At 41.7% G+C, this 144,179-nt stretch overlaps 8 protein-coding genes and 1 pseudogene across 8 annotated transcripts; 5 read left to right on the top strand and 4 right to left on the bottom strand.

The window, feature by feature from the left end:
• Positions 1 to 21,170: 21,170 nt before the first annotated feature.
• LOC136747215 (olfactory receptor 10G4-like) lies at positions 21,171 to 22,115 on the bottom strand. Its single transcript, XM_066700165.1, has one exon. It carries the CDS (start codon positions 22,113 to 22,115, stop codon positions 21,171 to 21,173), a length of 945 nt encoding a protein of 314 aa, XP_066556262.1.
• Positions 22,116 to 81,790: 59,675 nt separating this feature from the next.
• LOC136747214 (olfactory receptor 5G26-like) lies at positions 81,791 to 82,714 on the bottom strand. The gene has a single exon (XM_066700164.1). It carries the CDS (start codon positions 82,712 to 82,714, stop codon positions 81,791 to 81,793), a length of 924 nt encoding a protein of 307 aa, XP_066556261.1.
• A 13,887-nt stretch (positions 82,715 to 96,601) lies between these two features.
• On the bottom strand, positions 96,602 to 97,546 carry LOC136747213 (olfactory receptor 10G4-like). Its single transcript, XM_066700163.1, has one exon. It carries the CDS (start codon positions 97,544 to 97,546, stop codon positions 96,602 to 96,604), a length of 945 nt encoding a protein of 314 aa, XP_066556260.1.
• Positions 97,547 to 106,212: 8,666 nt separating this feature from the next.
• LOC136747212 (olfactory receptor 4D11-like) lies at positions 106,213 to 107,411 on the bottom strand (annotated as a pseudogene).
• Positions 107,412 to 111,731: 4,320 nt separating this feature from the next.
• Positions 111,732 to 119,191, top strand: LOC136747211 (olfactory receptor 1M1-like). Its single transcript, XM_066700162.1, has 2 exons — positions 111,732 to 111,753; positions 118,206 to 119,191. The coding sequence occupies exons 1-2, from the start codon at positions 111,732 to 111,734 to the stop codon at positions 119,189 to 119,191; spliced, it is 1,008 nt and encodes a 335-aa protein (XP_066556259.1).
• Positions 119,192 to 125,179: 5,988 nt separating this feature from the next.
• Positions 125,180 to 126,184, top strand: LOC136747210 (olfactory receptor 1E16-like). Its single transcript, XM_066700161.1, has one exon. It carries the CDS (start codon positions 125,180 to 125,182, stop codon positions 126,182 to 126,184), a length of 1,005 nt encoding a protein of 334 aa, XP_066556258.1.
• A 6,853-nt stretch (positions 126,185 to 133,037) lies between these two features.
• On the top strand, positions 133,038 to 134,015 carry LOC136747350 (olfactory receptor 1E16-like). Its single transcript, XM_066700286.1, has one exon. It carries the CDS (start codon positions 133,038 to 133,040, stop codon positions 134,013 to 134,015), a length of 978 nt encoding a protein of 325 aa, XP_066556383.1.
• Positions 134,016 to 138,720: 4,705 nt separating this feature from the next.
• LOC136747349 (olfactory receptor 1E16-like) lies at positions 138,721 to 139,698 on the top strand. Its single transcript, XM_066700284.1, has one exon. The coding sequence runs from the start codon at positions 138,721 to 138,723 to the stop codon at positions 139,696 to 139,698; it is 978 nt and encodes a 325-aa protein (XP_066556381.1).
• Positions 139,699 to 142,516: 2,818 nt separating this feature from the next.
• LOC136747348 (olfactory receptor 1E16-like) lies at positions 142,517 to 143,494 on the top strand. Its single transcript, XM_066700283.1, has one exon. It carries the CDS (start codon positions 142,517 to 142,519, stop codon positions 143,492 to 143,494), a length of 978 nt encoding a protein of 325 aa, XP_066556380.1.
• The last annotated feature ends 685 nt before the right edge of the window (positions 143,495 to 144,179 follow it).

The following is a 144,179-nucleotide window of genomic DNA, read 5'->3' as shown; positions in this document are numbered from 1 at the left end:
CGGGGTCCATTCCTTGCAGGAAGCTCTGGTTTCACAAGCAATGAACTAACCTGTATCTGTAGAACAATTTGCTTAAGCTCTTCGGTCTCACTCTTGACTTCCGGAGGTGTCGACAGACATTTAGTAATGGGTTTTGCCCTCTCCTTTGCAGAAACCATAGGTTGTTCTTGATTTTGCTTCAGTAAGGTAGTCATGTTGGTCTGTATCTCCTTCATCTGTGCGTGCAGTTGCTTCATCTCAGGGTGACTTGAATGGCTGTTTGTGGAGGTAAACGAAAGGTTACTGTGAGCATTAAGGGTTTCTCTAGTAATTTCTTGTTCTTCCTCCTCATGAATTTCCTTCAGGAGGGTCAGAAAGGAGGAGTGTGTTGTTCTTACATTCCCACAGTCTCAGATGCAGAAGCATGAGTTCTGACAGAGCTGCACCCCAAATGATCTGGTCCAGGTGAGCATGGTTGATCTGTGTAGGTGCCAGACCTCCCTTCATTAATACTAACTTCAGCATGGGCTACAGTCGTCTTAGGAAATCAGACAGTTTCTCAGTAGACTGTTGTTGAGTGGCCCTAAACTTGAAAAACAGGTCTTCACCTGAATAAGGACATCCAGATGTGGTTTCAAGGGCTTGGACATAGTCCACGGGGCTGGCTGTTTGGTTAGCATCCTGCACTGCTTGGAGGATGTCCAAAGCAGGGCCCTTTACACTCTGCAATCTGCTTCCACTTCTCAGGGTCAGTGCATATTCTTGAATCATCATCAATGTTTGATCCCTTAAGCCTTCAAAGTCTAATAATTATTTGTATTATCTGTCTTTGCTCCTTTCTGCAACAGCTGTGTCAAAGCCTGGAGTAGGACATCAGTAGTATTGGCCGGATGGGCAGAGCTGAACTCCACGGCTAACTGTTTATTCGGAGACTGGGCGTCTGCCTGAGTCACACTGAAACTTTCAATCTTATGCGGGGCAGTAACTTGGGTACCTGCAACAATTATGCTCCATGGGGCAGCGCCATCCCCTGGTAGCACTTCAGGGGGTACCCATCGTACCTCAATGGTTGCACGGCATTCACATAACACAACAATAGTATCAAGTGCTGTATTAAACATTTGCCCATGCACTTTCACAAGACCAAATGCACAAACGGTGTCCAGCACCTCCTCAATCAGACTAATCTCAGTGCCCTCTGGCACTCCAATAACCAAGGCCTTGTTCACATTTATGCCTTCACCACGGCATCATTCAAAGAACACGCCTCGGTTAGGTAGAATATAAGCAGTTCCCACCAAATCAAATACTCTCACAGTAATGTAAATTACCAAACTTAACCAATCAGATACGGTAATATAAACTACAAATTATAAAGTCTACACTGCTGAATATATTCAATATTACTTTAAACTCACACTCAGCTGTACCGTATATATCATATTTAAATTCAAATGACTCCACCCCACATGTAAAACATATACAGACAGACAAACAAACAAAGTTGCAGGCCTGAATCATGCAGTATGGCCAAAAAACAATAATATTAAACTGGCCCCTTCGCAAGCTTTAAGGTGAAATCTTTAATGCTTGCTGAAATTAACTAAAAACAAAACAGTTAGTGAAACTCACAAATTAAGAAGGACTTAAGTTCTCCAGGCTCTCATGACAAGCATACTTTGCCGAGTCTGTGCAGACTTTTCGCATACTCTGTGATGAAACTGTCCAAGTTCGGTGTCTCCATGAACTCAGCCAGAACAGACGTCATCAGGTGACGCATCCACAGGCTACAAAGTCTGCACAGCAATGCAGCTTCTCAAGAGGTACTGCGCAGATGCAGCCGCGGCTTCAAAACAATAAACGAGCGCTGTGTGACAAAGACGTGTATCAGCCAGAGACAGACCTCACTGCATGTGCCAGCGCTACCTAGTCAGAGGGTGTGAATTGCCCTTGAGTCATGTCATAAAGAATCTTATGAATTTCATGCTTGATATGGCAAAGCACAAAATAAATATAATATTTTAAAGCTTGTCAGTTCAACAATACAATAATATGCATGTTTTAGTGGTGTACATATACATCTTAACACAATTTTCACATATTATGTGCATTTGTAAGTTGCACACCTGGGAAGGAAATCCATAATAATACATACAGAATGTTTTACATGTGTATTTCTTTCTAATCACATATGTAATGTAGATTCGAAAAAAGTGTAAATATAATATTTTACAAAAACAAAAGTTGTAATTAGTTTGATCAGTATGTTAGTGTCCCAATAAAGAGCAGAAATAAAACATTCTACAAATGTAAATGTATTAAAGGGTCATAAAGGTACGTAATCTGATATGAACTGATTAAATGGACCATTTTCTGATTACACTGTAAAGTATGAAGCTTTGAAGGCTTGAGGGATCAAACACTGCTAGGGGCCTCGGCAGCACAACTCCAGACAGTAACCTCAGGGGCCCCGTAGGGCTGCACCTGAGCCACCCAGGAACGAGCACCACAGTCACGCTCTTATCAGCATATACAAGGCAGGGCTACAGAGGTTAACTCTTATGTCCTCTGCTCACAATAGCAAGGCCGGCTGCTCTACTAGTGCAGCTAGGAGCGAGGCCGAATCTACTTGCACAATATCTGGATCAGGCAATCAAGCAACTTGTGCAGCCTCTGTGCATATCATAGCAGTGGACCCCTGATCCAATAGCAGCGGGGCCGCAGATCCAATGAAAAACAACAGAATACATAGCTGGCTAGTCAACAGAGTAGCCAAGCTGAACAACAATATACAACATCACAGGAGCATCCAGCTCAAGTGAATAGTACAGAGTGGAGGAGCTATATTGTGTTGACAATTAGATCTCATACAATCGAACTATATACACCACGGGGTGCGGGAGCCTGCTTTTGCACCACACATGGAACATCAGAGTGGTGGCCGCTTGCTCCACTAGCACAGCTAGAAGCAAGGCCACACCAGCTTGACCATGTTGTGACAAATAAACTATATTCACCACGGGGAGCAGGAGCTGGCTCATGCGCCACACGTGGAACACAGGAGCAGTTGACACAATAGCTCAGCTAGCGCAGGGCAACTACAGCTCTTACCGTGTGAATAAATGAACTATGTACACAGCGGGGCACAGGAGAAACTCAAGCGTCCTCCACTGGATACAGCGGCAGTGAGCTCCATGCTGCACAGGTCAGACGGAGCCACAGTCCTGCTGTTTAACACATATCATATATATATACAGAGCGGGGTACAGGGCAGATGCATACACCACCGCAACACAATGCATAATGAACAAACTATATACAGGGCGGCCTCGTAAGGCAACGCATGACAGACCCTGGGAACACATCGACAGGCTGTCAGTAAATCCAGTAGCAGGTCACGTGGGTGTTCAACTGGAAGGCATAGTCTGGTGGAAGGGAAGACACAGTTCACTAGCTCCCTCAGGATGCACTTAACAGGGGCAGACTGGGAGAGGAAAAGGCAGGAGCCAGAGCCCGTAGGCTACTGGGGCTCAACTGCAGCCAATACCGGGTTCCCAATGGAAGGGACCAGTCCCGTCACGTCCAACCTGTAGAACTGGGCAAATGTAAGCGGCATTTTGCTACAGGGCTACATGTATAAAATAAAAATACATCATATATTGATTGAGTTGTGCAGGGTGTAATCTTGGGATGGAATGTCGTGGGTGGTAGCAATACCTGAACCGAAATGACCGACCCCCGAATATTATTGTGAGAAAGGGGATCCTCAAACTACCCAATAACCCTTCCCCTAAGGTTCCAGCTCAACTACACCCAGCACACAGATGCCACAGATGTAAAATGAATAATGTATTACTCCACAAAAGTAAATAATAGTTTACAGAGGCAGGGCAAGAAGTCTTCCTCTAGCAAGCTTCACAGTACAGGGAAAACATAAACTAATCTAATCTAAAAAGCATTTAATGAAGCAGTGCTATAATATAATCCAAAAACGATATAAAAGCAATACAAAATATTTCCCCACTTTTTGTGTTTATTTATACAAATAAATTAAGAATATTTCACAGTTCTGTCCCTGGCTTGCCCTCTCCTCCAATGAGCATGCTGTCTTGTTTGCATATCACAGGACAGACTCCTGTACAGCGATTAAACGCTCATCTGTTTTGTTTCAGGAGCAAGGAATCTGTGCCTATCACTTGTTCTTCTGAGAGCACTCCTTGGCAGAGTTATGCACCACCTGTATGAATTTCTACTCTCTTGCTTTGAGTACCCCATTAAGAATTCTATTCAATTCATGGGGGTTACAATAAGAAAAGCAGGAACAAAGCAGAACAGATATAAACCAATTAGTAAATAATAATAAAAATAAATAGTGATAATAAATAGCCTTTGTCACATGCTTGACACTCCCCCCTGCCAGATCGGTTGTCAACCCCTTCCTCTACCACTAATTTCTCCCCTGGGTCTGGAGGTTGAACAGGCTCAGGTTCAGGCATTGAGTCCATCTGGCCAACTAGGCACAACTAGAAGGGCCACCACCCAAACCCTTCCCTAGTGTTTGTGGCCTCTGGAAAAAACTGCTAGTGGCCTTATTATTTATATATTTCAATAATTACTATTTCAAACATTGGAAAAACTAAAATGGTGTTCATGGCACAACTTTTGCAGCTCCAAATCCCTGATTACATTAGTGTTAATAAAGTTCTCATGGACACTTTATCAAGTAAGATGTCAAGTAATAGCTGAGTAAAATCTCAGATATCTTTAACTTGTCACTCATGATTTCTGTGTTTTGTTTCATCAAACAAATGGTTTGGTTCCCCTGATCCCGACTGATCTTACAGCAGTGTGATTGTGATATTATCTTAAATTTAAAAAAAAAACTGTTGTCAGTGTTTAACACATGTATACAAGAAAGAACTCTAAAGTGCATTCTGATTACACTGAAGAAGAAACAATATATTGTGTTTTAATATAGAGTGAGGCCTGCAGATAAATTGAATGCTGTAAAACCCCTTTCCCTTCACAGCAGGTTGCAGGATGCTGTCCTAGTGAAGCAGCCCAGGACATTTTTTCACAACATGTTTCAGCTTCTAAACACACAGTCTGGAGTAGTGTAGCAGGCAATAAACACTAGGGTTGGCAATGCTCCGGCTTTGCTGGCTCTGGCTTTGTTACTTTGCTATAGATTTTCCATAATAATAAAATATAGAGAAATATTTTTTAAAGCATTTAGAAGAATTTCATCAGATAAAGAAATTGGGTTAAAAATTAATTATTATATTACTTTAAAGTGTAAAGTGAAAATAGACTTTCCTTCTTTTTCAAGTGGTTTACAAGAGATGTGCACTGAGATTATAGAATCACTTATTGAATGGAGAAAGTGAGACTTAAAATGAATTTAAAATAGTGTATTATATACTAATAGCTGGTGTGGGAACCAATTTTAATTCATAACCCCCAACAAACAGCAATACCTATGAAGTTCCATATTTTGTAACTGTAAAAAAACTTAATATATGAGAGAGTTAAATGGAGGGGGGAAAGAGTGGAGCAGTTCTATGATCTCAACTCCGGGCTCCAGCACTGCCAGTTCCAGCTCTGCTCCAGGACTGGGAGCGGAGACCATTATTGATTTGGGAAAATGTTGCAAAACTCACACATAGCTTATCCCACTATGAGGATGCAAAATATATTTATATTAGGATATTATGGCACTGTTCAGCACATTCTCCCTAAGGACACATGACAAAATGTTTACCTCGCTAATTGTCACTACAGAAAAACACATTGCAGCATGTTTGTGCTGCAACTGGTGTTTAGTGGAAATCTGCCTGTTCTGATTCTTAAAACAATGAAATAGATAATATTATAGAAGGTGAATGAAAGCCTGATGAGAACTTCACTTCTTACATCTGTCACTTTGTAAATCACATCTGATAGATGTAATTGTAAAAATTGTAATATGCATCCCAAAATTAAATATTAATTAAATTCATGAATGCTAAGTAATCAATGAACTACACTAAATCATGACACAATCCTTTGAAAGTAATTTATGTTGTGACCTCAATAAGGTTTTATGAATTAAATGCTTTGTATTTCCAATTATAAATAAATATTGATGTAAAACATACACTCACCTAAAGGATTATTAGGAACACCTGTTCAATTTCTCATTAATGCAATTATCTAACCAACCAATCACATGGCAGTTGCTTCAATGCGTTTAGGGGTGTGGTCCTGGTCAAGACAATCTCCTGAACTCCAAACTGAATGTCTGAATGGGAAAGAAAGGTGATTTAAGCAATTTTGAGCGTGGCATGGTTGTTGGTGCCAGACGGGCCGGTCTGAGTATTTCACAATCTGCTCAGTTACTGGGATTTTCACCCACAACCATTTCTAGGGTTTACAAAGAATGGTGTGAAAAGGGAAAAACATCCAGTATGCGGCAGTCCTGTGGGCGAAAATGCCTTGTTGATGCTAGAGGTCAGAGGAGAATGGGCCGACTGATTCAAGCTGATAGAAGAGCAACTTTGACTGAAATAACCACTCGTTACAACCGAGCTATGCAGCAAAGCATTTGTGAAGCCACAACACGTACAACCTTGAGGCGGATGGGCTACAACAGCAGAAGACCCCACCGGGTACCACTCATCTCCACTACAAATAGGAAAAAGAGGCTACAATTTGCACAAGCTCACCAAAATTAGACAGTTGAAGACTGGAAAAATGTTGCCTGGTCTGATGAGTCTCAATTTCTGTTGAGACATTCAGATGGAGTCAGAATTTGGCGTAAACAGAATGAGAACATGGATCCATCATGCCTTGTTACCACTGTGCAGGCTGGTGGTGGTGGTGTAATGGTGTGGGGGATGTTTTCTTGGTACACTTTAGGCCCCTTAGTGCCAATTGGGCATCGTTTAAATGCCACGGCCTACCTGAGCATTGTTTCTGACCATGTCCATCCCTTTATGACCACCATGTACCCATCCTCTGATGGCTACTTCCAGCAGGATAATGCACCATGTCACAAAGGTCGAATCATTTCAAATTGGTTTCTTGAACATGACAATGAGTTCACTGTACTAAACTGGCCCCCACAGTCACCAGATCTCAACCCAATAGAGCATCTTTGGGATGTGGTGGAACGGGAGCTTCGTGCCCTGGATGTGCATCCCACAAATCTCCATCAACTGCAAGATGCTATCCTATCAATATGGGCCAACATTTCTAAAGAATGCTTTCAGCACCAATCAATGCCACGTAGAATTAAGGCAGTTCTGAAGGCGAAAGGGGGTCAAACACAGTATTAGTATGGTGTTCCTAATAATACTTTAGGTGAGTGTATATGAAATGCATTGATTAACTGTCTTAATTTAAAAGGGATGTCTAAAATAAAAACCTGTTCACACTGAATGGCAGGCGCCATGCTATTCTTGGGGAGCAACAGCCTTGAATATTCTGAAAAGCTGACGTCTTATTTCCTTTGTTCTGAAGCAGTACACAAAAGGATTCACCAAGCAGGGGCCCAGAGAAGAGAAAATAATTAATACATTACATTCTGTGACGCTCAACACCAAACCTATGCGGGTTACAATAATAATGACAAATGGAAGAACAAAAACAGAAGCAACTACTATTAAGTGGTTTGAACAAGTGCTGTACATTTTTTTCCTGTCTTCTGAAGGGGCAATTTTAAGCACAGTGAAGATTATCTTAAGGTAGGATATACAAATCAAAGCAAAGGAACCAAATAAAATGAAGAAGACAAGAACAGTTGATATAACAAAATATTAATCAGGATTGACACAAGCCGCCCTAACCATAGCACCATAATCACAGAAAGCATATTTAAGAGTCGATCGGCAGTAAGGAAGTCTGACAGCTATTCCTGTAAGAACTGCAATAATGGAAAAACCCAGCACCCACGATGCTACTGTTAACAGCACTATACGAGTCTTAGTGAGCATACTGTGATATCTCAAAGGATTGGAGATTGCAACCAACCGATCATAGGCCATCAAGCTAATGATAAACTTCTCCATTGCAAAAACTAAGTGGTTCACAGTCATCTGAGTAATACAGGACCTGTAAGAGATTGCAGTGATGTCAGCTAATAGCACCCGGATCATTGTTGGGCTGACCCTGGAGCTGTTGATGATGTCTACAACAGAGAGAGTGCAAATGAAGAAGTACATTGGGGTGTGCAGACGCTTGTCCCTTGCGATGATGTAGATGTTTGCACTGCTGCCCAATAAAATCAGTAAATAAATTATCAAAATGATGCATCCGACTGCCTTTGGATGCTGAGTCCCATTGAAACCAGTGATGTAAAATTCTGTTATGGCTTCAGCTGTAAGGTTTGTAAATGGCATGATCCACAATTACTGTAGTCTCAGGTTCTGTAAGAAAAAGAGCAGTGTAAACATGATAGAGATGGAAAAGAAATGAAGACAGTATTTCATCACGTTCCAACCCTTCAATGTACCTCAGTGGACTCTTTATATTATTCTATGAAAGAGTGTAAAGAAAATGTTTTTGCTTTAGAAAAATATAGGCTTCACTGTGGGAAAATATTTTTAAAAATCATGAATGTTCTTTAGTTTCTGAATGTTTTTTCTTTTTTAAACCCTAAAACCCTTAAGTAAATTAATAGAGATTTTGTATGAGACCCATTTGTACCACATGTGACTGAAATAGTGTTGCTCAGTTGTCTTACTTAAGATTAATGTAGCTACTTACATGTCTTTCTTGTGTTCTGGCTTCGTGGATATGAGAACTGAGAAGTATTTATTGTGAGATTGGTCACCAATGTAGCATTCTGTATACACAAGAGCTCTCATGATAAGATAATTAACCAATATACATTTGCAGTACCTCTAATACATGTAGCAATATCATAATTATAACTCTGAGTGATGTCAAAATCAGGGCTCCAGATAATCAGAGGTCAAAAGTACTCAGTTATAATTATGATATTGTTTTGAGCAGCCTTCAGCTGTCGTGATTACTTGTATGAAATGTAATTATTGGGGTTATTGTTTCAAATAAATGTATCAAGTAAAAACATTAATTATAATAAATAATACAAAATGTGTGTGTGTGTGTATTTATATATATATATATATATATATATATATATATAGCCTGGATAAGGGCGTCTGCTAATAAATAATAATAATAATAATAATAATAATAATAATAATAATAATAATAATAATAATAATAACAATAATAATACTATATATACACATATGTGTGTTCTATGAGTCTACAATAAGTGAATGCACTCATGGTTACAAATGCTCAAATGGAGAATATATAATGATGTGGACGACGAATTGTCATTAACCCACAGGAAGTGATTTGACGATATCTCTAAATGATTTGCAGATATCTTGAAATGATTTTAAGTCAAATATATGTTAATGAAAATTTGGTAGATTTGGTTTGTCAAATTAACATTTAGAGATATCTGCAAATCATTTAAAGATATCTTTAAATGATTTAGAGCAGGGGTGCACAATTAGAATTCAAAGAGGTCCAGTGACTAACATTTTCTCCCCCCAAAGGTCCAAACCATTAAAATCTCTAACGTGCACTATGATTTGGGGGCATATGTAGTTCTTGTATATGTATAGCTAATAAACAAAGTACTACATTTCAATAACATTTCAACAATATTTATTGCACATTTTCAATGCAGACACATTAAACATGAGGTAAAATAAATATGCAGCGTAATCATAAACGTAGGCCTATCACAAATTTTCTCATTTCAAGCAAAACTATTTTTTTTCCACAACAAAATAACAAAAGTGCCTGTTTCTGAAAAAAGTGCTTTGATTTTTTAACAAATTTGAACACTTCACATCTCTCTTCGTTAGTGAGAGAAATGGGCTTTTGCTTGCCCTGCCAGTAACTTGAACCTTGGCTGGAATGGAGTCAGTGCCATTCTCATGCACATGTAGGTGCTCATTGGTGAGTCTAGAACCTTACTTATTTTTAATGATGTTCATAGTGGAGAAAGAAGACTCACAACTGTATGTGGAGCCAAACATGGTCAAGATGTGTAGTGCTACTTTGGTTAGACCAGGGAAAACAGTGTCAGACACAGCCTGCAGCCAGAAAGTGTCATGATCAGTTAGTTGAAAGTGCTCTCTTAGTGCAACATTTGCTTGCAGATCGATCAGTTCCATCTGTAGAGATCCAGCATGTGCCCACTTGAAGGTCTGTGTCACCTCCTTTGAAAATCCTCTGACATCTGTGATGAGGAATGGATTTACAATGAGAAGAAGGAGCTACTGTCCAAGGTTGAAGCTGTCAAAGCGATTTCTGAAGTTTCCAATCAGCTTATTTATGAAGTCAACATGAGGAGAAACATCTCTCTCACCCTGAATCTGTTCCTGCACTTTTGGGAAGTGTGCACAATCTCCTTGAAGATCTTCCTTGAACACTTCCAGTTTCCTCTGGAAGGAGCGGACAGCTGTCATCAAATCACAAACTGAATTGTTCTTGCCCTGTAGTTTCACATTGAGCTCATTAAGGTGTGATGTGATGTCTACCAAAAAAGCAACAATATCCATTTTGCTCTCGTCTTGCAAAAAAAGTGAAAACTGTGTTGCCTTCTGACTCTTGAGCTGTACTAGGAAAGCTGTTATTTCCTTTCGAATAGACCAAAAGTGTTCCAACACTCTGCCTTTACTGAGCCATCTTACACTGTTGTGCAGCAGTAGGTCATTTGCATTTGCCTCATCTTCTTTCAGGAATTCTCTCAGCAGTCGATGTTGATGAGATGAGGATGCCCTGAGGAAGTTGATGAGTTTCATGATTGTATTCATCACTTCAGCATACTCTTCTGACAGATTGGCACACAGGACAGACTGATGAATGATGCAGTGATAAGCTGTGAGATCAGGGTTATCCTCTTTCAAATGTACCACAGCTCCTCTCTCTCTTCCTATCATGGCAGGGGCCCCATCTGAGGTGATAGAGACCACTTGTTTTAGATCTATCCCCCTCTTTCTCAGCATCTCCTTTATGGCCATGTATATGTCCTTTCCTCTTGTATGTGTCTCGAGTGGTGTTACACCTAACAGGTCTTCACAGAATTCCTTCTTCTCTGTGTGGTAAAATCTAACATAGACCAGATGCTGGGCATTATCACTCACATCAGTAGATTCATCAACAGCTAATGCTATGCATGGTGCACTCTGAATAGCTTCATCAAGCTGTGTTAATATATCCTTTGTTAGTATTTCACTCTTTCTTGCTGTTGTTGTACGTGACATTGGAATTTGCTTAATCTTTTCACACAGCTCGTCTTTTTGTTTACCGTCAAGTAAAGTTTCAGCAACAGCATTCATGCACTCCATTACCACTCCCCCGTCCGTAAATGGTGTTGACCCAAAATCCAAGCTATTTTTAGTGAACATTCATTTGCACGTTGCATGGGAGAGGACTCTGGTGGACCGATCATACTGGGCTTTGAGTTCGTTTACTTTGCGTGCCCTCACCTCAGACTGCTGTGGATATGATTGCTCAAAAGATCTGTGCTTTGTCTCGTAGTGGCGCTTCACGTTGGCACTTTTTATTAGAGCCACGGTCTCTGAACAAATCAGGCAGAGTGGTCTGACACTCGCTACGGGAAGAATGAAGGCATATTTGTCTGTCCACTCCTCTTTGAAAGCTCGATTTTCTGCATCGACTTGCCTGATTTTTGCAAACGCCATTCTAAAGCTTCTCTTCACGCTCCCGCGTATGCTCCTCACGCCGTCTCTCTCTCTCTCTCTCTCTAACATGCATTTAAACATTCGCTTTGTTGGCTGAGTTTCATGAAGTGATTAAATTAACGTACGTGATTGGACAACACACAGTATTACGGTGCGCTGTCTGGGACCCTCCCAGCTATGCTGAGCAAGCGCAGTATGTGTACTTTGAAAAAAAAAAGCATCGCTTCATCAGTATTTAACAATTATTTATGAGAAATGTGGCGAGGTCCAGATAGAACCTTCACTCGGTCCGAACCCGGACCGCGGTCCGCCCATTGTGCACCTCTGATTTAGAGATATCTGCAAATCATTTAGATATATCTTTAAAAAGCACCTTATTAAGATATCTCTAAATGATTTGCAGATATCTATACATTATTTAAAGATATCTTGAAATGATTTAGAGATATCTGTAAATATTTGAAAGTATCCTGAAATGCATTTAGAGATATCTCTAAATGCTAATTTGGCTTGCCATACCCCGCTAAGTACGCCACTGTTGGACAAGATGTTGTGATGTAAACGCCTATTGCAATTTTTATTATCATCACTTGAAACTGAACAGTGATGTGTACATCAATACAAAGTACATCATTTTAATATCACTCAATGCCATCTACTGTAAAAAGCAATAAGTACAAATTTATGCTCGGTGTTTCAAGATGCAGTACTGACAGCAGACCCTGCAGTTCAGCACACCTGCACACTCGCCACATCTCTCCAAAGACTGTGTATACTGTGGCCACACTGACAAAATATATAATGAAAAAACCAGTGTTCAATGTTTAAACATGCATGTTAAATATATTATCGTGTTACACAGATATATTTACACTTGTACCATTGTCTAAATTGCATTTCCATACATACATACTCTTTACAGTACACCTTGTAATATATCCGACTGTGTGTGTGTGATCTGACCGCCACCAAGCCTGCTACATGTACTGTGTGTGTGTGCGTGTGCATGTGTGTGTGTGTGTCAATGTAACATGTATAGTTATCACTTCCACTTTGTATAATGTGCCTGAGATAATGGCAAATCTTTGACCACCCGCTAGAAGATTATCTGTTCAGATAGTTATTATTTTTCTAAGATTACATTTGTTTCCAATCCTAAATGTATCGGCTACATTGTGCAAAATTTGCCTTTAACAGATTATTTATTTATGTTTTGATTTATTTAATCCACCCAATTTGCAGTGCACAAACCTCATGCACTATACGTGTTGGCTTGCAAGTTATGCAACCATATATGTCTATAACAATATTCCAGAAATATTGTCATGTATTTTGTATGTTTGTGCTACCCGTACTTGTATGACGTCATTGACAGTGGATTTCAGTAAAAGGAAGGGTTCCTGCTGATGAAGTTGTCTCGTGTCCATGTTGTCTTCACTTACAAACTATATATAAAAACATAACAAATATCATCCAGACGTCTCCATGCTTTACCTATTAGTGTAAATATTAATAATTGCAATTGTACTGTATGTTTACGCTACAGCTGCTGTCACAGCAGTGTTACTTGATGCAGTGTTCGTCTCTTAAAAGTTGCGTTCAGTCCATATAGAGAGAGATGCATGAAATATATATGTCCGAACTTCGATTACAAAGTGAATACAGTAGAATACACATTGAATCTGCGGTGAGTGCGTTACTGCACATGGTTCTACATGGATTTCTAGGCTGTATCTGTATGTGAGTGACAGCGAATGCTCAACTCGTGAACTGCTGTAATGCTGATATATTTTAACAACAATATGTTTGCTAACCTAATATAAATGGATACTGGCCGGCATTACCTTTGTCCTTCTGTTGGATATACCCGTGTGTTTCTCACTGGAGAGTGCGTTTTCTCATTTTAAAATTGAAAGTCACACAGCCCACCTTTTCTATTACGTGTAAAACTTTAAAACTTTTACGAAGAAATACGTAAAAAACATAACCCAAACGAATACTGACACATTACTGAACAAAACATAATATAAAATGACATTCAATAACAACATATTTTCTCTCTGTGCACAAACAATAGGCAACATTTCGTTTGTGTGGATGTTGTTACCCGCACTGTACGCCTGTATTGCAGTTACTGTAGCAATGAGCAGTTATTTCCACTGAACACACAGAGCTGCGGAGGCTGTGAATGAACCCACAGAGCAGCGCCTGCGCAAACTTGTGCTGGATGGGGTTTCTTTACACTGTGCCTCAACCGCAAGAGGCTTTAGACAACTCCGAAGTGTCTAAAACTAGAGCAGCTGCGAGAGCATTTTCAGGTTGTTTTCTCGAAGATATTTTCTTGATTTAATGCAGCGAAAATGGGACCACTCCCTCTCTATTGTTTGTCGGGATTAAATACCACTTTAACCAGCCTCTAATAGCAAACTACACAACTGTACATCATTGGATTTACATTAAAAATTTGAAGAAAGTAGCATCTAACTAAATATGTGACTGAGTACAGTGGTGTAGTGTTGTAGTAGAGGCTGTGTGAAAGCTGTGTTTTATTCTCTCGCGTTGTGCAAGGACGGAGCTGCGAGAAGGTCATTTTGCAGCGCAAATTGGGTCAGATTTAATACCACGATAGTTTAGCATCGCGATTTCCATTCGCGGACATGCGCTAATACTTCTGCAAACGACTCGCAGCGCCAACACTTTTGATTTAATCCTTCCCTTAGTGCTATCAAAAATTGCTATCTTGAGGCAAAAAAAAAAAAAGTATGACAGTCAATCAAATAATTTATTTGAGTGAAAAACATTTTGGCAAAATATATATACTTTTTAGAAGGTCATGAAAAAAGGTAATACAATAATAATGGCAGTAATAAACATGAACTATACAATTTGCACTTAGCAACATTTTATTTCCTACATATTTAAAATACAATAGATTTTTCATATGTATATCAACTTAAGTACAAGTGTTTCTGGTATACAGAATCATGATTCAGAGTAAGCTTTAATAATCCTCATCACTGTCTATTTCATCCTCCTCCTCATCCCCGCCATCACTGTCCTCAGTATCTAGAAGGGAAGCCTGATTGTTACATTCTTGGAGTTTTCACATAACTGTACACTTCAGCCCATTTACCACACAAACGCAATTTGGTGCAGTGCATTTCCACTTACAGTTGCAACACAACAACTTCATAATGGTTTCTAGTGCTGGCTTAACATTCATCCAGTCAATGACTAGCCCTCCTGTTATCCTCAAATTTACTAACATCTTTTATCCTTGGGGTCAATTTGACCCCAGCAATTTAAACCTCCAGAATATGTTTTTTACCCCAGTTTATGTGTCAGGTACTTTATGTTTCTTTGTTGACTACCTAAATAGACCTTTAAATAAAACATAACCCCCCACCCACCCCCCCTTATACATCCAGAATACCTATTGCGCGACTATGGAAAAATATGCAAATCTCACCGATTGACCTAAAATTGGAAAGAAAGATCTTTTTGGTGTTTTAATGGCTTTATATTATTTCTAAGTACAGATTTCTGTAACATTTGGAAAGAAGAACAATTTCTGTTATCACGGATAGTAACATATATTATGTTTGGGGTCAATTTGATGTATAGCTAGTCTGTACATCACATGCTGCCCATATTTTGATACCGTATTTAGCCGGTTTGGTTGGTATGTATTGTCTGAAGGGACCTCACTAACGAAATGCAACCAGACATTCATCCACAGTGACATGGGGGCCTGGATTGTAAAGAAAGGGTAATCGCTGGACCCACTTGTCCCATACATCCCATAAGGCTTTGAGTTTGTCACGCTCTCATCGGCCCTGCCTTGTTTCTCTGTCATGAAAGCGTATGACAGGGAGAAAACATGAAATGCCTTGGCACATGGTGGCTGGAAATACTGCCCTTCCAGTGTCAGCACTCCAAAGGCTTGCTGTTGCTTCTCCGTTTGACTTACACTCCTGCCAAAATGAGCAACCCAATGTAGGCTTGCAAGTGGGTCACATCCAAGTCTTCTCAACTGTCCCCATACATGCACCTCCCCTCTAAGTTTGTCATCTCAAAGAATATCCTTTTCGATTGATGGTGTTACAAAGAACTCAAATGCTGATTTTATGTCTTGGACATGGCTGACAGCGTATTTGGTGGGGCCTGGAACCATTTTGATGACATTAGCAGCACTAAGTCTACCCTGTCATTTAAGTGGGGAGAGGTACCATAATAACTTTCCATTTTTGGAAGGTAATGTGTCTGCTGGTGGTTGAGAGGCAACAGGAGGGTCAACACTAAGAGTCTCATTCTCATCTGAGGAGGATGCCTCGTATTCAGGGTCCTCCTCAACATTATCCTCTGTCTCAAACACATTCTCCTCTATGTCACTTTCACTGTCAAAGAGCTGTGACAAAACCTCATTGACAGAAAACTGTTGCTTAGAGGTCATTTTCAATTGAGAGAGAGCATAAAGAGAGAGCCCACAGAGCACCGAGAGAAATGGTTTAGAAGGCTGCTGTGCAAACTTTTATATGTTTGCTCCTCCCCTATGTTGGGTGAACTATCAATGTCCTCGTGAGAATTATGTTTTCCCCTCCCCCATGTCGTGTGAACTATCAGTGGTTCTCACAATACTACAGGTATGGTTATGTTAGGTTAGGGCCCTAAAGCAGAGGGAAGTTTTTTGAAGATTATAAAATTGCATGTTATAGTGACCTCAATATCATCCAAAACAACCAAAACAAATGTGTGTAAAATGTTGATATTTTATACAGCTAAAATAGCCTGGGGTCAAATTGACCCCAGAGAACACTGATGCTACAAAATGTGTACAGGACATTGAAAACAAATCATCATGTTATTTTTTTTACACAGTTGTCCCCATTAAGTTAGGAATAGTCATTAAATAATGATGTCAATCAAGTATTTAGAGACGTTAAACATTGAATTGGGTCAAATTGACCCAAAGATAATAGGAGGGCTAGATGAGATCAACTACTGCTCAAACTCCTTCTTCATCTTTCTTAATTTTAGATCACTGAAGCTCTGAAGCTCTGAGTTATTTCCTTGGACCATGTGTTGAACCCTTCTTGGAAATAACTGGAAAAGTCGTTGAGATAACACAAATAGAACTTTAATCAAGCTAGCTTGGAAGTGTCACATCAGGCCCGTTCCCTCAGTGAGACTTAACTTTTACAAACACAAGTGTAGCTTTTTATGTAAAAATGACGTAGAATGTTGTGACCGTTCATCCAATCAAAAAGCTTCAAAAGATGTAAGCTCCGCAAAGCCTGTAGGCTGCCCTTCCCAAGGGAGGAGGTCATCATGAAAGCAGATATCTTGTTCTGTTACAGCATACAAACTGTAGATCTTGTGGTTTTCTTAACAATGAGGTAACATCTTTAGCTTTGAGAGGAGAAACAGGAAATCCACAAACAGACAAACCCATAGGGCAATACATTGGTGGGCCGTTTCTCTTAGCATAGAAAAACATAAGCGGTGAGAGGAATTAAGAAAGGGTGTACACTTAACTGCTTCGTTGGCCTTTTACTAATAAATCAATTTTGCCAAGTCTGCACGCGTCATTATTTCTAATTTCAACATTAATATAACACATTACACTGATCAGCCATAACATTATGACGACTGACAGGTGAAGTGAATAACACTGATAATCTCGTTATCATGGCACCTGTCAGTGGGTGAAATATATTAGGCAGCAAGTGAACATTTTGTCCTCAAAGTTGATGTGTTAGAAGCTGGAAAAATTGCAAGTGAAAGGATCTGAGTGACTTTGACAAGGCCCAAATTGTGATGGCTAGACAACTGGGTCAGAGCATCTCCAAAACTGCAGCTCTTGTGGGGTGTTCCCGGTCTGCAGTGGTCAGTACCTATCAAAAGTGGTCCAAGGAAGGAAAAGTGGTGAACTGGTGACAGGATCATGGGTGGCCAAGGCTCATTGATGTGGGAAGCGAAGGCTGGCCCGTGTGGTCCGATCCAACAGACGAGCTACTATATCTCAAATTGCGGAAAAAGTTAATGCTGGTTCTGATAGAAAGGTGTCAGAATACACAGTCTATCGCAGTTTGTTGCGTATGAGGCTGCGTAGCTGCAGACCAGTCAGGGTGCCCATGCTGACCCCTGTCCATTGCCGAAAGCACCTACAATGGGCACGTGAGCATCAGAACTGGACCACGGAGCAATGGAGGAAGGTGGTCTAGTCTAATGAATCACAAGTTCAAGGTGTTGATTTGGCCTCCAAATTCCCCAGATCTCAATCCAATCGAGCATCTGTGGGATGTGCTGGACAAACAAGTCTGATCCATGGAGGCCCCACCTCACAACTTACAGGACTTAAAGGATCTGCTGCTAACGTGTTGGTGCCAGATACCACAGCACACCTTCAGAGGTCTAGTGGAGTCCATGCCTCGACGGGTCAGGGCTGTTTTGGCGGCAACAGGGACCTACACAATATTAGGCAGGTGGTCATAATGTTATGGCTGATTGGTGTATATAATTATAACAAAACACTTTTTTCTACTTTATAATACAGGATCTTCACCATGTGTCTTAGCTGACCCAAGAATTAGAGTATTTGTTATGTAATAAAAACTCTACTCAAGGCTACATCCATATAAATGTAATAATTTTAGTTATGCATATTGTATAAATGGCACTATAATGAATCACTTAATGTATGCTGATGACTTTTACCTTCTAGGACCATTTCCAAGTCAAAAACTAATTTATGCATAATTAGTTAAAATCAAGCTACAATGGTTTTAAACCAAATCATGTGAAGACTGTATAGGAAGTTGAAGAAAGTGTTTTGTGATAATTATATAATGTTTTATATTAATACTAGTGTAGAACCGTCTCAGAAATAAGTGGAGAAGTCGCGGAGATAAAGCAAATAGAACTTTAATCGAGCCGCTCGGAAGCCCCACGTCAGGAATAATTCTTTCAGTGAGACTTAATGTTTACAAACATGAGTACAGCTTTATAGGAAAAATGACGTAACATCTTATGGCCGTTCATCCAATCAGAAGATACAGGTCCGGGTCCGTTTTACGATCTGTCCTCCCGTGAAGAAGTGATGGATCCAAAGCAGATGTCCGTCTTTGATGTGCACTAGGAAGATGCGATCCCACGGTCGTCATTTACCTAGTGTCAATGGCTCATTAACAGAAACAATTTCTGCCTATCTGGAGAAACGATTAAGTCATAAACAAATTCTCAGCAGATGTCGGTAGGCTATTTAAGCACTGTGTAATCTTTCATTAATGACAGGAGTTTCTAACAAATCGACCTTGTTGACCCTTTACTTGTCCTGCTAAATCTAATCTGCTCAGTCTGTATACAAAACTACTTCTAATGCTAGTATTAATATAAAACATTATATAATTATCACAAAACACTTTCTTCAACTTCCTATACAGAGTCTTCAATAAGGTTACTTTTAGTTTGTTTCAATAATTTCCTGATGATTTTACTTGTGAAACAGGAATCCACTGGGTGGTGGGGGAAGGGTACAAAAACTGTGTCTTCCACAACAAAGCTACCAATCAATCCAATGCTATCATATTTTTTTTAACTCTCCTATGCTATGGCATTCCAAAAAACACCATAATCATTATTCACCTGAAATTATACCAAGAAGCTACATTTTGGAGTATGGCTCAAGGTCTATTTGGGGGATATGCGACCCGTCATGGTGCCATTCTCTCCCCGGCTGAACTCAAGAAATTACTCAGTCTCCCAGACACAGATGCACCATGTTTTTGCAAGATTTTCTTTGTTCAGAATTTTTTTTTTAATTTTCTGTAAGATCTCAACAATCTTGAGATTGTTATCCAGTTCTAATTTGGGAAGATAAAGATTTTGATCGGGATAGACATATTGAAAGAGATATGTTTTAAACACAGTGATTTATTCTCAAGTGAAGATTACAATGACGCCAGTTATACATTTTATGTTTTGTTTTTTTGACCAAATGGCTCTTTCACTCTTCTTTTTCATCCTGCATGGCATTCATTGATCTCAGATAATATATTTTTTCAGCTTGTAAAGACACGGACTGCAGTAGTGTAGCAGGCAATACACACCAGGCTAAAATTACAACTGACAGCATTATTGATTTGGGGAAATGTTGCAAAGTTCACACTATGAGGAAGCAAAATATATTTCTACTGGCACTGTTCAGCACATTTTCCCTAAGGAAACATGACAAAATGTTTAATTCACAAATTATGGCTACAGAAAGGCACATTGTAGTGTGCTTGTGCTGTGACAGGTGTTCAGAAGAAGTGTGTCTATTCAAAGTCATAAAACTACTGAATATATCAGTGGGGTGAATGACAGCTTAATGAGAACTTCACTTCTTACATCTGTCACTTTGTCACTGCTGATAGAGAGCCATAGGACTTGTTCTTGTAAGGTATACAGTATCCTATTTATTGTAATATTGTTTCCCAAATTAAAATCACTACTGCAATAATGTTCAGCTTAAGAAACAATTTGTGCATATTACATTTTCAAAGAACTACAGTAAATTATGACAGAGTGCTTTGAAAGGATTTTATGTTGTGACCTTAATAAGGTTTATGAATGAAACCAAGTTTGCCTATTTTGATAATCATGTTATCATAGACATAGTTTTATGGGTGGACGGCAGGGACATGTCCCTCAATGTTGAGAGAATATTAACTTGTCCCCCCAATAATGTATGCCCAGCTCCATAGGTGTAGTGGATGCGTCGCCCCAAATACTGACAGAGTCCCCCACAATTCTGAAACAAAAAATACACCCCTGCCTGTTTCTAATTAGAAAAAAAGTATTTCTGCTGATGTGATCCAGCAGTGAGGGTTGGAGCCCAGCAGCGGTTGAGCACAGAGGCTCATGGGAGTGACCCTTGCAACTCCAGACGAGGGCAGTGCTCAGCGCCACATGTAAATATTTGTCTGAGGGACTTTTATATGTCATCCGGTGTGTGCCCCTTCTACTATGTGTCCCTGTGTCTGTCCACCCTGGCCTGGTGGTAAGTGACTATCACAGTCCTCCTTCCCTTTTTAATGTGTCTGCGTATTAGTTACAGTCTTTAGCTCTAGTTAGAGCTGTGATGTAAATAAAGAGCAGGTCCTGTTTGAAATACAGTATCTGTCTCTGTGCTGCTGTGAACCCTCTATGAAGTAATAAACTGTTACAGTATTATTTAAGTGGTGTTTTTCAGTTTGACAGCATTTCCCCCACATGAAAAGTAATTAAATTGGTAGATAAGCTAGAAAAGCTGTTTTTTAATACATAGCATTGTATATATTTTTAAAACTGGAGTTCCATAATTGTTTTTACAGGAATATTTCTATTGTTATCAAAATGATTTATGAAGAAAAACAGATAAACTTTCTAAAAAGTGCCACTACTCAATCCAAAGAGCACTGAATGACAGGCACCATGCTATTCTTGGGGTGCCACAGCCTTGATTATTCTGAAAAGTTTTCTTCTTATTTCCTTTGTTCTGAAGCAGTACACGAAAGGATTCACCAAGCAGGGGCCCAGAGAAGAGAAAATAATTAATACATTACGTTCTGTGACGCTCAACACAAAACCTATACGAGTTAGAATAATACTGACAAATGGAGGAACAAAAACAGAAGCAACTACTATTAAGTGATTTAAACAAGTGCTGTATGTTTTTTTCCTTTCTTCTGAGGGGGCAATTTTAAGAACAGTGAAGATTATCATAAGGTAGGATATAAAAATAAAACCAAATGGACCAAACAAAATAAAGAAGGAGATCACAGTTGATGCAACAAAATATTCATCAGGATTAACACAAGCTACCCTAACCAAAGAACCATAGTCACAAAACACAAATGAAAGAGATGTTCTGCAGTAAGGAAGTCTGTCAGCTATTCCTGTAAAGACTGCAATAAGGGCACAACCCAATATCAACAATGTTACTGTTATTAGCACTATACGAGTCTTTGTGAGGATACTGTGATATCTCAAAGGATTGGATATTGCAACCAACCGGTCATAGGCCATCAAGCTAATTGTAAACTTTCCCATTACACTAGATAAGTGGTACACAGTCATCTGAGTGATACAGGACCTGTAAGAGATTGCAGTGATGTCAGCTAATAGCACCAGGATCATTGTTGGGCTGGAGCTGGTGCTGTGGATGATGTCTACAACAGAGAGACTGCAAATGAAGAAGTACATTGGGGTGTGCAGACGCTTGTCCCTTGCGATGATGTAGATGTTTGCGCTGCTGCCCAATAAAATCAGTAAAAAAATTATCAAAATGATGCATCCGACTGCCTTTGGATTCTGAGTCCCTTTGAAACCATTGATGTAAAATTCTGTTATGGCTTCAGCTGTAAGGTTTGTAAATGGCATGATCCACAATTACTGTAGTCTCAGATTCTGTAAGAAAAAGAGCAGTGTAAACATGATAGAGATGGAAAAGAAAAGATAGTATTTCTGTCACGTTCCAACACTTCAATGTACCTCAGTGGACTGTTTATATTATTCTATGTAACTGTGTAAAGAAAATGTTTTCGCTTTAGAAAAATACAGTTTTACAGTTTAAATACAATAACATGCTCATGCAAACATAAATTCAGGTTACACTGAATGCATAGTATATAAATATCAATATACAGGTTTCACTGTGGCAAAATATTTTTAAAAATCATGAATATTCTTTAGTTTCTGAATGTTTTTCTTCATAATGTAACATTTGTTAAAACCCTTCCTTTCATATTCTACCAAGTAAATTATTAGCTTGAGATTTTGTTTGAAAATCATTTGTACCTCATGTGACTGAAATAATGGTGCTCAGTTGTCTTGCTTAAGATTAATGTAGCTACTTACATGTCTTTCTTGTATTCTGGCTTCGTGAATATGAGAACTGAGAAGTATTTATTGTGAGATTGGTCACCAATGCAGCATTCTGTATACACAAGAGCTCTCATTATAAGATAATGAACCAATATTAATTTGCAGTACATATAATACATGTAGGAATATCATAATTATAACTGAGTACTTTTGACCTCTGAGACATTGTTTTTAGAATGTGAGCATGACATCAAAATCTATAGAGACTCACCATCCAAATACTGTGAAAGAGTGACAGTGATGTCAAAATGAAGTTGCAATCCCACTACACTATAAGGATGTTTTAAGCAAGTGTGTGTTGCAGTGACAGCTGGTGACTTAAAAAAGTGGGGAGGACAGGAGGAAAACCAACCCACTGCGTCATGATATTTTACACTAGTTGGCTACTTATCTCTACTTTCTTATGTTCAAGTGATGTTATGTTCTTATGCTCAAATGTAGCAATAATCCAACTAGCAACCGAATGCAAACGTACTATACAACTAAGGTAAGGCAATGCACCCGATGTTTATCCCCATCTTCTATAAGGAACAACTATCATATTATCATACATCATATTACAACACAAAGGATGAATATAAAAAGGGGGCCAGGTGAACGAGCGGGAAAGACACATCTAATCACTGCGGACTCTGTATGGGAATGAACCTGGTGTGTGCGTAATGTGTCACTAGAAGCCTGTCAGTACAATTAGGGGTAACGCAGCACCCAGTACATTAGTGTGGGAATTTTACACCCTCTGATTTAAAAAGGTAAAACAAAAACCATGAAAAGCTGGAATTATTAGAAACAAAGCGAAAGTGAAGTGTGTTATGAGTTCTTCTGCATGTGGGAGGGTTCCAATCACTTTACATGTTGGGAGATTATCTTCATAGCTGGCCTGTTGTTGCATCCATTCTTCCAAGAGCAAGACCTTGTCAGTATTCTCAGACAAGAGAAACTCATCTCAACCCCAGCAGATGTAACTCCGATTGTGGCAATGAGAGACATAAGTCTGTACAATTCAGGCATTGCATCTTTCATTGACTGTAATGAATCACAATGCTTAATGCTGCCACCTTGGATCTCCTTGTCACTGTAAAACACCTGCAACTCTGACTTTAGTTTTGCCAGGTCAAAGAAATGGCCATACTTATCTGTCAGACTTCTGAATGCAGCAAAGGGAAAGTCTATTCTGAACGACTGGAATTTGTCAAAATCTAGAAGTTCCTTGAATTTCAAACATTCAAGATTTTGATACCGCTGACCAATCTGACTCTTAAAACTTGCATGGATGAAGTAATACAGTTGCCTATAAATTTGTCTGGGATTCTCATTACCTTGTCTACGTTTTCTTCAAATCCTCTGTAACATCTGCTGCTCCATTGAAAATCCTCTCAAATGTCTCATAGTGTCCATGAGCCTCTCAATACTCCTTTTATAAAATGAAACATCCATTGCTTTTGCTTTTGCTGCAACATGTCAAACTTAACATCTGTCTGGGAGAAAATCTGTTCACATGTAAAAAGCAAAAACATAAATTCAAAGTCTTCTAACTTAGTCTTCAGCCCATCTGCTGTTCTTATACATTCATCATCCATTGAGGGGTGATCAGTGATGCGAGTGAATGTGTCTATCAGGCTTTCTCTGTTAAGAGCCACTGTGTTGACAATATGAGAGATGAAGTTTCAACGTGTGGGTGCACTTCTTGGCACTTTGAAACACCCAGATTCTTCCAGCATCATTACTCTTTTGGTTGATTTGCAAAATTAAGAGCTGAACCCACCAAGAGTGCAAAGAAAATCTTGGCCTTGAAGAAGAAATTCACAGGAGTTTACAGCATTTTCACACCTGCCTAAATCTTATGCACTGTACTGTATATGTTCATGAGTGTAATATTTTATTTCTGGACTCTTTAGAAAAGTTATATACAATGCAAATAGATAAAACAGGTTCTATGTCAAAAAGTGTAAAATTGCTTTTCCTAGAAAAAACCTAAAAGATTGTGTGCTAAAACATAACTTATGTAGCATTATGTTGGGTGTATTTTGATAAGAGCATTTTAGCTCTGAGCTGAAGCACTGATCTAAAGAAGACCTCTCCCCCCAAAGTTATCAGATTTCCTTAAAGTGTGGGACTGGTTTACATCAAAGTGACAGTCTTGGGAAGATGGCACCGAGAACAGGCCAAATAGTTTGGAATCCTGCTGTGAGATGTCTGGGGAAGGGGGCCTGTAAGTAATAAAAACTCTTTGAAATGGACGAGAGCCGAAATCCAGACACAGTGCTACGAACCCGGGCCAACCGGCATTTCCAAAAGATGGCATGGATTGACATCAGTCATAAATCAAGCCCCCCTCCAATAGGACACTGGGGGTTGAAACCGAAATCCAATCTCACAAACTCAAGAACCAATCACCTATTGATCTGACAGGCATATAAAGAACAGCGCACGGTCTCTCTCTCTCTCTCTCTCTCTCTCTCACCTGAACCAGAAACTCGCTGCCACAGCTCAACCTGTAGCTCTGTTGCCTGAACCGGAACCAGAAACCAACCAAGTATTTGCCGGCAACAGAAGAAGAGTTAAACCGGGAGAAGGAGATTGAGCTGTATGAAGAATTCTTTCAAAGGACTTTATTAAATAAAGAACTTTACAGACTGCGCTGCCCGCCTGTGCCTACCTGATCAGTGGAGTTTTACAGCTGGACAATTGACAATTGACAGCTGGAAAGTCGACTGAATATGAAAGTGTCAGTCATTTAAATAGCTATTTGAGTCTTAAGAAACTTGACCCTTGGAACCAAACAGGGCCCTGCTTTCCTCAAAGACTTTGTCTTCAAATAAGTATGGTGAGAGACCCTGCTTGCCAAGAAGATTTTGTGCACAACCTTGGAGCCTTCAAACCAGTGGAAAATCTGTTTGGAAAAGACTCTGTTTCGCGAAACCCCCAACTTCCAGGTGCATCGACTGAGTGGAAATTCTTGGACAAAGCCGAACCGGACTGCCTTTGTTCCAAACCACACGGACCTCGTGCCGTGTGCTGTTATCTGAGCCCGAAGACAGAGAGGCCTCTCTGCGACGAAGTTCAGATAAGTTTAACAGTTTGGAGTTCATCATTCATGACATTTGAGAAATCAATTAGAAATGTTAATCTGTGATTCATAACTCTAGAATGTGTAATATCATTTAGTTTTCTTAAATATAAATGTGTGTTGCATTAAACTGTTTTGTTGATAATTTTAGAAATAAAATCTGTCAACGCCGAGAAATATCTTCTCATTCCTGTTTAACTGTTTAGTCTGAAATTGACACAAGCTAATAGACACCAGATTATAGGTGGCCCTGCCTATCCTTAATCATTGAATAATAATCAGTTAAGGGAAATTGTGGTAACAAGTAATAATAGGATCTTCCTCGGCACCTAAACATAAATGAGACTGATATATATATAACGAGAAGTTACCTGACATAAAAACTAACCTGTGTAGTTATTTAATGTCTGACTAACAATACTAATGAGAGACTGACCTTCATCTTACTAACCGGTATTGTAGTCAATGTGTTTATAACCTTTTTTGTTTAACGATTTGTGTGTTATCATATGCGATCCCATGGTCTTTGATTTGGTCACGGAAGTGATTTGTCTTTGATTTGTTGATCTAGAGTTAAATTTTAATTAGTTTTTCCCTTTTGTATAATTAGTGTAGTGCTACATTTAGTCTTTGTTTTTGAATACATTTGACAATTTATATCTTTGGAATTGGTGTCTGCATCCAATTATTACAGAAATTGAGTTCTACAAGATTCCAGGATTCGTGATAAGGTGATACTATAAACTCACTTCTTTAATTGAAATGTATAAGTGTACCTTACGCTACACTTATAACAATCAATAACCTAAAAACAATAATTATTTACAAGTTTATTTTTTGTTTAGTTAATGTACAGTGCTGTGCAAAAAGGTGTGAAAAAATGCATTCACAAAATTGTGCCTGTTGCACAAAACAAAATGAAATCAGTTTGGTCTGAAATTTAAGTCATTTGTTAAGCCTACCCTACACCAGATTTAAATGGGGAAAATATATGTCTTTCTATAGAAACTGACATGAAAACAACATGGCAGCACATATGCCAGGAAATTTTGAATTATTAAATAAAGGGTATTTCATTGAGAGAGGATATTTAAGGACAGGCAGAAGCCTTCTCATACAAATAATTCAAAATAACAGGAAAATGCAAAAGCTCTACACAATGTTTCAATACTTCATTACATACAAAGTAATGGAAGTTCGACAAATAGTAGTTCCAACTAATTTGACACTGAAATGTTTAATTTAATTAATAAAAACTTACTTTTAGAAAAAATATTACAGTACAAATTGAAATCTATTATGTAGTATCTATTATAAATAATGACAAATGTATTAACAACCAACAACTCTTCATAACTTCAATAATACTTTTCTCCTTCCCCTTTAACTCAAATTACCATTTTTAACTTTTACATTTTGATTTCTTGATCAAGTTTTTCCCTTTACAACAACAGATTTCCCTTCTGGAGTTCCAGCACTTCAACATAAAGGTCCTCTCTTTGAACCTCATTTTTCTTGTTAGTTTGAATGGGGCCGACATCTTCAGAATCTGCAATTAAATAAGTAAATGTCCTGTTGTTATGTAGTTGGTAAGACAGCTGTAAAATAAGCAATATAGATTAATAATTGTTTATAATAATAACTATACAAATAGGCCTATGTTAAAATTAGTATCAGTATTAAACACCACTCAAAAACAATATGCATATTATGTGATGTAGTTATATATTTAATATAAAAAGTGTTTGAACTATTATGTCACATGAGGTTTGCAGAAATGGTCACAATAACTAGAGGGTTAATAAAAGCAAAACCAGGAAGTGTTCGCCCCCCTCAACATGCTTCTTAAATGTAGATGTCAGTGAGTAGTGTGTATATACCGGAGCTTTCTTTTTAAAGTGCTTTTCTAAAGAGGTAAAAACAACTCACTGATCACACTATCACTTTTATAGAAACCCTGCTGCAGCTGCACAGAATCGTCAAGATGGTACTTTTTTTTTTCATTCTTCACAAAAATAATAAGATTATGATAATAATAATAATAATAATAATATAATAAATCATAATGCTTAGCAACAACAGGTAAGGCAGGTCTAACGCAGGTCCTGCAGGGTTTTGTTCGTGCAACGGCCTTATTGCGAGGTCTGAGGGAAATAAGTATTTGATCCCCTGCTGATTTTGTATGTTTGCCCACTGACAAAGAAATGATCAGTCTATAATTTTAATGGTAGGTGTATTTTAACAGTGAGAGACAGAATAACAACAAAAAAATCCAGAAAAATGCATTTCAAAAAAGTTATACATTGATTTGCATGTTAATGAGGGAAATAAGTATTTGACCCCTATCAATCAGCAAGATTTCTGGCTCCCAGGTGTCTTTTATACAGATAACGAGCTGAGATTAGGGGCACTCTCTTAAAGGGAGTGCTCCTAATCTCAGCTCGTTACCTGTATAAAAGACACCTGTCCACAGAAGCAATCAATCAATCAGATTCCAAACTCTCCACCATGGCCAAGACCAAAGAGCTGTCCAAGGATGTCAGGGACAAGATTGTAGACCTACACAAGGCTGGAATGGGCTACAAGACCATCACCAAGCAGCTTGGTGTGAAGGTGACAACAGTTGGTGCAATTATTCGCAAATGGAAGAAACACAAAATAACTGTCAGTCTCCCTCGGTCTGGGGCTCCATGCAAGATCTCACCTCGTGGAGTTTCAATGATCATGAGAACGATGAGGAATCAGCCCAGAACGACACGGGAGGATCTTGTTAATGATCTCAAGGCAGCTGGGACCATAGTCACCAAGAAAATAATTGGTAACACACTACGCCGTGAAGGACTGAAATCCTGCAGCGCCCGCAAGGTCCCCCTGCTCAAGAAAGCACATGTACAGGCCCATCTGAAGTTTGCCAATGAACATCTGAATGATTCAGAGTAGAACTGGATGAAAGTTTTGTGGTCAGATGAGACCAAAATCGAGCTCTTTGGCATCAACTCAGCTCGCCGTGTTTGGAGGAGGAGGAATGCTGCCGATGACCCTAAGAATACCATCCCCAATGTCAAACATGGAGGTGGAAACATGCTTTGGGGGTGTTTTTCTGCTAAGGGGACAGGACAACTCCACCGCATCAAAGGGACGATGGACGGGGCATTGTACCATCAAATCTTGGGTGAGAACCTCCTTCCCTCATGTGCCACAGCTGTGTTGTCCGTCGCTAACAGGCTGAGGACTCATGGCTGTGGGCAATGAGCACTGTGCCCTGTTTATTTAATCCCTCTCCCTCCCCGACGGAGGCAGCTAACCAGAGAGAAGGAGAACTGTTTGTAGAACCTCTGACTGTCCGGAGCACCCTGTTTTGTGGACGTTTGTGTCTTCATTTTGCTTTTATTTTTGCTGTTTATCCGTGTCCCCTGAACAGACCTGACCTTTAATAAAGCCCGGACACTAACGGAATTCGAGACTCTCTCTCCCCTTTGTGTCCGGCTTTTACATTTGGTGGCCGATGTGGGGAAGCTGCGCGGCATCATCATCCTGAACTCCCAACCTGGTGTGTGGAAGGACGGCTATGGAGGCAGCTTCCGTGGAACAATTGCTGGCCGCAGTAGTACAGTTGCAGGCTCAGCAACAGCACACCCTGGAGACGCTGGTCCAGCAACTTCGGGTGCGAGCTCCTTCACCTGTCTCTGCCAGCAACTCCGGTTTGGGCTGACCTGAGGATTCCGAAGATGGTGCCGGAGGATGACCCGGAGGCTTTTCTTACCATCTTCGAGCACACCGCCCGGTGTTGCGGCTGGCCGGAGTCGGAGTGGGCGGTACGCCTGGGAGGTACGCCGAGCGCTCCATCCCAAGGACGCCCTAGACTACAAAAAACTGAGGGACAGTGTCCTGGACTGGGTTGGTCTGACGTCGGATGGCCAGCGCCGAAAGCTCAGAAGCCTCCGGTTTGAACCCGGCTGCGACCCCCTTTGACCCGACTGTCCTGGATACCAGCATGTCGCCAAACACCACAGCTCCTAAACCTGTTTCTCCCCGACCCGCTTCCCCTTCCCACCTTGCCCGTCCCAAAAACAAATCTGTCTCCTTAGCTCCTTCTTTTTCTCTCTCTCCCGGCAGTGTGCGGTCCCCTGGAAAAACCACGGTGACGTGCCGGCGTTGCAGGCAGCCGGACACCGCTCAGCCGAGTGCTCGCTAGTCAAAACTGATTGCTCCACGGTTTGTGCTGCTCGCCCCTCCGCTCACCCCAGTTCAGCAAAAGACTTCACAGTACCGGTAAGAATTGGGGGACATGAAGTCAAGGCCCTCCTGGACTCCGACTGTAGCAAGACGCTGGTCCAGGATGGCTTGGCTCCCCGGGGCACCGGCAGGCGAGGCACTAAAGTAGCTATAAGGTGTATTCACGGGGACATACACTGATACCCCACGGCCCAGGTGAATATGATGATTGGTGGGGAAACCTATAAGATGAACGTGGGGCTCGCCCCTCGTTTGCCATTCCCGGTGGTCCTAGGGCGGGATTGGTCTGAATTTCTATCTAATATTAAGGATCTTAGGCTCTCATCTGATTTGGCTGGGGCATGCGTGGGACGTGACTCTGGGGGCCGATCACCCTTAGTGGCTGCCAGCGATGAGCGGGGTGGGGACAGCCTTCCCTCCGACCCCAGTCACGCAGCAGCTGACAGTACTCAGTCGGACCCGGGGGAGGGAACGATTTCTGGGACTCGCCAGCTCTTTCTTTCCTCCACCAGGAGGGCCGACACCTCTGCTGCAGCCCCAGATCCCGTCTTCTCCCGGGTTTCCGATTTCGCTCTGGACCAGTCCCGAGATGATGACCTGGGTCGATTATATGACCAGGTCGCAGTTTTGGACGGTGGCATAGTGAACGCACAGAGGGCGCACTCGTATCCCCAGTTCCACATTGACAAAGATTTATTATATAGATTAACCAAAAACCGAGGGGGGGACACGGTCACAAAACAATTGCTGGTACCACTTTTGCACAGGTGCTTTGTGTTTTTCTCTGCACACAAAGTACCTATGGCGGCTCACCTGGGTCGTGACAAGACCTTAAACCGGATAACAGACCAGTTCTTCTGGCCAGGCATCAAAAGGAGGTAGAAAGGTGGTGTGCTGGCTGTCCGGAGTACCAGAAGACCAATGCCAGTGCAGTACCGCGGGCTCCTCTGGTGCCGCTGCCTCTCAAGGAGATACCATTTGAGTGCATTGGGATGGATCTGATCGGTCCGTTGGAGAAAAGCTCCGCGGGGTATCGATTTGTGCAGGTCATAGTGGATTATGCCACTCGGTACCCAGAGGCAATTCCTCTACGTACAATGTCAGCGACTAGGATCACTGAGGAGCTGTTTAAGGTCTTCACTCGGGTGGGGATCCCAAAGGAAATCTTGACAGATCAGGGCACTCCATTCATGTCACGCGTGATGCGAGACCCCTCTTGACTGCTGGGGATAAAGTCCATCAGGACCTCAATCTATCATCCCCAGACAGACGGCCTAGTGGAGCGCTTTAATAAAACCCTAAAGAACATGATCTGTAAGTTTGTGAGCACAGATGCTCAGGACTGGGACAAGTTATTGCCGCCCCTGCTGTTCGCTGTACGTGAGGTGCCCCAGGCGTCCACCGGCTTCTCTCCCTTCAAGTTGCTGTATGGGAGGCGGCCGAGTTGCATCCTCGACTTAATAAAGGAGGACTGGGAGGCAACCGCCCCCTCCCGGACCTCTATGGTACAGCACGTCCTGGACCTGAGAGATCGGCTATCGGCACTGGGGAAACTTGCACAGTCGCATCTCTTACAGGCCCAGAAGCGACAACAGCGCTTGTACAACAGGCTCTTTATTGCGGCTCTTTATTGCACCATATTCACACAGCACCGGACACCTGCGTCTGTGTCAAACCCTATCGCACCCCCTATTACAAAAAGCAGGCTGTCAACGAAGAGGTGCAGAAGATGTTGGAGCTGGGAGTCATTGAAAAGTCATAATCGGAGTGGTGTAGCCCTGTAGTCTTGGTGCCAAAGTCTGACGGCAGCACTATATTCTGCGTTGATTATAGGGAGCTCAATGCAGTGTCTAGGTTTGATGCCTATCCGATGCCCCGTGTGGACGAGTTGCTGGATCGGCTGGGCGCTGCTCACTTTTTCACGACAGTGGACTTAACCAAGGGATACTAGCAGATCCCCCTCAGTCCAGCGTCCCAAGAGAAAACCGCTTCCTCCACTCTTCAACGGCTGATGGACTGTGTACTCCGGCCCCACCAACGATACACCTCCGCTTACCTGGACGATGTGGTGATTTTCAGTAAAGACTGGAATAGCCACCTCATCCAGGTCGCAGCTGTGCTCCGGTCCCTTCAGCAGGCGGGACTCACGGCAAACCCGGGCAAGTGCGCAGTTGGGAGGAGGGAGACTAAGTATCTGGGGTACCTCTTAGGAGGGGGGCAGGTATGGCCACTCGTTGACAAGGTGACCGCTATCGCCTCCTGTCCAAAAAGGAAGTTCGGCAGTTTTTGGGGTTTGCCGGGTATTATCGCCGGTTTCTGCCGGACTTTGCCACCCTGGCTTATCCCCTGACCAAACTGACGCGAAAAGGTGATCCAGATACTGTCCAGTGGACGGAGCAGTGCCAGGTGGATTTCCAGGCGATTAAGGACTGCCTCTGCCAACACCCTGTCTTAAAATGCCCTGACTTCTCTCTCCCTATCATTCCACAGACCGACGCCTCGGAAGTTGGAGTGGGCGCAGTCCTGTCCCAGAGTGTTGGAGGTCAGGAACACCCAATCCTCTATCTAAGCAAAAAATGATCGCCCCAGGAGCGTAAATATAGCACAATTGAAAAGGAGTGTCTCGCTATAAAGTGGGCTGTGGAGACACTCCGCTACTACCTCCTGGGGCGCCCTTTCACCCTGGAGACGGACCACACCCCCCTGCAGTGGCTGCACCGCATGAAGGACTCCAATCACCGCATCACCCGCTGGTACCTCGCCCTGCAGGACTTCAACTTCTGAGTCCGTCACTGCCCTGGCATCCAGCACCTCAACGCTGACTTCCTCTCCCGGCCCTTTCACTCCCCTTCCCCTGTCCCTTCCTCTTCTCACTCCCTTCTCTCTGCCGACCCGCCTGTCGGGCGATCCTTTTCTAGGGGGGGGGTGTGTGTGACAGCCCGCTGTCTGTCACAGCACAGCTGCTGCTGACGTCTGCTGATGAGGTGCTCATGTGCCGTAGCTGTGTTGTCCGCTCCCTCGCTAACAGGCTGCGGACTCACAGCTGCGGGCAACGAGTACAGAGGCGATTGTGACGTCAGCGGCAGCTGTGCCCTGTTTATTTAATCCCTCTCCCTCCCCGACGGAGGCAGCTAACCAGAGAGAAGGAGAACTGTTTGTAGAACCCCTGCCTGCCCCTGAGCACCCTGTTTTGTGGACGTTTGTGTCTTCATTTTACTTTTGTTTTCCCTGTTTGTCTGTGTCCCCTGAACGGACCTGACCTTTAATAAAGCCCGGACACTAACGGAATTCGAGACTTTCTCTCTCCCCTTTATGTCCGGCTTTTACAGCGTTTTTCTGGATTTTTTTGTTGTTATACTGTTATCTCTCACTGTTAAAATACACCTACCATTAAAATTATAGACTGATCATTTCTTTGTCAGTGGGCGAACGTACAAAATCAGCAGGGGATCAAATACTTTTTTCCCTCACTGTAAGTCCAATTTCACAGGACTTAGACTTAAGCTGAGACTTAAGTATTACCTTTTTAGTGCAACTGACCCTGGGGCTCTGTGGGGGCCATACTATCACTTCCAGGACTCCTTGTTTTCTTTACACTGAAGATAGTTCTTAATGACTTTCACTGTATGTTTGGGGTCGTTGTCATGCTGCAGAATAAATTTGGGGCCAATCAGATGTCTCCCTGATGGTATTGCATGGTGGATAAGTATCTGCCTGTACTTCTCAGAATTGAGGAGACTATTCATTCTGACCAAATCCCCAACTCCATTTGCAGAAATGGAGCCCCAAACTTTCAGGGAATGTCCACCATGCTTCACTGTTGCCTGCACACACTCATTCGTGTATCGCTCTCCAGCCCTTTGGTAAATAAACTGCATTCTGCTACAGCCAAATATTTCAAATTTTGACTCATCTGTGCAGAGCACCTGCTGCCATTTTTCTGCACCCCAGTTCCTGTGTTTTCTTGCATAGTTGAGTCGCTTGGCCTTGTTGCCTTGTCAGAGGTAAGGCATTTTGCCCGCAAGTCTTCCATGAAGGCCACTTCGGACCAGACTTCTCTGGACAGTAGATGGGTGTACCAGGGTCCCACTGTTTTCTGCCAATTCTGAGCTGATGGTCATCTTCCGATTGTGAAGGGAAGTAAGGATGATGCGTCTCATCTGCTGCAGTAAGTTTCCTTGTCTGACCACTGCATCTATGGTCCTCAACGTTGCCCGTTTCTGTGCTTCTTCAAAAGAGCTTGGACAGCACATCTGGAAAGACATTTCTGCCTGGGAGAGACCTTACTGATGCAGTAAAACTACCTTGTGTCTTGTTGCTGTGCTCAGTCTTGCCATGGTGTATGACTTTTGACAGTAAACTGTCTTCAGCAACCTCACCTTGTTAGCTGAGTTTGGCTGTTCCTCACCCAGTTTTATTCCTCCTACACAGCTGTTTCTGTTTCAGTTAATGATTGTGTTTCAACCTACATATTGAACTGATGATCATTAGCACCTGTTTGGTATAATTGTTTAATCATATACCTGACTATATGCCTACAAAATCCCTGACTTTGTGCAAGAGTACCTAGAAGAATTGATGCTGTTTTGGAGGCAAAGGGTGGTCACATCAAATATGGATTTGATGTAGATTTTTCTTCTGTTCACTCACTTTGCATTTTGTTAATTGATAAATATAATCTATTCTTACTTTACAGAATTTTTTCACACCTGCCTAGAACTTTTGCACAGTACTGTATATAAAAAAAGTATTATCTTTGCAGAAACAAGACAATATGATATGAAAATACAGTTTAGCATTAAAAACAGTACAAATATAAAACTAACACTAGCCCTATAACAAGGTAATATAGTAAAAATATAAAACCATGAAGAAACGGTAACAACAACTAAACACTAGGGATGTCCCATTTCTGTGAATTTCACTAGAGCTCTGCTGTGACCCACACCTGTCACTGCAGTCACCGTGCTATAGCTCCCATCTCCGCTCAATCATTTTCTTCATCTGAAGACAGGTTTGACTCCCAACTAAGTAAAACATCATCCATATGATCAAATTGTAGCATTGCTGGAGCATAAAGGTTAAACACGCACACCAGGAATTGTAGTTCAGTGTTGGAAAAAGGACGAGCAAGGCAAATATTTAGATATTTAAAAAATCTGGCTGGATGGACATAGGACCGAAAAAGATGATAGTCTACTAAAAAAATTTAATAACTTACTTCCAGATGCCTCAGTTCTGTCCCTCACAAATCTGCATTCCTGCTGCATTATTCTAATTAAAACAACCCTTTAATAATTAAGGGCTAAAACAACATAAAACTGTAGTAAAACCTATGCTAAAATGTACTCTCTCCCACTATACTAAAACCCCAAATTAGCTGCCAGAGAATTCCCACTAACCAATCCCAAAATCTCGAAACATAAACTAATTTAGTCCCGAAAGCCAAAGTGCTCATCTGTCAAAGTGCAGCTGTGCCTCGCCATTCTTTTCCGCTGTCCTTGTAGGTTTCCTTTCCCAATTAATCATCTTTCCTTTCAGGAGACCGGAATGCTTTCGCCACCAGGGCTCACCATTCCGGAACTCAGTGCCAGGAAACACACTGCAAAGCAAAAGATCTCCAGTATGTGTATGGAAATGCGATGGCACTATGTATTATGGCTTTAATTATTCCTTTTCTTTTTCAGGAAGCTATAGAACTCGCAGTTGGGGAGAAGACTCGAGGGAATGCAACAACAGACTTCAGGTACCGGCCACTCAATAAAGACAATATACACCCTGTTTCTTTCAATTTACTCATGTCGATTCATCACCAGTCAGTGAAATACAAAAATATCCTTAATAAGCCAGTATACTTAACTCCCCATAGCCATCTGTCTACGTCCCCATATTTGAGCTGTCATGGGGACCTGGCGAAGTGCAGTCTTGCCCGTTCTCCGCTTCTGGGGCTTCTGTATCACTGCTGCTGCCAGAAAGTTAATGTACTCTCTCACCCAAGTCCTGGAGGCTTTTGCTGTCTCTCTCCCAGCCTGACCTCCCCCTTCTGCACCTGCTTGCTTCTGGTTAGTCTGGGCTGTGGAACTTGAGTTCAAGTCTCATCTGGATCTGCTTTCCTGTATCTCTGCCCCCCTTTGTTTTTCATAACTAATAATAGCAAAGATAATAGATTGTTTGACTTCAGTATGACATCAATATGTGTATAAATACAAACAATAAAGTAGGCTACACAACAACAAATTCAGTAATTCCATATAATTAATTGGTTGATTCACTCATTTTATTTTTTAGTATCAGCTTTCATCGTACACACCCTCCTGCTAAACAAGTCATAAAAAAGGAAAAAGTAGCATAGTGGTTCTTGTTTATTAAATGAAAATACATCATATATTGATGTACAGAGTGTAATCTTGGGATTTTACAGATTTACATTTCCAATCAGTGAGCAACATTATTTCCTTGAGCCTGCTCTGTGATCTATTTAACTATTTAAAATAGTGGTGGAAGCCTCAAATGAAGGGATGGCAATGTTGGGATTACAAAGTTTCATACAAATAATACAATTAATATCTACTACATATTGCGTTTTTTCCCTTGGGGGGATATATGAACTATCATGGTGCCATTCTCTCTCTGGGATCCCGTCTTTTCGTCACACACTTTTCATCACAAACATTTCTTCACCAGCTTCAGTTCCTCACCAGTATTTCAAATATTTATAAGAACGGATATGGTGGTTCTGAGTTCCTGCTGATAACTATATACACAACACAGTACCTGCAGCCTGCAGATGTAAAGGTTTTTTCTCTGAGGGCCCCTCTCCTCCGGATTGGGTAACGGTCTCCCAAAGGTACCCGTGAAGGCATTGTTTGCCTTGATGCTGGTGTTGTGAACCTGTTTCCCCCTTATTTGTGTTGCTCCTTGGTGCTCTGCCTGAGATACCTCAGACTCCTTGCGGTGTATACATAGAGGGTCAACATTTTCCATAATTATGTTTCATCCCTGTGAGGTTTGCTCTGGGTCAAGAACACTGGACTCACATCTGACTGGTACGCTGTGTCTTCCTACAGCACACCTGCTATGGCTTTCAGCAATTCATCCAAATGTACTAGTCGGATTTCATCACCCATTCTCATCATAAATGAATGTGGCACTTGTTTCCTACTAACCACTCCATTACCCCTCTCAGACTGTTCACGCACACATTGTCATTCTCCCCTATGTGTCTTTCAGTCATGGTACTCTTTTTGTTTCTCATGTTTCACCTCCATGTCACGTTCCAAATTTGGTTTCAGCATGGTCAGTCTCGTGAAGATTTCTTGCCTGACGGACAGTTCTGCTGGTGATTTTCCAGTGAGAGAGAGGGGTACTTCTATATATAATCAGGAAATGACATCCCATGCCATAAGGCATTGCATCCCATGCTAAGCAAAGTGGTTTTCTTGTGTCATAGTGAACTAAAAATTGGCTTTTAAGTAGCATCTGTTTACACTTGCTAAAAGATTAATCACAGATAGTGGTCCAGTTCCAAGGTGTGTTGCACTGTAGCAGCACTGTGGAAAGCTGAGCCAAGAATCAACCATAATAATTCAATAGGCCCAGAAATTACTGCAGTTCCGTCACATTTTGCAGTTTAGGTGCTTCCATAATAGCTGCCACCTTCTCTTCAATTCGGTGAAGGCCTTCTGCATCAATGTCGTGACCCAGATACTCCACCCTGGGTTGCATGAATTGGCACTTGATGGGCTTCACCTGGATTCCATAGCGTTCCAACCAGCACTTCATTCAGTTAATTGTATTATTCATTATTTTTCTTGTTTATGTATAAATGCACACATTTGATAAACAAGTGAAGAATCACAGGTGATATATCTTGTCTGCCTGTCCTCTGATCGACACAGCAATTTTTGTTATTAAGTGTAAGTAGGGCTGGCAACAGGCTTGCTGGTGTAAATGTTTAGACTGCCGTTGGCACTTCAATTCAACATCTATACAGGACTGGAGGTGCCCTCACCTTTCAGCCAGCTACCCATGGGCACTAAAGACACTGCCAGGTTACTAAATGCAACACAAACAGCCCTGTTGAAAAGCATGTTTTCTGCATTGATGTACGCAGCTGTAATAGACAGTTGGAACCATTTCAAAGCACTATTATGTTGTATCAAGTAAAAAGTAAAATATGTATTTTAAATTTCGAATATGTATTTAAAATTCTCTCTCTCGACTAGTTATTATTATTATTAATATTATTTATTTATTAGCAGACGCCCTTATCCAGTGCGTTTTACAAAGTTAAAATAAATGCAACTACGGTTGGCAAGAGGTGTAGCTCCACACTGCTGCTCCAGCTCTGGAGTCACAAAAATATGGTGCAAACTAGGATGGGATCATTATAGTATTTTTAAGTCATGTTAGTTTGCTATGTCATGGATGACTGTGACCACTACACCACCCCAAGTTTGCTGAAAGTGAAAATGTGAGCTTCACCATCACCCAGGGACAGCTCGAGATGGTGCTATGGGGGTGCTTTGTCACTGAATGTAGGTGCTTGGCGATCTGCATAAAATATGTGTATACATGTGGTCGAGCCCCGTTATAACAAGTTGAAGGGTCAATTTATTATACTTGCACTACAACAACCACGGGTATGATAATAACATAAAGTTGACATTGCAAGTCTTACAGAACAATGTTTCTAAGCAGACATGCCTCTGCTGTGCATTGCAGATCACGAACATAGTGAATATGAATACCATGAAATAAATGTATAGTTCTAGCCACAAAATACAAACACATCATCACCATGATTGCATCACTGCATTGAGTTTAGTTAATCTAATGTAGCACTGGGCTACTGGGGAGAGAATATGTGAGTGCGTAGTAGTTTATTTAAAACTTTTAAACATTTATATAACCCATTGTGGAAGGAAAGTTAGATATTCTTTTCTCACACCTGTTTTTCTCTCTTGTATACTTAAGAAAGATAAGGTCAAGCTAGAAGGTCAGGCCAGAAGGTAGTTTGATTTCTTTTTGTTATTTACGGTGAGAACCTTGGAGACAATGTAAAAATGTATGACTTTAAGTGCCTGTTCCCTAAAACCATGTGTTGACCTATGAACTCTGTTCTATAACGATATATGTTCTGCTTAGTTAGCCTATAAGATAACATAGTAATGACTTTCTAATTATAACCAGATCTTTGATTTTGTGTATAAAAGCCTTTTAAAATGAAAGCATAACAACATTGGATTCTTCCTCACGTCACGTGTAATAAAGGCATTGCAACGAACGTTCCAACCTGATTGAAGACTAATTGTTCTTCGATACCGTCCACGTCGTTATTTTTGTTCTTGCAAGAACGAGTGTCTGACCTTTTGGTCACTGTCATATTTACTCGCACATGAGACTTTCCACTATTTCAGTCACTGGGGCCTTCTAAAATACCATTAAAATGGCAAAACAAAAACTATTTTTGGAGTTTATAACAACAACAACAACAACAACACAAATATCTAAATCACCAACTCCAGAGACAAAAACCACACCTGACTCTTCTGTAGTAAATGTCAGTAACACCAGCAAGAGTGTGGATACTTTATTATCAACATTTTTGTGGGAACCCATCCCGGCACATAGATTTGAATGTTAATTGATTTTGTATTAACTGCTTATAGAACGGTATCGGTTGTGTACAGAATGAGCCAAAGTGGACAACTGCATGTATTGCTGATACAGCATAAAGTCATAATGTACTTAATTCACTGCTGTATTATTGCATTGTGATTTCAGATAAAGCTTTTTGCAGACAGCCTTTAACTGCTAATTGCTATACATCTGTCATGGTTTTGAAATAGGGTTTTCTTGTATAATAGATACAATTCTGATCCTTACTTTGAAAATGTCTACGAAAAAAATCAAAGGGTCAGAAGTCTGCTGCTTGCAAACACAGGCTATTTAAAATGTATCTGTTAAAATCACCTTTAATAATGCTGGGTGATAAGAAGCAAGCAAAAACCTGTACAAAAATAATATCCATATAAAACTATACAACAATGCATCTAAATAAAACTATTCTAAAATATCCTAAAATTAAAGCCCTAAATAAATCCAAACAATGAGAAGCACAGAGAAAGGATTTCACAGTCCAGAGTCCACACAGTCCAGGCATCACAGGCTGGCAACACAGGTTCCTCTATGCTATGCTCCTTCTCTACAGCTGGACTCCACTCCACAGAACAGACAATGACCGAACCAGGAGAGAGATGAAGAAGGGAGCTCAGGAAAGGAACATGCACGGCAGCAGACAAGTTGGCTTCACACACACCAGCGCTGGTTGTATTGTGGCGTATGTCTCTTTCTCAAGCCTTCAATGTACATTTCTCTCCCCAGGCTGCCTGGGTCCAGAATCCAGGACATTACCTTCCATAGGGACCCCGTCTAGCCAGCACTGTTAGATACATGAATGTGATATAATCTATTAAAACTTGTACAGCTGTGTAATGGGTTTCTCTTATCTCTTCAGGTGCTTTTCCCCTTGTTAGCTGAGAGTGTCAGCGAGAGCAGAGTGCACTGAAGCTGCAGTTTCGAGGACCACCACGTCAATAGCTAACGGACCCTAAATATCAGGAGTTACTGTTATACAGGTAGCTGGATATCCTCACAGCCCGGCTCAGTCCAGTCCTGGTTCACCTTTGCACCCTCCTGTGCTCTTTGTTGCTTCTTGTGGCACCCGCACTCTCTCGCTCTCCCTCTGCTCAGTCTGCTGTGTTCTGCCCCATTCAGCACTCAGCCAAGTTCATAGTCAGAAGCGCAATCAGTCTCGAGTGGGAACAGGTGTATTGGCACTTGTAGTGGAGTTGGAAGGCAGGATGCCGCCAAAGTCAAGTGCTCCTTGTGAGGTGCAAAGAAACTCATGCAAATAATCGTAAAAAGACACACGTGAATATTCAAACAATCAGTGAATCAAATAAGGAAATAAGAAAAAAATATATATATAATAAGTGAAAAATCAACACAAGTAAATGGGTGCAAAGTAAAGTAAATACAATAAAACTGTTACGGCACCTTTCATGACTTATACATTTTCCATGATAATAAAATATTTGAGATTCAGAAATCTGTTTTTTAAAGCTTCAGTGTTTGATTTACTCTTTTTTATAATTATGTGTCAATAACTTTTGAACAAAACTGAAATATTTAAAACATACATATCTGTTTAACTATTCAAACATGAAAAAGTAGAATATAGTACAATGAAGATGTCTGTGGCAATCCAGGTAGCTCCAGCATATGACCATAACTCTCTGAGAACCAACTTCTGGCCAATCAAAAGTAAGGACATTTAACATAACAAATTGATGGACAGAATTTAGGCCGTTAAAGAATTTGGAAACTTAAAAGTGTCAAGTGAAAATAGACATTTCTCCTATTGCAAGTGGTTTATGAGAGATGTGCACTTAGATTATAGAATCACTTCTTGAACTGAGTAAATAATAATCACAATTATTTTAAAATAATGTATTATGTACTAATAGCTGGTGTGAGAACTGATTTTAATTCATAACAACCAACACACAACAATACCTGGGTCATTCTTCCAATAGGATGCCTTTTGGATCTTGTGGAAAAAAAAAAAAAAAAAAAAAAACAACAGTGTGAAATAAACCTTTTGTATCAGAAACAGAATATTTTATGTTAAATAAAAAACACTTTTCCCAAGCTTAACAGCAGAAAACCTGTACATTAAAAGCCATTAATTCCTGTTAAAACTTATTTTACATCAAAATGTAACAGAGTTGACCGATAGCAGGGTTGACTTACATAACAAAGTGTGCTTCTAATAAAGGCTTTTTTGGAGTTTATTAAACAATATTTTTGGATATGTATGTTTTCTGCATAACTTTGCATAACATAGTTGACATTTGTAAAGTACCTTATAAACCCAGATAAATTACTTAAAAATATATATATATGAAAAACTGCTTAGATACCTACCTGAAGTTGCTTCTGATGTCTGATGCTGCAGATCATGTGACGTTTGCACAAATTCATTATTCTACAGAGAGGTTAACAGTGGAATCAGGGACAGTACTAAATAGTTCAATTTATATTAATAAATATAAATTTATTCTACAGATGTATAGTTGAAAAGCAATACACCAAGTTGTTTTTTGTAATAATGGTGAGGTTTAAAAAATACATTAGGATTTAGTGAGTTATATTATTAAAGGACTTAGTAAAAAGAAGAATAGGGACATTGCAGAATACTGATTATTCCTTTAATTTGTTTCAGATTTTTTACTTGAAATGCTATTTATTTTGTTTTTACAAGTTATTGCGAATAGGAATGACTTAAAACTTAATGATAAATTAATTAGTTTGAAAATAATCTGTTATTTTATCCAAAGTATGGGTCAGGGACACAAAAGGCAGACTATTGGAACAATGACCCACCTATGAAGTTACATATTTTGTTAATTCAAAATATATTGACTTAATATCTGGAAGAGTTTAATGGAGGGGGAGAGAGTTGGGCAGCTCCGTGACCTCAGCTCCGACTCCAGCACTGCCAGCTCCAACTCTGCTCTGGGACCGGAGCCGGTGCTTAGCCAACACTAATTCACACCAGGCTAACATTACATCTGAGACCAGTACTGATTAGGGAAAATGTTGCAAAGCTCACACATAGCTAATCTCCCTATGAGGATGCAAAATATAGTTCTATTAGGATATTATGGCACTGTTCTGCACATTCTCCCTAAGGACACATGACAAAATGTTTACCTTGCGAATTACCACTACAGATAGACACATTGCAGCAGGTATTCTCTGCAATTGGTTTCTAGTTGAAAATCTGCGTGTTCTTAGTTTTAAACTGAAATGTATCCATGGAGTGAATGAAAGCTTTATGAGAACTATAGTAAATAATGACACAATCCTTCGATATGATTTTATGAAGTGACCTGAATAAAGTTTTATGAACAAAACAAAGTTTTCCTATTTTGACATTGGCTATGCATTTCTAATTAGATAAGAGTATTAACATGCAACATATATGAAAATTATGAATTGTGTTTGATCAGTTTGACTCTTAAAAGCATTTCCCCCATATGAGAAGTAATTTAAAATTTTTGAAAATTTCGATTTTGAATGACCGACAGCTATTCTTGTGGAGAAACAGCCTTGAATATTCTGAAAAGCTGACGTCTTATTTCCTTTGTTCTGAAGCAGTACACAAAAGGATTCACCAAACAGGGGCCCAGAGAAGATACAATAATTAATACATTACGTTCTGTGACGCTCAACACCAAACCTATGCGGGTTACAATAATAATGACAAATGGAAGAGCAAAAACAGAAGCAACTACTATTAAGTGGTTTGAACAAGTGCTGTACATCTTTTTCCTGTCTTCTGAGGGGTCAATTTTAAGCACGGTGAAAATGATCTTAAGGTAGGATATACAAATCAAAGCAAAGGAACCAAATAAAATGAAGAAGACTAGAACAGTTGAAACAACAAAATATTCATCAGGATTGACACAAGCCGCCCTAACCATAGCACCATAATCACAGAAAGCATATTTAAGAGTCGTTCGGCAGTAAGGAAGTCTGTCAGCTATTCCTGTAAGAACTGCAGTAAAGGCAAAACCCAGTGTCCACGATGCTACTGTTAACAGCACTATACAAGTCTTTGTGAGGATACTGTGATATCTCAAAGGATAGGAGATTGCAACCAACCGATCATAGGCCATCAGGCTAAGAGTAAACTTCTCCATTGCAAAAGCTAAGTTGTAAAGAGTCATCTGAGTAATACAGGACCTGTAAGAGATTGCAGTGATGTCAGCTAATAGCACCAGGATCATTGTTGGGCTGACACTGGAGCTGTTGATGATGTCTACAACAGAGAGACTGCAAATGAAGAAGTTCATTGGGGTGTGCAGACGCTTGTCCCTTGCGATGATGTAGATGTTTGCGCTGCTGCCCAATAAAATCAGTAAATAAATGATCAAAATGATGCATCCGACTGCCTTTGGATTCTGAGTCCCATTGAAACCAGTTATGTAGAATTCTGTTATGGCTTCAGCTGTAAGGTTTGTAAATGGCATGATCCACAATTACTGTAGTCTCAGATTCTGTAAGAAAAAGAGCAGTGTAAACATGATAGAGATGGAAAAGAAAAGACAGTATTTCTGTCATGCTCCAACCCTTCAATGTACCTCAGTGGACTGTTTAAATTATTCTATGAAACAGTTTAAAAATATATATTTTAGCATCTTATAGGAAAAATAGTTTATCTAAATATAATAACGCTCATGCAAACATAAATTAAGGTTACATAGAATGCATAGTATATTAATATAAATATATAGGCTTCACTGTGCCAAAATATTTTTAAAAAACATTCATGTTCATTAGTTTGTGAATGTTTTCTTTATAAAGTAACATTTGTTATAACCCTACCTTTTTCATTCCGCTTATGAAATGATTAGAGATTTAGAATTAAAACCATTTGTACCACATGCGACAGAAATAATGGTGCTCAGTCGTCTTGCTTAAGATTAATGTAGCTACTTACGTGTTTTTATCGTATTCTGGCTTCGTGGATATGAGAGCTGAGAAGTATTTATTGTGCAATTGTTCAGAAATGTAACATGTTGCATACACAAGAGCTCTCATTATACGATAATGAACCACTATTCATTTGCAGTACATGTAATACATGTAGGAATATCATAATCATAACTGTAATTCTGACCTCTGAGAATTTGGTTTTAGAATGTGAGCATGACATCAAAATCTATAGAGGCTTGTCATCCAAATATTGTGAAAGAGTGAAAGTGAAGTCAATATTAAGTTGTAATTATAAACCTCTTCCTCCCTTGAAACCTCTGAAAGGGTCATGTGCTGGGAATTCCTCTCTTCTGTTAGCATATCCATCCACCCACTTATCATTTCCCTTATACCATCTCCCTCAAGTCCTCCTTATGAACAGGAGTCCTTGATATCCATTCCACACAAACATCTGCATGTGCTTAATACAGTATTGCAAACTAAATGTTACTGCATGGAATTGTGAACCTTCACACTCAAAAACAAAGACAAAGGCTAAATTAATGTCTGCGAATACTTGTTGATTGAAGCATCACCCAGGCTGCTGACACTCCCAGGCCCCCCCTTCTATTGAGCGCACTCTCAGCCCTCAGAGGCCAGCAGTGGATGTCATCACTCCAGAGGCACCCTGTCTGCGCTCTGCCCCACAATTTATGGTCTTGGGACTATAGTGTCTCTGCATTCGCTGTGCAGTTGTTAGTTTGTATCCAGCTGCTGTGTGTGGCTTGACCACAGTTGGCTTCAAAAAACCCAGTTGCCTGAGCCACACAGCCCCAAACACGTGACAATCCCAACAACACTCTAAGGATGCTCTTAAGCAAGTGTGGGTAGTTAAATTTACTTTAGCAGTTCACCACTTTTAACATGGTTTACTATGATTTTGCAGTGGCTTCTTATGGGTTTAATCTGCCTTCAATGTACAGTGCTAAACTGCACCACTATATAGTAAGTAAGCATGCTTTAGGAATGGTTAATATTGCATTTCATGGTCATTGTTTGTTTGTATCCAGCTGCCTATGTGTGGTGTGTGTGGCATATCATGGCATTCCCCTGTAGAACTACAGCAACATCACAGTAAACCCATGATAAAGGTACAAGAATCTGAAAGAAAGGGTCAGTCAGCAGCAGAGGTGGGTGTAAGTCACACATATGCAAGACACAAGTAAGTCTAAAGTCTTAACTTCCAAGTCTCAAGTCAAGTCTCAAATAACAGTGTACAGAATGAAGCAAGACAAGTCAAGTTGGTGCCCTGAATCTAGCAAGTCAAGTCGAGTCTCTGAAAAGATCCAAGCAAGTCAAGTCAAGTTACAGCTCAGCACATGAAAATTAACTCATAAAAAATACATTTTCCAGCAGCCTCTGGCAAGGGAACACCCTGACGCAAGCTCTCAGTCAGAAGAGGGAGAGACAAGCATGTATAGAGACAACTCTTTCTGGCACCAGTGCATAATTGAAGACTTGGAGCCCCTGGCAATGCAACGCAGGGGGCAAACACGATGTTCATGCACTTGGAAAAAGTGTGTGGGGCTAGCAACAGGCTGAAGTGGGGAACAGCAAACTCGAACGCTTGGCCCTCTTAGGCGAAGTGGAGGAACTTCCTATGCACCTGCGCAATAGGGATGTGAAAGTAAACAACTGTCAGATCCACTGAAACGAACCAGTCGCCGGGCCTGACAGCCTGGGACATGGTTCGCAGGTTGAGCATGCTGAAGAGCAACACCCTGAGGTGGCGGTTCAGTCGTCTCCAATCCAAGATGGGACGGAAACTGACACTTTCCGTGGGAACAAGGAAGTGTGGGGATGAGAATCTCCCATGCTGCCCCAGTGGGGGCGCTTCGCAAATTGCTCGCTTCTCCAGGAGAACGGCAATCTTGACGATCTGGGAGCCAAGGTCGAGAGACATCGAGCTCCTGAAGGCTGCCTGCGAGCCAGGGCCGAGAGTGTAGCCGGGTAGACCCTGGCTCTGGACTGTTCCCTCTGGAGGGGCCAAAAGTAAAGCCCGGCGATATGGGTGCATCTAGGAGGCGGGTCCTGTTCGTGACAGGCACTCGTCTTGGCTGTGACAGCCATTGCTGGTAGCGTGCCATCACAATAGCTGCCAAGGAGCGTCCAGTTGCCCTTACGCTGTTACGCATCACATTGACCAGCAGGTCGGCCGCCACCGCTATTTCTGCCTGCTTCAGCCGCACCCTGGGTTCTAGCATAGGCCTCCCCTGCCCGCACCTGGGTGGGGGCCATACCTGGACGGTCCCAGGTGGCTCTCAGGTCATCCAGGAGGTACGGCAGTAGCGGGAGGGCCCGTGTGTGCTGCTGCGGCCGGTGCTCCCTCTTGAACCTGGAGCGTGGGGAGGTGGGGTCAGAGGGCCATGGGATCTGCAAGCAGTCCACAGATCACCACCCCAAACTCTCGGTCCTGACTTACAGGAACAGGGGAAGTGTTGTTGCTCAATAAAGTTGGGGGGGACGAGGCCGGTTTCCCCACCATGAGCTCCACCTCTGACTTCAAACCTGCATGCGGGCTGAGTAATAGGCGGTCCTCCTCCCAGATTACCTGTCTGCTGTCCTTGTCCATAGACAGGGCAGAGAGGCTCCCCTCAGAGTCCCGTGGTACATGGGGCGGCAGTGGAGACTCAAGATGTGGGGGGGTCAGGGTCTGGGCTGCTGTTTGTGGAGAGCCGGAGATCCAGCGTCACCGGGGGCACTGTAACATCAACCAAACGCAACCTTGCTGTTGCCGGACTAAACACTATGTATACCAAGCACCAGGTGCTGGATACAAGCGTTGTGGAGGTTTTCCAGGGACACCAGGTGATGTGCAGTCCGAGGTCCTAGGGTGCCGAGGGTAGTAGATCGCCAGCCATAGTGGGATCTAAAACTGGGGCCTACACACTCGGACCAGGAGAACTAGCAGAGCTCGTTCTCAGCGAACTGAGAGAGCGAGATCTCCTACAGCCGCAGCTGCGGGCTGTAGTGCGGGCACAAGCCGGTGGAGGAGCACATCACGTGGGCAAGATCTCTTACAACACACAGAGGATTAGGCCGGGCAGCCGGGCCTTGGCTTTTACTGCCGCTGCTAGTTCTCCTGCTGTGGAGAAAAAGGTCCTGTGGACAAAAATCCAACACAGCAAGCAGTCGGAATATATATATCACTATATAAACATTAGGGCTGCCCCCTGAAAGTCGACGAGTTGAATCATCAGTCGGAGTCGAGCTGTCATTTTTTTTTTTTTGGTCAGTCAAATCAAAAGTTATTGGAGTATTACAATAATTGTAGACTTAGGCTTATATTTTATATTCTAGCAGGGCAAGCTGGCGCGCTTGCACCAAAAATAATCTGTAGGACAACATGCGCTGCCTGGTGGCTAGCGTTTTTTCTGCAGCTGACAGTGCCCGTTGCTTTTCTGACAGTGCCCAGCTGGGAGCGCTTGAGAGCATTGGAGGTGCAGTACTGTTTCAGCTGAGGCACTTTGGTTGCTATGAATCGGAATATCCACGGAAGTAATGTGTTGAAGTACCTAATTACTCAGATAGTTTGTGTTGCTAACAAATACTGAATGTAAAAATGTCGGCACAAGGTAGAGTAATTGCTCTTGCCCTTGATCTGGATGAAGGGAAGGCTGAAGCACGTAGAGACAGAGGACGGACGGTCGTTGTGGTATTTGTCCCACCCCTCCTCCACTGGATAAAAAGTGACAGTGACGAGCACTGCGTTTTACCCAAAGCTGAACATTTTTCAACTCTCGGCGAACAGAAAAAAATGCCAAGCTCTCAGCACTCAGCGTGGAATAGACGCTCAGTGCCTCGTCACGTTGCTGGCTTTTTAAATCCCCGGCGCTCCCTTTGCAAATAATTGAAAAAAATACTTGGCCTCAGGAAAAAAAACGCTTTGGTGGACACACGGCCTAATTAATGAGAGAAGCTGAAACCTGAGGTGGTGGAATTGTTGGTAAAGGCTGTGTCTCAGAAGAAGTCTAAAGTGTGGCGGCATTTACGATTTTTTTTATTAGTTGTTTAAAGATAAATAAAGAAGTAGGCCTATCCTGTTGTAAGAAGAGATGTCAGTCGGGCAATGACTTGAATTTATTTTAAACGGTCATTTGTTTACTCATTTACACGTTGTTTTTAATGTTTACAGTGAAGTAAAACATTTTCGTTAGCTTGATTTAAGAAGAAATACATGTGTGTTGCATTATGGTATTATGGTAGCCCAACGTTGTCGGCAATTCAAATAGACCACAATTCAAATCTTGCATCATATGCAGCTCTCTTCTATTTTAAATGTAAAAAAATATGTGGAGCAGCTCCATGACCTCACCTCCATGATCTCAGCTTCAGCTCCAGCACTGCCAGCTGCAGCTCTGCTCTGGGACCAGAGCCAGTGCTCAGCCAACACTAATACACACCAGGCTAACATTACATCTGAGACCATATTGATTAGGGAAAATGTTGCAAAACACACATAGCTCACTATGAGGATGCACAATATAGTTATATTAGCATATTATGGCACTGTTCTGCACATTCTCCCTAAGGACACATGACAAAATGTTTACCTCGTGAATTGCCACTACAGAAAAACACATTGAATGAAACTGGTGTTTAGCAGACAATCTGCTTGTTCTGAGTTTTAAAACTAAGAAATGTATCCATGGTGATAATTAAAGCTTTATGAGAACTACAGTATATAATGACACAATCCCTGGAAAGGATTTTATGAAGTGACCTGAATAAAGTTTTATGAATGAAACCATGTTTACCAATTTTGACATTGGCTATGCATTTCTAATTAGAAAATAATATTAAAATGCAATATATATGAATTGGATTTTTCATTTTGACTCTTAAAACAGGATGAGATTTTCCATGGATCCACAGATTTATGAGTTTTCGGAGGAAATATCACATGACAATCAGATGTGATATTTGCCACTGCACCCAATAAAGGGTTAATGGGGTAAAGGTGGCACGGTGGGGAGGAGCATAGACAGAGGGGATAAAAGGTGAAGGGAGGTGGAAGAACGAGTGAGTGTATGAGTGTGTTCAGTCCATTAGACCTGTGTGTGCTGCAGTAATAATAAATAAAATTAATACTAAACCACACTTCAGATGTCCCACTATCTAAATTAAAACATTTGATTTGTATACTACCCATTACTTAAATATAAGTTGTGGAATATAAAAAAGTTCAAAACCATCATAAAAAGCTCCTGAATCGCACTCGTGTCAGCAGGCATTAGACCAAATTACATTTCAACAATGTATTTTGAAAATATAAGATTACACTGATCTTTCTTCTGAAGGAGCAGTAACCCTCATTTGCCAGCATGCCTGTGTTTTTCTGCTTTATCCGTGATCTGTTCAGCACAGTGTCCTGCAATATAATGGAAACGTAAAACAAAACAAATGTTTAACCAAATGTGCTGTTTGTAATGTTTTGCTAAATGCACAGTTTAATTTAAGCTGTGCAGCAACTGAAATTTGGTATACGGAGGAACAAGCAATCTCTTATTATGCATTATTGATTAGGCTTAATAATGGATCAAATGCACAGAAGTGAAAGCAGCATACGGGAGATGATCCCATGGTTAGCAGCTTCGTACTATGTAAATTCGTTGGAATTTACCTATGATTATTATTATACATGGAAAAATAGGCTATTTTGACACAAACTGCAGAAGGGATCTTTTTATTATAGTGAACCCAAATGTCAAGGTTACTGTGTTCCGGTGTCTTTAGTATTTTCTACTTTCAGTATAGTTGTGTCTTTTGTAGTGTTAATTAATCGATGTTTATTCATCAAGGGGTTACACTGATTCGCTATTTCTGACACTTTCTCTGTATTGAATAAAATACAAATTAATGTTAACATGCATACGTCACCATGCATACACTTTATTATGATGAGAAAGGTGCTTTTACTGGAATGTTTCATGCAAGTAAAATCAATACCAATACATAAACCGTGTGCTTGTAAAAATAAATATAATTAAAAATAATCTCGAACAGTAACCATGATTTTAAGGGAATGTGTTATCTTTTTTATATCGATTACCTGTAAAAACAAAAATCTATACAATTGTACCTAATGTTACATCAATAAATTATGCAAATTAGTACCAACTTCTTATCTGAGTTTTTTTCAAACCACCATCAGCTCCTCATCCCTAAATTCTTGAGAATTTAGATCTGCAGTAAGAGCTGATGCTGTTTGTTTTTTATACATCCATAAATCCATAAAAAAAAGAGTTATCTAAAATAAAAACCTGTCCACACTGAATGGCAGGCGCCATGCTATTCTTGGGGAGCAACAGCCTTGAATATTCTGAAAAGCTGACGTCTTATTTCCTTTGTTCTGAAGCAGTACACAAAAGGATTCACCAAACAGGGGCCCAGAGAAGAGAAAATAATTAATACATTACGTTCTGTGACGCTCAACACCAAACCTATGCGGGTTACAATAATAATGACAAATGGAAGAGCAAAAACAGAAGCAACTACTATTAAGTGGTTTGAACAAGTGCTGTACATTTTTTTCCTGTCTTCTGAGGGGGCAATTTTAAGCACAGTGAAGATTATCTTAAGGTAGGATATACAAATCATAGCAAAGGAACCAAATAAAATGAAGAAGATAAGAACAGTTGATACAACAAAATATTCATCGGGATTGACACAAGCCGCCCTAACCATAGCACCATAATCACAGAAAGCATATTTAAGAGTCGTTCGGCAGTAAGGAAGTCTGTCAGCTATTCCTGTAAGAACTGCAATAAAGGAAAAACCCAGCACCCACGATGCTACTGTTAGTAGCACTATACGAGTCTTTGTGAGGATACTGTGGTATCTCAAAGGATTGGAGATTGCAACCAACCGATCATAGGCCATCAAGCTAATAGTAAACTTCTCCATTGCAAAAGCTAAGTTTGAAAGAGTCATCTGAGTAATACAGGACCTGTAAGAGATTGCAGTGATGTCAGCTATTAGGACCAGGATCATTGCTGGGCTCGTACTGGTGCTGTGGATGATGTCTACAACAGAGAGACTGCAAATGAAGAAGTACATTGGGGTGTGCAGACGCTTGTCCCTTGCGATGATGTAGATGTTTGCGCTGCTGCCCAATAAAATCAGTAAATAAATGATCAAAATGATGCATCCGACTGCCTTTGGATGCTGAGTCTCACTGAAACCAGTGATGTAAAATTCTGTTATGGCTTCAGCTGTAAGGTTTGTAAATGGCATGATCCACAATTACTGTAGTCTCAGATTCTGTAAGAAAAAGAGCAGTTTAAACATGATAGAGATGGAAAAGAAAAGAAGACAGATCGGGCTTCAATCCTACAGTGTACCTCAGTGGACTGTTTATATTATTCTGTGAATTTTTTTAGTATCTTATTAGAAAAATACAGTTTATGTAAATATAATAACAATAACATCATATAACATATAATAATTACATGCTCATGCAAACATAAATTAAAGTTATATAGAATGCATAGTATATAAATATCAATGTATAGGCTTCACTGTGGCAAATTATTTTTTGCTTATTAAATCGTATAAAAACCATTCATACCACATGCGACAGAAATAAGGGTACTCAGTTGTCTTGCTTAAGATTAATGTAGCTACTTACATGTCTTTCTTGTATTCTGGCATCGTGGATATGAGAGCTGAGAAGTATTTATTGTAGAATTGTTCAGCAATGTAGCATGCTGTATACACAAGAGCTCTCATTATAAGATAATGAACCACTTAATTTGCAGTTCGTATAATACGTGTAGGAATATCATAATTATAATTGTGTACTTTTTACCTCTTAGACTTTTTTTTTAGAATTTGAGCATGACATCAAAATCTATATATATATATATTGTGAAACCATGAAAGTGAAGTCAACATAAAGCTGTAATTATAAACCTCTTTTCCCTTGAATCCTCTGAAAGGGATGTGCTGGGAATGCGTCTTTTCTGTTAGTAACCCCCCCCACCACCTACATACAGACACACATACACTTATCATCTCTTTTATACCATCACCCTTGATATTCATTCCACACAAACATCTAGCAAGTGCTTAATTCAATTTTGCAACTAAATGTTATTGCATGGAATTGTGAACTTTCACAATCAAAAAACTAAAAAACAAATACAAAGATTCTCAATACTTGTTAATTGAAGCATCACCCAGGCTGCTGACACTCCCAGACCACCCCTTCTTGAGTGCACTCTCAGCCCTCAGAGGCCAGCAGTGGATGTCATCACTCCAGAGGGACCCTGTCTGCTCTCTGCCCCACGATTCATGGTCTTGGGACCATTGTGTCAGTCTTTAGGTATTCACTGTGCAGTTGTTAGTTTGTATCCATTTGCTGTGTGTGGCTTGACTTCAGTTGGATTCAAAACAACCCAATTGCCTGAGCCACACATCTCCAAACGAGTGACAGTCCCACTACACTCTAAGGATGCTCTTAAGCAAGTGTGATTTGGTAAAGTTACCATTTCAGTTCTCCATTTTTAAGATGGTTTTACTTTGATTTTGCAGTGGCTTCTCATGGGTTCAATCTGCCTTCACTGTGAAGTGCTAAACTACACCACATGCACACCTTTGTGTGATATAGTAAGCGTGCTTTAGAGACATTTATTATTGCATTTCATGGTCTCTATGCATCCACTGTACAGTTGTTAGTTTGTATCCAGCTGCCTATGTGTGGTGTATGTGGCATATCATGGTATTCCCCTGTAGAACTATAGCAACATCACAGTGAACCCACATTAAAAGTGCAAGGATCTGAAAGAAATGGTCATTCAGTAGCAGAGGTGGGTGTAAGTCACACATATGCAAGACACAAGTAAGTCTCAAGTCTTAACTTCCAAGTCTCAAGTCAAGTCTCAAATAACAGTGTACAGAATGAAGCAAGACAAGTCAAGTTGGTGCCCTGAATCAAGCAAGTCAAGTCGAGTCTCTGAAAAGATCCAAGAAAGTCAAGTCGAGTTACAGCTCAGCACATAAAAAATACATTTTCCACATACAAATGGGCATATGTAATGAATTTTTTTTTTTTTTTAACTTCATCAGAAGCACCTACTGCCTAAACTAAATTCAAAAGGTCAAGGAGAGGCCTATTACTATTTTATAACACCATAATCTAACTTTGCAGTAGCTACAGACCATCCAGTGATGCCAGCGAATCCAGTACCTGAGAAAAACACCATTGGTTACTTTCAAATTTGGTTATGGGCAACATTAGCTAGGTATAAAGTGAGCATGTTAGCTAACTAGGAAATTCAATTATAAAATTAATTTTATTATATAGATTTTTGTGATATATTATTTCCTGATTTCTGTTTCAAAAATCTGTAAAGTGTGTTTAATACATTGACAGCAAACAATGAAGCTAGATATGCAAAATAAAAAATATTATAATAGCATAGGGGGATAATAGGGAAAATAATATCCTATGGAGATGGAGAAAACATTCAGAATGGTCCACAGTTATGTTGTTATTTTATTTTATCCATCACTGGCATAAATCTCCACTATGATACATTATCCCACCCCCCTTTCTGCAAATTTCTTCTTATCCATCAGCAGTTTTGTATTTGCTGAAGTTCTTATCTGTGTCAGCACTAATGGCTTCAAGAAACACTTCATGGGAAAGCATGTAAAACTATTTTTTTACCTTTCAGCCACCATACATAAATAGATTTTTCCTTCCTTGTCTTCTGTGAAGTTTCAACAGCAATGTCCAATATCCAACTGCAGCACCCTCTGAATCCAGTGTCCTTGGCTGCAGCTCCAGTATCAGGTCAGCAACCAAGGATTATCATCACCATTAGTGAATATTACGAATTTTCTTTTAAGAATACAAAGGTGAGTCAGCGGTCATGGGGATTCAATCCAAGGTCATCTCACCCTATATCTTTTTCACTTTGTGTATGGAGGGGTTTCGTCTAACCTCTTCCTATTAAGCATTCCTGTGCTGAAGTGCAGATGTTTTTTGTATCATTAGTCTTTGTCTCTGTGTTTGTGTGCTCACGTCTCTTCACAAACCCATATTCACCATCTTGCACAAGACAAAAATAAATATATTGAATTTTCTGATTACTCTGGCTTCCATATTTTCTGTCATTTTTCAATTAGGTAAAATTGTTACAAATGTTGTTTCCATGCAATAGACAGGTGAGACTTTTGACTTTTTCTGTTGCTGCCAGTGCCACTGCAGATGACTATGCAGATCGCTACTGCTTTCCACAGTTGAGACATTTGAGGGCTAGGTCAAGAGGCTGTGGTGGCCCCGTAGGTTGGTGCTTGCAGTTGCACTTGGCTCTCCGCTGTTCGAACCATTGGGCTTCAAGGCTACCTATTCCTCTTGTGCAGGTGGAACACCATATTGGCCTGTCACCTAGTTGGCTCAAGATCACTGGGCTTGATGTGCATCTCGTGAGTGTCTTCTTCAGTTGGTCTTTAACCACTTCAACACCATGATGTATGCACGTACATCAAATAAATAAAAACCCTCACGTAGTACCATGCCGTATCTGAATACGTCAAGTTTCTTATTCTATTCTATTAGCGGCTTCTCAGTCCAGAATTTAAGATTTCATTCCCTGAGGCAGTGCTCGTACTGTACATTGTGTATTGAAAGCGGGGGAGGGCGATCATGCAACGATTTTTATACAATTGCATGTCACTTAGAGCTTCCACTGCACATGTGCAGTTCTAGAAGTCGTTATGTTTATTGCAAACACTCCATTCACCATTTACAAGTATATAAATAGTGTTATATTACTATTGATAGTATTGTTAGTTGTACTTATTTTGTTGAAGTTTATGTAGTTTTTAGAAAAAGCTATACAGTGCTGTGATGAGATACATTGCTGAATATACAAGGCAATAGTGCAGACTTCAGCGGCAGCCAGTGCAGTCTTCCAAACTTCTTGTATTGAACATTTCAATAAATGGCACAGAGCAAGCCAGTGATGGCATGGGGTTTGATAGTGACTGAGTTGATAATTATTGTTCATTGTTTATTATTATAGTGTTTCAATGTATTCTTTTCATTTGCGTTTCAGTGTATTGTTTATTTTCATATGAGTTCCAGTGTATTGTGTATTATTTGTATTTGTTTCAGCGTTTTGTTTATTATGTTTATTTGCATTTTAGTGTATTGTTTTTATTATTGCAAAGCTTTTTATATTGCATTTGCACTGTTTGTTCAAACAAAAACAAAAAAACGATTATCCGGTTATCTGAAAAAGGAAGCACTGCCCAAGGGGGAAGGGTTTCTGTGCACTTCCGCGGGAACCCGATCGAAACGTCACTCTATCAAAGCTGCCATTGGCCCCTGCGCTCGTCACTCAGAACAGGTCCCTTCCCACTTCCTGTTCTATAAAACGTGACGTCTGCGCAGGTTCGTCCTCTTTTGCCGGGAGCTTGGACTCCCGCGCGACCTTGCAACCCTTGTCAGTGCTTCCTTTTTCACATAACTGGGGTTGCATACGCAACCTATTGTTATCTTTCAAGTCGGAAGCACTGCCCAAGGGGGAGGGGTTACTGTATAACAAAACCATCGCAAGGGAGGAGGCAGCGAGCTGATAAGGGAGCCTGCCCCGAGGTGCACCGCTAGGGGACCTCGGCAACACAACTCCATACAGTAACCTCAGGGGCCCCGTAGGGCCGCACCTGAGCTGCCCAGGAGCGAGGACCGTAGTCACACTCTACTGGGAACTGTCTGCAATCAGCATATACAAAGCGGGGCTACAGAGGTTAACTCTTATGCCCTCCACTTACAAGAGCAAGGCCGGCTGCTCTAGTGGTGCAGCTAGGAGCGAGGCCGTAATCTACTTGCACAATGTCTGGTGCGGGCAATCAAGCACTTGTGCGTCCTCCGCGCAATATCATAGCAGTGGACCCCTGATCCAATAGAAGCGGGGCCACAGACCCAATGAGAAAAATACAATATAATACATAGCTGGCTAGTCAACAGAGTAGCCGAGCTGAACAATACACAATACATATATATCGCGTGACAGCAAGACCTTCATGCTGTCAGCGCACAGCACAAGAGCATCCAACTCAACTAAACAGTACAGAGTGGAAGAGCTCCATTGTGCTGACAATTTAGATTTTGTACAATGAACTATATACACCACGGGGCGCAGGAACGAAGTCATGCGCCGCCCATGGAACACAGGAGCAGTTGACGCCTGCTGGTTAGACCGGCTAACGCAAGGCAACATTAGCTCAACTGTGTTAACAAAGGAACTATATACACAGCGAGGCAGTGAACTCAAGTGCCGTCAGCTGGGAACAGCAGCAGTAAACTCCATTCTACAATTTTAGAATGGAGTCACAGTCCTGCTGTTTAACACATAATACATATATACACATATATACGTCACGGTGTGCAGGAGCTGGCTCATGCGCCACACGTGGAACACAGGAGCAGTTGACACCTGTCGAATAGCGCAGCTAACGCAGGACAACTACAGCGAATAAATGAAGTATGTACACAGCGGGGCACTGGAGAACTCAAGTGCCCTCTGCTGGAGGACAACAGCAGCGGTCCCCTGCTCTATGGCATAATACAGCCAGAGTGGGCCACAGACCTGCTGACCAATACACAGAGCGGGGTACAGGCCAAACGCATGCACCACCACAACACAATTACAATGAACGAACTATATACAGGGCGGCCTCTTAAGGCAACATGCCTGTAGGCCGCACAACAAGCCCCGGGAACACATCGACAGGGCTGTCTGTACATCCAGGAGCAGATCGCGTGGGTGCTCGACTGGAAGGCATAGTCCGGTGGAAGGGAAAGACACGGTTCACTAGCTCCCTCAGGATGCACTTACAGGGGCAGACTGGGAGAGGAAAGGCAGGAGCCAAAGCCTGCAGGCTACTGGGGCTCGACTACAGCCAAAACCAGGTTACCAATGGAAGGGACCGGTCCCGTCACATCCAACCTGTAGAACCGGGCAAATGTAAGCGGCGAGGCCCAAGCTGCAGCCGCACATATGTCTGCCAAGGGGGCACCTTGAAAAAGGGACCACGATGTGGCAACGCCTTGAGTCGAGTGGGCCAACAGGTGATCAGGCACCAGGGTCCTGGTAGACTCGTAGGCCATGGTAATGGTGTCCACAATCCAATGAGAGAGGCGCTGCTTTGAAAGTGCCTGGCCCTGTGTCCGCACTCCATAAGACACAAACAGTTGGTCTGAGCGCCGAATGTCCTTAGTGTGTTCCAAATAGCACCTGAGGGCCCGCACAGGGCAGAGCAGGTGAAGCCGACTCTCTTGCTCTGAAGCGAAGGGAGGAGGATGAAAAACCATCAACTCAATAGGCCTGTTGACATGAAATGGAGACAGCACTTTCGGGAGGAATGCAGGGTTAGACCGCAGCGTAACCCTGGAGCCATCCCCCGCAAAACGGACACACGATGGGTGTATGGACAGGGCATGTAACTCGCTCATGCGTTTTGCAGAGGTGATTGCAGTCTTAAATGACACCAGCTTCAGCTCAGCTGAGTTCAGTGGCTCAAATGGGGCTTGGGAAAGTGCGTCCAGCACTACATCAAGGCGCCATACGGGCAGTGAAAGGGTTCGAGGAGGCCGTAACCATCGAGCTCCCTTCAGAAACTGCACAGCCAGAAAATGAGACCCAGGAGGCTCGCCATCAATCCGAACATGACATGTCGAGATGGTCGCCAGATACACTTTGAGCGTGGATGGGGACTTGCCCTGGTCCAACAGCTCTTGTAGAAATTGCAATATGACCCCGATGGGGCAATTAATTGGGTCTTGACCACCGTCTTAGCACCAGGTGCTAAACGTCCACCAGCGGTAGGAATACTGCGATCTCGTAGAGGGAGCTCTCGCCGACTGAATAGTGGCAACTACCGCGTCCGACAGACCCCAGGCAATCAATCGCTCCTGCTCAGGGGCCAGGCCCAGAGCTGGAGGAGGCCCGGATTGGGGTGCCAAAGCATGCCCTGCACCTGGGAGAATAAGTCCGTTCTCACTGGGAGCTGCCAAGGCTCTCCGTGGAGGAGAGCAATCAGGTCCGCGAAACAGAATCTGCGAGGCCACCGCGGGGCTATCAGCAGAACTGTCGCTCGTTGTCTCCTGACCTTCTCCAGGACCACCGGGAGAAAGGGGAACGGTGGGAACGCATAAAGGAGACAGCGCGGCCACTTGTGAGCTAACGCATCGATCCCTAGGGTTCCTGAGCGGTCTTGGACGGAGAACCATAGTGAGCAGTGTGTGGACTCTGCCGAGTCAAAGAGATCCACGTCCGCCCTGCCGAACCGGCTCCACAGCTGTTGTACCACAAGCGGGTGGAGGTGCCATTCCGAGACCGGGGGGCCTCCCCAAGAGAGGAGGTCCGCCGCCGTGTTGGACAGACCTGGGAGTTGAACTGCTCTGATGGAGCAGAACCGTGGTTGCGCCCACAGAAACAGACGGCATGCTAGACAGTACAGTCTGCGCAATCAGAGACCTCCTTGCCTGTTGATATAGGCAACCACCACTGTGTTGTCTGTCCGGACCAGCACGTCTGTCCAACAGGACTGGCAGGAAACGAGACAGTCCAAGGAGTACTGCTTGTAACTCCAGGATGTTGATATGGAGGGCCCGTGCTGGCTCCGTCCACCTGCCTCGGACTCCACGTCCGTCGCAGACTGCTCCCCAACCCTGTTTGGAGGCATCTGTCGTCATGACTGTTCGGTGGTAAACTGGCCCCAGGAGCACACCGAGGGTCAAATTGTGAGGGCTCCGCCACCAACGGAGCGCCTTCCAGCACGCCGGAGTGACTGTGACTCGGCGTGCTCGATCACGGAGAGGGTGCATCCTGAGAGACCTGAACCACCACTGCAACGGCCTCAACTGGAGGAGGCTGAGGGGGAGGGTCTGTGATGCAGCCGCTAGGAGGCCCAGCAGCCTCTGGCAAAGGGACACCCTGACACGAGCTCTCAGTCGGAAGAGGGAGAGACACGTGTGTATTGAGGCAACTCTCTCTGGCGCCAGCCTGGCGAGCATGGCAATGGAATCGAGGCGCAGTCCGAGGAACTATGCCTGCTGAGTTGGCGTCAGGCGGCTCTTCTCTCGATTGACCCGAAGGCCCAATTCTGAGAGGCGGCCTAAAACAGGTCCGTGTGAATCCGAACCTGCTCCCTCGAGTGAGAACAAACCAGCCAGTCGTCTAGATAATTGAGGACACGGACCCGTTAAAAAAAGAGCGTCCATGAGGCGAGTCCTGTCCGCCTCAGGGACCTGCCATGCCTGGGACAGCCAAAGCTGGCGGCACGCCACCACAATGGCTGCCAAGGATCGCCCCATCGCCCTTACCCCCTGGCGCATCACCGTGACCAGCTGATCCGCCGCCGCCGCTATCTCCAAGATAGGGGGCGGGATGGGTGATGTGCCATGTTGCTCCGAGGGCTCCGCCAGCTAAGCCAAGTACAAGGCCAGCAGGCTTTCTGTATTTCGGAAGCGAGCCGCTTGGGCTCCAACCTCATACGCCCTCCGTAGCAGCGTCTCCGTGATGCGACACTGCCTGTTGGGGCAGGCCAGGTCGCGCGGCTCCGCGGACAGCGGAGGTAGGGAGACGAGCATGGCTATGGTGGAATTTACATGGGGAAAATCCACCAAGCCCACTTCTGCTGTGCCCTTGGTCCTGGCATAAGCCTCCCCTCTCCTGGCTAGGGTGGGGGCTGTTGCCGGATGGTCCCAGGTAGCCCTCAGCTCTTCGAGGAGGTCAGGCAGCAGCGGGAGGGCCCGTGTGTGGGCCGCTGCGCGTGCTGACCCCTCTCGAACCTGGAGTACGGCGGGGCAGGATCAGAGGGCCAGGGGAGCTTAAGAGACTCCACAGCCCTCTGGATGACTGCCCAGAACTCCCTCTCCTGTCCCGTGGGAGCAGGAGGGGCGTCCATGCTCAACGGAGGAGGAGGGGTGGGAGCGACCAGCTCCTCCTCCATGAGCTCCGCCTCGAGCTCTGAGTCCTCGTGAGGACCCAGAGACAGGCGGTCCTCCTCCCAGGTGGCTCGTCTGATGCCCTCCTCCTGGGATGGGGCAGACAGACTCCCCTCAGTCTCCAACCGCCCAGTGTGAGCCAGCGGCGGAGTGTCATGGTGTGGGGGGGGTGGCACCTGTTGCACTGCTTGCGCTGCCTGTGCGGCCAGGAGAGCGCAGATTTGGTTCATCCTGCTGCTGAGAGCAAGGATAGCCTCATTGCACTCTCTGTCCACTGAGCCTGACCTCCGTTGCCGACTGCGCGGCGGGGAGGAGGCCAGCGAAGACTCAGAAGAGGGGGAGGGAGCCCGGGGGCGGCGCGCACCGCAGGCACGTCAGGCAGGGGCGGCTCGGCTGTCGCAGGGGGGGCAGCTGCCGTGGCAGGTGCGGGAGCGACAGCCGGCGCAGCAGTAGGTGTAGGTGGCCGCTGTAAGTGCGTCTCCACCCGGCAACGTTTATATACACGGGGGCGCTGCGACACCAACCACACACAACCTTGCTGTTGCCGGACTGAACACTGTGTATACCAAGCACCAGGTGCTGGATACAAGCGCCGCGTAGGCCCGTAGGCTTAACCACACCGTGTGTGCCGGGGTTCCGGGGACACCGGGTGACGCGGAGTCTGGGGTCCGCGAGGGCCAAGGGTAGTAGACCACCATCCGTAGCGGGATCTAAAACCGAGGCACACCCGCACGGACCGGGAGGGCTACCAGTGCTCGTTCTCGGCGAACCGAGAGAGCGAGATCTCCTACAGCCGCAGCTGCGGGCTGTAGTGTGGGCGTAAGCCAGCGGAGGAGCACCTCACGCGGGCGAGATCTCTTACGACACACCACGGCTCTGGCTGGGCAGCTGGGCCGTGGATTTTACTGCCGCTGCTGGCGTTCCTGCTGTGGAGGAAAAAGCCCTGTGGACAAAAAACTGAAACCGAAAGCGCAGCCGGACCTCCGGTGAGCGGACGGGACAGAATCGGGATTAGCTATCAATAATAAATAAACACACACAAGACAGAGACGATGTGTAGCGAAAACGGTGGTGAACAACACTATGAAGTGAGCCAGCCAGCAGTTTATACGGAGTTTGAATGTTTATTACAAACACAGACACAGAGAGCTTACGTTTCTGAGTCAAGCGAAGAGGCAAAAGAGGACGAACCTGCGCAGACGTCACGTTTTATAGAACAGGAAGCGGGAAGGGTCCTGTTCTGAGTGATGAGCGCAGGGGCCAATGGCAGCTTTCCATTTCGATTGGGTTCCCGCGGAAGTGCGCAGAAACCCCTCCCCCTTGGGCAGTGCTTCCGATTTGAAAGATAACTTGTTTTTATCTCTTTACTGAACATGTATATTTAGTACATGGGAGTATAAAATGTTAATGAAAAACAAAATCTGGTTCATTTTTTGTATTTCGTTCATATATTTACAGTGAGGGAAAAAAGTATTTGATCCCCTGCTGATTTTGTACGTTTTCCCACTGACAAAGAAATGATCAGTCTATAATTTTAATGGTAGACACAGAGAGACAGAATAACAACAAAAAATCCAGAAAAACCCATTTCAAAAAAGTTATAAATTGATTTGCATGTTAATGAGGGAAATAAGTATTTGACCCCTTCGACTTAGCACTTGGTGGCAAAACCCTTGTTGGCAATCCCATGTTGGACCTTAATGTGCTTCTTCTTGAGCCACTCCTTTGTTGCCTTGGCTGTGTGTTTTGGGTCATTGTCATGCTGGAATACCCATCCACGACCCATTTCCAATGCCCTGGCTGAGGGAAGGAGGTTCTCACCCAAGATTTGACGGTACATGGCCCCGTCCATCGTCTCTTTGATGCGGTGCAGTTGTCCTGTCTCCTTAGCAGAAAAACACCCCCAAAGCATAATGTTTCCACCTCCATGTTTGACGGTTGGGATGGTGTTCTTGGGGTCATTCCTCCTCCTCCAAACATGGCGAGTTGAGTTGATGCCAAAGAGCTCGATTTTGGTCTCATCTGACTACAACACTTTCACCTAGTTCTCCTCTGAATCATTCAGATGTTGGCAAACTTCAGATGGGCCTCTACATGTGCTTTCTTGAACAGGGGGGCCTTGCGGGCGCTGCAGGATTTCAGTGCTTCACGGCATAGTGTGTAACCAATTGTTTTCTTGGTGACTATGGTCCCAGCTGCCTTGAGATCATTAACAAGATCCTCCCGTGTAGTTCTGGGCTGATTCCTCACCGTTCTCATGATCATTGAAACTCCACGAGGTGAGATCTCGCATGGAGCCCCAGACCGAGGGAGACTGACAGTTATTTTGTGTTTCTTCCATTTGCGAATAATCGCACCAACTGTTGTCACCTTCTCACCAAGCTGCTTGGCGATGGTCTTGTAGCCCATTCCAGCCTTGTGTAAGTCTACAATCTTGTCCCTGACATCCTTGGACAGCTCTTTGGTCTTGGCCATGGTGGAGAGTTTGGAATCTGATTGATTGATTGCTTCTGTGGACAGGTGTCTTTTATACAGGTAACGAGCTGAGATTAGGAGCACTCCCTTTAAGAGAGTGCTCCTAATCTCAGCTCATTACCTGTATAAAAGACACCTGGGAGCAAGAAATCTTTCTGATTGATAGGGGATCAAATACTTATTTCCCTTATTAACATGCAAATCAATTTATAACTTTTTTGAAATGCGTTTTTGTTATTCTGTCTCTCACTGTTAAAATACACCTACCATTAAAATTATAGACTGATCATTTCTTTGTCAGTGGACAAACGTACAAAATCAGCAGGGGATCAAATACTCAAAAGCAATTTCAGGTGCTAAAACATTATTATGATTATTTTCAAAATCTAACATCTGGGAAGGGTTTTCATTTTTTATCTGGAGTTGAAGAGGTTAAAGCAAAATTCTTGCCCTCCTAGTCTACGGACCTCTGTGAAATTGGCACCCCATGTCCGTAGACTAGCACCCCAGAATATGAGTCAAAATATATGCAGTTGTTTGTGCTGCATTTGTGCTGGTTTGTGCCGCAAAAATTGTTTGTGCCAGTATGGTTCCCAAGATATTAAAGATTATATTTTATGAGTTGTGACATCACTCAGCACCCCATCAACCTCCAAATCGCACCAGAATAGTCTCTTTCGTTTGTGCTACATTCATGCTGGTTTGTGCCGTTAAAAGAAACATTTGTGTTATTTTATTTCTCTAGTTATTAAGCGATACTTTTTTAATTGGTGACTTCACTCAGCACCCCATCAACATCCAGATAGCACCAAAATAGTGTCTTTCATTTGTGCTACGTTAGTGCCGGTTTGTGCCATATTTGTTTTCATCAGTGCAGATATAGTTTTTTAGATATTCATTTTTTAATTATCAAATCGATCTGAAGTAATTGTTTGTACCAGCCTGGTTCTTGAGATAGTCTACGGCTATCAGCCAAGAGTTGGCCGTAGAAGACCTGCAAAGGCAGATTTGGCATCCGAATCATATGTCCGACTCAGCGGAGTTGTCTTTTGGCCACCATGTTAATGGTTCGTGTCTGTCCAAGGATGTTAACATGGGGATGTGATCTCAGGTTATTCTGAGCAGACGTTGCAGGCATCGAATTTTGGATGTCTCTAGATGTTTAATGTGATGACAGTATACTGTCCAGGCCTCTGATCCATATTATAATGTAGACAAATACATGTTTGGTAAATTGTAACCTTTGTTGATGTTTTAAGATTGCTGTTCTCGAAAACTTGGGAATGCAGTCCACCAAAAGCTGCAGTGGTCTTTTTTTATATGTGCCTGTATGTCATCATCGATGAGGCAAGAAGGTGCTAGGGTGCTTCCAAGATAGCAAAACTGCTGAATGACCTTGTGAGGAGTGGTTTCGATGGTGAACAGAGGGGGTTTGCTAGTTTGGGAATATTTGCTGGAGGATTTCTTACTAGAAATTTCTTACTATCTGTTTTCTGTTTTCTCTGTGTGTTCACCAGAAGGCCCATGGAGCAGTACACTGAAGACAGAACATCCAATGCATGTTGCAGTGATGTTTGGCAATGGGCCAGAAGGGCATAGTTGTCCACATATTGCAGCTCATGAATGCTGGAGATTGAGGTCCTGGTGAGGGCTTGCAGATGGCTGATGTTGAATAAGCTCCTATCCAAATAGATACCATTGTCTGAGCAGAGAGAGTTATGTGAGAGGAGTGTAATGGCAGTCAGAAAAATACATAATGTTGATGGATACTGAAAATCCTTTTAAAGAAGTGAAGGCTTCGAAGTACAGAAAATAAAATATTTACTGACATGCCGACACGGGAGCAACTATGGGAAGGTAGGTCCAGCATTTATTATAACATCATCGAGTCTGTCGGGGATTACATGAAGAGAGAGAAGCAACTGAGGCTGCCTAAATCCACAGAAGAACTGTGGTTAGTTCTCCAAGATGTTTGGGCCAACCTACTTGCCGAGTTCCTTCAATAACTGTGTGGAAGTGTACCTAAAAGAATTTATGCTGTTTTGAAGGCAAAGGGTGGTCACACCAAATATTGTTATCTTTCAAGTAGCACTGCCCAAGGGAGAGGGGTTTCTGCGCACTGCCGTAGGAACCTGATCGAAACATCACTCTATCAAAGCTGCTATTGACCCCTGCACTCATCACTCAGAACAGGTCCCTTCCCACATCCTGTTCTATAAAACGTGACATCAGCGCAGGTTCATCCTTTTTTGCCACTTCACCTGGATCCGAGAACGTGAGCTCTCTGTGTCTTGTTTGCGCATTAGACCATATTATTATTGTTTACAATAATTATTATTGCTGTTCGGTTGGCTGACTTCACGGCTGTACTATTGGTTATTATTGATAGTTAATCCGACTCTATTCTGTCTGCGCTCCGGGGCTCCGGTGCACTTTCAGTTTCAGTTTCGGTTACAAATAGCACACTTTAAAAATAATAGTCGTGTTTATATAGTGCCTTATATATTCCGACTGCTTGCTGTCTTGGTTTTTTGTCCACATGGCTTTTTCCTCCACAGTAGGAGCGCTAGCAGCGGCAGTAAAATCCGAGGCCCAGCTGCCCGGCAGCGCCCCATGTATATAAACGTTGCCGCGTGGAGACGCACTTACAGCGGCGGGCCCGCTAGGTGCTCCACTTGTTGCAGAGGCGTTTCAGTTGTTGTGTGCCCCCGGTGCAAACACTGACCGGTGCCTCTGCTGCACGTTTCCCTGTACACGCGCATGTGCGCTAGGCTCAGTGATGAGCTCCTCTTGCCGCGACTTTGGCTATGACTTCCGGGTCCGCTACGGCACACCTGGAGGTCTGCCATTCACCGGGCACTGCCGCAATCACCGCCGCATCCAGAGATCCCCCACACCGGCGAGTGACGGGGGGACCTCAGGGGTCCTGGATCTCCACCTCTTCCCGAGCCTCTCCGTCTCCTCCTCCAGGGCTGCAGGGACGGAGACAGTCGTGCCCCCCCGTGTGTGCATGTGAGCGACAAGGAAGAGCGGCGGAGCGACACCCCCGGGCTCCCTCCCCCTCTTCTGAGTCTTCGCTGGCCTCCTCACGCCATGCCGTCAGTGAAAGAGGTAGGGCTCAGCGGACAGGCAGTCACGTTACGGAGACGCTGCTCCGAAGGGCGTATGAGGCTGGAGCCCAAGCGGCTTGCCTCCGAAATACTGAACGCCTGCTGGCCTTGTACTTGGCTCAGCTGGCGGAGCCCTCGGAGCAACATGGTGCATCACCAACCCCGCCCCCAATCTCGGAGATAGCGGCAGCGGCGGATCAGCTGGTCACGGTGATGCGCCAGGGGGCAAGTGCGACAGGGCGATCCCTGGCAGCCATTGTGACAGTGTGCCGCCAGCTTTGGCTGTCCCAGGCACGGCGGGTCCCTGAGGTGGACAGGACTCACCTCATGGATGCCCCTATCTCACCAGGACCTCAGGTCCAGCAACGCAGGCCGTCTGCTGCAGCTCGCCAGAGGGGAGGTCCCCCTACCGCGGCTCCCAGGCCACAGCCCAGGCCACAACCCCACCCACCTGACGATCTCAGCCAGCGTCTTACTGGCAGGCAGGTGACCCCCCCCAGGCTTGCCGTCCTGGCCCCTGGTTGGGGAGCAGTCTGCAACGGACGTGGAGTCCGAGGCAGGTGTACGGAGCCCGCACGGACCCTCCATATCAATATCCTGTTAGTATTCCTTGGACTGTCTCATTTCCTGCCAGTCCTGCGGGACACACATACGCTGGTTCGTATGGACAACACACCAGTGGTTGCCTATATCAACAGGCAAGGAGGTCTCCGGTCGCACAGACTATACTGTCTAACACGTCGTCTGCTTCTGTGGGCGCAGCCACGGTTCCGCTCCATCAGAGCAGTTCACCTCCCAGGCCTGTCCAACACAGCGGTGGATCTCCTCTCTCAGGGAGGCCCCCCGGTCTCAGAATGGCACCTCCACCTCACTTGTGGTAAAACAACTGTGGAGCCGGTTTGGCAGAGCGGACGTGGATCTCATTTCCTCGGCAGAGTCCACACATTGCCCACTATGGTTCTCCGTTCAAGACCGCTCAGGAGCCCTAGGGATTGACGCGCTAGCTCACACATGGCCACGCTGTCTCCTGTCTCCTGGTGGTCCTGGAGAAGGTCAGGAGAGAACGAGCGACAGTTCTGCTGATAGCCCCACGGTGGCCTCGCAGATTCTGGTTCGCAAACCTGATCGCCCTCCTCCACGGAGAGGCTTGGCAGCTCCCAGTGAGAGCGGACTTGTTGTCCCAGGTGCAGGGCATGCTTTAGCACCCCAAAACCGGGCCTCCTCCAGCTCTGGGCCTGGCCCCTGAGCGGGAGTGGTTGATTTCCTGGGGTCTGTCGGACGCGGTAGTTGCCACTATTCAGTCGTGAGAGCTCCCTCTACAAGGTCGTAGTATTCCTACCGCTTGCAGAAGTTTAGCACCTGGTGCCAAGACGGTGGACAAGACCCAATTCCTTGTCCCATTGGGGTCATATTACAGTTTTTACAAGAGCTGTTGAACCAGGGCAAGTCCCCGTCCACGCTCAAAGTGTATCTGGCAGCCATCTCCGCATGTCATGTCCGGATTGATGGCGAGCCTCCTGGGACTCATTTTCTGGCTGTGCAGTTTCTAAAGGGAGCTTGACAGCTACGGTCTCCTCGAACCCTTTCACTGCCCGCATGGCGTCTTGATGTAGTGCTGGATGCACTTTTCCAAGCCCCATTTGAACCACTGAACTCAGCTGAGCTGAAGCTGGTGTCACTGGTGCATTTTTGCTCGCAATCACCTCGAGTTACACGCCCTGTCTGTACACCCATCGTGTGTGCGTTTGCGGGAGATGGCTCCAGGGTCAAGCTACAGCCTAACCCTGCGTTCCTCCCGAAAGTGCTGTCTCCATTTCATGTCAACAGGCCTATTGAGTTGATGGTTTTTCATCCTCCTCCTTTCTCTTCATAGCAAGAGAGTCGGCTTCACCTGCTCTGCCCTGTGCGGGCCCTCAGGTGCTATTTGGACATTCGGCGCTCAGACCAACTGTTTGTGTCTTATGGAGTGCAGACACAGAGCCAGGTGCTTTCAAAGCAGCGCCTCTCGCATTGGATTGTGGACACCATTACAATGGCCTATGAGTCCACCGGGACCCCGGTGCCTGATCACCTGGTGGCTCACTCGACTCGAGGCATTGCCACATCATAAACCCTTTTTCAAGGTGCCCCCTTGGCAGACATTTGTGAGGCTGCAGCTTGGGCCTCACCGCTTACATTTGCCCGGTTCTACAGGCTGGACGTGATGGGACCGGTCACTTCCATTGGGAACCCAGTGTTAGCTGCAGTCGAGTCCCCATAGGATACGGGCTCTGGCTCCTGCCGTTCCTTTCCCAGTCTGCCACTGTAATTGCATCCTGAGGGAGCTAGTGAACCGTGTTTTTCCCTTCCACCGGAATATACCCTCCAGTCGACCACCCACGCGAGCTGCTCCTGGATTTATAGACAGCCCTGTCGATGTGTTCCCAGGGTTTGTCATGCGGCCTACAGGCATGCTGTCTTTATATAGTTTGTTCATTATAATTGTGTTGCGGTGGTGCACGCGTCTGGCCTGTGCCCCGCTCTGTATATATTGGTCAGCAGGTCTGTGGCCCGCTCTGGCTGTATTACGCCATAGAGCAAGGTATTCACACAGTAAGAGCTGTAGTTGCCCTGCATTAGCTGTGCTATTCGACAGCTGTCAACTGCACCTGTTGTTCCATGGGTGGCGCCTGAGTTTGTTCCTGCGCCCCGTGCTGTATATAGTTTGTTTGTACGAAATCTAAATTATCAGCACAATGGAGCTCTTCCACTCTGTAATGTTTAGTTGAGTTGGATGCTCTTGTGCTGCGTGCTGACAGCATGAAGGTCTTGCTGTCACATGATATGTATATGTTGTAGATTGTTCAGCTTAGCTACTCTGTTGACTAGCCAGCTATGTATTATATTGAATTTTTCTCATTGGGTCTGTGGCCCCGCTCCTATTGGATCAGGGGTCCACTGCCATGATGTTGCGCAGAGGCCACACAAGTGCTTGATTGCCCGCACCAGACATTGTGCAAGTAGATTACAGCCTCGCTCCTAGCTGCACTAGTAGAGCAGCCGGACTTGCTCTTGTAAGCAGAGGGCTTAAGAGTTAACCTCTGTAGCCCCGCTTTGTATATGCTGATTGCAGACAGTTTTTGGTAGAGCGTGACTACAGTCCTCGCTCCTGGATGGCTCAGGTGTGGCCCTACGGGGCCCCTGAGGTTACTGTCTGGAGTTGTGTTGCCGAGATCCCCTAGCGGTGCACCTTGGGGCAGGCTCCCTTATCAGCTCGCTGCCTCCTCCCTTGCGACGGTTTTGTTATACAGTAACCCCTCCCCCTTGGGCAGTGCTTCCGACTTGATTGCAAGGGTTGCAAGGTCGCGCGGGAGTTCTGGCTCCCGGCAAAAGAGGACGAACCTGCGCTAACATCACATTTTATAGAACAGGATGTGGGAAGGGACCTGTTCTGAGTGACGAGCGCAGGGGCCAATGGCAGCTTTGATAGAGTGACATTTTGATCAGGCTCCTACGGCAGTGCACAGAAACCCCTCCCCCTTGGGCAGTGCTTCCTTTTTCAGATAACCAGGGTTGCATATGCAAACTATCGATTTGATGTATATTTATCTTCTGTTCACTCACTTTGCATTTAGTTAATTGATAAATATAATCTATTAACATATCTATTTTTGAAAGCATTCTTACTTACAGCAATTTTTCACACCTGCCTAGAAGTTTTGCACAGTACTGTATATTACACTTGTATTGCAATAACAGCAGCTACTGTTTGTTAGTTAGTTATTGACTTACTTAGCACACTTTTATAATATGACGCAGTTTCTGTAATCAGAAATGGTTGCATTACTATTATTACTAACTATTATTAGTAGTAGTATTATTAGTATTGTTGCAAGCTATTGTTCAGTGTAACTGTGCATTGGCACCGCCCCATCTGCAATCAGAACCAGCTGTTAATTGTGCTATTAGCATTCCTGACTTTGCAGGAGTTCGGAATTTCGTGGCACTAGGGAGAGACTTGTGCGATCCTGACAAAGCAGTGTAATTCAATGCAACACAGGTGTGTACTCTCCTAATTAGTTACTCTCTTAATTTAACAGCCCACAGGACCTCTGCACCAGCAGTCAGTGCCAGCAGCCTTCACTGCTCCCCTTCTGGGCAGGGACTCTAGCTCTAGACTCGAGCAAGGAGAAGACTGTGTTGAGACGCTGCACATCAACACCACAGAGCTATGTCTATCTCTAAGATTCCTGTCCTACTCTCTCCTGCCTGTCGACACGCACCTGCTCACCACAGCCTCCCTAATCCCTTGAACCTCATCTCTCTGCCTCTCCCCTCCTCCTCCCTCCCCTCTAGTCGCCTCAGAGGAGGTCTGTGGAACTGCCACTCAGCTTCCAACAAGGCCAACTTCATCTCCACTTTTGCCTACCACCTCTCTGTGGATTTCCTCGCTCTCACCGAGACATGGATCTCCCTTGAGAACTCAACCACCACTACTGCCATATCCTCTGTTTGTCCCATCCCACTTCCTTCATCCTACCATGCGGGGAGGAGGGACAGGACTGCTGCTCCCCACTTTCTCTCCTCGATCTCAACTAACAGCTTAAAATCCCATGCAGTAGAACTCACCTCTCCCTCTCACCTCTTCCTTCTTGTTCTTTACCACCTTCCTGGTCCACTCGTCTCCTTGCTGTACAAACTCAACTTCCTCCTCTCCTCCCTCCCCTCACTCACCATCCTCCTGGGAGACTTCAACATCCACCTCTCCAACCCCTCCTACTCTGCTGGATTTCTTCCCCTCTTCCACTCTTTTAACTTTTCTCTCTCCCCATCTCCCCCCACTCACAGGGCAGGCCACCAGCTGGATCTTGTCTTCTCAAAAGGCCACTCCCCTTCTAAGCTCTCCATGACACCCCTGGACATCTCCCCCTCCACCCTGGCCTCCACAGTTCTCACTCTCCTATCTTCCATTGTTTTTCCCATCTTCCTCTTTGTTCTCCTCTCTCACCTCCTCCCTTGATTCCCTCTGTCCTCTTACATTTCATCCTGTCCGCCCTCTCACCTGGAACTGCTCTCATCTGGTTCTCCTCCTACCTCAACAACTGGACCTACCAAGTGACATGGCAAGGTTCCTCATCCACCCCCCAACCTCTCCTCACAGGCATACCCCAAGGCTCCGTCCAGGGACACCTGCAATTCTCTCTCTACATATGCTCCCTGGGCCCCCTCATTGAATCCCAAGTTTTGTCTTACCAATTTTACGCAGATGATGCCCATATCTTCCTGTCTTTTCCCTCTTCTGACCCTCTCATTCCCTCTTGCATCTCTTCCTAATTATCTGCTATCTCCACCTGGATGCACTCGCTCAACCTCTCCAAATCTGATCTCCTCTTCCCCCCACTCCTCACCTTCCACTGATCTCTCCATCTCAATCCGATCCTTCCTCACTGACTACTCAAGTCAGCTGCTTGTCCAGTCCCTGGTCCTCTCCTGCCTGGACTACTGCAACTCCCTCCTGGCTGGCCTACCTGCAACTACTACCCGCCCACTTCAACTCGTCTGGAATTCTCTCTGCCCTGATTCGCACACGCTACTTAACTGCTACGCTCCCTACCCTGGCATCCAATTCCGGCAGACATCCAGTTCAAGACATTTACCCTCACCTACCGCTGTCTCAACCAGACTGCACCAAGCTCCCTTCAGACACTGACCTCTACATACATCCCCTCCAGACTTCTCCAGTCTTCCGGTGCCAGAAGACTAACTTTGCATCCTTACTGGAGCCAGTACGCAACCCTGCATTCACTGGGAATGAGGAAGACTGCAATCCTCCTATGAGTAGGCAAGCTTCCATGCCATCGTGGAACTGCTTCAGGACAGTATTGATTTTGGGAGGGACTTTGAACTTGCTGAGAAGTGTCCAAAGGATTACCCAATCAACAGTGTCAAAGGCCTTTGTAAGGTCGGTGAAGGCAATGTCGAGGTCCATGTTTTGCTCCCTGCATTTTTCCTGGATCTGCCAAGCAACAAAAATCATATCTGATGTACTTCTGTCTTTTCTGAACCCACACTGTGTGTTCCTTCCTTTCCGGAAGGATTGTCTCAGTGATGTGAGTTGTGAGACGAGACAGCATGACTCTTGCTAGGACCAGCGACAGAGAGTAGTGAAATGCCACAGCTGTTTCCACATACCGATTAGTCGCCCTTCTTTTTGTAGATAGTGATAATCTTGTAGGAAGATATCCACCCTTGTTGAGTATCTCTGCAGGTATTCTGTTGGGGCTGGAGTTCTTGTTGTTCTTCAGGTTTCTGATTGCTGAGAAGGTCTCTGAGAACTTTGGAGGTTCATCCAATGAGCGTACTGTGGATAAAGCTGGAAGTGAATCCAAGACTGAAGGCTCGGATGAGTTTATTTTATTAAGGAGTGTGTTGAAATGTTCAGCCCAGCGCTCAAGGATTTGCTGCCTTTCTCTGATTAGCACAGAGCCATCATCTGTCCTGAAAGGGATGATGGTATGATTTATAGGGCCATAAAGAGTTCTGATTGCCATGTAGAAAGCATAGCTGTTGTTTGTACCTGTAAGGCACTGGATTTCATTAGCTTTTCTGAGCCAATACTAATTTTCCATGAGCCATTTTCCATAAGTTGTTTCTAGGTCTCAGCATTAGCACCTTTCCAGGTGGTGAGGAGGGCTGGAGACTAGGGGTTGGAAAGATGGGCTTTGAGGACTTTGTGTTTTGAACCCAAGAGAGACTGAATTTGAGGAAAGCTGTTGTCCACTCAGTATCAAGGTCAGAGGCACTGTCAGGAGTGCATTCCTCCTCAATTGGAGCAATCCCCACTGACAGTCTCTGATGATAGTCTGTCAGAATGTCTGGAGACTCAAAAGCCCTGCAATTAAGTTTCTTTTGGGGTGGTTGCTTCTTGTGAGGTGGTCAGATCCTCAGGTTGAGTTTGGATCTGATAATCCCGTGGTTAGTCCAGCATTCAGCACCATACATGGCCTGAGTTATATGAGCAACAAGAGCAATCTGTATAGGAGGCCTTGTCAGTCCCACCACAGGTGTCCAGGAAAGTGTGGACATTCCAGGCAGCCAAGATCAACGTGTATTTTATTAGTGGGGGATGCCTCGACTGCTGTGGCTAACCACCCAGGTGTCAGGGAACAGGCAGTGTTTGGGTCACCTTTTCTAGACCCCTCCCCTGACCATGGGTGAGCAGTGCGGACCCTAAAGAGGGCTATTAAGACACATGGAAGCTGCTGAGAGAAGATGCTGTTCCCAGATCCCATCTTCACAATGACCATCATACCTGCACTGCCTCCATGCAGGAAACAAGTTGATCCAGTCACATCCTTGACCTGTCCCCGTCACTTTATTCCATTGCTGAAGGACTTATACTGTGGAAGCAGAAGCCTGCGCAATGAGTGGATTTAATGTGAAGTAGGGGGGGCATAATTCCTTTCTCCACAGAACATGGCCTTGTCCTCTGATATCTGGTGGCAAGAGAGGATTCAAAATGACCTTCAGGAAGACAGAGGCTGCATGGAGTTGCCAGAACTCGGTGTGTTTTGTGTGCCCCCAACACAGATTTGGAGTGCTTTTATTCTCAAACCTTTCCTTTGACCCTACCACCATGAGTGACCCTACCAGGAGCAAGGCTTCCGACAGCATGGCTTGCAGATTGATTGGAACATACAAGCTCTTCCACCACTGCAAGGTTGCAATGTGTATAGCAAGTAGCCATCAGCCTTGACTGGTTATTATTGGATTAAAAAGGTCTGGATGGAGTGCAGCCTGCTAGCAAAAACAGTGATCAGGTGATAAGTGCGCTTGTGTCAAGATGATCGAGGTTTAATGCAAACTGCACAAAACTTGCTCTCTCATGGCTGGTTACACAGATCACTTGATTAGCACTAGTCTTTGACTACTAACATGATTAGAGCTAATTTGAAAACCAGCCCTCAGCCTTGCAGAGTGGTACATTGCAAAACAGAACACTTTAAAGCTGTTTTCATATGCAATTCTAATTCTAACAGTCAAAATCAAATGATTCTCGTCTATGTTTAATTTCACATTCAACATATATTGTTATTTTCATGGTTTGAATCTGCCTTTGGCTTTATTTCACACTTTTCTCTTTTCTCCGAAAGCTGCTCTGACTTAAGCTGCTTTTAGTCACATTTGGCAATTCTGTTGTTCATTTATTGAGCATTTCCTGTCTGTAGTAACAGGTTATTAAATATAGTAGGCATGGGCAGATTACAGGTTTTACAGTTTACAGTGGCTTTCATACATTACAGATACCATTCATATCTCACTGCAAAGCGATTATACTAATTTACGGTACACATGGTATATGACCTTTCTGTGACAGGAGGACTACTGGTCCTGCATTACTTTCGAAACTTAACTGGATTATGACATATCGATATAATCCTATCTTGTGTTTATAATACTAACAGAATCTCCCATCTAACTCACAAACTGTGCATTTACTTTGGATATGATAAAAAACTAAAAACAGCGTAGTGTCTAAAGATGGATCCTTTTTTTAGATGTTGTAGAACACTGGTATGTGCTTTTGGTGTTAATATATACAACTTTTTCTCACACATTAGGGATCATGGCCCTGTAATATATGCAGACATCTCAAAAGTAATGTATAGGTACAGGTATTCGCTGCTTTGCTCAACCCGCTATGCACAGATTCGTAATAGTGCAAAGTGATTAAATTCATTTTAAAATTAAATGTTAAAAATCATTACAGTAAAACTCAAGCCTTGCATAACTGGCCCTCCCTTGAATACCATGTTGACAATTTTAGATTCTTTTAGATTCACTATTTTAGTTTACAAAAGAGAATGTTAAAAATAATATAATAATAAAGGCCTGCAGCACAGCATTCCTTTGAGCATACATACTTTTCACTAATCAGTGTCCCTTTCTTTTGTGGAAGAAACTCATCCTTCTATTGGGTTATTGTGTACCTTAATTTCACGCAGCATGGAGAGGAATAGTGCATCAAGTTTCTCTAACTTGATACAAAAAGACATACACTCACCTAAAGGATTATTAGGAACACCATACTAATACTGTGTTTGACCCCCTTTCGCCTTCAGAACTGCCTTAATTCTACGTGGCATTGATTCAACAAGGTGCTGAAAGCATTCTTTAGAAATGTTGGCCCATATTGATAGGATAGCATCTTGCAGTTGATGGAGATTTGCGGGATGCACATCCAGGGCACGAAGCTCCCGTTCCACCACATCCCAAAGATGCTCTATTGGGTTGAGATCTGGTGACTGTGGGGGCCAGTTTAGTACAGTGAACTCATTGTCATGTTCAAGAAACCAATTTGAAATGATTCGACCTTTGTGACATGGTGCATTATCCTGCTGGAAGTAGCCATCAGAGGATGGGTACATGGTGGTCATAAAGGGATGGACATGGTCAGAAACAATGCTCAGGTAGGTAGGCATTTAAACGATGCCCAATTGGCACTAAGGGGCCTAAAGTGTGCCAAGAAAACATCCCCCACACCATTACACCACCACCACCAGCCTGCACAGTGGTAACAAGGCATGATGGATCCATGTTCTCATTCTGTTTACGCCAAATTCTGACTCTACCATCTGAATGTCTCAACAGAAATCGAGACTCATCAGACCACATTGTAGCCTCTTTTTCCTATTTGTAGTGGAGATGAGTGGTACCCGGTGGGGTCTTCTGCTGTTGTAGCCCATCCGCCTCAAGGTTGTACGTGTTGTGGCTTCACAAATGCTTTGCTGCATAGCTCGGTTGTAACGAGTGGTTATTTCAGTCAAAGTTGCTCTTCTATCAGCTTGAATCAGTCGGCCCATTCTCCTCTGACCTCTAGCATCAACAAGGCATTTTCGCCCACAGGACTGCCGCATACTGGATGTTTTTCCCTTTTCACACCATTCTTTGTAAACCCTAGAAATGGTTGTGCGTGAAAATCCCAGTAACTGAGCAGATTGTGAAATACTCAGACCGGCCCGTCTGGCACCAACAACCATGCCACGCTCAAAATTGCTTAAATCACCTTTCTTTCCCATTCAGACATTCAGTTTGGAGTTCAGGAGATTGTCTTGACCAGGACCACACCCCTAAATGCATTGAAGCAACTGCCATGTGATTGGTTGGTTAGATAATTACATTAATGAGAAATTGAACAGGTGTTCCTAATAATCCTTTAGGTGAGTGTATGTATACACAAGAGAAGAAAAAATATAATAATTAAGTAATTTCTGTTTTTAAGCAAACTAAGCAGAAAATATTTCTTCAGTGAGGACAGTTCCCATGCTAATGCATAGATCATGGAAAATGAAATTAAATCACACAGTTTGACAACGTCTCCCCGACAAACATAATTCTTAGCATGAGTCCACTAATCTTGACATATCTTTTTTAAGTATACTAGCTGTGAAGCCTTGCAATAGAGAAATTCAAACCTTCCTTCTACACTTTCAAATAATTATACAGGTAATTATTTAATTTGAGCCAGAGTGCTGAGAATTGCAGCTAAAAACAATATTTCTCCTCCAAATCCCAGATGCGAGCTACAATATATATTTAATATAGCCCAGAGTAAGTAATACATGCAGGGCTTTGGAGCAGCAGGATTTTTCCTGGAGCTGGAGCAAGGAAAATCGTGTCTACTCCATGTTCCAACTTTAAAAAAAAGCTTCATGCTGAAAGCCTCAAACAAGATGGGAAAGTTGGAATTACAAATTTACTATAAAATCATTAAAATGTATCTACATGTCAACATGTTTCTGTGATATTTTCTTTGTTCAGAAAATGTATTTCATGCACTGTAAAATATTTGCTCCTTAACGATCTTGGCGGTCCATTTCTAATTTTGGGAAGATTAACGTTTTTGTTTGGGAAAGACGAATTGAACGAGATGTTTTAAGCACAGCGATTTATTCTCAAGACAAGAAGAACAATGATGTTAGTTTTACGTTCTGTTTGATTATTTTATATTTGATTTTTTAAAAGCCCTTCCCCTTTATAGCAGGTGGAAGGTTGTTGTCCTAAAGCTAAGGCCACACTAAACTATTGAACTGATTGAAGAAAAATAAAAATAAACAGGAAGAATAAACATGAATATTTGATTTTCATAAGTATTTATTGAAATACTTCAAATAACCCCGGTTATCTGAAAAAGGAAGCACTACCCAAGGGGGAGGGGTTTCAGCGCACTTCCATTGGAACCCAATCGAAATATCTCTATATCAAAGCTGTCAATGGCTCATGTGGATGTCACTCAAAACAGGTCCCTTCCTACTTCCTATTTGTATAAGACGTGATGTCTGCACAGGAACTTCCTCTTTTGCTGGGAGACTTGAACTCCCTAGCAATCTTGCAACCCTTGGGCAGTGCTTCCTTATTCCGATAACAGGTTGCATTCGCAACCTATCATTATCTCTCAAGTTGGAAGCACTGCCCAAGGGCAGGGATTACGCTATAACAGAACCGTCACAAGGGAGGAGGCAGTGAGCTGATTATGGAGCCTGCCCTGAGGCGTACAGCTAGGGGGCCTTGGAGCCACAGCTGGGCTGCCCAGGAGCGAGGACTGCTGTCACGTTCTTTCTGGGAACTGTCTACAACAAGCATATAAAAAGCGGGACTTCAAAGGTCAACTCTTGCGCTCTCCACTTACACAGTAGCAAAGGCCGATTGCTCTACTAGCGCAGCTAGGAGTGAGGCCACAGATCTACTCATATCATACACAGCGCAGGACAAGCAGAGCAACTCTTGCGCCCCCTGCACTACCCACAGGAGAGGGGCCACAGACCCACTGTAATTCAACATAATATACAGCTGTCTAGTCAGACACTGGAGTAGCCACAGCTGAGCACAACAATAAATCAGACAGCAGGAACATTCATGCCGCCTCCGCTCAGCACAGGAGCAATTTCACTCAACTGAACAGTACCAGGTGTCCAGGCACCGGGGTCCCAGTGGACTCGTAGGCCATGGTAATAGTGTCCACAATCCAACATGAGAAGCGCTGCTTTGAAAGCGCCTGGTCCTGTGTCCGCACTCCATAAGACATGAGCAGTTAGTTTGAGTGTCTATTATCCTTAGTGCGTTCCAAAAAGCACCTGAGGGCCCGCACAGGGCAGAGCAGGTGAAGCCAACTCTCTTGCTCTGAAGAGAAGGGAGGAGGATGAAAGCTATCAACTCAATAGGCCTGTTTACATTAAAAAGGAGACAGCACTTTTGGGAGGAATGCAGGGTTAGGCCATAGCGTGACCGTGGAGCCATCTCCCGCAAAACGGACACAAGATGGGTGTACGGACAGGACGTGTTACTCGCTCACGTGTTTTGCAGAGCTGATTGCCAGCACAAACGTAATCTTTAGTGACAACTAACTTCAGCTCAGCTGAATTCAGTGGCACAAATGGGTCTTGGGAAAGTGCATCCAGCACCACATCAAGCACCATGTGGGCAGTGAAGGGGTGAGAGGAGGCCGTAGCTGTTGAGCTCCCTTCAGAAACTGCAGTTACTTACCCAGGAGTAAGGACATCAGTCACACTCTATTGGGAACAGTAATGCAGACAGGGGAGGGCAAATAGCACCTCAACCCTCACCTTCAACAATACTAAGACCATATACGGACCGGGGTTGACAGGAGATCTGCTCGTGTACCCTCTGCTGAACACAGGAGCACTCATCTTCTGCCAACTAGCGGCTAGGGGTGGGGCGATAGCAGCTCTACTCTGCAAAGTATACAAAGTGGAGCAACAAGACAGCTCTTGTGCCTTCACTTAACACAGGAGCAGTCACCTCCTGCTCAACTAGCACAGGTAGGAGAGGAGTAACGACAAGCTATACAGTGACAGCAAAGCTAAATAAGGAAGCAGGGCAACAGGAGCCGAGCTTATGCACCCTCACTTATCACAGGAGCAGCTCCCTCTGGCCTGGCACATAAAGGAGTGGGCAACAGCAAGCTCTACTGTGTTGTGGCCAAGAAGCATACACAAAACAGGTCATGGGGAGACCAGCTCCATGAACTGTATACAACAGGTTAGCAGAGTAACACACATGCATACCCGTGACAACATATGCAGCGGGCTGCACAGGTCCAGCCTGGGTGGCCTCTACGGAAACAGCACTGACTATACACAAGGGTGGCCTAACAAGGAAGGCCCTATGTAGTTGTGTAAATGAACACCTTCTGGGAACCCGTAGGCTTAACCACACCGTGTGTGCTGGGTTTCCTGGGACACAGGGTGACGCGGGGTCCGGGGTCCGAGGGGCTGAGGGTAGTAGCCCACCAGCCGAAGTGTAGCCTAGAATATCAATATATACAATGCGATGATCATGGGATGGATATAGCCTAGTAGTAGTATTAGAGGGCTTTATTATCCCCTAGGTGCAATATGATTTACAGCTGAAGCAAAAGCCACCCAGAATAGCCTACACTTTATACAGTACTCTAGACCGTTACAAGTCTGAAAGATCATTCAGCTCCACACCAATGATCTATCTTCCTCCTTTGTCTAACAGCATTATTAAGCCTGTTCTTGCATTGCTTTTGACTGTTGCTCATCTCCAGATCTCACAGCAGAATATATAGCCTATTGCCCTCACTTCCCCAGTCATGTCTTCATCCACATCTTCTTTTCACTACGCTTTTTACTTTGTCCTCAGAGATGAACGCAAACAGCAACAGCAGCAAGCTTGTGGTCACTTTCCGCACAGATCTGCAGAATTCCACCGATCCCATTGGTGGAGCAGCGCAGAACTGCGCTACATGAACCTGACCTGTAAATGTCCAAGTCCATGTTTGTTTACTTTTTCACTGGATAAATCACACATTTTTCCACAAGATTTCGGGAGTTTTGAGGCTGTGTCAAAAGATTTCAGATCAGTTGTTAAGTGTGTGATCCCCTGAACTTAAACGATTGTGTAGTCTACATACATTTTCCACAATGATAAAAGATATAGAAATCTGTTTTTTAATGCTTCAGTGTTTTATTTACTCTTTTTTAGACTTTTGTGTAAATAACTTTTTAACAAAACATAAATCTGTTCAAGCATTTAAACATGAAAACATAGAAAATAATACAATAAAGATGTCTGGCAATTCAGGTGACTCAAGCATGTGACTTTAACTCTCTGGTAACCTAGTTTTGGTCAATAAAAAGTAAGGACACTGTAAAATGAGGTGAATGTCAGCAGATAAAGAATTGGGTTAAAATTTAATTATTTGGATATACAGTACTTAAAAGTATCAAGTGAAAATAGACTTTTCTTCTTTTGCAAGTGGTTTACAAGAGATGTGCCCTGAGATTATAGAATCACTTCTTTAACTGAATGAAGAGCCCCAAAAAGAATCAAAAGTCTAAGAAGTACAGATAAAAATATATTTATTTAACAAGCTCAGCAGAATCACATGCGAGGGGCAACCCCGCAGTGAAACTTAAAAACTTTACATTTTTAAGAAATGAATACAGTTTTAAAGGGAAAATTACGTAGGTACTGTGACTGTTTATCCAATCAAAAGCTTTAAAAGGTGTAAGTTCTGCAAAGTTTGTAGGCTGTTCTTCTGGAGAGAGGGGTGTGGGGGGGTCATCATGGAAGCAGGTGTCCTCCTGTTACAGCATACAAATTGCCCAATTTCACGTTTTTCTATACCAGTTTTCTTTAACGATGGCCAATGAGGTAATCAATCACTATAATGTAACATCTTCAGCCTTGAGAGAAGAACAGGAAATCCACAAACAGACACTAAGCAAACTGACAGAAACCTGTGGGCTGTACATCCATGGGTTGTTCTCTTATCATAGAAAAACAGAAGTGAAAGCGGACAGAGGAACTTCTAGAGGATGTACCCTTAACAACCGCCTTGTAGGCTTTTGCTAGCTTGATGAATCCAATTTGCTAGGTCTGTATACATGCTATTATTTGTTATGCTAATATTAATATAAAACCTTATTCAGTTAGTATAAAACACTTATACCGGTTCTTCACTGAGAAAGTGGGAATTAAAATTAATTTAAAACAGTGTATTTATGTACTGATAGCTGATGTGAGAACCAATTTTAATTCATAACCACCAACACACCTATGAAGTTACATATTGTGTTAATTTGAAGTCTTGCCTTCTCTTGTGATTTAGCATTTCCATGCATTTCTTCATAGTTTAGTTCTGTGTTACTGACCTTTTGCCTTCTCTCTATGAACACTTTAGTTTGGATTTCCCAGTTTGTACTGTTTGCCTGATCCCACAACCCCACACCTGTATTAACGACCTTGATTCCTGTCTCTGTCTACGTTACCCAGTTAACTAGCCCTAGACCTCTTACATGTCTGACTTTCCTTTCTTGCCCAGCACCTGGGTTCACATCCCTGACCTCAGAGAACATTACATCATGCTAAGTAATCAGTGAACTTCACTAAATCATGACACAGTCCTTTGAAGTATTTTATGTCTTGACCTGAATAAGGTTTTATGAATTAAAGCAAGTTTGCCCATTTTGAAAATCATGCTATGTATTTCTAATTAGAAACAAATATTGATGTAAAACATATTTTATTATTATTATTTATTTCTTAGCAGATGCCCTTGTCCAGGGCGACTTACAAAATATTTTAAATGTATTAATTAACTATTAATTTTAAGGGGGTGTCTAAAATAAAAACCTGTCCACACTTAATTACAGATGCCATGCTATTCTTGGGGAGCAACAGCCTAGAATATTCTGAAAAGCTGACTTCTAATTTCCTTTGTTCTGAAGCAGTACACAAAAGGATTCACCAAGCAGGGGCCCAGAGAAGAGAAAATAGTTAATACATTTCGTTCTGTGAGGGTCAACACCAAACCTGTACGTGTCACAATAATACTGACAAATGGAGGAACAAAAACGGAAGCAACTACTATTAAGTGGTTTGAACAAGTGCTGTACATCTTTTTCCTGTCTTTTGTGGAGGCAATTTTAAGCACGGTGAAGATTATCATAAGGTAGGATGTAAAAATCAAAGCAAACGAACCAAATAAAGTGAAAAAGGCAAGAACAGTAGATATCACAAAGTATTCATCAGGATTAACACAAGTTGCAAGAACAACAGCACCATAGTCACAAAATGCAAATGAAAGAGTCGTTCGGCAGTAAGGAAGTCTATCAGCAATTCCTGTAAGACCTGCAATAATTGCAAAACCCAGCACCCATGATGCTACTGTTAATAGCACTATACGAGTCTTTGTGAGGATACTGTGATATCTCAAAGGATTGGAGATTGCAACCAACCGATCATAGGCCATCAAGCTAAGAGTAAACTTCTCCATTGCAAAAGCTAAGTTGTAAAGAGTCATCTGAGTAATACAGGACCTGTAAGAGATTGCAGTGATGTCAGCTAATAGCACCAGGATCATTGTTGGGCTGACACTGGAGCTGTTGATGATGTCTACAACAGAGAGACTGCAAATGAAGAAGTACATCGGGGTGTGCAGACGCTTGTCCCTTGCAATGATGTAGATGTTTGCGCTGCTGCCCAATAAAATCAGTAAATAAATGATCAAAATGATGCATCCGACTGCCTTTGGATTCTGAGTCTCTTTGAAACCAGTGATGTAAAATTCTGTTATGGCTTCAGCTGTAAGGTTTGTAAATGGCATGATCCACAATTACAGTAGTCTCAGATTCTGTAAGAAAAAGAGCAGTTTAAACATGATAGAGATGGAAATTAAGTTAACAGTATGTAAATATGAAAAATTCATGAAAAATACAGTTCATGTAAATATAATAACATGCTCATGCAAACATAAATTAATGTTACATAGAATGCATAGTATATTAATATCAATATATAGGTTTCACTGTGCCATTTTTAAGGAAATGATATGATGTTCTTTAGTGTCTGAACAGTTTTTCATTATAAAGTAACATTTTAAAATCCCTTTATTTTTCATTTAGCTCATGAAATTATTAGATAGAGAAAACCATTTGTACCACATGTAACTGAAATAATGGTGCTCAGTCGTCTTGCTTAAGATTAATGTAGCTACTTACCTGTCATTCTTGTATTCTGGCATGGTGCATATGAGAGCTGAGAAGTATTTATTGTGAGATTGGTCAACAATATAGCATGCTGTATACACAAGAGATCTCATTATAAGATAATGAACCACTATTCATTTGCAGTACATATAATACATATAGGAATATCATAATTATATTTGATACTTTGGTTTTAGAATGTGAGCATGACATCAAAATCTATAGAGGCTCGCCATACATCTGAATGTGCTTAATACAATTTTGTAAACTAAATGTTATTGCATGGATTTCTGAACCTTCACACTCAAAAACAAAGACAAAGGATAATTTAAAGTCTCTCAATACTTGTTGTTTGAAACATCCCCCAGGCTGCTGGCACTCCCACCCCATCTATCCAGCGCACTGTCAGCCCTCAGAGGTCAGCTGAGAACACTCTGCCTGCTGTCTGCCCCACGTTTCATGGTCTTGGGACCATAGTGTCAGTCTCAGTGCATTCATTTTACAGTTAGTTTGTATCCAGCTGCTGTATGTGGCTTGACCTCAGTTGGATTCAAAACCACCAATATTTGAGCCACACAGCCCCAAACAAGTGGCAATCCCACTGCAGAATAAGGATGCTCTCAAGAAACTAATATATATTTATTATTGCATTTCATGGTTTTCATGGGCATCCACTGCTGTTGTTAGTTTGTATCCAGCTGCCTATGTGTGGTGTATGTGGCATATCATGGTATTCCCCTGTACAACTACAGCAACATCACAGTGAACCCACATTAAAAGTGCAAGAATCTTAAAGAAAGGGTCAGTCAATAGCAGAGGGGGAAGTCACACATATGCAAGTCACAATTAAGTTTCAAGTCTTAACATCCAAATCTCAAGTCAAGTCTTAACAGTATGGTGTAGTGTACAGAGTCAAGCAAGACAAGTCAAGTCGGTGCCCTGAATCAAGCAAGTCGAATCTCTGAAAAGATTCTGGAAAGTCAAGTCAGCTCATACATTTTTCACAGACAAATGGGCATATGTAATGAAAGTTTTTTTTTAGAACATACTGCCTAAACTAAATTCCAAAGGCCAGAGAGACGCCTATTACTGTTTTATATTTCCATAATCTAACTTTGCAGTAGCTATAGACACCCAGTGAAACCCCCAAGATCATATTGTGAAAATGTGCTAGCTAGAATGACAAACAATCCAAACTCTACCTGAGAAAAACACAGCTGATTACTTTAAATTTGTTTATTGGTGACATTATCTAGCTTTATGTGGGTGGTTGAAAAATTACTCTATTATCTATATATAAAGTGAGCTTATTAGCTAACTAGTGCACTATGAAATCCATTTTATTATTTTGAATTTTCTGATTTAATTTTTTCCTGATTTCCGTTTTAAAAATCAGTAAAGTGTGTTTGATACATTGACAGCAACAATGAAGCTAGGAATGCAATAACATTGGACCAAAGAAACCCTTTATAAACCATTTAAATCAAAGTGCTTTCAGAAACAAATGGTACAAATTAATAGAAACCAATTAAACATTATAAATAAAAAAGCATAGGGGGATAATTAATGCCAGTGTAAAAATAATCTCCAAACACTTTGGAGAAAACATGCAGAATGGTCCACAGTTATGTTATTTTATTTTGTCTATTGCTGGAATAAATCCCCACTATGATACATAATTGTGAGTTGTTTCCCACTCTCTGTCAGTGATTCCCTCTTCTCCGTCCACGTCGCCGCGAATGGCTTCAAGAACCAGCCCTTCAAGAGCTGTAACTAGAGTCCAGACTGCTGTAGATGCTCAAACACTGCTTCTAAATGCTGCAAGTGAGTCGCACAATCAGGTGAATACACAATAACATCGTCCAAGTAGAGTCATCAACCTGGTCACACAGGCAACACTGCATCAGCCTTTGGAAAGTTGTGGGCATGTTACAGACCAAATGGCATGCGGTCAAACTCGTATAGTCCTAAAGGTGTCATGAATGCAGTTTATTCCACAGATCTAAAGTTGAATACCACTTTGCCTGCATCCAGGTGGTCAATGAATGCTTCTGCTATGCAAGGGTAGCGGATACACATTTTTGTGGGTAATGGCATTCAGTTTACGATAATGCACGCAGAAGCGCCAACTGCCATCCTTCTTTTTCAGTAACATAATTGGGGCTGCCCATGGGCTAGAGCTTTCCCACATGACTCCCTTGTCCAGATGTCCACCAACAACACCCATAACTCTTGAAATAAGTTAGGAGGAACCAGACGGTAGCACTGGCTGACAGAACTCTGGCTTTTTCCTTTCCTCAAAGCATGATTAAAAGCAAGAGTAAATTACCACAGAAGTCTGATTTAAATTATCTGATTAACTGAATCAGGCTGATTAACCTGAATTAGTTAAGTAAAATACAAGGAACGGGGCCTTGAAGAAAAAATTCCAACTTCCCCTTCACAACAGGTGACAGGTTGTTGTCCTGGTGAGGCAGCTCGGGACATTGTTTCACAACATGTTTCAGCTTGTAAACACACAGACTGTAACAGTGTAGCAGGCAACACACACTACCTAGACAGCAAACAAAGCTGACCCAATGTTGGTTTATGGTTGGCTTGGTTAGCAAGTGGTCGGTTGGCACACTAACCATTGGGCAAATTTGGCCCAACAATTTGAATCTCAAGAAATATAAAATAAAAAAATGAATGTATGTGGAAAGAGAGAGAAAATAAAATTAATGTGCTACCCTTTATTTCTTAAAGCTGACTTATGTGATGTACCCAGTAAATCTGTATTACTTAGGGTCAGTATTGTTCATGAAGAAGAAAAAAGGACAGTTTTTATGTTTATGCTTTTGGTTGATCTTATTAGTTGTTTAATATAAACATGAGCGCAAGTACCTCAGGTTGAAGAGTTTGCTGAAGATGCTTGCGCTAATCTGAAGGAGGTAAAGATTAATAAATAAATTGTATAGTTTAGCTTGCGTGTTCGTTTTTAGCCTAGAAGAAGACTTACACCATTGGATTTCAAGGTAAGATTTATGTGTTGAAACATGTTTGCCAGTTATTTGAATGTATTTAAACAAAAGAAGAAATCTTAAAACCTCAGTTTTTTTTGTGTTTCTCCATAAATATAAGTTTTAAATTTGCTTTGCAACCATTACTGCCTATGCAAGGTGTCTCTGTAACCATTACAAAGCCCAGATTAGTTTGTATCAGTTCCGAATATGAAACTGCAGACAAACCCGTCCATGAGCTCCATTACTTAATCATTACAGTAATAAAGTAATTCATTAGTGTTATTGTTTTTGCCTAAAATGCTTAAACGCTTGTAGACAATTTAATTAAGGTTTCAATTAAACAAGCGAGCGCTCGGATTGAAACCCAGCAGACACGGGTGTCGCCAAGACAAGGATTAAGATCATGGTGGTAAACCAATCATAGCTTACATGATAGGGTGGATTGTTATAATAATAAGTATTAATAATTAAAATATAACTTGTATTTAATATAACCATTTGTACTGTACTATAGTAAAACCTTTTATGAAGTAAAGTTTGTGCCACTGTTATGAGGAGCAGTTCAATTAATGGAAATCCAGATTTTGTTTCGCCAAAAATCACACTCTGAATGCTAATTTAGCTAAAGAAATATTGACAACATGATGCCCTATAAGAATTTACTACAGGAAAAGCAGGCTTTGAATTCTACCGCCTGGTGTACTGGTCACCAGCATCACACCCACAACCCCCAGTAGGGCAGCATATCTCTTCGCCCATCAATCCCAACTACTGCAAGATTTACATTGTAACTAAAAACGCTGTAACAGTGCTCTCTGTTGTAACAAACAAAAGGCTATTGTAAAGTAACGTAGAGGAACAATTTCACATTCTTGTTCATTTTTCTAAATTAATTTTCTAAAAATGTATGCTATTGATTAATTATCCATTAATATTGGTATGATTGCTATGATGGCCTATATGCCCTTCAGTTTCAGGTAGCCTAACTATATTTAATTGGGTGGCCTTTACACTTATAAATGTAACTGTGATTAGTCTCTTGCTGATATTGAATGATCTCAATGAAAATAAATTGTGCATCTACACTGTTTTCTTTTCTGTTGCTCTAAACAAACATTGTCAAAATCTATTTTATGCACATTTCAATGGTTTCAGGGTGCATCTGCACATAGAGGCAACAACGGTAATTCACTCTCTTCACATTTTATTCCGCGGCTGCCTCCACACAAGTTAAAAATATTCACCAGATACATTTATTTTTCTAATACAAAATTGAAATGGTATTTGACGTAATTAAAAATACAGAAATACAAATATGTAATGGTATTTGACACAGGTCTGGTGTGTGTAAGCATGGGTAATGAATAAAGAAGTGTGAATCAACATAACTCAGTTTAATGGGGTTTTACTTAAACAGGAACAGGGTATTTATATACAATCCTCGTCTCATTTCTTGCTACAGTGCAGCTTTCCACTATTTTGCTATCCCCTCTGCTTCTACAACCTGACAGGAACCCCTCCCCAGATATTGATATGTGTAGCCTATTAAACAGAGACTGCCACTTTTGCTTTACATAAAATATACAAGCAAAATAAATGTATGTTGATGCTATACATTATTCTAAAATAAATAACCTGCTATACATATGTAATAACTATGTAATGACTGGAGGTTTTGCTACTAATTGATAGAACCGCGATTTGAGAGACCTAAATGCTGAATACAGAAGGCAGGAGGACACTTTGATATAGAACTTTTCATATGCCGATGAGCTCAGGAATCTGATAACTTTGGGGGAGAGGTCTTCTTTAGATCAGAGCTTCAGCTAAGGCTCTGAATGATGTTATCAAAATACACCCCCATTATTTTTAAATGTTCTTGGTATGGGTTATTCATTTTTTATGTATGTATTTATTTATTTTTTAATATTGGTTTTCTTGCTGGACCCAGCATTTTTAAATGAGAATTATGACCAAATGCCAACTTTGGACCAACCATACATTTTCCACAATTATAAAAATATATAAGAACATATAAACCTATTTTTTAAAGCTTCAGTGTTTTATGTACTCTTTTAAAAACTTTTGTATCAATAACTGTTTAACAAAACCGAAACATAAACATCTGTTTAACCATTCAAATATGAAAAAGTAGAAAATAGTACAATAAAGATCTCTGTGGCAATCCAGGTGACTCCAGCATGTCAACTCCCTGGCATTACGTTTTGGCCAATCAAATGTAAAGACATTTCAGATAACAAATTGCTGTAAAATGAGGTGAAATTTGGCAGATAAAAAAATTGGTTAAAATTAAATAGTTTGGAGATACTTAAAAAAATGTAAAGTGAAAATACTTTCCTTCTTATGCAAGTGGTTTTACGAGAGATGTGCACTGAGATTATAGAATCACTTCTTGAATGGAGAAAGTGAGAATTACAATAAAACTGGACTTCATATATGGGAGAGTATATATATATATATATATATATATATATATATATATATATATATACATTAAAGGGTGTACCTATACTTTCTAAATATGTCCTGAATGTTTCATTCACATCCATTGCTTATAAGATGGGAAAAAGCTAATTTGTTGTTTGACAAAATCTGATTCCTCTACCCGGAAGAGCGAGAGTGAGTGATGTCACATCAGGACATTCACTGACATTCAATGGCAGATGACAGTGAAAGCGATGCTACTGGTTTTGGTTTTGTGTGAAAGTTTTGATGTGGACGACAATTCACCCCCACAGTCCCCGACATCAAAGCAGGAGAGCAGGATAACATATATAGATTTTATTTTATTTTATTGGATTTTATTAATATGCAGTGGGGTGCTATTGTAATCCCAGGACACTTTGAGACAGACTTTGAAAATGTAACCAGATAATTAGCTCCTACACCTCCACTCAAATTAATAATAGTGCTTAAGTACCATGCATGGAAAAAATGTATAATTAAAATAATAATAATGGATACAATATATTGTAGCGACCCGGCAAATTGACTGTTAATGGGAGACACAGGGAGCTGAGTGTGTATGAGTGTGTACTGTCTGTGTAGTGGGGGGTGGGGCAGTTTGTAGTGTGCGTGCTGCGTGTTGTGTTCCTGTGGTGCGGGTGTTTGTGTTACAGCGGGTTAGTTCCGGGGTTAAGGGTTAACCCTGCGAGGGAACACGGGAGGTGCCAGTCACGGGGCCATAGGGCATAAACAGGGGTGCCCGGTTCCCATGCGAGTGAGTAGATTAGTGTTAGAGCTGTGTGGGAGTTGTACAGCGTTCAGTGTTGAGAGCTGTCACTCCAACCTGAGATTAACTGTTCTTAATAAAGTTCCTGTTGTTCGAATCCTGTGTCCCCTCCATTATTTGCTGCGACGAAGAAGAAATCCTGAGTCGTTACAATATTTACATTTTAGCTTTCATGTATTACATTATTATTAATTATAATAATATTTCCTTTGTTCATATGGAGACACTAATACGTTAAAGTCAACCAGTTAAAGTTGCTTTCTGGTTGTTAATACTGTATTAAATTGCTATGATGTGCAATTACTCTCAAAATCAGGCAGGATTTTGAAAAGATCATCAGAATGACTCATTCAGCAACCAGATTAATTTAAGCAAAGGTGTATGTTTAATTTCTTTCCAATTTAGCAGCTAAATTTTAAACCCTGTTCTGTGTTAAAATGTCCTGGGATAGTGGGGCCAGGTAGCAACCCTACAGAGCAGCATATCACAGAAATAGCAAAATAGCTAGTCTCTCGTTTCTTCACTGTAAGTGTATTAAGTCCTTAATAATGCAGAGATGCTGTTGTTACCTACCTGGAAGCAACCATATATTTACAATGGTATCTCTCCCTTGGGTGCAATATATATGTTTTTGGTAACAGGTTTTCATTAGCGCTAATGTAGAGATGGTGAACTTGTCCTGGTGTGATGTCGTGCATAAATTAGCCGCAGCTTCGAGTGAGCTGGACTTTTTTTTTTATACACTTAGCGTTAAAGCCTGCACACAAAGACTACACATATAGTTGTTTTGACCTACCAGCTATAAAAGTGAATTCTGAAAAAAGTCAAAAATGATGATACCCCACCTTTAATGGAGGGGGAAATTGGAGCAGCTTCATGACTTCAGCTCCGGCTCCAGCACTGCCAGTTCCAGCTCTGCTTTGGACCGGAGCTGGTGCTCAGCCAACACTATATCCGAGACCAGTATTGATTTGGGGAAATGTTGCAAATCTCACACATAGCTTATTCAGTATGACTAGCAACATATATTTGTATTAGGATATTATGGCACTCTTCAGCACATTCTTCCTAAGGACATGTTGACCTCACTAATTGTCACTGTTTGTACTGCAACTGTTTTTTTTTAGTTTCAAGACTATGACATGTCTCTGTGGGGTGAATGCCAGCTTTATGAGAACTACAATGAATTCAGTTTTTCAGTTTGACTCTTAAAAGCATTTCCCCCAAATGAGAATTAATTTAAACATTTTTTAAATTTAGATCTGCAGTAAGAGCTGATGCCGTTTTGTTTTTCATCCATACCCCCTTTTATGGATTTGTCTAAAATATAAACCTGTCCACACTGAATGACAGACACCATGCTATTGTTTGGGTTCCACAGCCTTGAATATTCTGAAAAGCTGACTTCTTATTTCCTTTGTTCTGAAGCAGTACACAAAAGGATTCACCAAGCAGGGGCCCAGAGAAGAGAAAATAATTAATACATTACGTTCTGTGAGGCTCAACACCAAACCTATGCGTGGGAGAATACTAATGACAAATGGAGGGACAAAAACTGAAACAACTACTATTAAGTGGTTTAAACAAGTGCTGTACATCTTTTTCCTGTCTTCTGAGGGGGCAATTTTAAGCACGGTGAAGATTATCATAAGGTAGGATATAAAAATCAAAGCAAAGGAACCAAATAAAATGAAGAAAGCAAGAACAGTTAATACAGCAAAATATTCATCAGGATTGACACAAGCCGCCCTAACCATAGCTCCATAGTCACAAAACGCAAATGAAAGGGTCGTTCGGCAGTAAGGAAGTCTGTCAACTATTCCTGTAAGAACTGCAATAATGGCAAAACCCAGCACCCACGATGTCACTGTTAATAGCACTATACGAGTCTTTGTGAGGATACTGTGATATCTCAAAGGATTGGAGATTGCAACCAAACGATCATAGGCCATCAAGCTAATAGTAAACTTCTCCATTACAAAAGCTAAGTGGTACACAGTCATCTGAGTAATACAGGACCTGTAAGAGATTGCAGTGATGTCAGCTAATAGCACCAGGATCATTGTTGGGCTGTTGCTGGAGCTGTTGATGATGTCTACAACAGAGAGACTGCAAATGAAGAAGTACATTGGGGTGTGCAGACGCTTGTCCCTTGCGATGATGTAGATGTTTGCACTGCTGCCCAATAAAATCAGTAAATAAATTATCAAAATGATGCATCCGACTGCCTTTGGATGCTGAGTCTCACTGAAACCAGTTATATAAAATTCTGTTATGGCTTCAGCTGTAAGGTTTGTAAATGGCATGATCCACAATTACTGTAGTCTCCGATTCTGTAAGAAAAAGAGCAGTGTAAACATGACAGATATGGAAAAGAAAAGAATACGGTATTTCTGTCACACTACAACCCTACAATGTACCTCAGTGGACTGTGTATATTATTCTGTGAAACATTTTTAAAAAAGTCTTATAATATACAGTTAATGTAAATATAATAACATGTTCATGAATTACCTTAAACATACATTTAAGGTACATAGAATGCATAGTATATTAATATAAATATATAGGTTTCACTGTGCCAATTTATAAAAAAAAAATAATGTGGTTTAGTTTCTGAACAATTTGTCTTTAACATTTTTAAAATCAATTTCTTTTTCATACTACTTATTAAATTATTATATAGAGATTGACTATGAATACCATTTGTACCACATGTGACTGAAGTAGTGTTGCTCAGTTTTCTTAAGATTAATGTAGCTACTTACATGTCTTTTTTGTATTCTGGCTTCGTGGATATGAGAGCCGAGAAGTATTTATTGTGAGATTGGTCACCAATGTAGCATGCTGTATACACAAGAGTACTCATTATAAGTAACTGTACTTTTGACCTCTGAGACTTTGTTTTTAGAATGTGAGCATGACATCAAAATCTATAGAGGATTATCATCCAAATATTGTGAAAGAGTGACAGTGAAGTCAAAATTAAGTTGTAATTATAAATCTCTTAACTTCCATGAATCCTCTGGAAGGAACATGTGCTGGGAATTCCTCTCTTCTGTTAGCAACCCCACATCTGATCATCTCCCTTATACTGTCTCCCTCAAGTCTTCTATATTCATTCTGCACATACATCTGCACGTGCTTAATATAATTTTGCAAACTAAATATTATTACATGGAATTGTGAATCTTCACATTCAATAACAAGACAAAGGTTCATTTAAAGTCTCTCAATACTTGTTGATTGAAACGTCCTCCAGGCTGCTGGCACTCCCAGGCCACCCTGTCCATTCAGCGCACTCTCAGCCCTCAGAGGCCAGCAGTTCTCTTTGCCCCACGGTTCATGGTCTTGGGGGCCATAGTGTCAGTCTCTGTGTATTTGCTGTGCAGTTGTTAGTTTGTATGCAGCTGCTGTGTGTGGCTTGACCTAAGTTGGATTGAAATCCCCCCACTGCCTGAGCCACATAGTTCCAAACAAGTGACGAGTGATGTTGGTAATTGTACCTTAGCAGTAAACTGCACCACGAGTACACCATGGTGTACACTTACACTAGTAAGCATGCTTTAGAAATATTTATTATTGCATTTCATGGTTTTCATGGGCATCCATTGCTGTTGTTAGTTTGTATCCAGCTGCCTATGTGTGGTGTGTGTGGCATAACATGGTATTCCCCTGTAGAACTACATCAACATCACAGTAAACCCACATTAAAAGTGCAAGAATCTGAAAGAAACGGTCAGTTGTTAGCAGAGTTGGGTGTTAGGCCCACATATGCAAGTCACAATTAAGTCTCAAGTCTTCACATCCAAGTCTCAAATCAAGTCTGAAGTAACAGTGTACAGAATCAAGCAAGACAATTCAAGTTGAGTCTCTGAAAATATTCAAGCAAGTCAAATTACAGCTCTGTACTTGAAACTTAACTAATTTTCCACAGACAAATGGTCATATGCAACAAAAGTGTTTTTTTTTCCCAAGACGAGTCAAGTCAGTGCCCTGAATCAATCGAGTCTTCTTAAAGATTCAGTCAAGTTACATTTTCCACAGATAAATGGGAACTTAATCAGAAGAACATACTTGCCTAAACTATATTTGAGAGGCCAAAGAGAGGCCTATTACGGTTTTATAATCCCATAATGTAACTTCACAGTAGCAGACCCCCCAGTGAAACCCCCCAGACCATACAGTTTAATAGAAACCAACAGAACATTCTAAATGAAAAAGGATATGGGGATAATAGGGATAGTTAATAATGTTGATATTTAATTGTATCCATCTCTAGCAGAAATCCTACCCATTGATTCCCTCTTATCCATCAGCAGTCTTGTTTTTGCAGTTCTTCACCACGTCGGCAATAATAGCTTCAAGAAACACATTTAATGGGAGAGCATGAAAAACTATTATTGCACCTCAGCCACCATACATGAACACAATTTGACAAAAAAATAAATATTTATTTTGATTATTTTTTAAAGTATATGAAATATACTGATGAATGGATTTTAAATGTTTAGCTTAGCACTGAGTGCAATTTCTACATTGTATGCATCATCGTCCTCGATCAGTGCCTAAACGTACTTTAATAAATTAATAAACTTGTGGTTAATTTCTGTGCTCAATGTTTTAAAACACTGTAAACTAACTTTTAGTAAAATACGAAGATTGGTTACTTCAACACCCTCTGAATCCAGTGTCCTCAGTTGCAACTTCTTTCCCCCATACCTACACTATTCAGTAGTCCTCTCAATCTCTTGTCTGTCCTTTGTTCATTCTTATAATGAACTAGGAGCTCTGATTAGGAACCAGGAACAGGTGAAGTAGGTCTCATTAGTGCAAGGAGCTGCTGACGCCCTCATCAGAGCACGTGTGTCTTGTCAGTGGGTAAGGCTCAAGAAAAACTAGTGCGGCAACCAAGGATTAAGTGAAAATAATTAAGCAATCAACAAGAAGAATGACAGATAAAGACATTTTCAATGCTTTTGAGGCATAAGCAATTAGGAAATAACACTTACTACCCAGGAACAAAAAATAAAAATAAAAATGTTACACTGTGTAATCACTCCTCCAAAGTTCATGCTAACAATAATCATTATTATGGCACCTCTCACATTTTTTGAACTAATAGAAATGCCATCCAGATCAATACAAAACTGATGTAATCCAGCCAGGACCTTTCAATTGCAGAAACAAACTACACTATTTTAAGTTTAATTTAAATACAGATACATTGTGAGCTCAGAAATCAGAATGTGGAATTATAATTTGTTGTTTTGAATTCTGATAGATTAAAATATTTAACCACACCCCAAAGGTTTTGCCAAATTAGCACCACTGACTACGCATTGTTTCCTTTGGGGGATACTGTCAGCTGAACTCAACAGATGAGTCACCATGTTTTCACAAGATTTTCTCTGTTCAGAAACTTTATTTAATGTACTGTAAGATCTTCACTTCTTAACGATCTTGATGTTCCAGTCTTCATTTGGGAAAATTAAACATTATGCACAGGAGAGACAAATAGAAAGTGATATGTTTTAAGCACAGTGATTTATTCTCAATTGAAAAAGATTACAATGATGCTAGTTATACTACTTTGTTTGACTATTTTCTGTTTGATTGAATGTCTCTTTAACTCATTCTTCACAGCATTCATGCCCAAAATTTTGCAACTCCAAATCCGTTATTACATTAGTGATAATAAAGTTATCATTGGTACTTTATCAAGTAAGATCTCCAGTAATAGCAAAGTAAAATCTCAGATTTAACTCTCTTTAACTTGTTTCAGCTTGTAAAGACACGGACTGGAGTAATGTATCAGGCAATACACACCAGGCTAACATTACATCTGACACCATTATTGATTTGGGAAAATGTTGCAGAGCTCACACATTGCTTATCTCATTATGATAATGCACAATATATTTCTATTAGGATATGACGGCACTGTTCAGCATGACACACATTACAAAATATTTACCTCACAAATTATGGCTACAGAAAGGCACACTGCAGAGTGTTTGTGCTGTGACAGGTGTTCAGTAGAAACTCTGCCCCCGTGTTTGTTCTGAGTCATAAAACTATTAAATATATCAATGGGGTGAATGACAGCTAAATGAGAACTTCACTGTCACTTTGTAAATCACTGCTGATAGAGTCATAGGACTTGTTCTTGGGAGGTATACATTGTCCAATTTATTGTAATATGTTTACCCAAATGCAAATCTCTACTGTAATACTGTTAAGCTTAAGGAACAATTTGTGCATATTAAGTAAACAAAAAACTACAGTAAATCATGACACAGTCCTTTGAAATTATTTTATTTTATTTTATTTTGTTGTCTGAATAGGGTTTTAAGAATGAAACCAAGTTTGCCCATTTTGAAAATTTCTACTTAGAAAAAAATATTGATGTACAACATAAATTAAATGTTTTAATTTACTCTTAAATGCATTTCCCTAAATGAGAAGCAATTAAAACTGGTAGATAACTTAGAGTTGCAGTAAGAGCCTAAGAGCCTGAATAAGATTTTATGTATGCATCCCCCCAGATGTTGAGAGAATGTTAAAGGGGATGCATATAGGGGTTGCGTCCCCCCAATACTGACAGAGTCCCCCTCAATTCTGAAATGAAACCTACACCCCTACATTTCTAATTTGAAACAAATATTTAACATACAACATATGAAATGTATTGGCCCTTGCAACTCCAGGCCAGGGCAGTGGTCAGCGCTGTATATAAATAGTCGTCCAAGGGACTCTTATATGTGGATTTGTCATCTGGCGTGTTCCCCTTCTACTACGTGTTCCTGTGTCTGTTCACCCTGACCATGTGGTAAGTGACCATCACAACCCTCCTTCCCTTTTAACTGTGTCTGTGTATTAGTTACAGAATTTAGCTCTTGTTAGATAAAAAGCAGGCCCAGTTTGAAATACAGTATCTTTCTCTGTACTTTTGTGTACCCTCTATAAAGTAATACATGTAACTGTATTAATTAAGTTGTGTTTTTCAGTTTGACAGCATTTCCCACAGTTGAGAAGTAATTGAAATGGTAGATAACCTATAGTTGGAGTAATGGATGATGATGCTTTTTTATGTATTGTACTGTATATATTTAAATGTTGGTGTTCCATAATTGTTGTTACAGGAATATCTCTATTCTTATCTAAATTATTTATAAACAACAACACATGAACTTTCTAAAAAGCTAAAACAAAAATCCATAAAAGAGCACTGAATGACTATGGCCATGCTATTCTTGGGGAGCCACAGCCTTGAAAATTCTGAAAAGCTTACTTCTTATTTCCTTTGTTCTGAAGCAGTACACAAAAGGATTCACCAAGCAGGGGCCCAGAGAAGAGAAAATAATTAATACATGACGTTCTGTGAGGCTCAACACCAAACCTATACGGGTTAGAATAATACTGACAAATGGTGGAACAAAAACACAGACAACCACTATTAAGTGGTTTAAACAAGTGCTGTACATTTTTTCCCTGTCTTCTGAGGGGGCAATTTTAAGCACAGTGAAGATTATCTTAAGGTAGGATATAAAAATAAAACCAAATGAAACAAATAAAATTAAGAAGGAGATCACAGCTGATGCAACAAAATATTCATCGGGATTGACACAAGCTGCCCTAACCATAGCAGCATAGTCACAGAAAGCATATTTAAGATTGGTTCGACAGTAAGGAAGTCTGTCAGCTATTCCTGTAAGAACTGCAATAATGGCAAAACCCAGCACCCACGATGCTACTGTTAGTAGCACTATACGATTCTTTGTGAGGATACTGTGATATCTCAAAGGATTGGATATTGCAACCAACCGATCATAGGCCATCAAGCTAAGAGTAAACTTCTCCATTGCAAAAGCTAAGTTGTAAAGAGTCATCTGAGTAATACAGGACCTGTAAGAGATTGCAGTGATGTCAGCTATTAGGACCAGGATCATTGCTGGGCTCGTACTGGTGCTGTGGATGATGTCTACAACAGAGAGACTGCAAATGAAGAAGTACATTGGGGTGTGCAGACGCTTGTCCCTTGTGATGATGTAGATGTTTGTGCTGCTACACAATAAAATCAGTAAATAAATGATCAAAATGATGCATCCGACTGCCTTTGGATGCTGAGTCTCACTGAAACCAGTGATGTAAAATTCTGTTATGGCTTCAGCTGTAAGGTTTGTAAATGGCATGATCCACAATTACTGTAGTCTCAGATTCTGTAAGGAAAAGAGCAGTTTAAACATGATAGAGATGGAAAAGAAATGCAGACAGTATTTCAGTCATGTTCCAACCCTACAATGTATCTCAGTGGACTGTTTACATTATTCTATGATATATATATATATATATATATATATATATATATATATATATATATATATATTAGCATCTTATGAAAAATACAGATTATGTAGATATAATAACATGCTCATGCAAACATAAATTCAGGTTACACAGAATGCATAGTATATTAATATAAATATATACAGAATTCACTGTGGCATATATTTTTTTAAATGATTCTTTATTTTCTGAATGATTTTTCTTTAGAATGTAACATTTTTAAACCTTTACTTTTTCATTCATCTTATTAAAGTATTAGACAGAGTTTAGTATGAAAACCATTTGTACCACATCGTCATCTTGCTTAAGGTGAAAGTAGCTACTTACATGTCTTTCTCATATTCTGGTTTCGTGGATATGAGAGCTGAGATGTATTTATTGTGCAATTGGTCACCAATGTAACATGCTGTATACACATTATAAGATAATGAACCACTATTCATAATTATAATTATGTACTTTTGACCTCTGAGACTTTGTTTTTTTATAGAATGTGAGCATGACATCAAAATCTATATATATTGTGAAAGAGTGAAAATTAGGGTGTCTGCCTTTGTGGAGTTTGAATGTTCTCCCTGTGGCCATGTGGGTTTGTGAAGGGTGCTCCGGTTTCCTCCCCCATCCCAAACACTTGCTGATTAGGTTGATTGACCAGTCTAAATTGCCTGTAGTCACCTGGGTGTGTGTGCTGCCATGCGATGGACTGGTGTCTCTTCCAGGGTGTACACTACCTTTTGTCCTGTGTCAGCAGTGCCTGTGCTTCAGCTGACTGTGACCCTGCACAGGATGAAGCGTTTTTTGAAAATTGATGGATGCTTTGACTACCTATAGCAAGTTGGTCAATTCCGCATTTCCTGATTTACCATTCGAGTTAATCTCAGGGGTCTCGTGTGAGAACTTGGAACAGACCATGAGATGTCTTCAGTGCTATTGTTCATGAGCTCCTGTGTTGGTTTATATAGGCTCTTGCAATTGAGTTCCACCACTTTTTCAGAGTAATGGGTTCAGTCTGCCTTCATTGCAAAGTGCTAAACTGCACCACAAGTACACCATGGTGTGATATAGTAAGCATGCTTTAGAAACATTTATTGCATATCATGGTCTCTATGCATGCACTGTGCAGTTGTCAGTTTGTATCCAGCTGCCTATGTGTGGTATGTGTGGCATATCAAGGTATTCAGCAACATCGCAGTGAAAAAGAAAGCACTGTACAAGGGGGAGGGGTTTCTGTGCACTGCTGTAGGAACCTGAAACGTCACTCTATCAAAGCTGCCATTGGCCCCTGCGTTCGTCACTCAGGTCCCTTCCCACATCCTGTTCCATAAAACGTGACGTCAGTGCAGGTTCATCCTCTATTGTAGGATGCTAGGACTCCCGCCCGACTTTGCAACCCTTGGGCAGTCCTTCCTTTTTCAGACAACCGGAGTTGCATACGCAACCTATCGTTATCTTTCAAGACGGAAGCACTGCCCAAGGGGGAGAGGTTACTGTATAACCAAGCCGTCGCAAGGGAGGAGGCAGCGAGCTGATAAGGGAGCCTGCCCCGAGGTGTACCGCTAGGAGCCTCGGCAACACAATTGGACCACACCATAACCACCCAGGAGCGAGGACCGTGATCACTCTCTTACCGGGAACTGTCTGAAATCAGCATATACAAGGCAGGGCTACAAGGTTAACTCTTATGTCCTCTGCTCACAATAGCAAGGCCGGCTGCTCTACTAGTGCAGCTAGGAGCGAGGCCGAATCTACTTGCACAATATCTGGTGTGGGCAATCAAGCAACTTGTGCAGCCTCCGTGCATATCATGGCAGTGGACCCCTGATCCAATAGGAGTGGGGCCACAGACCCAATGAAAAAACAACAGAATACATAGCTGGCTAGTCAATAGAGTAGCCGAGCTGAACAAGAATATACAATATGTACATATCGCGTGACAGCAAAACCTTCATGCTTGTCAGCACGCAGCACAGGAGCATCCAACTCAACTGAATAGTACAGAGTGAAAGAGCTCTATTGTGCTGACAATTAGATCTCGTACAAACAAACTGTATAGACCACGGGTCACAGGAACCTGTTCATGCGACACACGTGGGACACTATAGCAGTGTTCGCTTGCTCCACTAGCACAGCTAGAAGCAAGGCCATACCAGCTTGACCATATTGTGACAAACAAACTATATACATCATGGGGCGCAGGAGACGGCTCAAGCGCCACACATGGAACACAGGAGCAGTTGACACCTGCCGAATAGCGCGGCCAGTGCAGGGCAACTACAGCTCTTACCATGTAAATAACTTGACTATGTACACAGCGGAGCACTGGACAAGCTCAAGCGTCCTCCGTTGGAGGGCAACAGCAGCGGTCCCCTTGCTCCATGGCATACATGGCCAGAGCGGGCCACAGACCTGCTGACCAAGGAACTATATACACAGCAAGGCAGTGAAACTTGAGAGCCATCAGCCGGGAACAGTGGCAGTGAGCTCCATGCTGCACAGGTCACACGGAGCCACAGTATATATAGGCCGGCCTGCCTGCATCTACTACCTGCCCACTCCAGCTCATCCAGAACTCTGCGGCTCGTCTGGTATTCTCTCTGCCATGATTCGCACATGGTACTCCACTGCTCCGCTCCCTCCACTGGCTCCCGATAGCGGCATGCATTCAGTTCAAGACTTTGACCCTCACCTACCGCTGTCTTGACCACACTGCACCAAGCTACCTTCAGACACTCGTCTCTCCATACATCCCCTCCAGACCACTGCGTTCCTCCAGTGCCAGAAGACTAACTCTGCCTCCTCTCCACTCTCCTTCCTCCAGAGCCCGCTCCTTCTCATCCCTGGCCTCTAAATGGTGGAACGACCTGCCCACTGAAGTCAAAACAGCAGAGTCCTTGACTCAAGACGCATCTTTTTCGACAGTACTTATAATATTAGTCCTCTATCCCAGCTAGATAGCACTTCACACGCATTCTTGAATGTTTTCCTCCTTGCTCCCTTTCCCGTAGCCCTTGACTGTGACCCTTGACAGCACTTAGCTTTTACTGTCCAGGAAGTAGGAAGTCACTTACTGTACTTGTGTAAATTGTAAATTGGAATTTGTAAAATGTATTTTGAATTGCTGTTTTAGCCAAATTGAATTTGTAATGATTGATGCCGTGTACTTCTCTGTATTTGTGCACTTTGTTTGCACTTATATTGTAAGTTGCCCTGGATAAGGGCATCTGCCAAGAATAATAATAATAATAATAATAATAATAATAATAATAATAATAATAATAATAATAATAATAATAATATATAGAGCGGGGTACAGGCCAGACGCATGCACCACCACAACACAATGTATAATGAACGAACTATTTACAGGGCGGCCTCGTAAGGCAATGTGCCTGTAGGCCGCATGACAGATCCTGGGAACATGCGTGGGTGCTTGACTGGAAGGCATAGTCTGGTGGAAGGGAAAAACATGGCTCCATCAGGATGCACTTAACAGGGGCAGACTGGGAGAGGAAAAGGCAGGAGCCAGAGCCCGTAGGCTACTGGGGCTCGACTGCAGCCAACACCGGGATCCCAATGGAAGGTCCCGTCACATCCAACCTGTAGAACCAGGCAAATGTAAGCGGCAAGGCCCAAGCTGCAGCAGCACAAATGTCTGCCAAGGGGCCGCCTTGAAAAAGGACCCAAGATGTAGCAATGCCTTGAGTCAAGTGGGCCACCAGGTGTTCCCGGTGGAGATGGCACTTTCGGGAGGAATGTAGGGTTAGGCCGTAGCGTGACCCTAGAGCCATCTCCTGGGGGGACTTGCCCTGGTCCAACAGCTCTTGTAGGAATTGCAATATGACCCCGATGGGTCAATAAATTGGGTCTTGACTGCCGTCTTGGCACCAGGTGCTGAACGTCCATCAGTGGTAGGAATACTGCGACCTCGTAGAGGGAGCTCTCGCCGTCTGAATAGTGGTGTAAAGAAGACAGCGCGGCCATGTGTGGGCTAGCGTGTTGATCCCTAGGGTTCCTGAGGGGTCTTGGACGGAGAACCATAGTGGGTAGTGTGTGGACTCTGCCGAGGCAAAGTTGCTGTATCACAGATGGGTGGAGGCGCCATTCCGAGAGGACGTGTTGGCCCATGCTGGCTCTGTCCACCTGCCTCAGACTCCAAATCCGTCGCAGACTGCTCCCCAACCCTGCTTGGAGGCATCTGTCGTCATAACTGCTCGGTGGTAGACTGGCCCCAGGGGCACACCGAGGGTCAAATTGTGAGGGCTCCGCCACCAACAGAGCACTTTCCAGCACGCCGGAGTGACTGTGACTCGGCGTGCTCAGTCACAGTGAGAATGCATCCTGAGAGACCTGAACTACCACTGCAGCGGCCTCAACTGGAGGAGGCTGAGGAGGAGGGTCAGTGATGCAGCCGCTAGGAGGCCCAGCAGCCTCTGGCAAAGGGACATCCTGACACAAGCTCTCAGTCGGAAGAGGGAGAGACACATGTGTATGGAGTCAACTCTCTCTGGTGCCAGCTTGGCGAGCATGGCAACAGAATCGAAGCGCAGTCCGAGGAACTGTGCCTGCTGAGTTGGCGTCAGGCGGCTCTTCTCTCGATTGACCCGAAGGCCCTATTTGGAGAAGTGGCCTAAAATCAGGTTTGTGTGTCCCTGAACATGCTCCCTCGAGTGAGAACAAACCAGCCAATCATCCAGATAGTTGAGGACGCGGACCCCCTGACAACGCAAGGGGGCTAACACGACGTCCATGCACTTGGAAAAAGTGCGTGGGGCTAGCGACAGGCCGAAGGGGAGAACAGCAAACTCGAACGCTTGGCCCTCGAAGGCGAAGCGGTGGAACTTTCTATGCACCTGTGTAATGGGGATGTGAAAGTAAGCATCTTTCAGATCCACCACGGTGAACCAGTCGCCGGGCTTAATGGCCTGGGACATGGTACACAGGTTTGCATCTTGAGGTGGCGGTTCAGGTGCCTCAGATCCAAGATGGCGCAGAAACTGTTATCTTTTTTGGGTACAAGGAAGTATGGGGAATAGAATCCCATGTGCTCCCCCGGTGGGGGCACTTCGCGGATTGCTTGCTTCTCCAGGAGAGCGGCGGTTTTGACGCGAAGCGCTGCACACTGCAATGGGTCTCTCACTTGTGTCCACACCATGCCTTGGAAGGGAGGTGGACGTGCCTGAAATTGTAGGGAGTAGCCAACTGATATAACTTGGAGCATCCAAGAGTCTTGGGTGCAGTGTTGCCAATTTGAGAGTTGCTGGGGGGTGTAAGGGTGGGCCAGAGGCTGCTGGAATGCCTCAGGGATGGGGCTCGGGTGGTGGAGGGGGTGGGAACGCCGGGTCCCCTCCTACCACAAGTTGCCATGTGCTGCCGGGGGCCAGGGCGGTGAACCTGGAGGGGCGCCTGCCTGCCAGTGAGACACTGACAGAGATCGGCAGGTGGGCGGAGCTGTGACCTGGGCTGTGGTCCGGCCTGGTGCCTGTGCTGTGGCCTGGGAGCCGTGGTCGGGGCACCTCCCCGCGGGTGAGCTGCTGCAGATGGCCTGCGTTGCTGTGCCTGAGGTGCAATGGGGTACACCTGGGCCAGCTGCAGGGACTGCTCCCTCTTCTGGAGGGTGTGTGTGAGCATTGCCTCCACATAGGGGCCAAAAGTGAAGCCCGGTGAAATAGGGGCATCCATGAGGCCTGGGACAGGCCTGGCACAGCCAAAGCTGGCGGCGAGCTGCCGCAATGGCTGCCAGGGATCGCCCTGTCGCCCTTGCCCCCTGGCGCAACACGGTGACGAGCTGGGCCAAGTACAGGACCAGCAGGCTCTCGGTGTTCCGGAGGCAAGCCGCTTGAGCTCCAGCCTCATTAGCCCTCCGGAGGAGCATCTCCGTGACGCGACACCGCCAGTTGGGGCAGGTCAGGTCGCATGGCTCTGTGAACAGCGGAGGTAGGGAGACCAGTGCGGCTATGGTGGAATTCACGCGAGGAACTCCAATAAGCCCAAAGAGGGCATCACTCCGCCACTCTTCCTTGTCGGTCACGTGCACACGCGGCGGGGGTGCGCATGACCGTAGCAGCACCCCTGAGGCCCCCTGTCACTCGCCGGGGTGGGGGATCTTTAGGCGTGGCAGCGAGTGCAGCGGCGCTGGGTGGAACCTCCGGGTGGACCCAGACGTCTCAGCCAAATAGGTCGGTGCCCAGACAGATGGGGCGTAAGACTTCCCCAACTCCAGGCTGGCAAGGTGCGTGAGAGGAGCTCATCGCCGAGCACCGAGCGTACGCACGCATGCACAGGGAAACGTGCAGCATTGTTTGCACCAGGGACAAACAACAAATGGATCGCCTCTGCAACAAGTGGAGCGCCTAGTGGGCTCGCTGCTGTAAGTGCGTCTCCACCCGGCAATGTTTATATACACAGGAGCGCTGCGACACCAACCACACGCAACCTTGCTGTTACTGGACTGAACACTGTGTATACCAAGCACCAGGTTCTGGATACAAGCGCCCGTAGGCTTAACCACACCGTGTGTGCTGGGGTTTCCAGGGATACCAGGTGACGTGGAGTCCGGGGTCCGAGGGGGCCGAGGGTAGTAGACCACCAGCCGTAGCGGGATCTAAAACCAAGGCCTACACGCACAGACCTGGAGAGCTAGAAGAGCTCGTTTTCAGCTAACTGAGAGAGTTGTGCAAGCCGGCAGAGGAGCACCTCACACGGGCAAGATCTCTTACAACACAGCGAGGCTCAAGCCTGGCACCCGGGCATCGGCTGCTAGCGCTCCTGCTGTGGAGGAAAAAGCCCTGTGGACAAAAAACCAACACAGCTAGGAGTCGGAATATATAAGGCACTATATAAACACAACTATTATTTTTAAAGTGTACTACTTGTAGCCGAAACTGAAACCGAAGCACACTGGAGCCCCGGAGCGTGGATGGAACAGAGTTAGCTATTAATAATAACTAAACAATACAACAATACACGGAAGTAAACGGTGGTGACAGCACAGCCGTGAAGCCAACCAACTGGATAATAATAATTATTGTAAAACAATCAATAATAATAAAATCTAATGCACTCATGTCTCTAATGTTCTCAGTCCAGGCGAAGTGGCAAAAGAGGATGAACCTGCGTTGATGTCACATTTATGGAACAGGAAGGGACCTGTTCTGTGTGACGAGCGCAGAGGCCGACTTGAAAGATAAGTGCAAGAATTGGACAGAAATGGTCAGTCGAGGCATTCATGCTTTTGTTTTGCATAACTCATAGTTTCTGCCTGCTCACTGATTGGGTCAGGAAGAACCGTCAATCAAACCTACTGGACCAATGAAGAGCCATGACCTATGCCTCCCTCTAAGCCCCACCCTCATGACAAAATGGTGCAAAAACTCATAAATGAAAAAAAAAATGAAAGCAAAGAAACTGGCGGCGAAAGCAAAGATTGCAGCATTGCAACCAAAGACAGGGACTCCAGTGCTCTCGCTTTAACATTATTTCCTTTTAATTATTAGTTTTTTTGCTTTTGATATTATTATTTTTGATTACAATATTTTTTATTTAGAATTCGTTACTTATGGTACTAATTTAAGCCCATATGATTCCATATGAAAATAATGCATTGATTCAACTCCTTATTGTTTATCTGCTTAATAAGTGATGTTTACTAACAGATACATCTAAGGAGTATGGCATAATGGTTCTTGCAGATGAAATCACAAATAGAGATCAAATATGATTTTACAGTTACAGAGAGGAATTTGGGGATGTTAGTGATAACATAAACAGTGATTCACAACAGTGAATTTTCTTTTTAATACTGTTCAATTAGGAAATGGCTGTATTTCAAAAGAACAAGTATGCTAGTTGCAGTGTGTATTTTATGTATCCCAATTTAATTAAGCAGATAGTGAGAATGTCTATAATAATACAAAAATAAATACAAAAATCCAACACTAAAATAAATAAATGAATGCAAAAATAAAATAAATACCTGTAATTAAGTTGACATTGATTTTGGTAAATTGGTTTTGATGAGGTCCTGATGTTCAATTAATCAATCTGAAATACCAATCCCAACAGGCTGGAAAGCAGAGTCTGGAATGGGCAGAAGCAGTGGAAAGAAGACTGAAGAACAAACTCACACACCTGCTAAAGTTAAATGTAAGTTAAATGGGATATGTATTTTTTGTCTAACTGACACATTACATACATGATTCTGCATATGACATTTTTTAAATTAGTACTTTCAAAACATGTGAAGGTATTCCAGTTGCTTGAATTGATTTAAATAATTCACTTTTATTCATTATCATTCAATTAATTAAATAGTCTAAGATATGTATTTGACCATTTGGTGAGTTTTTTTACTTTTAGTAAAAAAAAATAAAAATAAACGGCAATATAAACTCTAATAGGAATACTCAACAGTTATTTAGTTTTGCCACATGTAGTAATTTGATAACAATATTTAATTTTATTGAATGGGGGCCACAGACATTTTGTTTAGTATTCTCATAATCCGATTCCTAATTTAATTTGTCCATAAGCAGAACACCATAGGGTTTTTAAGGGGTAGAACCATAAGCATTGCGTTCGGACAGTATTAGCACAAGTCAGATTTGATTTAAAACTACAGCAACCAGCTTCGGCATATAATAGGAGTACAGCACTTTTAAATGGCTGATGCAGGTGTTACACATTTGCTTTCAATCTTGTTTCGTTGGGATTTTCAGTGCCACATAAACGATGTTCATATATCCATCAATCCATCCATCCATTTTCTACACCTCTTATCCTCTTGAGGGTCGCAGTGGCAACATACTAAGCAGGGCAGACCAGACCTCCCTTTCCCCAAGCAACAGATTCGGGGTCTCCACCCAGTGGGGCATGCCCGATAGAGCTGTAGAGGCAGCCTCCCGGGGCATATCCTTACCAGATGCCTGAACCACCTCAACTGGCTCCTCTCGATCCAGAGAAGTAGCGACTCTACTCCAAGACTCTCCGGATTACTGAGCTCCTCACCCTATCCCAAATGGTGAGACCAGCAACCCTGCAGAGAAACCTAATTTCCGCCACTTGCACCCGCGATCTCGTCCTTTCGGTCATTTCTCAATGCTCATGACCATAGGTGAGGATGGGGATTGACGTGTAAAGCGCAAGCCTTGTCCGAGGACTCAGCTCCTGCTTTACCACCATGGACCGATACAGTGCCTGCAATACTACAGATGCTGCAGTGATCCGCCTGTCAATCTCACGCTTAACCTCTTCCCTTAAGGGCAGCTGCTCCCCCCTAACCTGGAGTGGGCAATCCACTCTTTTTCGAGAGAGAACCATATCTTTCTATAAGTTAAAAAATGAAAGGTAAATGTCCACAGAACATCATTTTTGCCGTTACTGTGGAAACTACAAAATATTCATCAGGATTCACACAAGCAGCTCTTATTAAAATAGGATAGTCATGAAATACATACTTTAGTATAGGATTGCAGAAAGGAAGGTTATCGGCAATACCTGTTACAACAGAATACAATAGCAGCTCAACCCACTATCCACGAAACTACGACCATTGCCAAAATTTGGGCATTTCTTATAATGGTGTGGTCACTATGTATTAGTGACTGCAACCAAGCAGTCAAATGCCATTAAAGTCACAGCATAGCACTGAGTTAGATCCCGCAAATGGTAAACAAACATCCAGGATATGTAGGAGGGATGGGAAACTGAGATCATGGTGGTGCTTTGAGGTTACCATTTTCAGAAAATTTGTCCAGCTACCTACAGGAAGGAAGGAGAAAGCAATTTTTATGCAGAGGTCAAGGTAGAATTAAATACACATATTTGTTAATGCTTTAATCTCAGTAGTGCTTCTACCACTAATAACATAGTGTAACTATTTTTTTTTTCTTGTTCCTGGGTAGTAAGTGTTATTTCTTAATTGCTTATGCCTCAAAAGTATAGAAAATGGCTATTATTCCCCACAAACTTTGCTGTTGTGACTAGGACAGTGATATCTTGAGATTTAACTATTTCCAATGAGAAAACAGGCACATTTTTGTCTTTTTATTCACAAAGTCAGAAAAAAACAACATATGAATTCAAATTAACATGCATTTATACTAAAGTAATACAAAAAGGACTGCAAAAGATTTAGAAGTAGTGATTAGTTTTTTAACATTTACAGTGAGGGAAAAAAGTATTTGATCCCCTGCTGATTTTGTAAGAAATACTTATTTCTCTCATTAACATGCAAATCAATTTATAACTTTTTTGAAATGCGTTTTTATGGATTTTTTAGTTGTTATTCTGTCTCTCACTGTTAAAATACAGCTACCATTAAAATTATAGACTGATCATTTCTTTGTCAGTGGGCAAACGTAAAATATCAGCAGGGGATCAAATACTTATTTCCCTCACTGTATGATTATACTGTACTTACTGTATTTGTATTGTTTTTAACCTTGAGTTGAAGTGATGCAAGACAACACCAAAACATACTTGAGTGAATAAAAGACAAAGTTGTTTAGATTGTGCTTGAGACAGTTTTAGTTTAAACGCTCTCCCTAAGCTGTAGATAGGTCTCTATGCACATATATACATATATGCCTGTGCATATACACCGATCAGCCATAACATTATGACCACCTGCCTAATATTGTGTAGGTCCCCCTTTTGCTGCCAAAACAGCCCTGACCCGTCAAGGCATGGACTCCACTAGACCTCTGAAGGTGTGCTGTGGTATCTGGCACCAAGACGTTAGCAGCAGATCCTTTAAGTCCTGTAAGTTGTGAGGTGAGGCCTCCATGGATCAGACTTGTTTGTCCAGCACATCCCACAGATGTACGATTGGATTGAGATCTGGGGAATTTGGAGGTCAACACCTTGAACTCGTGATTCATCAGACCAGGCCACCTTCTTCCATTGCTCCGTGGTCCAGTTCTGATACTCATGTGCCCATTGTAGGCGCTTTCGGCAGTGGACAGGGGTCAGCATTTGCACCCTGACTGGTCTGCGGCTATGCAACCCCATACGCAACAAACTGTGATGCACTGTGTGTTCTGACACCTTTCTATCAGAACCAGCATTCACTTTTTCAGCAAATTGAGCTACAGTAGCTCGTCTGTTGGATCAGACCACACGGGCCAGCCTTCGCTCCCTACGTGCATCAGTGAGCCTTGGCCGCCCATGACCCTGTCACCGGTTCACCACTTTTCCTTCCTTGGACCACTTTTGATAGGTACTGACCACTGCAGACCGGGAACACCCCACAAGAGCTGCAGTTTTGGACCCAGTCGTCTAGCCATCACAATTTGGCCCTTGTCAAAGTCGCTCAGATCCTTACGCTGTCCCATTTTTCCTGCTTCTAACACATCAACTTTGAGGACAAAATGTTCACTTGATGCCTAATATATCCCACGTACTGACAGGTGCCATGATAACGAGATTATCAGTGTTATGCACGTCACCTGTCAGTGGTCATGATGTTATGGCTGATCGGTGTATATGTATGCATGGCTGTTGGCTTCTTAAGCAAGATGCTGGCCTTTGCTATTCAAAGGATCATAAGTTCCAACAACAACCTGTAAATGATTCATTTAAAATTATATTTGAAACCTTTTGTTCCCATTGAAATAAATGCTGCCTTTTTTTTACCTTTTGAATACCATCTATCATAAGCAGGGGTTTTGGACTAAAGTATGTTTCAGTTGTCTAGTTGATACATAAAAGGTCTGCAAAACAGCAGAAAGATGCTTTTTCCCCTCTTTGAACATTATCCGACATTTGGATACAGAAGCAGTTAGCCAAAGTACAAACTTAGTCATCTTGTTTTCATCCTGTACCCTAATCCTCTAATGATAAAGCCCTGCGCTTGGTTGCACCAGCCACACTAACGAGCTGACTGATGTCAATATTCTCACAGGTGCATTTGTTCCTCCAAGATCCTTAGAGTCCTCACTATACAAGGTCTGGAAAGTATCAACACTAATTAACAGCTCAATTAATGTTTTCAACACCTGAGCTGGAGAATTGTGTTTGACAACTGATGATCTATTTGTTTGTTTTAGCTGCTTTTCCCTTTAGGATTAGTCACACAAAGACTAAATCTGATGACATTTTTACAAGACTTAGATTAAAGCCAGAAAATAGGTTTATATGTTATATGCATTGTTTATTCAAATCATATTTACCCATAACTTATTTAGTAAAGTTAAAGTGAAACTGAAGTGTTGGTCAAGGGTATTTTAGTCTGCAGAATCAGAGTTAGGAAATCTTGGACTAATAAACAGATACCAAATAGAAAGAAAAATACAGTTAAACACACACAAGAACCTTTCAGATACTGTATAAATAAAACAATGCCTGGTTGCCTTGCTTTTATCACTGAAACAAAGCCTTCTTTCATCTTCTTCTTTTTTTTTTAAATGGAAGCTGCACCAGCTTTACTGATTATATCAGCTTAGAGAGCTTCCTAATTATGTAAATTATATATATTTTTTTACTTAAAAAGTGTTTCACCTTATACTGAGTCCCCATCAAAGTCAAATAAAAGCTAATCCACCAACAGTTGTAATGAAAGTCAGAGTGCTTAATCGCTAGTGTGTGATGAGAGGCCCTTTACATATATTTCTAATGGCTTTGACTAATAAGTGTGAATTTAAATAACAATCAGGAAAGCCTGGCTTTTGAGATATTACCTTCAAACACTGTGTTGTGGTAAACTTGGGAGTTGGGATGATCATGTATTAAAGTGTCTCTCCCCATGTTTAGGGTACTAAAGATGAGATGCTGAGTGTACAGGAAGCATCCAGAGATACTGTGTGTGCCTATTCACTCTGGTGTGCTCCAATATGATACCTCACCTGTTCACTTCCCTGTGTTAATTCCCTGGCATATCACCTCCTTGGGATGCACAGGCCTCACAGACAAAGGGAAATTATATTGAGTTACCTCAATCAGATAAATCAACTAGTATACTTTATTTTATTTTATTCTGTTTTATTTATTTTGCAAAGATCCATAGGCTTTCTCTTATGTCTTTATTTATATATGTATATTTAGTTTAGTTCATTGTGATGGGAAGGAAAACATATCATAATTGTAATCCTCAGTGCAAACCAGACCAGTGGGATTAAAACAACCTAGAGCCTCTTATTATTAAATTAATAGTATGGTGTTAGTCCTTTAGGGACTGTACATCTACCTGTTGCTTACTTGTGGGATTTATAGTCTTAACTGAAATAGAGAAATAATAATGCACATTGAGTAAGCTAATGCCACAGATTCTGAAGGTTCCCTTTTTATGCAATGGTGTTTTGAATAGGCCCTGATAATGATGACCTCAGCTGAAATGTTTGCATTGTGCTTTAAAACTAATTCAGTGATGTGTAAGGACACTTTGGACTTACAGCATGTTTTACATCCGAGTAATTACACAGCTAAACCCATGTAACTGACAGGATTGTATTCCTGGGTTTAATGTTTAGTTGTTATACTGTCGCATCTCTTAAACACTATACTGGAATTTAGCCTGGGTACCAGAATACATATATTTATTTATTTAAACTGAACAAAGTCAGTTTAACGTTCTTGTCTGGCATTAATCTGACCTTTCATGTCTTCCACCAAGGTACTAACCTGGCCAGGTTAGGCACAGAAAGACAATGCACTGATTTTCTTACTATTATTACATTTCTTCATTTCTTAGCAGACACCCTAATCCAGGGTGTTTTACAATATAAAATGTTATATTAACATACATTTACCCATTTATAAAGCAGGGTTTTTACTGGAGCAATCTAGGTAAATAACTTTGCTAAAGGGTACAACAGCAGTGTCCCCACCTGGGACTGAACCCATAAACTTCTACTTAAGAGTCTTCCACCTGAGCACTACTGCATACTACTGCCCTTTATCCATACTGCAGCTCAATGCATGTGCTGGGGTAGAGCACGTTAAACCACCAATCCTCTTCCAAAGAGAAAGGAGAGAGATGAAAAACCATCAGTGATATCTGGGCCTCAGGAAGAATGGGAGAGGCTGGGTTTGGATGTAATGAGGCCCGTGTGCAAATCCAGTGTAAGCACTTTGCATCGAAAGTACAAGTCCAAGTAATGGTAAGCCTCAACAGCAGGCTGCATGGCATGGCTGATCGGTGTATATATATATATATATATATATATATATATATATATATATATATATATATATATATATATACACTGCTCAAAAAAATTAAAGTTCAGAAATCAATGTTAAGTGTTCCCTTAATTTTTTTAGCACTATATATATATATATATATATATATATATATATATATATATATATATACAGTACTGTGCAAAAGTTTTAGGCAGGTGTGAAAAAATGCTGTAAAGTAAAAATGCTTTCAAAAATAGACATGTTAATAGATTATATTTATCAATTAACTAAATGCAAAGTGAGTGAACAGAAGAAAAATCTACATCAAATCAATGTTTGGTGTGACCAGTCTTTGCCTTCAAAACAGCATCAATTATTTTAGGTATTTTGTAGGCATATAGTCAGGTGTATGATTAAACAATTATACCAAACAGGTGCTAATGATCATCAGTTCAATATGTAGGTTGAAACACAATCATTAACTGAAACAGAAACAGCTCTGTAGGAGGAATAAAACTGGGTGAGGAACAGCCAAACTCAGCTAACAAGGTGAGGTTGCTGAAGACAGTTTACTGTCAAAAGTCATACACCACGGCAAGACTGAGCACAGCAACAAGACACAAGGTAGTTATACTGCATCAGCAAGGTAGACAGGGGTTTCCAGATGTGCTGTCCAAGCTCTTTTGAAGAAGCACAAAGAAACAGGCAACGTTGTGGACCGTAGACGCAGTGGTCGGACATGGAAACTTACTGCAGCAGATGAAAGACACATCATGCTTACTTCATTTTGCAATCGGAAGATGTCCAGCAGTGCCATCAGCTCAGAATTGGCAGAAAACAGTGGGACCCTGGTACACCTATCTACTGCCTGGAGAAGTCTGTTCAGAAGTGACCTTCATGGAAGACTTTTGGCCAAAAAGCCATACCTCTGACATGACAACAAGGCCAAGCGACTCAACTATGCACGAAAACACAGGAATTGGGGTGAAGAAAAATGGCAGCAGGTGCTCTGGACTGATGAGGCAAAATGTGAAATATTTGGCTGTAGCAGAAGGCAGTTTGTTCACTGAAGGGCTGGGGAGCAGTACATGAATGAGTGTCTGCAGGCAACAGTGAAGCATGGTGGAGGTTCCTTGCACGTTTAGGGCAGCATTTCTGCAAATGGAGTTGGGGATTTGGTCAGAATTAATGGTCTCCTCAATGCTGAGAAGTATAGGCAGATACTTATCCTTCATGCAATACTATCAGGGAGGCATCTGATTGCCCCCTAATTTATTCTGTAGCATGACAACGACCCCAAACATACAGCGGCAGTCATTAAGAACTATCTTCAGTGTAAAGAAGAACAAGGAGTCCTGGAAGTGATGGTATGGCCCCCACAGAGAGCTGATCTCAACATCATCGAGTCTGTCTGGGATTACATGAAGAGAGAACCAACTGAGGCTGCCTAAATCAACAGAACAACTGTTTGGGCCAACCTACCTGCTGAGTTCCTTCAAACACTGTGTGCAAGTGTACCTAGATGAATTGATGGAAAAGGCAGGAGGGAAGGAAGGAGTGGCTCAAGAAGAAGCACATTAATCCCATAGAAAATCTGTGGAGGGAGCTGAAGGTTCGAGTTGCCAAACGTCAGCCTCGAAACCTTAATGACTTGGAGAGGATCTGCAAAGAGGAGTGGGACAAAATCCCTCCTGAGATGTGTGCAAACCTGGTGGCCAACTACAAGAAACGTCTGACCTCTGTGATTGCCAACAAGGGTTTTGCCAAGTCGAAGGGGTCAAATACTTATTTCACTCATTAACATGAAAATCAATTTATAACTTTTTTGAAATGTCTCTCACTGTTAAAATACACATACCATTAAAATTATAGACTGATCATTTCTTTTTCAGTGGGCAAACGTACAAAATCAGCAGGGGATCAAATACTTTTTTCCCTCACTGTATATATATATATATATATATTGGTTATAACATATATTATTTAAAACATAAAATAAATGTATTAATTGTAGCATTGTGAATTTTTTTGTGTTTTGTTTTTTGTTTTGTTGTTTGGATTGGGCTAGATCATTTTTGAATAATCAGTTGTATTCAATTTTATTTATATTTACCCCCTATTCACAATGGGTTGTTTCAAATGAACTCGGTTTGGTTTGTTTGCTTTGAAACAATGTATCAGTGTGCTGTCTGTTCACACTTCCCTGTACAAATGTGCTCAGTTCCTTTGGAAACAAACTCGGGTTTGTTTTCATGGTTCACTTCCGTATTTTCTCAGGACTTGGATCACTTGTGTTCATATTGCAATAATCTAGTGAGCTTGGTTCGTTTTGTATTGATAAAACATAGGATATTTACATTTTACATCATTAGTGCATATAAGAAATGGCAGCATAATGCATACAATAACAAATATATATATATGAAGGTAATACAGTAATTACGTACAACAGTCCACAAAACACATTTGATCAACCACATTTTTTTCAGGTTTTTTACAGTAGTTTGTTATTTCTGACACTTATTTTCTCACACAAACAAAAGCACAAATAAAATACCATGGTGTAACACCCTTGATGAATATACTCCAATATCCAGTTGTTTTAATGATGTTACCATTAACAATAAGTGAATGAACAAATAGCCTTCATATAAATGTGCTTATTATCTTAACTCGCTGGTACTGCTGTACAGTCAAAACTACATGTTATTGGATGAGTGAAATATGGAGTTTGTTTCCTGATTGCAAATTAACGAAAACCATTCAGTGTTCACATTCACATTTTTAAAATGAACCAAACTTTCGGTGGTATGAGGTTTGTTTAGGTTTGGTTCGTTTGCCAATCGAAATCTGTTGTTCAAACTCTTCTGCAAATGAACTGAACCAGACTGAATACGAAATAAATCTCTAGTGTGAATGAGCCCTTAGTATAGCACCCTACAGTTATGTCCATAAATATTTGGAAAGTGACACAATTGTCATCAATTTGACTCTGTATGCCACCACAATGGATTTGAATGGAAACAATTAATGTAGACTTTGTAGACTTTAATCTTTAATTTGAGGGTAGTTACATCCAAATGGGGTGAACGGTATAGGAATTACATCCATTTTTATATGTGGTCCCCCCTATTTTAAGGGCTCAAAAGTATTTGGACAAACTAACATAATCATTAATTAAATTTAATTGAATTAAATACTTGGTTGCAAATCCTTTGCTGTCAATGACTGCCTGAAGTCTGGAACCCATAGACATCACCAGATGCTGGGTTTCTTCGCTGGTGATGCTCTGCCAGGCCTGTATTGCAGCTGTCTTTAGTTCCTGCTTGTTCTTAGGGCGTTTTGCTTTCAGTTTAGCCTTAGAAATCAAAACAAACCAATCAGAGAGACAGCAAAAACATTAGGTGTGGCCAAATCAACTATTTGGTACATTCTTAAAAAGAAAGAAAACAGTGGTGAGCTCAGGAACACCAAATGGCCCGGAAGACCACGGAAAACAACTGTGGTGGATGACAGAAGAATTCTATCCCTGGTGAAGAAAAACCCCTTCACAACAGTTGGCCAGATCAAGAACACCCTCCAGGAGGTAGGATTATCTGTGTCAAAGTCAACAATCAAGAAAAGACTTCACCAGAGTAAATACAGAGGGTTACCACAAGATGTAACAGGAAACAGGAAGACCAGATTAGTTTGCCAAAAAACATCTAAAGAACCCTGTACAGTTCTGGAACAACATCCTATGTACAGATGAAATAAAGATCAACTTGTACCAGAATGATGGGAAGAGAAGAGTATGGAGAAGGGAAGGAACTGATCATGATCCAAAGCATACCACCTCATCTGTGAAGCATGGTATGGCATGGGCATGTATGGCTGCCAAGGGAACTGGTTCCCTTGTATTTATTGATAATGTGACTGCTGACAAAAGCAGCAGGATTAAGTCTGAAGTGTTTAGGGCTATATTATCTGCTCAGATTCAGCCAAATGCTTCAAAACTCATTATACAGTGCTTCACAGTGCAGATGGACAATGACCCAAAGCATACTGTGAAAGCAACACAAGACTTTTTTAAGGCAAAGAACTGAAATGTTCTGCAATGGCCAAGTCAATCACCTGACCTGAATTCAACCGAGCATGCATTTCACTGCTGAAGGCAAAACTGAAGAGAAAATGCCGCAAGAACAAGCAGGAATGAAAGACAGCTGCAGTACAGGCCTGGTAGAGCATCACAAGGGAAGAAACCCAGCATCTGGGCATCAGCATCAGTTCCAGACTTCAGGCAGTCATAGACTGCAAAGGATTTGCAACTAAGTATTGAAACTCACAATTTAATTCATGATTATGTTAGTTAGTCCAATTACTTTTGAGCCCCTAAAATTGGGGGAAACACATATAAATGGGTATAATTCCTACACCATTCACCCAATGTGGATGTAACTAAACTCAAATTAAAGATGAAAGTCTACACTTAAAGCACATCTTGATTGTTACCTTTCAAATCCATTGTGGTGGTGTGCAGAGCCAAATTATGACAATTGTGTCACTGTCCAAATATTTATGGACCTAACTGTGTATCAGAGACTGTAATATGAGGGTCCACAACTTAAGGCCAAGGCCTAATGGTTGCCTCCCCTCCAAAAAATAAAATTCAACAATAGAATGATTTTGAACATGGAGACCAGAGACTCCTTTATTTGATGGGAAAGTCCAGGATCTGCCACCAGGAGTGCTATGACTCATCTGCTCTCTGAGTCATGTCCCAGGTGTCACTTGGAATCAGTTTCTCTGGAGAGAAATCTCTGGGATTGCTCGGTGCCAAACAGGCCATGCATGCACAAGAAATTAAAGAGTTTTGCAAATGCCATACTGATCTGGGTGATGATCACAGAGACACTTTTCATGTTACCACCTTTTAAAATCTATGACAAATAGGATGCCCTGTTTCAGATTCCTCAGTTTTCATACTGAAATACTGCCATACTGCCAGACTACTGATTGTGTATTTTGGGGGACAATAAGTTTTACTTTGTCACCATCTGAATTAGTAGTGTGTCCAATTATTTTTCTATCGACTTGGTCGATATGGTCAAGTCAATTAAAAATGCTGCCTTCCTGAGGTAGTTAAACAATGCACATGGAGTGCACGCAATTTGAGGTTGGATGGAAATTACATCTGGGTCAAAGTGCAAATGTGGTTTAGTCGACAAATTCAGTTCCAGAGTGAGAGAGCTCCGCTGGAGTACCGTTGGCAATAATGGCAATAATGGCAATAAACCAGTGAATGCAATAATATGTAAATCAAATACTGTGTGTACTGTAGAACATGTCTATCGAATGATGGATAATAGCCCCATCTCTAATGAAAATATTTTTTTTATTTAGCGCTGAATCATGTTCAGTCCATATTAAATAAGAACTTGACTGGAATGGTTAAAAAGGAAGACAACACAACAGAGTTTTATTATTATTATTATTATTATTATTATTATTATTATTATTATTATTATTATTATTATTATTATAATGAGAGATACATATGCTATCTTTGGACCCACACATGCAATTGTATTTCTTGAGTACAGCTTGTATCACCAATCAGCTCATTGCACACAGCATTTCCCCTGCTGATGGCAATACAGCACACTACAGAGTCATGTGTATAAAGGACACTGGTCTGATGTTACAAATGCAGACACAAGCTGAAGAACTGAGAGAGATCAGGCAGTGTTGAGAGAGAGCTGTCCCTCTGGCACCATTTAATTGTCTAATTATATTTAGGTGAGTATTACACATAGATTTAGGCATTTGTGTTTGTTATTCCTGTCCTTTTTTGTCTTTGTCTATATTACAAACAAAACAAAAACACTTATAGAGAGATGATGCAGGCATATGAAAACCACCAAGAAAAAATAAACATACATTAATAGAAAACTTTGATATCAAGCATGTGGATTATTATAATGATTTTAAATATTGGAAAGCAAACATTATCATAATAAATTACTGTAAGCATGAGTTTAGATCAGTCTAAAATTACACATTTAAAGTGTAGAAAGTTTGTGAAAATATAACCTTAATGCAAATTATTTTAAATCCTTCACATTGTTCTTACAAAACAGGTGCATCAAATTATAATGGTAAAATATGATCTCTGTCAATAATGTACTGACCCACTCAGTGGTGACAGTCTACTCTTGGCTAAAATCACCTACCAGTTATAACAATGTGTCCTGGAATGCTTTGTCACAACGTGGGCCAGGTAGGGGTGCTGTGGCAGATTTACCATCTTAGGCCCAGCTTTATCAGTACCTTTATATACCTATTCTCTGTTAAAATGGACAGTGAACACAACTTGTATAATTGCAGGTCAGAGAAAAACAACGAGAGGAAACAAGTCTGCAATGAACTCCCTGAATTCAGCAGTTTCTCCCAATGCTACATTCGTCAGGCCTCTGTTCTTTTACATCAACGGCTTTTCCAACATCCCACATGTGAAGTACTATTACATTTTCCTGTGTTGTGTTTATGCTGTAACTGTACTAGGAAATGTATTCATCATGTTAATTATTTACAATGAGCAAAGTCTTCACACTCCTAAGTACATTGCTGTGTTTAATTTAGCTACAGTTGACATGTGTGGCAGCACAGCACTTATTCCTAAATTAATCGACACCTTTCTATTTGATTCTCAATTTATTGCTTATGAAGCCTGCTTGGCCAACATGTTTTTTGTGCACTTCTTTACATTCATGCAGTCGCTTACTCTTCTTGTTCTGGCCTATGACAGGTTTGTTGCAATATGCTTTCCACTGCAATATCATGTCATTATGACTAATACTGTGATGATTGTGATTCTAGCAATAGTGTGGATTTGCACTGCAGGGCTGTTAATCACAGCTGTGAGTTTGATTACTAGACTTTCCTTTTGTGCATCCATTGTGATAAACAGTTATTTTTGTGACCACGGACCTACTTATCGACTGGCCTGTAATGACAATTCCCCAAGTGATGTCATTGCAAAACTCTGTATCACAATATTACTTTTTGGACCATTAGTTTTGATTTTGTTATCTTACTTGTGTATAATATTTGCGTTGTTAAAAATTGCATCAAGAGAGGGGCGCCTCAAAGCAATGAAAACCTGCACCTCACATTTGATTTTAGTAGCAGTGTTTTACCTTCCAATATCTGTCACATACATTTATTTTAAAACTATCCACCCAAATGACAGGATAATTAATACATCCTTGTCTTCCACCATTCCACCCATGCTGAATCCAATCATTTACACATTAAAGACAGAGGAAATTATGGAGGCAATTAAAAAGCTTTACAAAAGAAATAAGATATCTTCAGCTCCAGTGAATCCATAAACACTTTTTCTTATGAGTAGAAAAAAACACCTATCTTAAAACTATATTTTAAATATATACTAACATGCACCACATTCAGCTATAAATTACTAGTAATTTGTGAAAAACAAAAAACACAAATTTTGGAATATATGTCATCTATTCCAATTAAACTATTTGGAAATTTCAAAATTCTGAATTATGATAAACTGGGTGGATTTTAGCAGGAGAGTTGGGGGATATCTTTTTTTCAAGATTGTGTGACCTGTATGACACTGAAAATGTGTATTTGTAATTGTTTGGTGTATTTATAATGTTTTGCTTAATATTAGTGAGTTATTTTGTATTTGTGCCAGACTTAATTGATCAATCAACTAGTTGGACACATGGGCAACATCTCCATCCATATTTAAGGACAGGCCAGGTGATAAGACTAACTTTTCCAGTTCTTGTTTTTTGACGTTTGTCAAGTGGTCAGTGTGCGTAGGCTTGGTTCAACTGAGACATTTAGAATTAAATATAACAAAACAGCCTTGTTTATCAACTGTAAGCCTCTTAATTGTATTTTGCTGGTTTTGTCAAGGCATACTATGCACAAGGAAGAAGGTATGGTTCTCTATTATTCACTTATTTCCATTAAAACACGAAATAGCCTGAAATAACATATTGATGTTTTACAATGTCTTCTTATTTGTTAATGACGGTACAACAGTTATGCATTTTATAGCTATTGAATGTTGCCATCGTCAATCAATAAATCTGTTTATGCTTACTTTGGTCAAGCAGAGACTTTCTTCAGAAGCCGTACCTTTTAATATTTTCATGGCTTCACGAAAAATATATTAAACAAATCTCACCATCTACTGTATATAAAATTTTCCTACATACATGCTCAACCACCTCTATCAGTAAATTAACTGCACGTCTCAGGAGGACAATCAGCTAGTGAACAGATCATGCAACACTGCTTCACCCATGTTGATTGCTGTGTAGGGCATTGTTGACTTATGTTTATTAAAGGCTGTGGTCTTCGACCACTACAAGAGGGATTCCAACCACTGGCAGAGTTATAAAAGCAAAAATGTGAGAAAAATATGGTACTGTCACAGGTGGTCTTAATGACAATGGTCCTCCAAACTACGCCACCCGAGTTGTTCCCAGAGGAGGGGACCCTCGAACCACCCTCTATGATGCCCCACGCAGGTTCGGACACAGATCTCAGCACACCCACCATGGCAAGAAGTCTGTGTCAATTTACAATATGTGAGGAAGGTTGATAAAATGCCTTTAATATTACTGGGTGATAAAACTAATCCTAAAAGCTATTCAATAAAAACCTTACTAACTAAAATGAATACAACTCACTCCAGCACATCTTGTCCCTCTGGAACTCTGCGCTGGTAAGTTTTTTGTATGATTGCTCTGTCTTCTATTGCACTGATCCGTTTATCCAAATTTAGCCAAATCGTTTAGCCAAATTGGGAACTGGACTTTATGGGAATCCCAACTCCTCCTTAGGTGTGATCTGTGGGTGAGTGCAGTAATTACTATTCTACTATTCTATTCTACTACTCCTAAATTAATTATTTTAATGCCTATTCTTTATTCTAACAGGTCTGGATGAGGACATCTTCCACGACACTTGCAGTAGGGCAGAAACTTCTACTAGGTGGCAGTGTAATAAACAATCTGTCAGAATAATCAGCCTCCTGTGTATGTTTACTTTCTGATCAGCGATAAACACATAAACCATACACATACACATAAAAACAGAGATGCGCTTACCGTGGCCAGTCCAGCTAGGTACTCCATTTCTCCAGGCTGTCCACATCCACAAGCGATGGAAGGGCTTCAGTGTTATAGCATTTCCACCTCTCCCTGAGCCCCTCTGCCTCCTCCACCAGGCCTGCTGCTTCAGAAGCCCTATGGAGTAGCGGCCCAGGCCCCCTTCTCCTCTTCCTCGCCAACACCAGCCCCCTCTCTACCAAGGTGCCAGCACAGGGGCACCCGCTCTGCAGACTGACCATGTGATGCTGCCCCTCAAAGCCAGAGTGAACCAGTGGACCAGAAGAGTGGATCTGCACAATCTTAAGTGCTCCTCTGCTCCCTCCTCCTCCACCCTCCGTGACTCCATCACCTGCTCACGCACACCACTGGAGTCCGAGGGGAGCCTCTCTGCCCGGTCTCCGGACAGGGGCAGTCAGTAGGCAACCTGGTGTGGAGGCCTGGCTCTCACTCAGTCTGCATGTGGACACAGAGCTGGAAGCAGACCACATAAGGGACGCGGCTATGCCTCCCCCACCTCTGCCAACTGAGATCCTACACCATAGGGCCTATGCGGCTGAAGCCCAAGCAGCCCAACCGTCTCAGTGGAGGCCACCCAGGTCTGTCAAGGGTGTGCGTATATTGCTTTACTAGCCTGTTGTATACAGTTCACTGAACCCCTGTATTAAGCATAGTGTATGGAACTGGTCTCCCCTTTCCCACACTTTGTGTATACTTCTTGGCTGCAACACAGTAGAGCTTCCTGTAGAGCCCACTCCTTGCTGTGCTGGTCAGGCCGGAGGGTGCTGCTCCTGTGGTAAGCAAGGGTGCATGAACTGGTCTACTGTTGCCCCGCTTCATTATTTAGCCTTGCTGTCACAGTAGAGCTTGCCGTTGCACTGCTATTAGCTGTACTAGTAGAGCAGCAGGTGACTGCTCCTGGCCTGCCTCTTGCTGCCCCTCCTTGTATATGGTTATTTTGGTCATGTAGTTGAGTTTACTGTCGCTAGCTCCTGTGTTATGCAAGGGCACAAGAGCTGGCCCTTGATGCCCTGTTTTTTATTCTACTCCATAGTAGAGCTGCTATTGCCCCACCCCTACCCATGCTAGTTTGCAGAAGGTGAGTACTCCTGTGTCCAGCGGAGGGGTACATGAGCGCATCTCCTGTCGCCCCACTCTGTATATGGACTTTAGTTATTATTGAAGGTGAGGGTTGAGGTGCTACTGGCCCTCCACTCTCTCCATTACTGCTTCCAGTAGAGTGTGAATGATGTCCTTGCTCCTGGGTGGCTCAGATATGGCCCCAAGGGGCCCCGTGGCCTTTTTATCTGGGGATCGACGTGCTGTATAAATGTGTGACAGTGCTGTATCCTTATAGACCAAACCAGGCCTGCTCCAGTTCTGGGCCTGGTCCTTGAGCGGGACCACCTGATGGCCTGAGGTCTATTGGATGCGGTAGTAGCAATTTTTCAGTCGACGAGAGCTCCCTGTATTTTCAAACTTAGCGTCAAGACGAAGGTCCACCGTTTCCACTGCCAACGGCGTCGAGCTTTACACCACTTCAGTCGGACCCTTGCATTGCACATGGTTATCTAAGCCATGTGTGCAGCTGGTTGGCCATGGAATCCCATTTCATGAAGCTCCTGCTGAACAGTTCTTCAGTACTGACGTTGCTTCCAGAGGCAGTTTGGCACTCAGTAGTGATAGTTGCAGCCGAGGACAGATGTTTTTTAGGTGCTACGTTCTTCAGTACTCAGCTCTCCCATTCTGTGAGCTTGTTTGGCCTATCACTTCATGGCTGAGCTGTTGTTGCTCCTAGACATTTCCACTTTACAATAACAGCACTTACAGCTGACCTGGGGCAGCTCTAGCACAGCAGAAATGTGATGAACACACTTGTTGGAAAGGTGACATCCTATGACAGTGCCACGTTGAAAGTCACTGAGTTCTTCAGTATGGCCCATTCTACTGCCAGTGTTTGTCTAAGGAGATTGCATGATTGTGTGCTTGATTTTATACACCGGTCAGTAATGGGCGTGGCTGAAATATCTGAATACACAAATTAGAAGGGGAAACAGGAAAACAATTGCCAGATCCAATTAACATGTATTAAAGTTAAAGTTTTGATGATTTGGAACATTTACCTATTTTCTGTTAAAATTAACATTGAAATAGGCTACAACTTTTATAATTACAGATCAGGGAAAAACATTTTGAGAGGAAGCACGTCTGCAATGAACTCCCTGAATTCAACATCTTCTCCCAATACTACATTTGTCAGGCCTCTGTTCTTTTACATCAGTTGCTTTTCCAACATCCCACATGTGAAGTACTATTACATTTTCTTGTGCTGTGTTAAGAAACTGCTTCATCAAGTTCATTATATACCTAGAGCACAGTCTTCACACTGCTAAATACATTGCTGTGTTTCATTTAGCTGTAGTTGATGTGTGGCAACACAGCTCTTATTCCTTACCTTCTTTCTCTTTGACTCAGTTCATCATGCATGTTTTTACAACATGCTCTTTGTACACTTATTTACTTCCATGCAGTCCCTTACCCATGTTGTTCTGGCCTATGGCAGGTTTGTTGCTATCTGCTTTCCACTGAAGTATCACATAATTATTAGTTATACCAAAATGATGGTGTTTATAGCAGTATATCTTCACTCAAATGCCAGCATAATAAATACATCCTTGTCTTCTGCCAGAAACAGGAAACAAGAAGAACATTACTTTACACATGCAACATCAATACAGCACAGACTAACACACTGCTGACCCATGACTTCAACTAGGAATATGAAACTATACACCCCTATTCCTTCTCCTTCCTTGTCTAATCTCTCTTCACCCCCCCTTCCAGGCAGGTTTCTTCCATATTTTATTTTGTAACCTCTTTCAGGTTGGATGGAAATCACTGGGTCAAAGTGCATCATGGTTTAGTTACTATGGCAATGTTGACAAATTCAGTTCCATTGCCTGCTGTCAATCAATTAGGCAAGAAGCAAGTGTGAGTGAGAGAGCTCATCTGGAGTACCGGTGGTGATAATGGCAATAATGGCAATAAAGACAGTATAACCGATGAATGCAATACTATATAAATCAAATAACGTGTGTATTGTAAAACATTTCTATCGCAATATTATTGAATTATCAATAATCTTCCCATCTCTAATGAAAAGGAAAATGTTATTTAGAGCTGAATCATGTTCAGTTCATATTAAATAAGAACTTGGCTGGAATGGTTAAAAAAGAACCAGGGGTACACAATATAGTTCTTGTTATTATTATTATTATTATTATTATTATTATTATTATTATTATTATTATTATTATTATTATTATTATTAAAGAGATACATACAGTATGCTATCATTGTACCCACACATGATTATCAACATATCAGTCTATCTCTAGAGTACAGCTCATATCACCAATCAGCTCATTGCACACAGCATTTCCCCTGCTGATGGCAATACAGCACACTACAGAGTCATGTGTATAAAGGACACTGGTCTGATGCTACAAATGCAGACACAAGCTGAAGAACTGAGAGAGATCAGACAGTGTTGAGAGAGAGCTGTCCCTCCGGTGGCATTTCATTGTCTTAATATATTTAGGTGAGTATTACACATACCTTTGGGCATTTGTGTTTGTTATTCCTTTCCTTTCCTCTAAAACTATATTGAAAACAAAACAAAAACACATCTGATAGAGAGATGATGCAGGCATATGAAAACCTCCAAGAAAATAATAAACATGCACTCACAGAAAACTTTGATATCAAGCATGTGGATTATTGTAATGATTTTGATGTATTTTACTTGCAAATATGGGAAAGCAAACATTATCGTAATGAGTTACTGTAACTATGATAGTATGAATTAGTCAAAAATTGCACATTTGAAGTTTTGAAGGTTTGTGAAAAATGATTCTTAATGGTTCACGTTTTGCTTACTAAGATGGTGCATCAAATTATGATGGTAACATAAAATATTTTTCAATAATCCACTGACTCACACAGTGGTGACAGTCTAATACTGGCTAAAATCACCTACCAGTTAAAACAATGTGTCCTGGAATGCATGGGTCAGGTATGGGTGCTGTGGTGGATTTATCTAATTTCAAGCTTTATCAGTTTAGTTTTATCATTTGTAAATTCTGTTAAAATGAAAAGTGAATTAGGGTCACAACTTTTATAATTACAGGTCAAAGAAAAACACTGAGAGGAAACAAGTCTTCAATGAACTCCCTAAATTCAGGACTTTTTTCCAATGCTACATTTGTCAGGCCTCTGTTCTTTTATATCAATGGCTTATCCAACATCCCACATGTGAAGTACTATTACATTTTCCTGTGTTGTGTTTATGCGGTAACTGTATTAGGAAACTCCTTCATCATGTTCATTATATACTTAGAGCACAGTCTCCACACTGCTAAGTATGTTGCTGTGTTTAATTTAGCTGTAGTTGACATGTGTGGCAGCACAGCACTTATTCCTAAATTAATCGACTCCTTTCTCTTTGACTCTCAGTTCATCACATATGAAGCCTGCTTGGCCAACATGTTCTTTGTACTTTTCTTTTCCTCCTTGCAGTCCCTTACCCTTGTTGTTCTGGCCTATGACAGGTTTGTTGCTATCTGCTTTCCACTGAAATATCACATCATTATAAGTACTAACAAAATTATGGTGATTATAGCAGTAATATGGACATTTGCTGCAACAGTTGTGTTTATAGCAGTGGGTTTAATTACAAGACTGTCTTTCTGTAAATCCACTGTCGTAGATAGCTATTTTTGTGATCATGGACCTGTGTATCGTCTGGCATGCAATAATAATTTTCCTAATGTGATCATGGCAACAATATGTATGATGATGATCCTTCTTGCACCATTAGCACTGATTTCACTATCGTACACCTATATAATATTTGCATTATTAAAAACTGCATCGATAGAGGGATGCTTGAAGGCAATGAAAACCTGCACCTCCCATCTAATCTTAGTGGCAGTGTTTTACCTTCCAATATCGGCCACCTACATTGCTGCCATAACTACCACTCTGCACCCAAATGCCAGGATAATAAATACTTCCTTGTCTTCTGCCATTCCACCCATGCTGAACCCAATCATCTATACATTCAAAACAGAGGAGATTATTGATGTAATAAGAAGACGTTACAAAAGAAACAAGCTGATCATACCTATTGTCACGGCACCATCTATCACTTCAACTTTCCCCCACTAGATGTCCCCATCAACCTTTCTTACCAGTCACTTCCCCCAGCTTCCTTCAATCAACCTTCCTGAATACCATGTGCACTTGTCCAATTTACCCCTGCTCCCATTCGTCCAGCACCACGACCACATCTCTGTCTTGCCCTTGATTGTCCTTTCTGCCAGTATCCGACCCATGCCTGTCTGACCACCTCTACCCCGCACTGCAACTGGGTCCCCTGTTCCCATGCCCCGCGGTACGTTACACCTATACTGAAACAATAAGCACATTTTGTTAAGGAGGCTATACAGAAACAGGAAGAACATTACTTCACATATATGATGTCACTACTGAGCAAACTAACACACTGCTGACCGATGTGCTAAACAAGGAATATGAAACTCTTCCTTGTCTAATCTCTCTTCAACCCCCCTTCCCAGGACTTTTTCCATATTTTACTTTATAACTTCATAACTTTATAACTTTATAACTTTTCATTCTTTTTTTTGTTATAACTCATGTGAAAAAACAGATAAAATAAACGTATTACTTGTACCATTGTGTTTTTTTTTTTTTTTTGCATTGGGATGGATCATTTTTTAATATTCAATTGTATTAAATGGTGGAGTTTACGTGTGTGTTTTGACCTTACTCTAGACAATATGGTTGAGTCAAGGATTAAATGACCCTCTCCCTCTCAGGGTTTACATGGTTTTAATTTATTGCATTTGAGACAAGCTGCTGTTTACTTGATGTCAAGCAAATTAAGGGAAAAGTGACTTAATATATAAATTAGCTCTAGAACAGATCTCATTCTGTATTTGCAGGAACATCACAGAAAGGGTGGTTTACATGTGTGGAGAGCAATACATGAGACACAGAATTCAAGGCTGTCATGTCTGTGGCTTGTGGCTCATGTCTAGTTGTTTAATACTTTATTTTACTGATCTTAATCAAGGGGTTTTTCATGTCACTGATGGAGCTAGCGAGGCGTGGATTTAAATGTTTTATAAAGTTTGGATTACAACATGATGAACAGTACTGAACAGCTCACAACAGACCCACAAAAATATAGAGAGCAGAATGACAGTAGGAAAAAAGTAAGAAAAAAGAGCTTTCCGCATTGCCATTAATGATTATCTCAGTAGCATTTACATGTGGAAATGGACTTGTTTCCATAATTTATACATGGAATTTAACTCAAATATTCCAAATGACAATTAGAACAGGGGATGTGCCAACTGACTGGAAGACAGCAAATGTCATACCAATCCGCAAGAAAGGGGACAAAACTGAGCCAGGAAATTACAGACCAATCAGTCTCACCTGCATCACTTGTAAAATGTTGGAAGAAATGATTAGACAGAAAACAGAGGAGCATCTTAATGAAAACCATATTATTGGAGATAGTCAACATGAGTTTAGATGAGGCAGATCATGTCTTACTAATTTATTAGAATTCTTTGAACATGCAACTGCAGCTGTAGATCACGTGAAAGCATATGATATGATATACTTCGATTTTCAAAAAGCTTATGATAAGGTTCCACACCAAAGACTGATCCTCAAATTGGAACCTGTAGGTATTCAGGGTAATGTAAGTAGATGGATAATGAACTGCTTGATGTATAGGAAACAGAGGGTGTCGATTAGAGGAGTTGCCTCTAACTGGAGTGAGGTTGTTAGTGGAGTTCCACAAGGATCAGTACTAGGGCCTTTGCTTTTTCTAATCTATATTAATGATCTGGACTCTGGGATAGTTAGCAAACTTGTCACATTTGCAGATGATACTAAAATAGGTGACTCGGCAGATACAATCTCAGCAGCACAGGCTATTCAGAAGGACTTAGATAATATTCAGTTGTGGACCGACACCTGGCAGATGAAATTCAATGTGGACAAGTGCAAGGTAATACATGCAGGTAATAAAAATGTCCACTATAATTACACTATGGGAGGAATAGAACTAGATGAAGTAACACATGAGAAAGACCTAGGAGTCTATGTGGACTCCTAACTTTCTCCATCCAAACAATGTAGGGAAGCAATAAAACAGGCAAACAGGATGCTAGGGTATATTGTCAAAAGTGTAGAATTGAGAACAAGGGCAGTAATGTTCAGACTGTACAATGCCCTAGTTAGACCTCATCTGGATACTGTGTACAGTTCTGGGCTCCACACTTCAAGAAAGATATCGCTGCTCTAGAGGCAGTTCAGAGGAGAGCAACCAGACTTATTCCAGGTCTGAAGGGAATGTCCTACTGAGAGACTGAGGGACCTGAACCTTTTCACCCTGGAACAGAGGAGACTACATGGGGACTTGATTCAAGTCTTCAATATCATGAAAGGCATCGACCACATCAAACCAGAGGAGCTTTTCCAGATCAGCAGGGACACACGCACCGGGGACACAAATGGGAATTGGGCTTCAAGGCAATCAAAATGGAAAACAGGAGACACTTCTTCACACAGAGAGTCATCACAATCTGAACAAACTCCCCAGCGATGTGGTTGAAGCTGAAAATTTGGGAACATTTGAAAATAGACTGGATAGGATCCTTGGATCACTTAGTTATTAATGGACACCAAACGAGCATGATGGGTCAAATGGCCTCCTCTCATTTGTAAACATTCTTATGTTCTTATGTTCTAGTACAGTGCACCAGACAGGCCTAGGTCAATGTGCAACATGTCCAGACACATCAGCAGCACTGAGGATGTAAAGATAGTGGAGGGAATGGTAGACTTATAACATAGGTCTTTAGCCTGGACTTAAAGGCTGATACAGAAGAGGAATCTTTAATATTGGTCAGCATAGAAAATTTCTGATTGAAAACATGTTGAGTTGGCTGTTCAATTTTACGAGGCCTTGTTTGACTACAATATTGTGTTAAAGAGGTGCTAGGAGGGTTGATTGTGTTGCCTAGTAATTGGAGTATTTATTATTATTATTATTATTAAGTTTTCTTTTATTATGGAGTGTTTTGTTGCAGGTTTATAATTACACTTGTTTGTTTTATTACGTTTGTTAATTTTCACTGTTTGCCTTTTCTTCACTTAATCCGATTGGAACAGGGGAATTGTTCATGGCTGGATAAGTACTCTGTATTATTATAAGTATTCTGTGGAAAACTCTTTTGTCTTGAATGAGTCTGAGTTGATGTTCGCTGCACACATCTCCTGACTGTCTTTTATTAATACAAATCTAGTATCTGAGGAAAGAGAAATAATCAATCTAGGCATAGATACTGGACTGATTTCCTACTACTTGTATTCATCTTCCAGGGCTGGTAGAGATGGCTTGTCCCCTCCTGTAGTCAGCTGGGCCTGAGGTAGAGAATAGTGCACCTGTGGAGAGATGCTGGGGAAAAGGATAACGGGGGCATGAATGAGAAACTCATCTGTAGTGTATGTGGTTTCACTTACCAGGCCTCAAACGATACATCCCTCCTGAATTCCCTTCTCCTGTTTCTCTCTCCCTTCCCAGGATTGGTGGCACTGCAGAGCCTGGTCCAAAGACCGACATGGTGTAAGGGGGACCCTGTGCTGCCAAGCCTTGGAGATTTCTACTTGCTACAACCCCGAATGGATATTGGTGGATAAGACTCCCTTTGCTTATTTGCACCGTATTCCCGGGACTTTGGGGGGCCAAGACAGCCTTAGCTTTTATTTATTTTTTTATTTTTTATTGCCCGTCTTAACATTATTTCTGCTTGGGTTTTCTTTTTGGTTATGATTGCTAGGGCAATCGCCCAGTATTAAAGGTGATTTTTAGTATTTTATTGTTGGCAATAGGGTCTCCAGCCTGGTGGATTTTATGCCCCACCTGGTAGCCACTGGTAATAAACTTTTTTTTTTTTGCAACTCCAAGTATTGACTGTGTACGTTAGGATCTTGCTAAGGCCTGCATGGGGAGAGGGGGGAATAGTGAGACCCCCCTCCTCACTTGAATAAAATTGGGGTGGTGTGGTCATGTGATGCTGGCAATTGTTCCCCTATCTGTCATCATCACAATTGCACAGATTTGTACCTACAATGTCTGGACTATACTGTTTTATATTAAAGGTATTCACACTTGTCTGATATGATCATTCAGAAATTATTTTTCCAAAACAGCCTTAGATGAGCTTGACATCCTCTTAGTCCATTAAATCTGCTGCACAAGTAATAATATTAAAAGCAAAGTGTTATTTAGAGTTTAATCATCTTCAGTTAGTATTAAATAAGAACTCCCTTAGAATTGTTAAAAAGGAACCAGGGGTACACAACAGAGACTTTATTATTAAACAATACATATGCAGATGTGGCTGAAAGTATTGGTACCCTTCCACTTAAAAAAAAAAAGAAAAACTCACAATTTTCTCTGAACTAAGTGGAAATTGACAAAAGTATGTGGAAGACATGAGGTCTTGTCAGACATTTAAATACAAAAAGATATCAGCTCTGCACAAATATTCAAATTAGTATGTATATATTTATTTGAATGGAATATGTAAAATATTGTTATATAGTTCTGTCTCTCTCTCTCTCCCCTGCACACCCACTCCCCCTGTACACAACTCTCTTCCCTCGCCCTGCACAGCCACTTTTCTCTCTTTGTCTGGTTCATGTACAATACACGTTGAACCACTCTCTCCCCCTCAGCCCTTCCTGCATCCATGAATGCTTTACGGAGGAAATGGTGATGTCACCGCTGCTGGATAACCCCACTGTCCAAAGGAGGAAGAGGAAGTAAAGAAGTGAGGGCTGAGCCAATCCACATGCACATCTGGGACACTGCCCTCTGGTGATTGAACATTATTCATCTTTTGTTTACAACTGTATAAAATGTAAAACCCGGAAGAGAACTGTAAGAAAAGCTGTTTGAGCACAAGACTCACTCGTGTTTGTTCTGTTATTCTTCTACGCCGGCCTGAATAAGTACTTTCCATTTGCAACACAACTCCTGCACTTCCGTTTTCATCCTTTAAAAGGGTGGCTTCATCCACCATTCTTTATTTCACATTCAATAGAACAGAAACTTTGCTTTTGCTTTATGACGTAACATATTACTTTAAATAGTAAAACATATGAAAATGGCATGGACAAAAATATTGGGACCCTTAACCTAATATTTAATTGCAGAGCCTTTAGAGACAATAACTGCAATGAAGCGACTGGTAGTTTGGCCCACTCTTCTTGAGCAAACCATTCCAGTTCTCTCAGGTTTGATGGGTGCCTTTTCCCAACTGCGAGTTACAGCTCTTTCCACAGATATTCAATGGGACTTAGCTCAGGACTCATAGAAGACCACTTCGGAATGGTCCAATATTTTCTTTGCATCCATTCTAGGGTGCTTTTTGAGGTATGTTTCAGGTAATTATTCTGCTGGAGGACCCATGACCTGCGACTGAGACACAGCTTTCTGACACTGGACTGTACGCTTTGCTCAAAAATTCCTTGATAGTCTTTTGATTTCATCGTGCCCTGCACAGATTCAAGGCACTCAGTGCCAGAGGCAGCAAAGCAGTGACTTGAAACTGTTGCACCTTGAGCTTGAACGTTGGCTTGGATCTGTTTTGAGGTTTTCCTTGGTTCTTTCTCCACTATTCGAACAATATTCCTCTTCGTTCACATCCAGGGATGTTGGCTACAGTCCCATGGGCCTTAAACTTCTTAATAATATTGGCAACAGTGCTCACAGGGACATAAAGGTTGTAGGACCTTGCTTGGCTATTACCTTGTTTTTAACCTCCTTAGACAACTCTCTGGTTTTCCATGTTCAGTGTGATACACACAGTGACACAAAACAGCAGAGTGAGTACTTTTCTCCATTTAAACTGGCTGAATGAGTGATAATGCGATTGAAGACACCTGTGATAGTAATTAAGCTCATCCAAACCAAAGACATGCATGTATGGATGACAAATGATCTTTTAATTTCATCACTTTTCAGGGTGAATGGTGCATTATTTGAATTAAATGCAAGGATTCCAATACTTTTGGCCACTTCTTTACCCACACATATCATTATCAACATATCAGTCTGTCTCTGGAGTACAGCTCGTATCACCAATCAGCTCATTGCACACAGCATTTCCCCTGCTGATGGCAATACAGCACATTACAGAGTCATGTGTATAAAGGACACTGGTCTGATGTTACAAATGCAAATACACAAGCTGAAGAACTGAGAGAGATCAGGCAGTGTTGAGAGAGAGAGCTGTCCCTCCGGCACCATTTAATTGTCTAATTATATTTAGGTGAGTATTACACATAGATTTAGGCAATTGTGTTTGTTATTCCTGTCCTTTTTGTCTTTAAAACTATATTAAAAAAAAAAAAAACACATCTTATAGAGAGATGACGCAGGCATATGAAAACCACCAAGAAAAAATAAACATACATTCATAAAAACTTTGCTTTCAAGCATGTGAATAAATGTAATGATTTGTGATGCATTTTTCTTGTAAATATTGAAAAGCAAACATTTTCATAATGAATTCCTGTCACTATGATTGTATTAATTAGTCTAAAATGACACATTTCAAGTTTAGAAAGTTTGTTAAAAAATATCCTTAATGCAATATATTTTTTTTAATGCTTCACATTGTACTAAAATGGTGCATCAAATTATGTTGGCAACACATGTCAATAATCCACTGACCCATTCAATGGTGACAGTCTATTACTGGCTGAAACAACTACCAGGTGTGTCCTGGAATGCCTTGTCGTGACATGGTTCAGGTAGGGGTGTTGTGGAGGATTTACAATGTTATTTCCAGCTTTTTCAGCTTAGTTTCCTCATTTGTACGTGTAGTCTCTGTTAAAATGAACAGTGAAATAGGTCACAACTTTTATAATTACAGGTCAGAGAAAAACAACTAGAGGAAACAAGTCTGCAATGATCTCCCTGAATTCAACAGTGTCCCCCAATGCTACATTTGTTAGGCCTCTGTTCTTTTACATCAACGGCTTTTCCAACATCCCACATGTGAAGTACTATTACATTTTCCTGTGCTGTGTTTATGCTGTAACTGTGATAGGAAACTCCTTCATCATGTTCATTATATACTTAGAGCACAGTCTCCACACTGCTAAGTACATTGTTGTGTTTCATTTAGCTGTAGCTGACATGTGTGGCAGCACAGCACTTATTCCTAAATTAATTCACACCTTTCTCTTTGACTCTCAGTTCATCACATATGAAGCCTGCTTGGCCAACATGTTCTTTGTACTTTTCTTTTCCTCCTTGCAGTCCCTTACCCTTGTTGTTCTGGCCTATGACAGGTTTGTTGCTATCTGCTTTCCACTGAAATATCACATAATTATTAGTAATAATAAAATGATGGTAATTATAGCAGTGATATGGACTTTCGCGTCAGCAGTAATGCTTATTTTAGTGGGATTAATTACGAGACTGTCCTTCTGTAAATCCACTGTGGTAGATAGCTTTTTTTGTGATCATGGACCTGTGTATTGTCTGGCGTGTAATGATAATTTTCCTAATGATATAATGGCAACAATATGTATGACAATAATCCTTCTTGCACCATTAGCACTGATTTCACTATCGTACACCTGTATCATATTTGCATTATTAAAAACTGCTTCAAGTAAGGGGCGCCTCAAAGCAATGAAAACCTGCACCTCCCATCTAATCTTAGTGGCAGTGTTTTACCTTCCAATATCGGCCACCTACATTGCTGCCATGACTACTACTCTGCACCCAAATGCCAGGATAATAAATACATCCTTGTCTTTTGCCATTCCACCCATGCTGAACCCGATCATCTATACTTTCAAAACAGAGGAGATTATGGATGTAATTAGAAGACGTTACAAAAAAAACAAGCTGATAATACCTATACTGAAACAATAAGCACATTTTGTTAAGGAAGCAATGCAGAAACATGAAGAACATTACTTTACACATGCAATGTCACTACAGAGCAAACTAACACACTGCTGACCCATGTCTTCAACTAAGAATATTAAATATGCACCCACTTTCCTCCAATAATCTATCTTAACCTCTCTTCTCAGGCAGGCTTCTTCCATATTTTTTTTATAAACTCACAAGGATCAACCCTTCTCCTTACAATGTGTTTTACTCAGCTCCTGGCCTAAGCCTGGTGCTCAGGCTCTCACTACTGCTGTTCTCTCCTGGCTGGTCTCACTACCTCTGTTGCTGGTCAAGTGTTTCCTTCTCTTTGATTTTCCGATGTAACTCCTCTTCTTCAGACTCTTCACAGGCTACACATTTCTCTGTATATCCCCTGTTTGTACAATTAACCTCTGCAATGCTCACCCTTCAGTTAATAAATTATTCTTATTTTCTCCTGCTTAGTTCATAATTAACTCATACACTATTTTACGCAGTTCTAAACTATTGCATGCACTGTCATGGAATGTATTCTTGTACCTGTCTTATTTAATCACTTTATAGTATTCATTTTGGTTTTTTTGGTATAATGTAAAAAACAGACAAAATAAATGTATTACTAATATCATTGTGTTTTTTTTAATATTCAACTGTATTCAATTACATATTTAATTTGTGATGTCAACAATACATTATTTTTATGATGTCACATATATTAAAGTCGACATTAATGTTTTGGTTCTAGCTCCTCTTCTTCCAATTACAGCAGATCATCAGGAAATGTGAAACAGCTGTGTTAATGTCTTTTCAACGTAAGGATCAATTTACCATTCTTTTCTTAACATGTACCAGATTGAAACCAACGGTTTTCTAAATGGGTCAATAATAGGGTACTGAAACATACAGCGTAGCTTAATGTTACCAGATGTGTTAAATAAATATAAAACCGAAAACAGAACCGATAACAGAATAAAACTGAAACCGAATCAAAGTGAAATTTATAAAAAACACACCGCTAGTTAGCACCACTAAAACTAAAGTGGTGGACTACTTGAACGGGTGGAGTTTGTTTAGACAAGCAGTGCCTACTAGCTAAACATTCCCTATGTTGCTGATCATGCCATCAGTGTCAAGGTTGGCGAATCCTATATTTCTCCACAGTAGAAACTTTGAGCAAAATGCATCCCCCGTGAATCTCTGTTCATTTCAGCTTCCTGGTATAATATTGTCTGCGATGTCTTACAGTTCCCTTTTCCTCCAGATGTCTCTATATTGTATTTTACAGATTCAATAAGCACACTGTGTGACTGTGTGGATGAATTCCAACACGATAAAGTATACTATGTATGTTAGCTGTAAAATATCAAGGAAGTAAACAAGCGGCCTGTATCAATTTGTTAGAGTTCATTCCACTTCCCCAGGTGTATGAATATAAATAACATAGCCTATTCAGTGTGAGCTAATTCTCCACTATAGATGCATGCATTCACATGAATTAATGATGACATAGAATAAGGAAATTACAGCAATAATTTACTACTGAGCTTGTTACATTATTCTTTTTTTAATATTGTTACCGCCTGCTTTTCCATTTCAGCCTGCTTGCTTTCTGGCTTATCCAAGACAGGTCGCCACGTGAGTCTCATAGATCGCTGGAGGTTGGTTGTAGACCAGCAGCTTGCTTTCCCCAACAGTCAACAAAGAGAAACAGACTCAGCGAGCTTAGCGATTTAGGAACCTTGGCATTTATTTAAAGGAAAGAAGGCTAAAACAGGGATGATGTGCAACACCAGTCTCTCTATAAACTCAACCAGAGGCCGCAACAGAAACTTAATAGTAAAAGATGTTTTCCCCTTCACCTCTTTCCCAGTCCTGCTCATTCACTTCATACCCCCCTCTTTCCCGCTGAATTGTAAAACCACCAATCATACAAGCACAACAATATCATGCAGCCAACTCTGGGAAGAGGTTCTGGTGCCAGGCCTTGTTAACCAAAACAAGGCATTTATTGCATTTATTAAATGTAAATATTGTGCTACTATGCATACTCATATTGTCTCTTTCTAATTTCAGACAAAAAAACATTCTACCTCCATAGTCCAGTATTGGACTGCTGTTGAAGTGATTTGATGTAGCAAAGCCTGTAAACACTGAATTGAATGTTTTCTTTATTATTCATTATACACTCACCTAAAGGATTATAAGGAACACCTGTTCAATTTCTCATTAATGCAATTATCTAACCAACCAATCACATGGCAGTTGCTTCAATGCATTTAGGGGTGTGGTCCTGGTCAAGACAATCTCCTGAACTCCAAACTGAATGTCTGAATGGGAAAGAAAGGTGATTTAAGCAATTTTGAGCGTGGCATGGTTGTTGGTGCATGGTGTTGGTTGCAGGTCTGAGTATTTCACAATCTGCTCAGTTACTGGGATTTTCACACACAACCATTTCTAGGGTTTACAAAGAATGGTGTCAAAAGGGAAAAACATCCAGTATGCGGCAGTCCTGTAGGCGAAAATGCCTTGTTGATGCTAGAGGTCAGAGGAGAATGGGCCGACTGATTCAAGCTGATAGAAGAGCAACTTTGACTGAAATAACCACTCGTTACAACCGAGGTATGCAGCAAAGCATTTGTGAAGCCACAACACATACAACCTTGAGGCGGATGGGCTACAACAGCAGAAGACCCCACCGGGTACCACTCATCTCCACTACAAATAGGAAAAAGAGGCTACAATTTGCACAAGCTCACCAAAATTGGACAGTTGAAGACTGGAAAAATGTTGCCTGGTCTGATGAGTCTCGATTTCTGTTGAGACATTCAGATGGTAGAGTCAGAATTTGGCGTAAACAGAATGCGAACATGGATCCATCATGCCTTGTTACCACTGTGCAGGCTGGTGGTGGTGGTGTAATGGTGTGGGGGATGTTTTCTTGGCACACTTTAGTCCCCTTAGTGCCAATTGAGCATCGTTTAAATGCCACGGCCTACCTGAGCATTGTTTCTGACCTTGTCCATCCCTTTATGACCACCATGTACCCATCCTCTGATGGCTACTTCCAGCAGGATAATGCACCATGTCACAAAGGTCGAATCATTTCAAATTGGTTTCTTGAACATGACAGTGAGTTCACTGTACTAAACTGGCCCCCACAGTCACCAGATCTCAACCCAATAGAGCATCTTTGGGATGTGGTGGAACGGGAGCTTCGTGCCCTGGATGTGCATCCCACAAATCTCCATCAACTGCAAGATTCTATCCTATCAATATGGGCCAACATTTCTAAAGAATGCTTTCAGCACCTTGTTGAATCAATGCCGCGTAGAATTAAGGCAGTTCTGAAGGCGAAAGGGGGTCAAACACAGTATTAGTATGGTGTTCCTAATAATCCTTTAGGTGAGTGTACATCAAAACAGTTTAGCACCTTTCAAACTTAAGAGTAAAACAGCCTTGTGTTTTGAGAACAATGTAAAAACACCTGTTGCTAAACCCTTTCTTTTTTGCACCTATGTTTTAATTTTCTTTTGTATCACTGTCGCCTCAAGTTGTGGTAAACAGAGAATTCTGCAAAATGAGGAAAAACTGAAAACTTTTGTTTTTTAAATAAAATACTTGCATTTCATGCTGGAATTGATGTCTTTTTTTATCTGATTAATCGATTAATTTAGGTAGTAATTGACAGATTAATCAATTATCAAAATACTTGACTGTTTGCAGCCCTAATCTGAACCAGGGGTACACAACAGAGATTTTGTTATTGTTATTATTATTTAAAGATACATATGCTATTGTACCCAGACATGATTATCAACATATCAGTCTATCTCTGGAGTACAGCTCGTATCACCAATCAGCTCATCAATCACAGCATTTCCCCTGCTGATGGCAATACAGCACACTACAGAGTCATGTGTATAAAGGACACTGGTCTGATGCTACAAATGCAGACACAAGCTGAAGAACTGAGAGAGATCAGACAGTGTTGAGAGAGAGCTGTCCCTCCAGCAGCATTTCATTGTCTAATTATATTTAGGTGAGTACTACACATTTAGGCAGTTGTGTTTGTTATTCCTGTCCTTTTTCTGTCTTTAAAACTATATTGATTACAAAAACAAATACACATCTGATATAAATATGATACAGGCATATGAAAACCTGCAAGAAAAAAAGAAACATACACTCATAGACACCTTTGATATCAAGCATGTAGATTTGTGTAATGATTTTGAATGCATTTTTCTTATAAATATTGGAAAACATGCATAATATTTTGTTGTCACTATGATAGTATTAATCAGTCTACACTGACACATTTAAAGTTTAGAAGGTTAGTGAAAATGTTACCTTAATGTGATATATTATTTTAAATGCTTCACATTGTGCTTACTAAGATGGTCCATCAAATTATGTTGGTAACATATGATCGTTGTCTGTAATCCACTGACACACTCCATGGTGACAGTCTACTACTGGCTAAAATCACTTACCAGTTATAACAATGTGTCCTGGAATGCTTTGTCACAACATGGGACACGGAGGGGTCTTGTGATTGATTTACCATCATATTTCCAGCTTTATCAGTTTAGTTTTATCATGTGTACATGTACCTATTCTCTGTTAAAATGAACAGTGAAATATGGTCACAACTTTTATAATTACAGGTCAATGAAATACACTGAGAGGAAGCAAGTCTGCAATGAACTCCCTGAATTCAACAGTGTCTCCCAATGCTACATTTGTCAGGCCTCTGTTCTTTTACATCAACGGCTTTTCCAACATCCCACATGTCAAGTACTATTACATTTTCCTGTGCTGTGTTTATGCTGTAACTGTATTAGGAAACTCCTTCATCATGTTCATTATATACTTAGAGCACAGTCTCCACACTGCTAAGTACATTGTTGTGTTTCATTTAGCTGTAGTGGACATATGTGGCAGCACATCACTTATTCCTAAATTAATTCACACCTTTCTCTTTGACTCTCAGTTCATCACATATGAAGCCTGCTTGGCCAACATGTTCTTTGTGATTTTCTTTTCTTCCTTGCAGTCCCTCACTCTTCTTGTCCTGGCCTATGACAGGTTTGTTGCTATCTGTTTTCCACTGAAATATCACATCATTATTAGAAATAACAACATGATGGTGATAATAGCAGTGATATGGACGTTCACCTCAGCAGTAATGCTTATTTTAGTAGGTTTAATTATGAGACTGTCCTTCTGTAAATCCACTGTGGTAGATAGCTATTTTTGTGATCATGGACCTGTGTATCGTCTGGCATGTAATGATAATTATCCTAATAATATAATGGCAACAATATGTATGACAATAATCCTTCTTGCACCATTAGCACTGATTTTATTATCTTACAGTTGCATAATATTTGCATTACTAAAAACTGCGTCAATGGAGGGATGCTTGAAGGCAATGAAAACCTGCACATCCCATCTAATCTTAGTGGCAGTGTTTTACCTTCCAGTATCGGCCACCTACATTACTGCCATGACTTCTAATCTCCACCCAAATGCCAGGATAATAAATACATCCTTGTCTTCTGCCATTCCACCCATGCTGAACCCAATCATCTATACTTTCAAAACAGGGGAGATTATGGATGTAATAAGAAGACGTTACAAAAGAAACAAGCTGATAATACCTATACTGAAACAATAAGCACATTTTGTAGTACTGGGTTAACTGTCTTGCTGTCAATCACTCTAAACATAAAGATGTAATATATCATTGTATTAGATTCCCAATTTGAGATGAATGCAAACATGAAATCCTACTCTATTTCTGTCATGCCTATCCACAAAACTACATAGCATGTTAAAACAGTATCAATTATTGTGCTATTTGACAAATATTGTGTAGGCCTTGTAAAGGGATAGTTTACCAAAATTATAAAATTACATATTGGTTTCCTTACCATGTAAGTGGTCTATTAAAAAGGTATGACGGCATGTTTAAGGTAGGCTGCTCTGTGTTCTGGGTCAGCATCCCTGCGCTGTCTGTAGAGTCGTTGATTTTCAGCAGCACTTAAGTTCACCATATCTATCAAAGGTAAAGTCATATTATGTGGTTACAATATTTAAATGGTAATACAATCCTAGTAAGTACTTATTAACATTTGTTGAGACTTTTATCAAACCTTAAATTGATTTAAAAAAAAAGTTAGTGGTGTTATTGATTGTCACTGGTGTTATTGTCATGTTACTGGTGTTACCATCAGTAACAGTAACACATCTGCAGACAAAATGGTATATCTAAGACGGCGGCCACAGTAGCTTTAACCACACTGCTAAAAATTGTAAATAAATCACTTAATCATGAGATTGTATCAATTATTTTAAACGGATTTCCTTTCCGCGTACTATAAACTCTATAACACCAGTAACACATCTTAAGTCCTTGCATGAAATGACCTAATCAATCATCAAATTGATAACATATCGAATCGGGGCAGAGAGAATACCAGATGAGCCGCAGAGTTCTGGATGAGCTGGAGCGGCGGGTAGTAGTTGCAGGCAGGCCGGCCAGGAGGGAGTTGCAGTAGTCCAGGCGGGAGAGGACCAGTGACTGGACTAGCAGCTTAGTCGAGTAGTTGGTGAGGAAGGGTCGGATTCGGCGTATGTTGCTCAGGAAGAATCTGCAGGTGCGAGTCAGTGTGGTGATGTGCTGGGTGTAGGAGAGCGCAGGATCGAGGGTGATTCCGAGATTTTTAGCGGAAGAAGAAGGAGAGAGTGTGGTGGATTCCAAGGGGATCGAGATGGAGAGGTCAGCAGAAGGTGAGGAAGAGTGGGGGAAAAACAGGAGATCCGATTTGGAGAGGTTGAGCTTGAGGTGGTGCGAGTGCATCCAGGTGGAGATAGCAGACAAACAGGAAGAGATGCGAGAGGGGATGAGGGGGTCAGAAGAGGGAAAAGACAGGAAGATCTGGACATCATCTGCGTAGCAGTGGTAGGAGAAACCACGGGCTGCGATGAGGGGGCCCAGGGAGCGAGTGTAGAGAGAGAACAGGAGGGGGCCCAGGACAGAGCCTTGGGGTATGCCTGTGAGAAGAGGTTGGGGGGTGGATGAGGAGCCTCGCCATGTCACTTGGTAGGTCCGGCTGCACCAGACAGGAGGACAATATCAATGTGCAACATGTCTAGACACATCGGCAGCACTGAGGAAGTAGTGGTGGAGGAAATGGTAGACTTATAACACAGGTCTTCAGCCTGGACTTAAAGGCTGATATAGAAGAGGAATCTTTAATATTGCTCAGCATAGAACATTTCTGATTGAAAACATGTTGAGTTGGCTGTTCAATTTTACCAGGCCATGTTTGGCTATGACATAACCTAGATTTGTACCTACAGTGTCTGGACTATACTATTTTATATTAGAAAATGTATATTTTTCACACTTGTCTAATATGACCATTCAGTAATTATTATTTTCCCAAACAACCTTAGTTGAGCTCAACATCCTCTTAGTCCATTAATAAATCCTTGCTGCAAAGTAATAATAATATTAAAAGCAAAATGTTATTTAGAGATGAATCGTGTTTAGTTCATATTAAATAAGAACCTGGCTGCAATTGCTAAAAAGGAACCAGGGGTACACAACAGAGATTTTGATTGTATTATGATTATTATTATTATTAAAAGATATATATGCTATAATTGCAGCTAGTACAGCTTGCATCACCAATCAGCTCATTGCACACAGCATTTTCCCTTGCTGATGGCAACATTGCACTACAGAGTCATGTGTATAAAGGACACTGGTTTGATGCTACAAATGCAGAAAAGCTGAAGATCACAGAGAGCTGTGTTGAGAGAGAGCTATCCCTCCGGCAGCATTTCATTCTCGAATTATATTTTGGTGAGTGTTACACATACATTTGGGCATTTGTGCTTGTTATTCCTGTCTTTAAAACTAAATTGAAAAACATAACAAAAACACATCTGATAGACAGATGACACAGGCATATGGAAACCACCAAGAAAAAATAAACATACACTCATAGAGAACATTGATATCAAGCATGTGGATTATTATAATGATGTTTGATGCCTTTTTCTTGTAAATATTGGAAATCATACATTATTGTAATGAATTACTGTCAATATGATATTATTAATTAGTCTAAAATGACACATTTAAAGTTACAAAATTTTGTGAAAATATAACATTAATGCAATATATTCTAAATGCTTCACATTGTTCTTACTAAAACGTTACATCAATAATCTACTGGACCCCTCAGAGGTGACAGTCTGCTACTGGCCAAAATCACCTACCAGTTAAAACAATGTGTCCTGGAATGCATGTGTCAAGTAGGGGTGCTGTGGTGGATTTATCTTATTTCTTTATTATTTTCTTTATCAGTTTAATTGTATCATTTGTACTTGTACCTATTCTCTGTGAAAAGGAAAGGTGAAAGAGGTTCACAACTTTTATAATTACAGGTCAAAGAAAAACAACAAGTGGAAACAAGTCTGCAATGATCTCACTGAATTCAACAGTGTCTCCCAATGCTACATTTGTCAGGCCTCTGTTCTTTTACATCAACGGCTTTTCCAACATCCCACATGTCAAGTACTATTACATTTTCCTGTGTTGTGTTTATGCTGTAACTGTATTAGGAAACTCCTTCATCATGTTCATTATATACTTAGAGCCCAGTCTCCACACTGCAAAGTACATTGTTGTGTTTAATTTAGCTGTAGCTGACATGTGTGGCAGCACAGCACTTATTCCTAAATTAATTGACACCTTTCTCTTTGATTCTCAGTTCATCACATATGAAGCCTGCTTGGCCAACATGTTCTTTGTGCATTTCTTTACTTCCATGCAGTCCCTTATCCTTGTTGTTCTGGCCTATGACAGGTTTGTTGCAATATGCTTTCCACTGAAATATCACATCATTATTAGTAATAATAACATGATGGTGATTATAGCAGTAACATGGAAGTTCACCTCAGCAGTAATGCTTATTTTAGTGGGATTAATTACGAGACTGTCCTTCTGTAAATCCACTGTGGTAGATAGCTATTTTTGTGATCATGGGCCTGTAATTCAACTTGCATGTAACAATACTTTTCCTAATGTGATAATGGCAGGGATATGTATTACAATGATCATGTTTGCACCATTAGCGCTGATTTTATTATCTTACACCTGTATAATATTTGCATTATTAAAAACTGCTTCGAGGAAGGGGCACCTCAAAGCAATGAAAACCTGCACATCCCATCTAATCTTAGTGGCAGTGTTTTACCTTCCAATATTGGCAACCTACATTGCTGACATGACTTCTAATCTCCACCCAAATGCCAGGATAATAAATGCATCCTTGTTTTCTGCCATTCCACCCATGCTGAACCCTATTATCTATACATTCAAAACAGAGGAGATAATGGATGTAATTGGAAGACGTTACAAAATAAATAAGCTGATCATACCTATACTGAAACAATGAACACATTTTGTTCAGGAAGTAATGCAGAAACAGGAATAACATTACTTTACACATGCAATGTCACTACAGAGCAAACTAACACACTGCTGACCCATGACTTCAACTTTCCTTTTCCTTTTTTTGTATAATTTCTCTTTACCCCCCCTTCCCAGGCAGGCTTCTTCCATATTTTACTTTGTAACCTCACAAGGATCCACCCTTCTCCTTGTAATGTGTTTTACTCAGCTCTGTCTGGTGCTCAGGCTCTCACTACTGCTGTTCTCTCCTGGCTGGTCTCACTACCTCTGTTGCTGGTCAAGTGTTTCCTTCTCTTTGCTTCTCTGATGTAACTCCTCTTCTTCAGAGTCTTCACAGGCTACACATTCCTCTCTCTCTATATTTTTAGATGACAAATCAGGCTTTCCAGAATGTAATTTGACAATTTAATTGTCATATACAATCAAAGAAAGAAAAGGTATATTCTAATTTTAAGAAATAGTTTTGATTAGTAATAATATATTTTAAACAGGAATGTGTAAAGTTCTATTGGTAACATGTGAGAGTGCGCACACACCATGTCCTTTTCAAAACAGCCCCCCTCCAATTAACCTTTGAAACTGAGGGACAGCTATTCACTGTAAATTATGTATAATATTTAGTAGATTTTTTTTTAAAGTAGTCCACTAAATAACTATAATACTTTCCT

Source organism: Amia ocellicauda, chromosome 3 (genome assembly GCF_036373705.1).
Source record: "Amia ocellicauda isolate fAmiCal2 chromosome 3, fAmiCal2.hap1, whole genome shotgun sequence".
In the NCBI taxonomy this organism is placed as follows: domain Eukaryota; kingdom Metazoa; phylum Chordata; class Actinopteri; order Amiiformes; family Amiidae; genus Amia; species Amia ocellicauda.
The sequence above is the reverse complement of the archived record's forward strand: the minus strand, read 5'-3'. Positions and strand labels throughout refer to the sequence as shown.

Bases quoted from the DNA above. Each gene is read 5' to 3' on its own strand.
- LOC136747210 (XM_066700161.1), top strand. From the start codon at position 125,180: ATGAACTCCCTAAATTCAGGACTTTTTTCCAATGCTACATTTGTCAGG.
- LOC136747349 (XM_066700284.1), top strand. From the start codon at position 138,721: ATGAACTCCCTGAATTCAACAGTGTCTCCCAATGCTACATTTGTCAGG.
- LOC136747214 (XM_066700164.1), bottom strand. From the start codon at position 82,714: ATGCCATTTACAAACCTTACAGCTGAAGCCATAACAGAATTTTACATC.
- LOC136747348 (XM_066700283.1), top strand. From the start codon at position 142,517: ATGATCTCACTGAATTCAACAGTGTCTCCCAATGCTACATTTGTCAGG.
- LOC136747211 (XM_066700162.1), top strand. From the start codon at position 111,732: ATGAGGCCCGTGTGCAAATCCA. The intron at 111,754-118,205 runs GTGTAAGCACTT...AAACAACGAGAG, and splicing joins GAGGCCCGTGTGCAAATCCA to GAAACAAGTCTGCAATGAAC.
- LOC136747215 (XM_066700165.1), bottom strand. From the start codon at position 22,115: ATGCCATTTACAAACCTTACAGCTGAAGCCATAACAGAATTTTACATC.
- LOC136747350 (XM_066700286.1), top strand. From the start codon at position 133,038: ATGATCTCCCTGAATTCAACAGTGTCCCCCAATGCTACATTTGTTAGG.
- LOC136747213 (XM_066700163.1), bottom strand. From the start codon at position 97,546: ATGCCATTTACAAACCTTACAGCTGAAGCCATAACAGAATTTTACATC.